This window comes from Athene noctua, chromosome 1, assembly GCF_965140245.1.
Source record: "Athene noctua chromosome 1, bAthNoc1.hap1.1, whole genome shotgun sequence".
NCBI lineage: Eukaryota > Metazoa > Chordata > Aves > Strigiformes > Strigidae > Athene > Athene noctua.
In genome coordinates, this window is record NC_134037.1 from 92,480,897 (window position 1) to 92,625,075 (window position 144,179).

Below are 144,179 nucleotides of genomic sequence, written 5' to 3' on the forward strand. Positions count from 1 at the left end.
TGCTCAGTTTTAGGCTCTGGCTTTTAGAATAACACAGAGCAATAGTAAGGTGCCTAGAAAAAAATCAACAAGAATTGCCATATATCTAGGAGTTATAATCTACAAGGAGGCTGAGGGGCTCCACCTAGAGAAGGTTTAGGGGAGATACCACGTCAGACTTCAAATATATAAAGGACTGCAGACAGAAGAGCCTCTTCTCCACATCCTTGACGGATAAAATGTGATCTATCTGAACTGCAGGAAGGAAACCTGAATTGTGACATTTGTGAAAGGGCAACAAAGCCTCAGACATACTGTCAAAGGCCAAAGTGGATCTCCGTTGGGCAGGGTTTTTGAGAGAGCTCAGACAACACATCTGCTGGAAGCATGACATGCGTATTTGATCCAGGCTTGGCAGAAGCACAGTGGGCTGTGTTGTCCCTCCTCCATGGCTCCAGCCATGTACTCCATCTCTGCAATTTCCAGCTGTAGTTTTTAGCCACTTGGCCCCCTAGGCTGCTCCACCTTGCACATGGAGGCACAAAACCAAGGAACAAGGGGTCACAGTGGGGAGCTCTGTGTCCTCTGGTTGCTCATGTGTGTGTTGCTGGTGAATGGCACATCTGCAGCCGAGGCTGTGGCTCTGCACCCGAGCTGTGCATGGCTTGCTTCTCCCATGAGTCAGGGCATGACCACATCCACAGTGGAGCTGGAGTCATTTGTCCCAGGTGATACCTAATAGATGTAATAAAAGAGGCACTCCCTGATGGCATGTGGAGTTAACTACTTTTTGCCACAAGTATTTTTCTACTACTTTTGGGGTTTTAAACCTGTGTTTTGTAGCTGGATTTCCCAAAGGAGTTTGTAAGAGGTGCCAGGAAAATATTTCAAGTAAGGTGAGCCAGTGTCATCAGTCAGCTTCATCACTTGGCATTAAGATGAAAGTAATTGTGGTGCCTAGCTGATTTTAATAGAGGTCTGACTTGTCAGAAGAATACTTGGTAAACAGCAGAAGTGGATGCATGTACTTTTTTCTCCTGGTATAGAAGATGCTTGGTTTTTTCTCACATTTTCTGAGTAAGATGGAAAATATCTGTCAGAAGTTATCTATCACTGGGAACACTTAGCAAGTGTCTGCTTGAATGTAAAAAGGTATTAGGTATAACAGGTAATGCCAGGCAAAAGTATAAAAAAGAAAAAAGAGTGTGTAGATAAAGTATAGGAACAGAAGTAATTAAATTTTATTTTACTGCCAAGTAAGTAAAAAATGTCAGGGATGGCCTCTGGAAAGTCCCTAATCATGTTGTTTCAGTGTTTTCCTCTAAAATGGAATTTTAATAATTACCCACCTCACAAGCATGCTGTGCTGCTATGCTTAGGAGTGATTGCAAAAGGGTATGCAATTACCTCACAAAAAAATGTTATTCACATTATTATCACCATGATCTGTGTATATTTATGCAAATACATTTGCGTCCCCAGGTGATCTATTTCAGATGCTGGCTGGAATTTATAGGTAACTACTTACACTTAGATTTTTCCTCCATATCTTAGTACAATTGATTGACAGAGATACTTATTCCAGATTACAAACTGTTTTACTGTATAATCTGGACAGTTGCCTAGATCTTAAATCAAGAGCAAATAGTGAATAGCCCACTTAAAATGCATCCTGTAATATGTAACAAGGATGCTACAGAGCAAATTATGTCGAGGAAGGGTACATTAAAACCACAGTAAACAATCAATTTTAAAATGCCCAGTGTGGATTTAGTAAACAAAATCCATATACTTACCTGCTGAAATAATTATTTTATTATTATTATAATGTTCATAATAATAATAATTTCAGCTGACCTTGATGGAAAGGTAAGAATTACACACCATACAGAACAAGTCACTCTACAACTCAGTAATACAACTCCACAAGGCAAGTATACTTGGAATATCTAAAATACCTGGGCTACGTAAAACTGATACAACCTTGCTCTGTCATTTCAGATTAGTCCAGAATAATCTGAAGAGATATGATCACCTATGCAGAGTTATACCAGACTAGATAGGATTTTTTTCATACTGCTCTTATGGGTATCCTATCTCCTTACACATCTGGCATAAAGCATAAAAACTGTCAGAACAATTTTGTCCTGCCAGATGATGTAGTAACGCACTGAGGTGGCATTAGCGTGCGCTCACATATCCTACAGCTTAGCGTGCTGGAAGACGACTGGCCAGAGAGGTGTGTCCATGCTGCACTACTTTGGCTTCCAGGAAGTAAGAGTTTAAATGAGTGTTAAATGAAGGGGCTGTAGTTGCTATTATTACCAGAAAGGAGGAATTCTTATCAATGTGAACATTAAAGTTCACAGTAGAATCATCTAACAAGACTGTCAACAAACAGGACTGAAAAGTACTCAGATATATGAGTGATATTACCAGGACTAAGAAGAGTCAACTTTAGACCCATATGCAAGAGAAGAGGTGTGTGGGCTTGCACAGAGCAGGCTGTGGCTGCCTTCCACCTTCAGTGCTTGGTAAAACTGCACTGAAGTGCATAAAAGTGCACCAGTGACACCACCACCCCTGATCCGCAAAGCCATCTCAGACCACAACAATCCTGAAACAGGCCACAGTCAAACCCATTCACCCCCATCAAAACAAGGTAAAACCATGTACATGCCAATGACAGCAGAGAAACATTTTTCTGACTTGACGAGACCTCCAATGCGAAGCCTTCTCCATTGCTCTGTTGTCTTGCCACAGAGTTTTTCCTAGCATTTAAATCTTGGGTAATGATCAGCTAAGTTTTGACCACACATCCATTAGAGCTAGAAAAAGCCTCAGTCCTTATTACTTTTTAAGCCATTCACCCAAATACTGAAATCCTTATCAGCCTAAGCAAGCCAAAGAATTTCCATCTTGAACATTGCTATAGTTCTTGGTGCTCTGCTCTAATCCCCCTCCAGCCTGTCCACATGTCTCTTGAATACAGTGCTTAAATTCAACAGAGTTCCCCTGCTGTGACTTCACCAAGGCAGGAAGAGACTGACAGCCACCATGCATGTCTTACGTATTATTCTGCTTCTTATCCATTGCAGACTGACATCTGCCTTTTGCAACATCCCCACACTTTCTGTTTAATTTGTGATCTACCATGACACCAGCCTCCCTGATACTGGTGCAGAGGCTGCCTTCTCAGGCAAGGTTGCGGCTTAGAGGCATAAGCATTGAAAATACTATTAGGTAGATACCATGAACCAATCTTATTTGTGTCTAGTCCTCTGCATTTGTATTACTTCATCTTGTTGGTGTCCAGCCCTCCCTGCAGCATACCCGAATCACTCAGGAAGATAAGCCTGTCTCCTGTACTCGCAGCCTGCTGAAGCTTCCCTCTCTAATTTGAATCATGTGGAAATACTAACTCGCATCAAATGGCCTATCATTTCTCTAGGTTGGAATAACGTAAGGAAAAGTATGCTGCTTAAGTCAAGAGAATAATTTAGTAAATGTTGAGTTTATCAACATTTCTCAAAGCTTGTATTTTCTCAGCATTTTAAGAAATCCACCATGCAAAAATATTTAGTATGATTGGCACCGTCACTTTTCATTGGATGCCATAAACAGGGAAGATGTTTGTGTGCTGAAACCATGCTTAATCATGCATACCAAGACTATCTGTATCTCCCTTGTCTCTCCACACCTGGACTTCACACGCTTTCAGGAAGCAACTTTCCACACCACTCTACCTCAACAGCAGATGAGCGCTGCCCACTACGGAAACAGCAACAGTAAATAACACCGCAGCAGATTGTTACTGCTACTGTATTTTACATGTGCACTGCTTCAGACTCGGCGTTCATTTCTGTGATCCTTATCCAGCTGAAGGTCACAGTAGCTGGTTTGTCCTCCTGATCTAATGTCAGGTTTCCGTCTGGGAATTCAAAATCTGCAGTAGACTGAAGACATACCTCATGCTCCAGCAGCCACTGCTTTGCAACACAAGAATTGCAAATGCTGAGCATTAATTAGACAGAACCAATCTCAATCACTCTACTTTCATAAAAAAAACCCTTATCTTCAGTAGGACTTTTTCTTGCATGTACAAGTGAAATGTGGGTCTGCTGCTTCTTTACAGCTTCTTCATATCTGACTCCTCACACTTCTCTTTTGATAACGTAACCCAGGATTACTTTAATAAAGGAAAAGGAAAATATTTTACTATGCTTGTCGCATGCTTTTTCACAGCCTGCACACTGGTGGGCTTTCTTGCCCAGGGGAAAGGGAAAGGTCAAGGCACAGAAATACCCAAGTCTTCTTCAGCTTTCGCTCCAGGATACAGTTTATTATCTAAACATCAAATTCATAAAGTAACACAAAGCAAAGCTATTCCCTCATCCAAAGCCAGCTGCAGGGGCTCCCAGGATTTCCATGCCAGAAAAAGGGCACACATCTTCATCTAAACCCCTGCTGAATCAAGTGACAAGCAGGCAGCCTGTAACCCTTTCCTGACTGTTTAACCCTGTCACAACAGGATTTGCTGTTGTGAATGTTTTATTCCAGGGCTCAAGCACACAGTTTTACACTCCTTCAAGTTTTTGAGAGCACAACACTTTGTTTGATTTGTGCATCAGTACTCACAGCAACATTCGATAATTTTCCTAAACTTATTTAAAAATCAGGCTGTGGAGTGCTGGGGGGGGGGGGGGGGTGTTTTAAACAAAATGGAAACCTTTCTTCAGCAGAACAAGCCTGTACATATATTTTATCTTTCAGAAAGATACTGACCACAGAAAGACCAACCATGTGTTAAAGAGTTCATGATCTCTGAGAAACTGCTATTAGATGTGAGTTTTCTACACTCAAAGTATCAGGACAAATGGGGAAGAACAACAATGAAGATATGCAAAAGTGTTATGTATTTTGGATGCTTAGAAGTGAAAAACATGATAGTAAACAGTAAATTAATAAGAAAGAGTTTTTTAAAGGGTAGATAAGCTGGAGGGTTGAAAATGGGAAGCAAGAAATAGCAGAGCAGAGAGGAGAAAAGCAAACGGATTTATTTTCAAGGTTGGTTCAGACAAATGTCTTTCAAAAGCAGACTGTGGTTGCCTGCTGTACTGTGGGCTTGTGAAGATGAAAAGTAGTAAAAATCAGGAGTAAAAACTCAATCCCTCAATCACTATTCTGCAAATTCAAACACCATTTTCCTGGATGCTGGCTGTACAGGGTCTATTTTAACAAGATAGAGAACAATGGAATGGATACTGGGCAGATCTACAAACTATTATCACTCCCAATTTTATGGGGAAGCTGAGGCACAGAAAAGATTAAATGTGCTTATGTCCAGAAAAACAAACTTACATGGTGCTCTTGTAACAATAGGTCCATCTTGTCTTCTGCTATTTTATCATTTTATGATGATCTCATTTGTAAGAGTAGCACTTGCTCTCTGTACCTTATCCCACTGCCTCTGAGGGAAGTGTAAGTAGCACAGTCTGTCCCCTAAATCCCATAAAACTGCATTTAACTCATGTTATTTTCACTTAACTGGAGATGAGAGGTGGTGCTGAGAATGAACAGGATCCTTTCCCTTTTCTGAACCTCCAAGCGAAATGTCTAATTAATTCCTTTGGTGCAGCCTTTAATACTGGGTTAAGACACGTAGCAGAAATAAAACCACTCAAGTTTCAGACCTCAAGGTTAGTTTACTTGCCTGACAGATAAAAACACTTCCTTTCTGCTTGAAGACCAGCTAATTTGATGTGGAATCACTGAAATAAAATTTTTTTAAAATGTCACTATGTTTCTCTGGGGTTACTTTCAAAGGTGAGTAAGTCAGTGTGTGGTCTTAGCACTAGACCCCACATCCCCTTGCAGTTTTCTGCTGTAGCTACTAGACTAACTGCTTGCTCTTCCTCTCCTGCAGGACCAGGCAACCCATGAGTGGTGGATATTCTTTAAATCTTGCTAAGTGAGGCTAGCTCAAATGAAATCTCTCCAAGTAGTGTGAGGGAATGAGGCCCATGCAACAAAATGTGGATCGCATCTCCATCACAGGCCCCCACTCCTCAGTAGTCCTGCATCCCTGCACACTCAGCACTGATTCCATTGCCACAAATCATCTCATTTGTAGCTTCCTCCTCCATCTCCAATCTTCTCCATGCCATGGCAGAGTATGTATGAACAGGGAATCCTACTCGCCTTTTTTGCTTAATTTTCATAAAGCTTTCATGTGGTCAGTTGCAGAAGCAGCCATGAACAAACCACAGCCTGGATAACGTGATCATACATTCCTTGCCTGAAGAGAGGGCAAGACTTGGGCTCTACACAAAACTGCAGTATAGGCCTTTACATAACTGGTGGATTAAGTAGGAACCGAATCAGGTTCTGTTACTTTAAAACTTTCCTCCGCCCTCCATCACCTCCATCCATCAGTTGCCTGCAGCATGTATATTGAGGAATCGCGTGCAAACCTTACCATAACCCAAGGCTTAACATAAACTATACTCTTTCAGGTCATTGGCAAATAACAGGTATATCCGGTTGTGCCTTTGTACTTGCCTGCACGCAAATTAAAAGCGCATGTAAAGTTACAATAATCAAAGTCAGTCAGGGGGAAGGGGAGGAGAGCAGGGGGATAATAACCGGGGGATCAGGTTATTTATCTTCACAGGGAAGCCACTGAGAGGAGCCTGCTTGCATGCCATTTACACCTCAAAAGAAAGACAGGGCCAAACCTGGCTTCTGGCCAAAGCCATCCCCTAGAGAGCCTCAAGCTGTGCCTAATCCTGCCTTCTCCCTGCAGATGGTAAAGCACCCTGTTACCTCCACCACTGCTACCTCTTCCCCACAGTGCCTCGCAGCGTTTTAAACTTCCTCCTTCTCTGTAGGGTGAGAGAGCTCCTATGGGAGAGGACAGTGGGCAAGGTGGATTTTGGGCTTTCTTCTTTGGGAGACCTTTGCTCTCATGTTCTCAGCTACGGCTGCTTTTGCCTTTGCCATGAGGGTGCACCTCCAAGTGCAATGCTGCTTCTGCAGCTGCTTCACTCCCTATTTCCCCACAGAGCCAGCACCCTGCAGGGTTACCCCAGATACGCCCTGCCGCCCCAGGGCGGGCATGGGCTCCAGAACTGCTCTCGCTTCTGGAGGCAGCCAGCAAGCCTTCATGTGGCCACCCTGAGCCTGGGTGTGGGCTGCTTGGGAAAGGGAAGAATTTATGGCAATTTTTTGCTGTCTTTCTCCCTTGGCGTGCCATGAGATTAACAGACATTAGCAAATGCCTCTTCCCGGAGTGCTATGACAAGACAAAACCTGCCCTGACTGGCACCTGCAGTCTGTTTCCCTTGTGGTCTTTGATCTGCCATTGCTGAAGGTTAGAAGACCTGAATGGCTCAGAAACAGACACTTCCTTGGGTTTGCTTCCAAACGCTAGCAGCAACCTGTATGTGTTAAGAGTGTTTCCTCCTCCTGATGAATTTACTGAGGGCTAGAGGAAATGTTTATTGTTATTATTTGTCTTACGGAAGTCAACTGTCTTGATCAAGATTGCAGCCCTTACATGGAATACTGTAAAAATCTCCTAAGCTCAAGTTTCCATCATTGACCACAGATGCCGCAAAGGGAGTTTCCCTTATCCCCTTAGTTTGAATATACTTTCTCCAAGTCTTTATTCAAATTAAAAAATGTGCAGATAAACAACTCCCATTTCCCATACCCCAGGGAAGAACGTGAATAATTTTATAGGCTAGAATATTATCCGCATACATCCCAGTCCCTAGTATTTGAGTCATTTCATTTACCACTGAAATGCAGTTACTGCTGGAGGCAAATCCTCCAAACCCTTGCACAACAGACCAGAAGAAGCCAAGAATGCCCTGCTCCAGAGGGATGTGCAAATGTTTCCTGAGTTGAGCTTCAGCAGTGAAGGTCCTGGTTTGGACTGACACATTTCCATCTTGACTTCAGCAAAGCCAGTGCAGCCAGACCACTGTTTCTGGTGGAAAATCTATCACTCTGCAGCTTCTTCACAAACACTATTCAACATTTTATTGACCTGCAGTAATGGAAGGGAGAAGGAGGGTAGGCATGTTCATTTGAAAAGGGCTATCTAAGTGGTGACATTTACAAGCAACTCCTTGACTGACAGGAAATTTCTTAGGTCCTTGACATGAATCTTCTCTGGGAAATCCCAGCTAAAGGCCTGTCTCTTCATGATTAAAAGCTAGGGAAAGCCCTCATGATGCACAAGTTATTGTGTTTCTGTTTGGTTCAGATGCTGTCTTGACAATCAGTTTGTACCCAACACCACCTCCTCTCTCAGAGCACCTGAACACCTGCAAGGAGCAGTACTAAGGATAGTATTTTTTTTAAATGCTGAAAACTTCCCATTATAAATTTTCAACCTTTTGGACAAGAAATTAGCCCAGACCCTATGGAGTCCACACCTAATAGTGCAAGCAAGTTTGGTGTATCCACCTGAACATGCAGGTAAGCAAACAGGCTTTTCAGAAGTTAGACTGAAGCTCAAAGAGAGGCACACACTGCCAGACCCGTGAAAACACCAGATGAGCACAGGTAGCCAAGAACTGCCTTTTGCACTGGACACTATGCTTCAGCAACAGTCCTTGTCTGACTCCAAAAGAGAAAGCATATAAATATATGTCTTAAAGTCTCAAAGGTACAGGAGCAGGCTGTTCCCGTGTGCCGAAAAACAAGCAGGCAGGGAAGGAGACTGGCCTGGCTAAACAGGGACCTTTGGCTGGATCTCAAGAACAAAAGGAGAATCTGTTGCCTTTGGAAGAGGGGGCAGATCTCTCATGAAGACTATAAAGGTGTAGTGAAGTTATGCAGGGAGAACATTAGGAGAGCCAAAGCACAGCTAGAGCTCAACTTGGCTACGGCTGTTAAGGATAATAAAAAATGTTTCTATAAATTCGTTAACAGCAAAAGGAGGATTAGGGAAAAAATCTCCCTCTGTTGGATGCAGAAGGAAGCATGGTAACTAAGGATGAGGGAAAGGCTGAGGTGCTCAATGCCTACTTTGCCTCAGTCTTTAGCAGTGGAACTGGCTGTTCCCTGGACACCCAGCCTCATGAGCTGGGACATGGGGAGGGGAAGCAGACTGAGGTCAGCACAGCTGAAGAGGACGTGGTCAGAGACCTGCTGCACCACTTGGATGCACACAAGTCTGTGGGACCAGATGGGTTACACCCCAGGGTGCTGAGGGAGTTGGCAGATGTGCTCGCCAAGCCACTGTCCATGGATTTACCTGGAGTCATGGCTAACTGGGGAGGCCCCATTGGACTGGAGGGTGGCAAATGTGACACCCATCTTCAAGAAAGGTGGAAAGGATGATGCAGGAAACTATAGACCTGTCAGTCTGACCTCGGCCTGGGAAGGTCATGGAGCAGGTCATCTTGGCTGCCATTAAAAGTCATGTAATGGACAACCAGGGGATCAGGCTAAGTCAGCATGGGTTTATGAAAGGCAGGTCCTGCCTGACAAACCTGATCTCCTTCTATGACAAGATGACCCAACTATTGGATGAGGGAAAAGCTGTGGACATTATCTACCTGGATTTTCAAAAATAATTTGACACAGTTCCCCATAGAATTCTCAGAGAAAAACTGGCTGCTCATGGCCTGGATGAGCGAACAGTCTGCTGGGTCAAGCACTGGCTGGATGGACAGTCCCAGAGAGTGGGGGTCAATGGAGCTAAATGCGGCTGACGGCCGGTCACAAGTGGTGTTGTTCCTCAGGGCTCGGTGTTGGGACCATTTCTGTTCGACATCTTTATTGATGATCTTGACAAGGACATAGAGTGTATCATCAGTAAATTCACAGATGACACCAAGTTAAGCGGGAGTGTCGATCTGCATGAGGATAGGGAGGCTCTGCACAGAGACTTGGATAGATTGGCAGTGGGCCAACGTTAACGGGATGAGCTTCAACAAGGCCAAGTCCCAGGTCCTGCCCTTGGGCCACAACAACCCCCTGCATGGCTACAGGCTTGGGGAGGTGTGGCTGGAGCTGTCTGGGAGAGAAGGATCTGGGGGTTCCAATTGACAAGCAGCTGAACATGAGCCGGCAGTGTGCCCGGGTGGCCAAGAAAGCCAACGGCATCCTGGCTTGTATCAGAAGTAGTGTGACCAGCAGAAGTAGGGAGGTGACAGTCCCCCTGTGCTCTGCACTGGTGAGGCCACACCTGGAGTATTGTGTCCAGTTTTGGGCACCTCAATACGAGAGAGATATCGAGGTGCTGGAGCGAGTGCAGAGGAGGGCAACGGAGCTGGTGAAGGGCCTGGAGAACAAATCCTATGAGGAGAGATTGAGGGAGCTGGGACAGTTTAGTTTGAGGAAGAGAAGGCTGAGGGGAGACCTCATCACTCTCTGCAACTACCTGAAAGGACATTGTAGAGAGGTTGGTGCTGGTCTCTTCTCACAGGTGATCAGTGACAGAACAAGGGGAAATGGCTTTAAACTCCAACAGGGGAAGTTTAGGCTGCACATTAGGAAAAATTTTTTCACAGAAAGAGTGGTTAGACAGTGGAACAGGCTGCCCAGGGAGGTGGTGGAGTCACCATCCCTGGATGTGTTTAAGGGTCATTTAGATGAGATATTGGGGGATATGGTGTAGGGGAGAACTTTGTACAGTAGGGCTGATGGTTGGACTCTGTGATCCCAAGGGTCTTTTCCAACTTGAATGATTCTATAATTCTATGATATACATGTACACACACTATATTAGATCCCTGGCATCACTTTCTGATGTACTCTTAGACGTCTGCAGCCCAGTCTAAGAACCCCCTTAAGCATCAAGACTGGAGGTGTTGTAACAAGGGATAAAGTAATCTTCACAGGTCTGTGCAACTCCTTTACCTAGATCAGACCTGCACCCCCACTACATAACCAGGTTCATTCTCTGAAGGAAGGAGAAAGCTGAAATTCAACTTGGATTGCTCTAGAGGCTGCTAGATTCAAAGTGTGTTCCCTATTTTAACATTTTGATGAGTGTTCTGCTGTCAGGGTACCAAGGAATGGTACAGATGCAATACAAACTGAAGAACCCAAATGACCAATATTTGTGTCATGGAAAATTATTGCTTGAGAAATGGTTCGGTGGGAACTGAACATTCATAGGCTGGGCTAATTAAGGCCTAGGACACAAGATAGGAAAACCCATGTTCTCATCAAAGAACTGTAAGTTTTCTTTATTCCATCTGTGCTTCATTACCTTTTCATCCTGTGCAGAAGAGACATGGTATCTACACGCACAGTTCCCTTAGCTGGAAACTCTAGGTCCTCCACTACTTATAACTTTGTCCAAGTTTAATCATCTGTTCTGAAATCTGGTCTCCCCAAAAAAATCCATGTTTTACATGGCAATTTTTAGAAATGTTCAGTCCCAAACCAGTTGAATCCATTTACAAGAACAATGAAAATAAGTGTTCATATTAAAACATTTATGGTGGTGGCCTTTTCTTTGAAAAGCTTTGTAGCCTCAAGCTCTAAAGCAGGGACTTGACCTTCATCTGGGTAATGTCTTTTCTCCCACATTTGTGCCTTTTGCTCTTCCCTCGATAATTCACTCAAATTTGGACAAATTTACAAATTTTGAAAAATCATATATTGTACATCTGTAGTAAAGACTTTGTAGAACTTCACAGGTAAATCTTCAAAACCTTCACCCCTACAGAAAATGTTTCTGCCTGTGAGTGAAGTAGCCCGTGGTTTCAGCTGTAGCCCAGGACTGTTTTGAATTATCATCTGTCACTATGCTGAGCATACAAGTACGCTGGCATTTTCTAAAATGGCAAATACTAAAATCTTAGCATTAGTAAAGTAATTGCACTACAAACTTTGCATCACCACTACTACTACACCACCGGACAAAGACTTAATAACAAATGAGAGATATAATATTACTGCTTGTTAACACGTTAACAACATTGGCCCTAAGCAACACCATCATATTTAGCCTTTGGAGTGACCTAGCACATCCTACAGGCTATGGGGTTTCCATACTTCAAAACAAAGATGGATCTTGGCAACACAGCTCTTGGTTCTGCAAACCTCAGAAGCAGTGCAAGGATGCAAAGCTGCCAGGTGCCCCAGGAAGCCCCTTTGCTAAAGAGGGAGGGTGAGCAGGCACAACAGTTTAGCCACACAACACATGTTGAGGACAGATACAATAATACACATTTTGAGCAGTGTCTAAACTTTCCTAAATGCTGTCATTATGCATTTTCTACAGAGTATTTCTTTCAGAGTAATTTAATAAAGAGCATTTGTATAGTATAAATACAGACACAAAGCACCATGGATGAGTACCCAACAATGTGTAAATTAGATTTTGCTCTTTTACCTCATAGGAAAAGGCAGTTTAAAAAGGCTCCTCAAAATGTAGTCACAAAGGGATCGGCTCTGGGTTTTCCTCTCAGTAAAGACTTAGCTATATGGTTTCATCTAATACTGTTGAGAAAAGACAGGAAACTTTGGAAAGAAATACCGTAGGAATTTGGCAATGCATAATGAAAACAGTTTCATAATCGAGTTTGATGCCTAAGTATAACACTATGTCCTCACTGGTGTACCTATGTGCTACCTGTGTGGAAGCAGACCACACTGTATGCCTTTAACTGGCAAGTAACATGGAAAATGCAAGCAGATGGAGAGGCTACAATTCAGACTAGCGCTGGGCTCAGCCCCAGCAAGTACTGGGAGGTTTCTTGCCTTCCCACAGCAGCTGGGGGAATTTGGCTTAGAATTAGGAGCCCAGTTTAGGCTTTTCAATAACAAAGGAGAATTGAAAATGTGAGCTGGGAAGTCAGTGGGAATGCAAGGAAGAGTGAAAGTCCAAGGAAATATGCAAGTTAATGAAGATTAAAAATGCGATATGTAACCACAAATACATATGCTTTAAAAAGCATACCACAAACGCTTTATTTCAGGCCACAGTGAGTGGTCTAAATAAATAACCCTGAATCATGGAGCAGCAGCCAGCTCCTCTGTATGCCTGGCACTCTGGGTAGCACTGAGGTTGTGGCTCCTTAGATTTTGCTTACATCTCATGCTTGGAATGACAGGAAAGCTGCCAAACTGAGCAAAACCAGGAACCTGCGTCAGACATGATCTCACTATCTTCCACACTTGTGGTACCCCCGGCTCAGGTGAGTTTTAACACTGAGCCATTCAGTACCGTGTAGATAAATCCAGGCAAGCAGGCACATCCATAGGGTGCGGAGCAGCAGGCGCAGATGGTGGCTGCGGAGCTGGCTGCCCTGGGGTGGAACTGCGTCTGGACCAAGTGGCTGGCCCAGATCTTCTGCTCTGGATCTGAAACTACTTGAAGTACAATGGTAACTCTGCATCCGGCTGGATTGCAGCGTGAACACAATGTGAGCGAGCTGTTGTAAACACAGAGGCTTACAGGTTCTAATTCTGATTGCAATCTGATCGTTTTAAACAGTGATTTTCCTGACTTACAGCAGTATTACTGAGACTAGAGTCAAACTCCAGAGGTATGTAAGAATGCCTGTACAATTTTAAGCAGCCTGAAACAATAGGATATTGCATTTGTTTAAGTTTCCAAGTGATTTGTGTTTTACAGTTACACTACGTTTCTTCATCTTATATAGTATTGTGCAACACTCAGAAACAGACAATCAGAAACAATATTTTAAGGGATTATTTAATGAAGAATGGCTTGGATCACTCTATAAACTGAACAACTTGTACAAGCTCTGTACCAAAACAATCCCAGGATAAAACATTGCTCAACTGTCATATAATCCAATTTGAGATTTGTAAAATTAAGAGAGAGAAGGAAAAGATACATAGTCCCAGGTATGGAAAAGAACCAGAGAAACCCAGTGTGGGAGGGCTCCCTGTGGAAATCTGCAAAAGGAGGTAAGGAAAGAAAATGGGACAAGGTCAAGTCCTTGAGAAATTCTAGTTGCTGCTCATAAGGATTCATGAGCACCTTGCCAGTGTCCAAAGGAGAAGCCAACAGCTGCCATAGAAGAAAACCTGAGAACCGAGACTGCAAACCTTACTTAGGTAAGTAATTCTTAATACTTGTAAAAAATATCTTGAGGTGTTAAGTGGTCTTTTTGGAAAAGATAGGACTGTGGCAGAGTCTCTCCAGGTTGTGTAATTCTTCCTCCTGTATCAAACTTTTACCTCCACAACAGGATTCCTGTCCACATACATAAAGCACCTTCGTTCAGAGTAGCAGAGGTACTGATGTCCCCACAGACTCTGCCAGCCCCCTCCGTCTGGCATTCCTGTCAAATCAATCAGGATTTTTAACAGATTAGGTCTGAATTCCTTTCCCTTAATCCCAAACTCACACACTTCTGCCCCTTCAACTCTGTTTCTCTTCCATATCTTACATTAAGTAGGGTTTTCTAGGCCTCAGAAATAAGTCATTTTAGGTAGCATACGTTTTCAGCGATCCAGCCTTCAATGCTTAACAAAACTAACTCTGACTCAGGAATTATGGACTGGCTTCAGTAAGACCTGCTTCTGAATTAAGTCCCCTGAACTAGGATAAAAGAAACATGCGTGATCTAAGAGCAGTTCTGAACTAGTATGCTTCTAGAAACAAAAGAAGTAAGAATAGCAAACAAAGAGGTAGGCAGGAGGGCAATTCGTGGAATATATTCGAGACCAAGGGTCTGGTCATCCACTGCCTGAGTTTTGTACCACACTCATTCATTGGTGTGACAAAATGCTTCACCCAAGCTATGCTTGATTGTAAGGGAGTATTCAAGGTCACACAGAGCCTAGAAAATTGGGTGAACATTCACTGCACACAGTCAAAATAATACTCAGGCTGTAACAGATGCAACAGTAAACCAAGACTGTAAATATACTGGCTGTAGAGCATGTAGTACAAGGGGACCAGCTGGTACTACCACAACAGAACAAAACATCTCAAACAGATTTTTCTTTCTCTCCTAAGAGCCACAGAACTCCTGAAGATCAAAGAGAAGTGGAAAGAAAAAAAAAAGAAAAAAGAAATTAACGTTTTCTTACAGCATAAAAAAACCCAAAACCAAACCATACCAGGATTTGTAATTCCTGGACTCATGCCTTAAATTCTGGATTTCCAGCTCGTGAGAGCACAAATGTGTTCCTTTCTCTGTACTGCCTACCAGCGGCCAGGCAGCAATCATGTTTGCAGGATAATGTTGAGAAAAAATGTCAGTGGGACGCAGAACTTATAAGGAATTAGGCCCACACTCACACACTGAATGGGTGAGAAAGAGTGAGGTGAATTCAGGGCCACTTTGCAGCCCAGGTAAGAAACGGCAGAGCAGGTCACCTCTGGCAGCCTCATGCTGAGGTGCTTTTCCTCTCACCAATCGCAGCTGGAGTTTAGCCACCCTGAGGACACCGTTCCTTTATAAATTCAGATTTACATGGAACTGGAATGAAATCTGTCCCACTTTCTCCAAAGTAAACGTCAATCTCCGGCTTTGACTGCAAAACAACTAGCTTAAGTGCTGCATCGAAGGCAGAATTTAGGGACTTACTAACAAGAGCTGTAATGCCTGTGTTTTAGGCAACTGGTTACCATGGTCACCAGGAGAAAGGCAAATTTACCTGCTGGTAATGGCAAATGCCCAGCACTATAATCCAGAGCCCAGGTAACTAATCCAGGCCAGTCCTTACTTCCCAGATCCAGTGCCCAGAACACTCTTCCAGTGTCTTTTCTTTGACTTGTGACCAGTGAAGGAGGGAAGGGTGGCTGTTGGGGTGAGACAGGCCACTTCACCACAGCTGAGTGGCTACAGCATGTTAAATTTGCTTTCAACCTTCCTCTCTGAAGCTGGACCATCTGCTGGGCTGGACTGAAGGATCCTTCCAGTTCACCCCAGAGGTGGGGCTGGGAAGAGGGAAGCTCGCTTTTTCTGGCACCACTCGGAAAAAGTGGTTTTGACACCTCTGTCACTTGACAATGGCAGGAAGAAGTGCAGCGTGCTCTGAGGCACACAGAGAAAAGGCTGATGCTAGTCTGAGCATGAGGTAGTACTGCTGACTGGATGAGCCCGGCACAGTGACAGCAGCCAGGATGACACGTCTTTGCAAAGAGAGAAGCCGTAGAAGCTTGGCCAGGCCTAGCTTGACACCCTGCGCTGGGCTGACTCCCAGCATCTTATTTTGCCTAATCCCTAAATGCTACCGAAACACCTTCTTTTCTTCTCGTGATGTGACAGTAGAGAATCTGACATGAATGCTGCATTTTAAAATTTTGCTTGGTGCAGCAAAACCGACGACAACAAAACAAGAGCGCTTCGATTTCGTGGGGAACGCTTTCCTTCGTGATGCCTGGGGGCTCTGCAGCCCCGGTGCCCCCCCGGGCGCCGGAAAGCCCGGGAGGGGAGTGGGGGGGCGCTTGGAGCGCCGCACGCCCCTCGCCAGCCCTGTCGGGGCGGGCGGAGGGGCCAGATTTCGGCGTAAAAACGCGCCGTGAGCGGGCGCGGGCAGCGGGGCCGGCCGGGGTGCGAGCTGCCGGGCTCTCCCCTGCCTCTTCCCCCCCCCGAGTCGGTGTCAGGTATTGCTAGGAGGGGTAGGGGCCCGGGGAGGAGATGGCTGGAGGCTTTCCAGCCCCGGCTCACGCAATGCAAACTCCGCACGCAACGGGGAGGCGACAGGCGGAGGAGGGGAAGCTCTCCGGCTTCCTCACCCCCAAGATGCAGGCGAGACTTTGCCTCCCGCCAGAGAGGGCTGCGAGCCCGCCCGCCACCCCGCTCCCCTCCCGGCACCTCCTCCCCGAAAACTTTTGGCCCCGACCATAAAAGCATCCGCGACTCAGCCGCTCCGCTTGGTGAGGGCCCAAGGGCAGCTGGCAAATAGCTGCGACCCCTCCAGCCCGGGGAAGGGCCAGGCAGCGGCGATTTGTCAGCGGGGCTAAGGGCGGCAACACCCGCACCGCATCGCACCGCATCGCACCGCGGGTGCCGGCGCATTTAAAGCCGCCAGTGCCGATGCCAGGTGCCCAGAAGCGGCTGCTGCGGCTCCGGCTGAGCCTGGGGGCGGCGGACCGTGCCCCCCGCGCCCTCTGAGCCGCTCGCCTTCACTCCCTGCGGCGGGCTGCGGTGGCCCCGTCCCGTCCCCGCAGCCCAGAAGGCGAGGGGAGGGGGGGGAGGCTGGGAGGAGGGGGCGGCAGCCGCGGGGCTGCACCGGGCAGGTGGCTGCCGGCGGGGCGAGCCCCGAAGGGTTAAAGCGCTGGGAAAGTGAAAACCACTCTGCGCTGGGATCGGGTGCAACTGGCATTTTTTGCCTGCACATGACCTGCCAAGCTCCGGGTGACAGGAACCGGGGCTCCTCATGAGTTTCCCAGAGGCGGGGATCTGAACGTCGCCGTCGCCGCTCTCCTGCCCGTTAGAGCCGCCGCCGGCTGCCCGGCTCCTCTCCATCCTCCCCGAGGTCTCGGATGGAAGCAGCGTGCAACAGGTCAGTTCTGCTACCGGCGCCCGAGGTGACCGTTTACTTCACCCCGTCTTCCTCTCGCCGCTCCAGAAAGACTGGAGCGAAGCGGCAGGAGCGGGTGGTCCCCGGGCACGGGGATGGGCAGCGGGACGGGTGAGCCTCGCCGCGCCGGGACCTCGGGCACCCTCCGCAGCCCATCCCCGCGACAGGCACGAAGGTGCGGGGCGGAGGGAAGGACTCGGAACAGAGGGGGGCTCCGTGGCCATGTGCGGAGCAGCGGGAAGCTCTGACGGCGGCGCGGGGGAGGCCGTTTCCCTCCGGGGCTCTTCCGCCGGCCGAGCAGCGATGTGCGGCGCCGGGGTGAACCTGCCTCGGCGCACGGCGGCTGCCCACACCGCATCGGCGGCGGCTCGTCGGGCGAGAGCATCCTCCTGCCTCCCTTCCCGCCTCTCCTCGCCGGGACCCTCTGGATCCCGCGCTGCAGACTTTCCCCACCGGGGCCGGTGGAGGGGGGAGGGGGGCGGGGGGGAGAAGGGGGAACGGCGGCTCCGCCGCCAAACCCACCATGTCGACCCCTTATTGCGCGCTTGCCACTTGACTGTCGGCGACCGCTCGCTTCTCGCGCAGGATCCGGGGGGGCGTGTGGGGGGGACTGTAGGCACCCGAGGGGCGCCTGCCCGGGGCGCCCCCCTCTCCCCCGCGCCCGGGCGGCCCCGGCCCCTGGCCCGCGGGCGGGGAGAGGCGCGGGCGGGCGAGGGGCCGCTGCCCGCTGAGCCGTGCCCTTGCCTTGCAGCATGGCCCTCGAGAGGCTGGGGGCGGCCCTGCGCGGCCTCCCCCCGCTGCAGAGCTGGCTGCTGCTCCTCCTCGGCCTGCTCGCCGCCCTCCACCTGGGCAAGCTCCTCCTGCAGCAGCGGCGACGGCGGCGGCGGGGCCAGCGCCGGGCGCCGCCGGGCCCGTTCCCCTGGCCGCTGATCGGCAACGCGGCGCAGCTGGGCAGCGCCCCGCACCTCTCCTTCGCCCGCCTGGCCGGCACCTACGGCGCCGTCTTCCAGCTGCGCCTGGGCCGCTGGCCGGTGGTGGTGCTGAACGGGGAGCGGGCCATCCGGCAGGCGCTGGTGCGGCAGGGCGCCGCCTTCGCCGGGCGGCCGCCCTTCCCCTCCTTCCGGCTGGTGTCGGGCGGGCGCAGCCTGGCCTTCGGCGCCTACTCGGAGCTGTGGCAGCTCCGCCGCCGGGCGGCGCACGCCACGCTGCGCGCCTTCTCCACCGGCAGCCCCGCCACGCGCCGCCTGCTCGAGCGGCACCTGCTGGGCGAGGCGCGCGCGCTGGTGGCGCTGCTGGTGCGCGGCAGCGCCGGCGGCGCCTTCCTCGACCCCTCGCGCGTGCTGGTGGTGGCCGTGGCCAACGTGATGAGCGCCCTCTGCTTCGGCCGCCGCTACAGCCACGGCGACGGCGAGTTCCTGCGCCTCGTCGGCCGCAACGAGCAGTTCGGGCGGGCCGTGGGCGCCGGCAGCCTCGTGGACGCGCTGCCCTGGCTCCGCCGCTTCCCCAGCCCGGTCCGCGCCGCCTACCGCGCCTTCCGCGACCTCAACCGCGACTTCTACGCCTTCGTCCGCGGCAAGTTCCTGCAGCACCAGCGCAGCTTGCGCCCGGGGGCCGCGCCCCGCGACATGATGGACGCCTTCATCCGCCTGCAGCGCGAGCAGCCGCGCCTGCAGCTCGAGCACGTGCCCGCCACCGTCACCGACATCTTCGGCGCCAGCCAGGACACCCTCTCCACCGCCCTGCAGTGGCTCCTCATCTTCCTCATCAGGTAGGTGCCGGCGGGGCGGGACCCGGGGGAAGACATTCCCCCCCCCTCCCCTTCCCCCTTTTGGGGAGAGCCGCCGCCCGGGAAGCTCCCGCGGCGGTGAAAGGCGGCCCGGGGCAGCGCCGGCACCCTGGGGGGACGGGACGAGACGAGGGGGAGCGGCGGCCGCCGCCGGGGCGAGGGGCTGAGGGGGCGGCTGCCCACGTACCTAACGCGGGAGCTCTGGGAAATCGGCCAGGAAAAGGTAAGAAAGGACAAAAAAAAAAAAAACCACCCCCGCCTCAGCCTACTCGGGCCGTCGGGCAGCGGAGCCTAGCGAGGGGCTGGCAGAAAGGCAGCGGAATCAAACCCGAAAGTAACGGAGCCTGCCAGGTCAGGGTGGGGGAGATCATAGGAATAACGGCGGCTTAAGGAGGATAAAGGGTTCGTGCACCGCTTTACAAACCCGCTCCTAACGCTGGTTTGCCGGCAGCGCGTGCCTCGACCGCCGCGGGCAGCCGGCGGGTGCGAGCTGACCCCTTCTGCGCCCTGCCCCGGCACCGGCCCTGCGGGGGGCGCATCTCGGCTGCGCAGCGTGGTGTAACGAGGCGGCGTAAGGCTGATGGTCTTGCCCAGCCCGGCTTTTTCTTTCATCCTCTACGTAATTTGTAGTCTCATGCAAACATTATCTAAGCAACCACTTCTTGAAAGTCAGGCAGAGATTTCACACTTCGAGCTAAGGGTGCGATGCCCCGTGTTCGCACAACCTGTGGGGTTTCTCCCCGTTTTTTATATTTGCCCGGCATTCGACATACAGAGCTGCTGCAGGAGGAAAAAGCAAGGACGTGGAAGCCAAGCTTGAATACTGAAAACAAATAAAGGCTCCCTGGGGGAACGTGTGCTTTTAGACAAGCAAAAGAAAATAAGCAAAACTTACTGATACTTTGATCACGTTACTGTGTAGTCTTCCAAACTATCCAGACTTCGAGACAGTCATCTTAGAAGCCATTTTCATAACAGTTAGAAAAATTATAAACAGACTAAGAGTGGGATGTTCATAAAGCTGTTCTGACCATTATTAGCAGGGCTTTTTTTCGGTTTAAAAACCTGCAGACTTTCATCTGTATGCAATATGTGTCGTGATAACAAACTCCGTGCTAACTTTTAGAAGTCACATACAGAGCTGGGAAAACCAAATTCTTGTTCCCACGGAAAGCCCAATATTTAGAAGAGACAAGTAGTTTTAGAATGAATTTTCAAAATTTGGTCAGATTCGTTTTTTATGTTGACAGTCAGTTACATGTGATACTAAAGTGAAAACTGACACCATTGCATGGGAAGTTTGAATTTTTCGCTCAGAGTTTTCCATCAAGATCTGCATGTTCGTGCAATATATTTAAACTTTGCTCAAACTGCATTATTTAGTGCAGGGGTGAGGTTCTATGAGAAATGTTTACAGCAAGGATTATTTTGAAGAAAGTCTTTTAAAAGTATTATGTACATGCACACATCTAACTTTAAATGACAGGTATCCGAATGTACAAGCTAAAATGCAAGAAGAAGTGGATAGGATTGTTGGAAGAGACCGTCTGCCGTGTGCTGAAGATCAGCCTCACTTGCCCTACATCATGGCTTTCTTGTACGAATCCATGCGCTTCAGCAGCTTTGTGCCTGTTACTATCCCACACGCCACCACGACCAACACCTTCATAATGGGCTACCTCATTCCCAAGGACACAGTGATTTTTGTGAATCAGTGGTCAGTGAATCACGATCCAGCAAAATGGTCCAACCCAGAGGATTTTGATCCAACAAGATTCCTGGATGAGAATGGATTCATCAATAAAGATCTTACTAGTAGCGTGATGATTTTTTCATTGGGAAAACGTCGGTGTATTGGAGAGGAGTTATCCAAGGTGCAGCTGTTTCTTTTTACCTCCATACTGGTACATCAGTGCAATTTTACTGCCAATCCAAACGAGGACCCTAAAATGGACTTCACCTATGGGTTGACCATTAAACCTAAGCCGTTCACCTTGAATGTTACGCTTCGAGATACTATGGATTTGCTTGATCAGGCTGTCCAAAGACTGCAAGCAGAGAAAGCAGCCAATGACAATCAGCTGCCAGGAAACACCTAAGCAACAAACCTCACATCTAAAGATAATCCCCTTCTCTCTTTTTAGACTTAAATAAGTTATAGTTTGTTCTGGTGAGCTTTCTGTAAAACAGCCAATGTTACAGGTTACAAGAGCAGGAAGGAAAACTGCACAAGGTGTAATTCACTCCTCTAATTCTAGGAGAGCCAGGGGAACAACTTAATATATTAAAATTATAAAACATATGCAATTTGAAAGTAATCTTTTCTAGCTTATTCACAGAAGTCGCCATTGTAAAGCGCTTTTTATCTACTGACTGGTTGGAGCATCTCCAGGAACTGTTTGTATAATCCTCTCCATGTCTCCACGCGCTGTGCCTTAACTCTTAAGTTCACCTTCAGTGACTCCACATCCCAAAGCAAAATCTCTTATTTTTAAAAACATAAAGGAAAAAAAAAAGGGTTGCTCAGAAAACTGTAGCCTGACTCTGAATTAACTCTACTGGAAACTGCCGTAGGCACATGGCAGCTTCTGCATCGTGACTGCTGGGATGTACATTAATGCCTCAATAATAAATGTTCAAATGATTTTTGATAAAATAGCAATGTAAAGTCTTGTCTGTAGCATTCCAAAGTGTTTAGATAAATGACTAAAAGACTTGCTTATAAGCACATTTGAAAATAAAATTCATATTTGAGAATGAACAGAATGTCCTGATATAGTAACTTGTCATTAAGTTTTGAAAGATCAGATTTGATATGTCACCAAATGGCAAGGTGATGCTAACCATATACTGAGCTGTTCATTAGCATATTCATGAAAAAAGTAGGTCTTTTAATTAGAAAGTTTTATGAACTTTGTATTTATCTAGTAAAGAGTTAATATTCCTGTCCCTAGGCACATAAGTCCAGTAACATCCACATGGGCCGAGGTATTTAGAAGTGAGGATTTGAGGGGTTTATATTAAGACTTGCATGCTGCAAGCCTCAAGTAAAGCGTGCAGCAAATATGTTCGCTAGTCATTTTGTTAGATTGAGTTAGATGATACATCCAAAAATCAACTAGGTACTTTTAGTACAATTTTCTTGGAACAAAGTCTCAGAAGGAAAACTAACATCATATGTCCTAATTAATGTACTTGTTAACTGAAGAAAAAGTACTTTTAAAATTTTCGTGAGGCCAAGGACTTAAAATTAAAAAAAAAAAAAAACACAAACAAACCTATTATTCTAAAGTAAAACACATACATGAAACTTTACGGCCTTGAACCTCTCCTAATGTTTGTGTACACAAAGCTGCATGTATTTCTTTAAAAAAATCAAACAACCCTATATAAGTGCCTGATTTTGAAAAGTATTGGGCACTTTTTTGGAGTTGCAGATTGCCTTCAGTTGCATCAGAAGTGAGAGTACTTCACGTGACTTGCTGTGTTCAGCCTAGTACTAAATAAGATATTAGTAGAGCTAGAAGAATAAAGGTGCAATTAGACAGTAAAGTAGCTCTGGTGAGACCTAAGCAAGTAAAGATTTGCACTGGGTCTTCTGATAGATGGTCAGTCTTGTGACAGAACTCATATTGATAGTGGGAAGAGCTGGGTTAACAACACAATCCTGACCTTAAGTAGAAGCTTTGCTGCTGATTTTAAAAAACTTGAAACGAGCCTAAAAGTACTGCTCCGTAACCCCACAGAGTAGCAGTGTACCTGTTTAAAGTCTCTGACTTCATATTGCATCTATCTTCTTTTTTTTTTTTAAGCTGAAAAAACTTTGTTACATACACAAGAAGTAACCTCAGGTGTTTTTCTGAATTATGTACAAGTTTGTGATATCCCAGAACTTAGCTTGTACCTGTGAAGAGCTTTATAAAGATACCCAGCATTTTCATATGGAGATCTACGTTAGATCAAATGCTAGCCAAGACAGTTTTCCTTGTACCATTGTAAGTATTGTTACTATAAAAAATATAAAGGATTTAACCTTCAACTGTATAGTTACTCTTAATGCAAGGGTCACCGATTCATATTTTGATAAAAATGGCTTTTGCAATTTTGTACTCTTCCAAAAGCTTTTACTGTGCATTGGCTACTAATGCAATGTCCATTCACACTGCTCACATCTGTCAGGGGGTCACACGCTATATAGCTGTTGGTCAAATAATGCCTCATATAATCTGTGAAGTTATGCAAATTTAGTAGCACCCATTTAGAATGTATGCAGTTGTTCAGCGAGCTAACTTTTACAATCACTTTGAGATGTATCATTGTGCTACCAAAATACTGAATAAAATTATTCTTACGCTGCCTTTGCTTAGTTTTTCTGTATGGCTTTCTAACATCAGGATTAAAAAAATAATATTTTTGATTTGGAAAGTATTATTATTTTAGATATTCATATACTTTTTACCTTCTCATTTTTGGACTTAAAGGTTTTTCTCCATCCTACCCTTGCAGCTTCTCAGGTCTGGCTGCTTATTCATACCTTACCATCTGTGTTCAACTTCCTCATGCTCCTTGCTAAGAACATTCCCTGCTGCTCATCTCCGCATCCATCTGAATTCTCTCATGCCTTTTGCTTTCTTCTAACACCTGTTAACCTCTCCTCAGACTGCACAATCTCCTATGCTGTATTCTTCCTCCCTGTCATTTCAGTTTACTTCCATCTCCCCTCATTTCAAGTGCACAGACTGGTTTTCCTTTCTCTTTTTTCCTCCTATATCTAGTCCTGGCATCTATATACTACCGGTACTGGATCCCCACCACTGCTCTTGGGACCAACTTGTGCTGTTTTGGCCTTGCTGTACGGTTAGGAATGTCAGGAAAGAAGTCTTGGGGCCAAACAGGCCTTAACATGCCCTTGCAGCACCTGTCATAAAAATCAAGGTAATCCTATGGTGAAGGGTGGCTGTTATTGCATATATAAAAAGTTTTCTCATGATGCAGCAGCAACCCTACCCACTTTGTCTTCTTTCCCCCAGTCTGTTACACAAGCTTGCTTGCTTCAGAGACATCTTGGAAAAGACCTTCACATTTTCCCTAACCCTGTGGAAGTGGAACAAAAGTTGGATGGGACAGAAGGCCGAGCAGACTGACTAGCAGGAGTTCCCTTCTGATTTGGGATATTTTTAGCTAGAGTTTCTCCCTAAGAGGACAGAATTCTAAGTACAGGCTGAGTCAGTGAATTCAGAAGCAGCACAAGTTGAAGATGACTTACAAAGACCCCCTAGAAGTGGCTAAGGACCTGCAGAATAGGTGCAGTGTCCAGAGATATCCCATGCAGTGCATACGTGGCTGGGGCTGACCAGCGGGACACAGCGTGGACAAGGAGCAGGTGTTCTCCCTGGGTAAAAGCCAAGAGCAACTTCATACGTTAAGAGCCGCTGCTGCACTGTCCCCGCTTCCTGTTAATTTCTAGGTATTTTTCTGCTTTCCCAGCTGTCTGCAGCTGAAGACTAGACTCCCTCTTCAGTGTTGACAGGCACATTTTTATAGCAAGACCTGCTACCTTAGCGCCAAAAGATGTGGTGCTGATGCAGCCAGAAGTTGGCATGAAGAAAGCATTCTTGGAGAGATTTTTGGAGATCGCTGCAAATACTATTTACAGCGGTTGAGCAGGGAACCAGAAGTTTCTGATTGCCCACTGTAAGCCAGTACCAGGTGTTAAAGAAATAGAATAAGACTAACTCAGCAAACTGGCTTTTTTTTTTAAAAATAATCTGTATTTCCATTTTGTATCTGTTTCTTTGGAGCAGTTTCTAGAAAAACTATAATTTTCCAAACTAGGCAAGGTCACATCTGACATTAACTCATGCACATCTCATGAGATTTTGTGTTTGCACTATCACTGCCTCCCTCACCAACCTGTGACTGACTGTCACCATAGCAATACTAGCCAAATACATGTTGCTCTTTCTTCATGAAATAAAGCACAAAGTAGTTAAGCAGCTGTATTCAGGGTAACATTTTTCCTTTAAAAATCCTCACACTCAGGTTGTAGTGATTTCAATAGGTCACAAAGCCAAATGTCATCTTGCACTTGCTTTTTCTGTATGTGTGTATGCACACGGTCCATCTCCCAGAACTTTAACAGCTTTCATTCAAGTTGAGTTAGGGGATTAAAAAACCCCAACCAAAACCACCAAAACAACAACAACAAAAAAACCCCAAACCACAAAACAGGAAGCACAGGGAGAACTTAGGACAAACACACATTTCTTGGAAAACCAGTAGCTGTCAGACCACCCCACTACATAACAAGGGGAAGCACATAGGCTGAGCTAGCAGAGTTGATATGGAATACATTTATACTATTCACATGTACCATTGCATTCCTTGTGAAGCTAACAGTTAAACTTGCTGGCTTCAGCAGGAGTCAGTTCAGAGCTGTTGGAATAAATAGCAATAATATAAAACAGTAAGGAACAAGACTCATCAGAACTTGAGAAACAACTGCTGCTAGAAAGAGGAGATGGGGGGCGGGGGGGGGGGTTGGGGGCAGTTCAAGATCTGTGTGACAGCTATCAGTACCAGCACGGTCATGGCACAGTGTAACTAAATGCAAATTCACAACAAATTCCGACTAGTTTTACAGACCCAGTATGTTTTTGTGAGTGGCAGGAACTGATGTGTAGGTCTGTCTGTAGGAAGTTGGCTCAGATTACCCAGGCAGAGCAACCAGAGACTAGGCAATTGGGAGCTTTCCTTTACCTGAGAAAAGTTAAGGAATTAGCCACGGAAAGTGAAGAGTTAACATTTGCCTTTGCTGTATCTTTAACTTGGTTAAATTTTACCCAGACCTCTCATTTGCCCACACAACAAATTGAACTTGGGGTAACACTGAAGGTGGATCTGGCTTTATCATGGGTAAAGAAAAGGGCTGGATTCTGAATGGTGTCGTTATTTTGGTATGCAGTGCAACACAGTGATTCAAGTTCCAACAAATTCTTTGCCATTTACCACCCTGCATTTTTGCGGTTGATTTTTTTTCATGTTCTAGTCACTTGTACTCAGACCAGGCCAACTCACTTAACTGTCAGGTGAAAACAAGCTCAGTGTTGAGCACAAACAACCTGAAGCATTTAAAATGGCGATAGTCGATGCTTTGATAGCCCTCCTTTGGAGCTTTTTGCCAACTCTTCAGAAGCTCCACTAACCAAAAAGTTCTTTGTTTTGTTAGTGTTGCCTTGTCCTTCAATGCTTAGAACAGATCTTGCTCCAGCCTGAAAGGACAAAGCTAGAGCTAACCACGTCAAGCAAGAGTCTCTAAATTTCCTACACTCTTTACCTGTGCTGGATATCTGTGGACACTGATCCATCAATACAGTTAACTCTGAAGGTACAGGATGCCGGAGGAATTTCGACTGCAAATGTGCAGAGGGGTAAAGGGAGTGAACGCACACAGGACTTGTTAAAGGTGCATAAATCAACTGCGGAGCTACATCAGGGTCATTTGCTGGAGTGGCTGAGAGCTAGTGGAGGAAAATGTTTGTCTGAAGTGTAGGAAGATTCCATCCAGGGTGCAACTGTGCACAGGGTCTCATGATTTCCAAGGAGAGAGAGGTGGAGATAATCATAGAATCATAGATTCATTCAGGTTGGAAAAGACCCTTGGGATCACCGAGTCCAACCATCAGCCCTACTGTACAAAGTTCTCCCCTACACCATATCCCCCAACATCTCATCTAAATCACCCTTAAACACATCCAGGGATGGTGACTCCACCACCTCCCTGGGCAGCTTATTCCACTGTCTAACCACTCTTTCTGTGAAAATTTTTTTCCTAATGTGCAGCCTAAACTTCCCCTGTTGGAGTTTAAAGCCGTTTCCCCTTGTTCTGTCACCTGTGAGAAGAGACCAGCACCAACCTCTCTACAATGTCCTTTCAGGTAGCTGTAGAGAGTGATGAGGTCTCCCCTCAGCCTTCTCTTCCTCAAACTGAACAGTCCCAGCTCCCTCAATCTCTCCTCATAGGATTTGTTCTCCAGGCCCTTCACCAGCTCCGTTGCCCTCCTCTGCACTCGCTCCAGCACCTCGATATCTCTCTCGTATTGAGGTGCCCAAAACTGGACACAATACTCCAGGTGTGGCCTCACCAGTGCAGAGCACAGGGGGACTATCACCTCCCTACTTCTGCTGGTCACACTATTTCTCATACAAGCCAGGATGCCGTTGGCTTTCTTGGCCACCCGGGCACATTGCTGGCTCATGTTCAGCTGCTTGTCAGTTAGAACCCCCAGATCGTTCTCCTCCAGACAGCTCTCCAGCCACACCTCCCCAAGCCTGTAGCCATGCAGGGGGTTGTTGTGGCCCAAGGGCAGGACCTGACACTTGGCCTTGTTGAAGCTCATCCCGTTAACGTTGGCCCGCTGATCCAGTCTATCCAAGTCTCTGTGCAGAGCCTCCCTATCTTCATGCAGATCGACACTCCCGCTTAACTTGGTGTCATCTGTGAATTTACTGATGATACACTCTATGTCCTTGTCAAGATCATCAATAAAGATGTTGAACAGAAATGGTCCCAACACCGAGCCCTGAGGAACAACACCACTTGTGACCGGCCGTCAGCTGCATTTAGCTCCATTGACCCCCACTCTCTGGGACCGTCCATCCAGCCAGTGCTTGACCCAGCAGACTGTTCGCTCATCCAGGCCATGAGCAGCCAGTTTTTCTCTGAGAATTCTATGGGGAACTGTGTCAAATTATTTTTGAAAATCCAGATAGATAATGTCCACAGCTTTTCCCTCATCCAATAGTTGGGTCATCTTGTCATAGAAGGAGATCAGGTTTGTCAGGCAGGACCTGCCTTTCATAAACCCATGCTGACTCAGCCTGATCCCCTGGTTGTCCATTATATGACTTTTAATGGCAGCCAAGATGATCTGCTCCATGACTTCCCTGGCACTGAGGTCAGACTGACAGGTCTATAGTTTCCTGCATCATCCTTTCCACATTTCTTGTAGATGGGTGTCACATTTGCCACCCTCCAGTCCAATGGGGCCTCCCCAGTTAGCCATGACTCCAGGTAAATCCATGGACAGTGGCTTGGCGAGCACATCTGCCAACTCCCTCAGCACCCTGGGGTGTAACCCATCTGGTCCCACAGACTTGTGTGCATCCAAGTGGTGCAGCAGGTCTCTGACCACGTCCTCTTCAGCTGTGCTGACCTCCATCTTCTTCCCCTCCCCATGTCCCAGCTCATGAGGCTGGGTGTCCAGGGAACAGCCAGTTCCACTGCTAGAGACTGAGGCAAAGTAGGCGTTGAGCACCTCAGCCTTTCCCTCATCCTTACTTACATTGCTTGTGCACACAGCATGTCAGGATTAGGGTAATAAGAATCCAGAATTAAATCACAGAATTAAAGAGGTTCACTCACATCAGCAGCAGGGAGCATCAAACCGAGAGCAGCTGGACCAAACCTCACCTTCACACCAGACTGAAGATAGAAGGAGTGGTTACCTTCTTGAAAACTTTGGACAAACAAAGGATGTCCAAATATTAACTCCTCACTATCTGTTAACTCAAGTAATAGATTTGGGAGGTAGCAAACATGGAAATGAGAGCTGAGGAGCTAAACATGAGGGATTGGGCTGTGCCATACAAGCTGCAGGATTTGAAAGCAAAACCGGTCTGCAACAGAAAGCCATGGAGAGCCTGTCGTTCTCTCACCTCAGCATCCCCAGAACCTGGGGACAACAGGGAAGAAAAGGCAGCCCAACTGCACTGGTTTAAACACCTTTTGGGGAAATTCTCCTCTCAGTACTGAGACAGAGCTGTGGAAGGAGCAGGCACTATACCAGACAAAACCACTACTGGTCTGGAGGATTCAGAGCAGGTCAGTGTCATTTATTTGAACAAGCTGAGCAGGAAGAGGTTTCTATCAGATTTGGATATTCCCATTCTATACAGTTCTGTCTTCATCTGTAACTAGGTTTGCTCACTATTCCCTAGGGAAAGAATGACATGTATACTGCAGGATGCTCCACAACTGCTTTTATCCTCTGATATTATGGTATGTTTTCAGTGATGGATCTCCTTTGGTTGGCAAGGACAGTTCTACAAGAGCAGACTTTATTTCCACAATCTCCCTTTTCCCAACCTGAGCTCTGGTAACAGCAGAAGATTTAACATGCCAAAACAGGCTTCTAATGATAACAAATGATTTCACATAATCATGTGCTAGGAATAACAGAACACCCTCCACTTACTTGGAATACTCTACTCATCATAACTGAAATGGAGATGGGGACTGAGACACCCTTGCTCCCAGTACAAAAGCAAGATTTAAGACAAATTTTGACTTCACAAAGCAAGTATGATTTGCAATCATCTGTAGAACAGCATGAAACAATACTCCATGCTTCTTTTATGCTTTTATGCTTTGTATTCTGTGAAAAACTTTTAAGCAGTTCAAAATTTTAATTCTACTCTATATCTTATTTTTAATTACACTTTTTCACTCTACAGGGGAAAATCATAAATGGTGAAGCTATTAATCTTTTCTGGTTCAGGAAATTTAAATTATACAAGTGAAAAAAAAAAAAAAGTGCCACCAGAAATTAAACTCAGACTTCACAATAATTACCCTAATGAAAAATAAGATTCCTGAATGAACCTCTGTTTCATTGTAACAAAACTCCTTTTCCTTCCCTTCATTCACGTGTATAGCTGCTGCTGGGACACAGTGTCATGCTACAACTCGTTTCAAGACATAACTGTGTTCATCTTTCTGTTTCTGGCAGAGGCAAGGAAGAGCTGTACCTACTTCCAGAACAATATGTCCTACAGGGAAGCTTCTGGGCAATCCTTCCAGGTGGCACAGGAACAAAAAGGAAGTGTTTTCCACCAGCTTTCTCTGGATAAGCATGCTTTCTCTCAGGTGCAAAACATCCTGCCAAGCCTGCATCTTCCAAATGTCTGACAGACACTTGTGCCACAGTGATCTGAGGGCAGATCAGTCAATGGTAAGAAACACCACAGAAATTGTTCAATAAAATTAAACAAGGATGAATTCCAATAAAGGAGGGGACGAAAAAAAGAATCCGGTTTAATGTCCCAGTGACATTATACTTGAACTGAAACCTTGTACAAAAAAAATCCTACTCCTGCTGGCGTTAAGACTAAGATACTTAGCATCTGTGCACACAGATCTACAGCACACTGACAGTATCATCCTCTGCATTTCAAGGATAAGTCAATAATTTCCTCAAAGTCATCAGCAGAGCCAGAATTCAAAGCATTTGGCTGATAATGTATTAATTATACAGCATTGTTTCAAATATCTTCATGTCTTACTGAAAGCCAGAAAGATTCCTTTCTTATCTTCACAAGCTATCTCTTAGCCTAATACAATACTTTTCTGCTTGAGTAAATAGCTCTAGCCTGTTCCCAGAGCTAAGTGCATAAGTAGTTTTCATTGAGTATAAAACCATAAAACTGTAGAGCAGAACAGAAACCTTTAGGGAAGTTTTTGGAATAAATAGATGGTCCATCAATTGTCTGCATGGCTGAAATTGTGAAAGCAGAACAGATACGTAAAGATTGGATACTAAAAATAACTCTTACTCTCAAGAGAACAGATGCTTTCTTCCAGGGTTTATGAAAAGTCAATGAAGTGACTGAACCTCTTTTGCTCTCTTTATAGCTCCCCAAACAGTATCCCGATTAGACCGTAACGTTTTCCCTAGCAAAGATCCAGTTAACAGGGCTTCTTGCATCCTTATATTCATATACAGTCAAGGTTTCATATAATTATGAACAAGTTCCTCCCTGAGGGTTTGTCATCCCTCTCTTTTCTTCAGATATTTCCCTGAAATACACACAACTTTAGCTGGCAAAAGAATTCTAGTCAGTTATTTCACTGAACTCAAGTCATATGTATTTATTTTTATTTGTCTAAATAAGTACCTTCCTGCCTTTTGGGGAAATCCAGAAAAGTTTGGTCATATGCTAATAGAAGCAGTAGTTCTTCAGGCTCAATAGCAAAGAAGATTCTGTATGTACAGAGGAATAAGTATAGGGAAAATTGGAGCAGTTGCGAAGTGAGAAGGAGAACACATCAGAGAAGGAGAAATGTTAAAATAACAGACCAGAGAAAACAGGAAGAAATGTTTCATCACATGGGGGAGAATGAAAACGAGGAAAAAGAATGAGAGCAGCTGCTAATGCTAATTTGCCCCATCCCAGGTACAATAGCTGCCCAGGGTACCCTAGGGACCACAGGTTGTAACTGATGGAGACACACACACACATGCCCCTGCAGAGCGCAAGTCGTCCCATCTGCCCTTTTATCTCTGCTGACTAGAGAGCATAGACAGCCTGCTTATACTGAACACCTGTGGTTTGGGTTACTGATGCACCATGTCACCCCCTCACTACACACCATGAGACAGATATTTAGGTCTGCCCTGCTTAGAAACAGACATGTTAAGCTACAGAACATCTTCAGCAGTGCAGTTAGATTAGAAAAAAACCAATAACTCTTAAACTGGTGGGACACATTTCCTTAGGGACTGAGGAAATAAGTCACACTGATTTAATCAGACCGTGCTGCAGAGTCTAACCCAGTTTAAGTACCTGATGTCACAGAATCACAGACTGGTTGAGATGGGAAGGGACCTCTGGAAGTGTTTCTGGTCCAACCCACTGACCAAGCAGGGCCTCCTGGAGCCAGTCCAGTCATCCTACCTTCACAGTAATAATAACTATCCACCACACTATAGGCTTTTTCTTTTGGATTTTTTACAGTAAACACATAGCAAATAATATGTTCACCACTGGTTCACTTTCCTTTCCTCTTGAAGTTAAACCTCTATGGGCATCACCCTGGGAAACCCACTGCTGTACCTAGGAAGGGATTTTCCTCAGCACTGCCCCACTCCCACTGCATGAGAAAAGCCTTCCCTTCCCTTTCCTTGAGGAAGCATCCCCGGAGGTGGGTACAGGGAAAGGCCATATAAGACAGACATTACTGCCCATCTCCTGCTGTTTTGAGATGGATTTTACGTGATTTCGTGTGTGCTTGCTCCATGCTTCAGCACGTAATGGAGAGGATCTATCTGCCCAGAACGATCTGTCACAGCCTTTCCTGCCACTGAACCAAGCCAGTAAGTCACATCTTCCCCGGTTGTTTCTGTTTTCTGAACTAACAGGAACCACATGTACTGCCAGTTCTCCCTAGAGACCTGGGCCAGCACGAACGGAAAGCGGGGCAATTCTTCACTTGACTTCAGGAACGAGACACTTGTTCGCCTGCAGGAGGTGGGTAGGTTCAGGATGCTTCATGAGCACAGGCTCTAACAAAGAGCCATTCCTGAACCACTGGGACCAGAGTACACAGGTATGACCCATTGGTGAAAATCCCCCACACCTTTCAGAGGTTTTAATCCTTTTAAAGTTCTAAATAGCACCACAGTGTTACTTGAAGTAACAATAAAGCATGACATGCAGCAGCCTTACCTATAGCAGTAAGTGAAGTAGCCATGCAATTTAAGATCTGGGTAATCAGTGGTGCCCTGTATTCTCAAGACAAATATCAAGACAACAATGGTAAATACACAGCGTGTCTTCAGTCAAGCTCTGCAGCCAGGATTTAAGAGAGGAAAAGCTATAGACCACCATGTTTGCAAACACCTAAATTCTTGATCTGTCCATTACATTTTACTCCATATTTTTTCATTTACCACATACCGAAAATTAAATTTTAAAGATAGGAGACAAATTACAATTTATGTGAATCCAAATCTCGACAGGGGAATTCAGGCCACCGAACAGCACTTAAAAAATAACTAGAAATTAGAGCTCTACCTTTTCCTTTCCATTGTTTGGTTTGGGTTTGTTTGGGTTTTTTTGTGGGGGAGGGTTGTTGGGTTTTTTTTCTTTGCTGTCTCATCCTGACCAATCAGGTATTGGTCAAAAGCATTTGCAGAAGGCTTGCTTTCCCAGTCTCCAGAAGCTTTCTATTGAGTTAGCAAAGAAAGGTATCAGCACTGTACTTCAAATTTTTTAAATACTATTTTCTATCCAAGGCACAAAAAAGTTTGTTTACAGATGTTCGTCAAAACAAGTTTTATTGAATTGTGCTGCAGAAATTGTCTCCAAATTTATTAGGAGGTACAACATGTTTTCGGCTTAAATGCATGTGGTTTATTGCCTTTTTAGTTTTGACTGCTAAATAGCAGCGCTTTTCAGAAAAACAGACTTCAGTGAAATATGACTCTTGGGGAAATACATTTCAGTAGTGGCATAGGCTTACATAGTAAAAGTTTAAAAAAAAAGGCACAGTGTTCTCCTAGAATATTTCTTTTCATTTGTCTAGCTCTGGCCAGGCTAGATTTTTTTATAATGCTTCTTTCAAGGGACTGGCCCTCAACCTGTGCTCAGTAACCAGCTTGCACTCCTGCAGCAGTCCTATGAATTTCTCTATTGAAACTTGTAACTCCCAAGTCAGTTTGAGTCCATTCTCCACAAAGGCATTCAGACATGACTAAACAACAAATTAGAGAGAATCACCACATCCCTATGCTGGTCTAAAAAATTAGACCACCCTGATTGTAATTTTGCACTTGCAGTTGTCAGCTTTCGACATACAACCCCCCGGATCCTTTTATAGGCTTTACCAGAGAACTTCTCTGTCAGTAGCCTGCAAGGCATGACAAACCTACTTATTTTGCCCAGGAACAAACTAAAACATGGTGTTAGAGGTCATAATTAACGAAAGCTCCATTCAAAGTCCAGTGATCTTGATGAATATCAGGAAATTTAAGACTGTCAGGTCATATTCCTCTCCAGACAAGCAAAAAAGGGCTTCCAGGAGACAAAAAGACCTTGATCTCTGGCTCTATGCCCTCAAGAATTACTATTATTTTTAATGAAACACATTGAGAGTTCACATTGCTGTCAGCTGTCTGCAACTTGGTGTATTTTTAGCTTGCAATATAGTTAATAAAAACCAGGTACACCCTCATCCTGCTTTAGAAGCACATCTTGGAAATTGGACAGCTCTGCTAAAGCCATCATAGAACAAGATTTTAAGATGCATCTATAGAGCCATAAACCAAACTATTCTTAATGTGCTATAAAAGCATTGTTTACCCATGTGCATGCATTGAAACATCTGATGTTGCACATCTCCATTTACAGGGAAAGCCAACCCTGTTCAGGGGGACCACACACTATGTCACATTTAGCACCTGTTAAAAAAGTTTCAGCATGATTTTAATTATTTCCAAGCTCAGTAAATCCCCTACTGCCTCCTTACTGGAAGGGTTTACATCATTTAAAATAGTGTATCATGTAAACTGTTTAAACCCCTAGAAAGCTTCAGTTTGCATCCTAATTAGCAAATTCCTCTCCTTTTCACTTTCCAGCTACAGCCTTGGTCATGACAATATAAAATGTAATTTCATAGGTAGTACAGTACCTAGAATTTCATCCAAAAGTCCCTATATGGCTGTCAATCCCTATGATTAATTGCTTGTGCTACCTACAGAGCTATCCTACACTGACAGAGAAACTAAATGAGAGCAGACTTGACTGCAGTGACACCAGACCAGGCTCTTCCAACATTTGTATCTAAAGAGTAAATGCCTAGAAAAGCTGGGAACATGAACTTAGTATCTACATCTATGGCTGTGAATCTGCTGAGAAACTTGCACATCAAAAACCAAACAACTTCATTCTCCTCAGGATACCATCTTCAGGAGCCAACATTACCTGGGATCCTTCCACCTGAACCCCCAGGGAAGAGCGAAAACAAGGAGACACAGGCACAGAGACTACATGAGAGGGAGCACCAACACCTTTGGAAGTGATACAGGTTTATCAGCAGCAAGAGAGGCCTCGCACTCCATCTTTGGCTCCAAGTCTGGTCCACCTTGAGACACTGGTAGACCATACCCTGATTAATCAAGGACCAAGGCACAGTTGAAATATTTCCCTCACATCAGACTACCCATGACATTAGAGGTAGAGGCTCTTTTTTTCAGAGTAGAAACATGCAGCCAGATAAAAAGCAATAACCCTGTAGTCACACTTGGGCTTTCAGATTTAGGAAGCCCAGCATTAGATGTTTCCCCATGCAGTCACCCAGGCAGAGGGAAAATTCAAGTCACAAGCAGCAGAAGTAATTCTGCTGTTAAAAGCAAAGTTGGGGTTGGAGTCCGCTAATCTACCCCTCACATTTTGCTCAGCTAGGCACAGGGGGCAGCAAAAGGCAGTTACAGGAATATACAAGAAACAGCCTTGTGGTCTCCTTCAGGAGACCTTGGCATTTCCTAGCAAAGGGCATTCTTCATCTACAGCCAGACATGTCTCCGCTGTTCAGTCTAGTCAGCAAGATGAAAGCTGAGAGATTAATCCATGGTCAATTAAGGCACCAATATGCATTTCAGTTATTAAGAGCATTTCAAGGAGTACCAGAGTTTGTCCATATAAGCTGGTGAGGAAAAAAACCTTAAAGAACATTCTTGCATGTCACACTTCACAGCTGGGATGCCCACCTTTTCTGACAGAGCTTGTTTTGGTGGCACAAGCCTTTTTCTTATTCATCTAATGAAAAACCAACAGGAATAATAAGATCACCCCTATTCTTTTCAATGCATGCATTTTTCATGAGCAGAAAAAAAGAGACCAGATTTATCTTTTATTTTATACTTCCATTTGGAAAAAGTCACACAGATCTTATTAAGCAGCCTGCCACTGCACTGGAACAGTGCTCACCCAGAATAAGCCACATAGAGACTTGGATTCCACAGAAGCAGTTTATCTGAAGTTTCCTTAGTTCTGAATGTTTGCAAATAAGCCTAAACTTTCTGGGAGTAGAGGAAGGGTATTTGTTAGCAAGGAGATTCAACTGGTACTTGTATTAGGTGAAGATGGATTACATTAGCAGGGCAAAACTTCAGGATTATGCCCAATCATGATAAATATCAGATGCTTCCAATATATTTCTGTTCCAGCTCAGGGTGGAGTTCTCAAGTTTTCAAGACCATATCCCCTAGAACTCATTTAGGCACCAAACTCTCACATACTCAACAATCTGGACATAAGTAACCTTGCACTTCTCCAGCACTTCCTAAGTGAAAAAAAAAAAAAAAAACAACAAAAAACCAACAACCCAAAACAACCCGCCCATTATCTTTCTGTGAAAGTTTTCATGTAAAGAGATACAAGTACTGTACTGTAGTTGAGTTCCATATTTTTGCAGAAGGAAGAGGAAAGAATTTGGACATAGCCCTGGCAATCGTCACTCAACAATAAGGAGTTATTCCACAAAACCATTATATTGCCAAACATCTTTCACACAGATGCATGTTTGGATTGTTCCTCCCTTATGTTTCAGGAAACAGTAAATAATGCTGTGGCCAATACTCAGACACAAGGTGACTTTAGTAGACCACCTTGTTTGGGACCAACCCACAGTCACCAACAGTTAAATACAATTATACACCACTGGTAACATCCGATAAAATGCAAACCTTTAAAACAACTCAGGGTAGCACCTGTACACCTAGGCAAAGGGCAATGGTCCAATTTAGGGGCAGGCAAGTCTCTTCATTCCCCAGTATTAGCTTCTTCAGTAAATGGGCTCATTGCCAGGGTTGGAGCAGGGACTGAGAGAACATAACATCACAGGATGCAGACATGCACTCTGTGTTAGCTGTTTTAACAGGGAAGGCTGCAGCTCCCTAGGAAAACCACACCTCGCTGCTACGCTGTGAGACACCTTAATTCTCCTTGTTCATTGCAGGGGCTGGGATCCCAAGCAGGCTCACAAATTTCATCCCCAACCTAGAAACAGAAGAGCTAATCATAACAGCAGCACATCAATGCAGTCAAGCCCCTCACCAAAGCTCTTGCTGGGGATTCCTGTAACCACGAAACATATGTGCACATTTCAAGCCATAGGCCTCGCAGCAAGCCAACCCCTTCCTTAGGGAAAGAGAGGGGTATTAAGGAGGAGATCCTAGAAAAGTGCTTTGATAATCCAACTATCAGCTCCAGGAAAGTGTTCATGTCCAAGGGCAATCTTTTCATCAAAACTGGGTCCGAATGCCAAAAATGAAGGAAATGAAAAATGAGTAAAGAGAAAATTAAAATCCCATAGCCTTTAGTTATGGAATCAGCAAAATGTGGTGTTCTTGGAACAAATGCCATGTGTGCCCTAGGCACCTCAATAACTGCTGCCTGGCACCACTGAGACTCCTCAGCATCCCTCTGTCCCTCAGCTGAACAGCAGCCGGGAACTGCCGAGAGTCAAAGCAGAAATCCTGGCACACATCAGAGTTTCTAGTTTCTCTCTTTTTTAATGTTTGCATTGCTGTCTCCAATATGACTTATGAGAACTCCGATGACTAAAACAACAGATGGGGCTTCCACAAAGCAGCATGTTGTCAGAGAGGGAACCGCACAGCTGGCAACTCAGTGGCAGCCCAGCATCACTGTTTCCCCCTACATGTCCTCACAGAATTATCTGCTTATTAGGATAGATCTACAGGTTGCTGTGTAGTCTCTGTTTACAGGAAGAATAGTGATGATGCATTTATATATTCTTTTAAAATTTAATTGATGGACATGTCTCCTTGCAAATCAGTACCAGGGAAACATTAAACCCACTTTGATGAGGAAAAAAATAATTGGATTAATTAATAAGAGAAAAATATAGCTCTAAATTAACATATTCAATATGTTTTTAATATGATTTTTGTAAGTTCTTTACTGAATTGTCACTCTGATAACATCGTGGTGGAAACACACTGTTTTCTTTCCTACACCACAAAACTTGTTGGGTCCTCCCATCCCTTAAGTTTACAGTCAGTTTAGAAATTGTGACTTGTGTCATGTGCCAACAGTGTTCTCTGAACACTTTCACTGGGTGGTTTTATTTCAGGGCATTAATCTGTTGTCACTTTGTATCCTTCCAGGCAGCGATAGAAACCCAGAAGATAATTACAATTGATTTCATGGCACCCTACTCACTATCAGACCTGAGAACACTTCAAATCAGCAGGAAAATCCCTACTGAACTCCAGGCCACCTGGGTCTCTCTCCAGATCAGAGTTAGAGATGGGGTTGAGGGCTTAGTTTTTTGTCTTTTGGTTTTAAACCTAGAAGAACACAAAGGATGAGGGATGCAGAGCAATTTGCAAGTGGTGCATGTCAATTGTAGGAGAAATGTCTTAAAAGACTTACACAATATTTATCGAAAAAATAGAGACCAGGCAAATACCATGTATAAAAAGATTGCTTCAATGGCTCACAGCACATAAACATTGGAGTAAAGTGATTTACATGAAGCAATCCTCAGAAGGGTATCCTTTCACACCAGAAGTTTTCTAAACCGTTCTGCAAAATTTAACAGAGAATTCCATCTGTGCTGAAAGACCATGCATCTCTCTAAGGCTGCTCCAATGCCTGCAATATCAAGAATTACTCAACCTGTCTCTGAATATGAGATATATCCTTTTGAAATCTGTCAACAACAACTGAAAAATCAATTACGTCTGTGGAAAAAAGAAAATGTAGACTCAGGCAAATGGGCTGCTTCATACCCAAGTTTCCATATCAGCTGTATTGTAGCATAATTATACTGAGTGAAATACTGCCTGACTGCAAAATTTCACAGGTCTCCAGTGCAAGAAATACATTTTTGTAGCCTTTAGGAGACTCAGAAAAAAAAAAGAGAGGCTCCAGAAAAAAAGAGATGCAAAAGCTTATGCTAGAGATGAAAAGGGACATCATCTGATAAAATAGGTAAGTAATTAAAAGTAGTCTGGCAAGATGATGATGAACTCAGTAAGTACAGCATTACCTCCCCTCAGTTGTGCATACTGTATGCATTAAGCATTAAATATATTGGAGGCTGTACATAGTGATGAAGATACTGAAATGCTGAACTAATGTTCCAAATTTGTCCATTTCTGACTGCCACGTATCAGAAAAATCAGAATAAAAATCAAAGCCAGCTCCAGAGAGGAAAAGATCGACACTGAAAAGCTGAGTTTGCCAAAACCCTTGGAAACGGAAGTCCTGGAGATGTATAGAACTCTGCTGAGGACTTAATTTTTATGGTCACCTTCCCTTCTGGCTGTGGGGCCCCAATTGTCCCAGGTCAAACTTACTGAGAGGCCTGCAGTTCCTGCTGAATGCCCCGTCTGTCTGCTTGGAAGAAAAAGCACTTCACAGCCCCTGCTACACTGGGTCTAAAGCTCACTGGTTTAAGGTTACATTTTGATTTCTCCTTATGTGGAGTACAACTGAAAACACCACTTGTTCTGGCAAGAAAATGAAGACATTCAGTGTAATACGGGTGAGCAGATCAGCTATTAGCATCTCAGCAGGAGCCGTTCAGGGATATGCTTCAGTCTCCTCATACGTAATACCCAAGATTGCCTCAATTTTGCCTGAAATTTCTCTCCCCTTCCCACTCCCACAGGAGTTGCTCTGCTTTTTGATGAATGAGTACTGAGTTCAGGAACCCAAAGAAAGTCAAACATACCATAGATGGGTATTAAGCAAGCCTCTTTGAGCATTTATCTGCAAACCATAATCCTTATTTACAAAAAAGCACCCTCAAAAGACAAAACCCCACCTCCAGACACATAAGGCTCTCCCCTCTCATCCCTCCTTTTCAGCCACAGACTCCCTAGTAGATATGATGGTTTGGGGATACTGATTACAACTGGGGTTGATGGTCTGTGAGTTGATTTCAACTGTCTCAGTAAACCCTTTAGAGTTCAGAAGCTCACAGTCTGAGAAGCCAAGGCAAGGAAAATTAATACATTTACAGGATCTTCTACCTTTTTCTTTCCTACCTGCCTATCCCAAGTAGAACATGTAAGGGGCTTCCAATATGAACAGACAGCTCTATATCAAGACGAGCTGGCAGTCTCAAGTAGGGTTATCACCAAGTATTTCCTCTCCAGCATATAAGGGATCTAGCAATACTATGTATGCAACAGATATTTTTCCTGTATTTCCTCTCAGAGGAAGGCCCAGTCAAGTGCTGAACTATGGCAATTCCTTTTATGAAGCATTTTTAACTCTGCTCTTAGATTCTGCCTGCACATCAACTTCTTTCTCCTTCATTTCTTAAGTCTTCACTTCACACATTACAGACAGACATTTCAAAGGGTTCACAAAATAATTAAGTTGCTACAAAATGCAGCAAGTCAGATATATTTTAATTCCTCTATTAAACTCACATATATTCACACAAGTATTTTTATATGTATACACACACACACACAGAAACTCTGGTCCCTATTGAATTTCTACATGTGTAATTACAGTTTGACATTCAAAATGAGACAGGATGAAATCCCAAATCCACAGCATTCATATAAAAGTAAATCCAGTGCGACACACAAAAGTCAGGATGCTGCAGTGCAGATTAACCCAATCATCCTGCTTGCGTTTACCTGATACCACAATAGATACACTGAACTTTTGCTTCTGTTCTGCTGCTGTTTGATATGAGAAAAGCTCATTCATTCAAGTTCCTTCTCTAGCCTAAATTAAAGGATTACTTTTCAACAACCCCCTGACAATTTAAATAAAACACAACACCGCTTAGCTGTCATTTAAGGCTGACAATTGATGAAACAGATCACAGCTGCTGGGAATCAGCATTAACTCCCCTTGCAGAGCACTGCCGATGGAGCCGAGTGAGTTTGCAGCAGCTGCCAGCAGCCTCACACCCACCACACAACTTCCACGAAGGTCTGACAGTGAGGATTATAACTAAGTGCTGTAAACAGTTATGGAGGAATTGGCAGTTAAAATATATCCCACAAAACCAAGCTACAGCAGTGTTTTCACGCTAGTGTTCTAGCTTGATCTTAGCACTTGTATGCTCTTCCCACAGGAAAACAGCTGTTCATAGGTAAGAAGATGGCAGCTCATAGGTAAAGCATTTGAAATTACTTTTCTACCTTGTATTTTTCCATATAAATTTAAGTTAGAAAACATGAACAAAAACATTTTTTTGAAGTAAGGAAGGAAAAAGAAAAACATTTTCATTTTACTGTCATCTGCCATATGTACCAGTGCCCCAGAAGAGGAGGACATGGTGGCAACAGAGGAAGGTTCTGGAGTGTCCCCCCAGGTCTCACTGCAGGGGAGTCAAAGCCCTGCATGGAGGAGTCTTGCATGTAGGTAGTTACAGGCTCAAGACTTAACGTGCCTTCTTGTCAGGGGTTACCAAATCCTGCCTACCTTTGGTTAGCTTTCCTAGGGACAGCTTCCAGATTTTTCTCTTTTAACTGAACGCTGGCAGGCACCACGAGCAGATACACAGGCTTCTGGACACCTGCTATTACAGCACCCATTGTGTGTGTCACACACTCTCTTTCTGACACAGATGCAGCAGTGTGAAGCTGGATACCCCGCAGGGCAAGTACTCACCCTGTCTTCATCTCCAGGCCAGCAGCAGCCGGAGGCTCAGCCCATTTTCCAGCAAACTCCCACAGTAACACAGCTTCCGAGTGACCAGCATGCATTTCCCAAAGATGGGAAGCAGCCAGATATGTGAGCCCAACACTGTTCAGGAGCTCTCTGGAAGCTTTAGTCTGACCATGTGCAGCAAATTGCTGATTCTCCACTGCCAGAGCCCACCTGAACCCCAGCCCCAGGCACCCTGGGCTGCTCGGCCATGTGTGCCCACCCCTGCCCCGGCCTCACTAGGCTGCTGGCCCACAGCTGTGGGGAGCCCTGTTGGAGCCCCCACGCTGCTCACCAGCTGGGCGGCCGCTCACAGCCACGCTCGTAAATATGCTTCTGCGGCTGGAGGTCCAGCTGTGTATCTATCGACACATCTGCACAGGTTTTCTGTGCATTCCAGAAAACCAGCCTGGAAGCACAGCATAAATGCTTCCCAAGGCTTCACCTTTCCTGACAGCTCTTCAGGTACTGATAGAAAAAGAGGCCCAAAAAGTGAAACCTGCTTTTTTACTGCTATGTGTGTTCTCCAACCAGTTAACGCTTGGCCGAACCTTGGTTTAGCTCTACCAGTTGCTGAAAAACCACGGGATGGCCTTCCCAGTTTGCAATGCCGGCCTGGCAATGGGGGCCGTCAATGTTGCTGTCAGCTTCAGTGGCAAGCAGATGGTCTGTTCAAACACTGCGATGACCCCCATTGTGGAGAACTGGGCCTCACTGCCTCTGACATGTTTATCTTCAAACCTTCCGCATGGGTGAAGGAAGCACTATCGGCCCCATTTTTTTCAGGTGGGGAAATAAATTGGGCGTGGGAGGGAAATAAATGTCGTAATGTAAAGGCTGGAGAAAAATTCTGTGGTGTGCAATAGGCTCGACTGATCATAAAATTCCCCCTCTAGGGAATAAATTAATGACCTTTACAGAAATCATGTCTGGTGGACAACTAATTAAAAGCATTGCTCAAATGACCACACAGGTCCAGGTCCAGTTGTTTGTTTGTTTGTTTTCCCCTAATCTATTGTTCCGAGTTTCTCCCATGACAGCTGTAAAGACCTGCCTTCTCACCTCCTGAACCAACATGTTTGGTTAAGTAGGAATGGCTGTAAAAGGGGCTGAAAGCCGTGTGCCGCTGGAACAAGCTGAACCAAGTATCAGGACATACAGAAGCAAATGTCACACAAGGTCAAACAGGTATCCAAACACTGATATCCTGAGGCTGCTTTGTTATGTTCTCAATGGCACAAAAATGTTACAGGTAAGTTTTCTAGGGACAAATCAAAGGAAACTACTCTTTAGTAAGACGAATACTTCTAAAACAAAGAAGACATCAAATGACTGTGGGGTCACAATCTCAATTATGGTCTCTTGTGTCAGTGTGCACTGGTAATTCTTGCTTAGGAATTTGTGATGAATGCACCAAGAACACTGTATTGCTTGAAACTGCCAATACTCAGACACTGGTAGTATCAAAACCAACACACAGCCTAGCAGTGCTTTTCTATGAACTTCCTGTTGTACTGAAAAGTGTTGCTGTAGAAGAATTCTGCTCTCTTGTTTTGAAAAATGTAAATGTTATTACTGTTTTAAGACTTCATCTATGACTTAAAGGGTACTATATCAGCTGGCCTAGCATTCTGAAAACTCCTTAACCCAGAGCTACGGTAAGGAGTTTTACAAATTACTTTTCATTTCCTCATAAATTTTCCTCTTCCAAGAGGAAAACACAAGTAAATCACTGAATCCACTTTGCTGATTTGCCACATTTTTCTGAACAACAAACAAGAACATTTTTCTCACCTGGGGGCCGAAATTTCATCAGCCATGTTGATTACCTTTATCCATGAATTAGAAGCCTGAACTTAGTTTGGTAGGTTAAAAAGAACATCCACATTCATGCCCATATCCTTAAGACATGTTTAAGTTACAGTATTTCCAGTCAGTATTGTGGGCTTTTTTTGGGTGCACATACGTAGGCAATTCAAACCAGCTCATAATTAATCTTAATAAACAAGAGATATGAAGAGTGGATAGATGGTGTTTGCATGCGTATAACTTGGATATGCAACTATCCAGCTTACCGTGCAGTCACATCATGGGTCAGCAAAACCACAAAGCAGAGAGCTCAGATTGTTCTTATTCAAGTTCACACTGGACATTGCTCCCACAGATACTTCTAGAATGACTGGTTGTTTATTTTAGTGAAATGAGTAAAATATTTCCTCCAAAAAAAATTATTAATGTTTCACATTCTTAATTCTAGTGCTTCATTTACCAGCGTCAAACGTGCATGGGTTACACAAACATAGATGGGGTCAGAAAAGCTTACTTCTTTTTGTATTGTCAAGACAGTTTAATTTTTTTCTTCTCCAAGGAGAAGAGTCTGTAAGAAGGAAAAGTGCTGGAAAATAAGCATATAACCTTATACACAGAACAAAAAGACCCCAAACAATAATGTTGTCCCTTCCGTCAGAATTACTCCTTGAGTTTGCATTGGATGAATGCTGCAATATAATTTTAGTTGTCACATTACTGCAGGATTTTCTGATTTGGAGTAGGTGTAATGCATCCATCATGACTACTGTGTGCCCACTGAAAGAAAACACCACAGAACTACCCTCCAGGGTGTCCAGAAAAAATCCAGAAAACCCATGGACCTTTCCTGAATCCACAGAACCTCCCTACAGTTCTAGGTACTTCAGGTGGAAGTTGTTTGGGTAATGATGGCTGAAGATAAGTAGATCCAGGTAAGATGATGTGTTTGGCTTGAATATGGCTAGACCTCTGGTAGCCACTTCTTCATTGTTTTGTTGTTGTTGTTTTCTTGGGTGTTTTTTTTAGTTCAGGCTTTTACTACTATAACGGCGTTGCAGGCATGGATTTAGTTGTTGGTTGGGGTTTTTTTATTTAATTGGACACAGGGGTTGTCACTTTCCTTTCTAAATTGTCAGCTACTCACCAGTGTTGGACAGCTTTCTAATTCATTCCAGAAGTCAGTGTATTGTATTACTACATAAAAATGAGTAAATCACCCTAAGACTCTGCAAAAGGAAAGACAGTAATTTAAACAAAGTAGTATGAGAGTGTATCACTGTAACTGTTTCCACAATGTGTCAGTGGCCAATTGCTACAAAAAATATGTAACTTATTTTGTGGTTACCTGTGTTGCAAGGGGGTAATCCCAAAGGGATCAGGATCTAATTAAGAGAGCCCTTAGCTTCACCACAAGAAATAAAGTTATCTCAATTATCCAGGAAGGCAGAACTAGTAATTTCAACTGTAATGAAGCACAAGAATCCTAGTACCAGATCGAGGCCCTCTGAACTCACCTTTTACAAACATTGAAGAGACAATTTACAGTGCATATACTGGAACAGAGACCAAACAAGAGATGCCACAGTGGATGAGCAGAGGGAGGTAGTGGGCAACACGGCCAAAGCACTGTGGCTTCAGGCAGCCTGCAGCCCCAGCTGCTCCATATGGCTTAAGAGACCCGCAGGGGTTAATACAGTTAACTTCTAACTCCTCCACAGAGACAAAACTACGGAAGTGAATGTCTACTTGTGGATATTTTAACCAAAAAAGAAAACATATGGCCCTGTGGAACTGCGCTTGCTGTTTCACCAGCTGATATGACACAGAGAACAGATAGCCTAGGCCTAGAACTAAATGCAAAAGCCTTATTGCAAGGAGACATTAAAGACCAATTTAGGGAACATGCTTCAATTTTATAAATTCTCAGATTTAGGAAAGCGGAAACACAAAAAAGTTGAGAATGCTCACGTACGCTAACTAGTAAAACATTTAAAACCACAAAATACCTTAGCTGTATGAAACAGCAGTTTCTCATCCATGTGAGGAATATTTCTGTGAACTATGAAAGATAACTTAGAATGAATCATTAAAACCAGCTTTTTCTCTGCAAGAGGTTATTTTCACAGAATCATCTAGGTTGGAAAAGACCTTGAATATCATCCAGTCCAACCGTTAACCAAGCACTGACAGTTCCCAACTACACCATATCCCTCAGCGCTATGTCGACCCGACTCTTAAACACCTCCAGGGATGGGGACTCCACCACCTCCCTGGGCAGCCCATTCCAACGCCCAACAACCCCTTCTGGAAAGAAATGCTTCCTAATATCCAGTCTAAACCTTCCCTGGTGCAACTTGAGGCCATTCCCTCTTGTCCTATTGCTTATTACTTGGTTAAGGAGGCTCATCCCCAGCTCTCTGCAACCTCCTTTCAGGGAGCTGTAGAGGGAAATGAGGTCTCCCCTCAGCCTCCTCTTCTCCAGACTAAACACCCCCAGTTCCCTCAGCCGCTCCCCGTACGACCTGTGCTCCAGACCCTGCACCAGCTTCGTTGCCCTTCTTTGTGATTCTCCACATACGTTAGTAAGGAGCAAAAATTAAAACAGAAGAATGGGCTTTATTCAGAAGTCTGAAAAGAAATATCAGTAATTTCATTCATAAAATCAGAAATGACATTAAAAAGTGTAATCATGTGGATTAAAATCACAGGTGTGATAAATAAACAGTTGAGGGCAGTCATGATACGCTTCTTTAAATTCAAGTCCTGAAACATGCTGACAAACATTTCACAGTACAAATTCATTAGGTAGTCAGGGCCGAAAGGCAGAGGCAGTGTGTACAGACACAAGCCCATGGACTGCAGAAACCCAGCAGGAGCGCCCGCAGCTCGTTTGGGGCTGGAGTTGTGCACTCCCCAGGGACAGCAAGGCCAGGAGGGATCTTAAGAACTTGTCATCTAGTCCAACCTCTGCGAGAGGATGAACTGTGCCTTAAACATTGCCAATATTTAAAGTATTCTTTGTTGAACTTTAAAACTTGTGTATATGATTTTATAATGTTCTCAGGAAATGTACTGCCGGGCTTTGCAAAGTTACCATCAGGAATATTTTCTCCTAACGTCTAATTTAAAGGTAGGCAATTACTTGTCCTAGGAACAGGGGATTTGGAGAACAAGGTTTGGCTTTTTACTGTCTTCTCTGCAATAGCTTTTTACAAGTATGAATACTCCTTTAGTCGTTGCTCCTGCAGACTAAACAAACTAAATTCTTTCAGTTTTTACACACAAAATGTGTGCGTAGCACTCTCATCTTTCTTGTCTCTCTCCACTGGACTCTTTCCAATTAGCCCCCAACCTCCCTGAAGTGTGGTGCCTGAAACCAGATATATTATTCCAGCTCAGACCTCATTAGACATTATTAGGCCTAATTAGAATAAAAGGTTACTTCATGTGAATTTAATGGGGAATGACTATTTATTCAGTCTAATATGAAATTTTCTTTTTCACTATAACACGACACTATTGACCCATGATTAGCTTGCCACTCACTGGAATGCACATCCTTTCCCACAGAATTACCACAACTAGACATGTCTCCTCCATCCTCTACTTGCTGCTTAATTCAATACTTTCTATTTGCTCTTAATGAAGCAAATCCTACTTATGTCACCCAATTTCAGCAATTAATTTAAATAACTTCTTGTTCTAATCTATTTACTCCAATACACTTTCAGCCTTTATCAGCAATAATTACTTGTAAATGAAATATCTATTGCATAATCCAATCTATTTTATAAAATATATCAAGTATCATAAAATTGATCGAAGTAAAGGCCTTCTTATTGCATCCCCCTAGCTAACAGTAGAATGCAAACAACCCCAAGTACAAATCACTCTTGTAGATCCATTTAAACTATGCTTCCTGCACTGGCTATGAAAATGTCAAAAGCAGTTTTTACCAAAAGCACCTTTCCAAAAATCAAGATGCGTCAGTTTTGCAGCTTCTCTGTTCACAAGTCAATTATTCTGTCACAGAAGTCATTATCTGATAGGATTTATCTGATATGGTATTTCCCCTTTTCTCTGAAACTGTGTATGAAAATAAGAGGACTCTGGAATTGAAAAAGAGGTACAGGAACTGTTTTCCATCAGAATGAACATTAAAAGCAACTAAAATGTGTATTTCAATTTGCGAAGATCTTCAGGACAATGAAAACCATGAAGATAACAGCAAGAATTCAGAACCAGTTCTGAACTTTCAGATTTCATTCAGAGATATCTCACAGTAATTCCATGTCTGAAAACATATTTTTAAAGAAAATGTTTGAAAAAAATGGACCACTCTACTTTATGAAATCTCTGTACTGTATGAGGAGTCATGGAGTCAGGCTAAATTCAAATGTAACTCTACACATTTGTCTCTTCCAGTCCACCTGCATCTCCTGCCTTCCGTGGTTAGTCGTCAAAGCTCACTCTCACTAAGAGATGCCTCAGTCATAAGTATACTTACCCTTTCTCATCTGCCCAATTTTTAGATCTTTGTTGCAGAGACTGTAGTTCCTACTTGCTAATTTCACAGTTCCCCATCTGTCCAAAATTAAAGCCTCAGTCGTTAGTTCAATATATTGGTGCCATAAGAGTCCTCCTTGTCTTAGCCATAAACTGGTCCACCTTACCTTATGCATTAAATAGGTCAAAGGAACGTGTAGCTGTCCTTACCCAATTGTATTTCCTTTAACAGAAATGCTTACTTCTTCCAGATGTCCCTGTGTCTAGATTAAGATCCAGAATTAAAAGCCAACAAAATCTGGCCATTATTCTTCTACAGACTTTGGTGAATTCTGGATCAGTCTGTTGGTGAACAAAATTCTTTCCCTACCTGTCCTATTTTATTGAAAACATTGCTGTCCTACACACTCAGACAGAAGTAGTAGATCTAGTCTACTTTTATGTACAGGTTGTGTTCTATAGATGACATAAAATGTTAGTGATGGTCACATGCTGGACTAGGACACACTGATGCCACCATGCTACACAACTGTTCAAAGAGAAAGAACCAGGATTCACAAACTTAATGGAGGCTCTGTAACAAAACCATTAAACATCACACCTGTAATAGATTAATCAAAACCACTTAATTCATTAATCTGATTTTTATTGTTGTACTTGATGTTACAAATAAAATATAATTTTAATATTTAACTTACAAAGTTTTCACATGTCCATGTAAAACCAACAGTAGGTTTAAATTAAAATTGCTTTCTGGAGGCAACAGCTTTTTCTTTAACTTCAACAAGATTCTAACTTTATAAGAATAGAGAAATGTGTAAACATAAACGTTCATGATTTTATCCTGTATACATCTGTGTAAATTAGTCGATACAAATATAATTTACTATAGAAACATTTTTTTGTTTGTTTTTGCTACACACAGTTCTATGCTGGCATGACATACTAGTTGATTAGTCTTTCAAAGAGTGAGATTTATGCATTTTGCATTCTAACCCCCAGTATGTCCATTGCCAGCAGTGGACTTCAGAGTTCAGAGAATCAGACTCACAGTGTCAGCAATCTAAAATTAAACTTCATTACAAGATTATAAATAATCAAAAATGAATGCATCATTTTCATATCATAATCGCCAGATGCTTAAAGGCCATGATCCAAGCCAACCAAAATCAATGACAGTTTTCCCACTGACTTAGCTGGAATTCACCCGCAGTTCCCAGTCACTGGAGATTCTCACTTTAGTTTTGAGATTTTATCACAGTATGAAGAGTTAAAAAGTGCGTAGTATCACAGCTTCAGCGTGAGAAGTAAAGCCTCTAGATCTTTCTGGGCCTCTTTATCCTGAAAGAAACAGACGATCATGCATCAAGTTAGATAGGATTAAATCCCTTCATTTGACTAATACGTGCCTATCCACATTTCTTTACTAACAACAGACATAACACACAACTGCAACAGCCACAGAATGTAGACTGCATAGTAAGCTAATTTATCAGTGAACATAAAAATAAAGTTTGAAGTGAAAACAAGAGCCAGATGGCAGCCCTCCCTTTACAGCTCTGTTAAAGCACTTAAAATGTTAGCCACAAATAGCCTTCTCAGCAGACCAGTAAGCCTTGCAGCTTAGGCCATAACTTTTATTGGTGTACGTCGCACAAAGTACTGCCTTGCCTTATACTTTACATAATCTTGCAACCTGACTGTGTGCAGTTTTCCTAAAGAGATTTCCATGATGTTTGCTAATGATTTTTTATGCAATTAACATGAAAGCATTGGGAAATTTAATTAATGACACAGGCTAGATTGTGGTTTCAGTGCATACAGCCATACCTACCTGCAATAACCACCATGGACTGATTACACCCTCAGTATCTTCCATACTGGTGTTGGTGGGCTCTGCCTACGCTACTGGGCTCAGAGCAGAGTGGAGCCAATGGGGGAGCAAGAGGAAAGTAATCCTGCTATGCTCAGAGCCAACACTATATTACACCTCCTAGGACAGAAGGGAAAGGCTCCTTTAAGGCCAACGTGTAAGCACACAGTTTGCACGGGGCTTTAAACCAAACCCAGCCCACAGACTCTTTCACAGGTAACCAGTGACATATGTTTTGGCTATTCCATGTATCATCTGTTTGGAAAGGGGTACACGCATATGAACATGTAACCACAGTACAAAAACTCCATTATTCTACTTATTTTGAAATGTCTCCTGGATATAATTCACTTGCTTTACTTGTCACTGCAAAACTTCTAGCTTGCAAAATGCACCTTGGTTTAACACCACACTTTCTAAGAAGTCAGCACCTCGTACCTGCAGGCTAGTTAAACACCCAATACAATGCACCCATGTGTACTGAGCACTGCAAGTGAAAAGCACCAGCACATCACAAATTTTGTGCAAGAATTCCTAATGACAGAGAGCAGTATTTCTTTCCCAGATAACACCACAGGCAATTCTGAAAGAAAATAATGTAGACAGTCAGTGAAGTAATCACTGAATTTCTGGATCACTTCATTATCCAATCAACCAAAGAGCTGGAACAAAATACAGGACATTTTAAAATACATTTTACGGGTGAAGAAATTCCTGCTTCTCTTTATTTTGGTTAGTTGTCTATAATGTCATGGAGGAATAGAGAAGAATATTGAGATGATAGAAACCATATGCCAGATATGTCAAACCACATTATATTATTGGTCTGGATTAAGGCATTAATACATTAGCTGGACACTTCTCTTGGAGTCGCTGCTTTGCTCCCATTGGCAACAATAGGCTAAACTATCTGCCTAATCATTTATCAGAGGCCTTAAAAGGCACACGCTGCACAGCCAGTAAGCTCTTGCCAAAATACTCTAACAGAAGGAAATGTCACACTGAATTCAGCACTCCTTAAACTCCACATGACTGCAGGCTGCCTGGAGCACCAGCCTGTGGCTTTCAATAAAAACTGGAAAACTCAGAATTTGTATCAATATATTGATTAATTCAGGGGAAATACACTTTTTTCTGTACTGCCTGTTGTGAAAATGATTCTAAACTCCATTAAACAAAAAAGTAAAAAGCCAGGTATTGTCCCATGCTATTAATAAAATGGAATAGGTTTTGCTATATCTGGTCCTATTCTTTTCAAAGTTTTCTAAGCCAAAAATTATGAAGATACAGGTTTTTTCACATCTGAATGGTGTTCAGCATTCTATGGGTTGATGGGACTCTTTATTCACTTTGCAGGATACAGCATTTTAAAAATATATCTCCAAACAACTTTGTATAACTGTCTTTCTCCTTAGAATCAAAGGATTATATTGGGCAATGAGTTTTAATGAGTTGCAAAGGTCCACAAAATATTGGGCAATCTTCTCTGAATCTTTCTTTGGGCTTAGAAAAAAGAATGAAACAAACCCATGATTGTTCTAGGAACTAGCTGGAGAAGAAACTGCAAATGCGCAGTGTCCTACCTCCGGGTTGCCGGTTCTGTACAAGATTACATCAGTAAAAGCAGGAATTATTATTGCTGCAAACTACTTGATGGGCTGCGTTAATTGATCCAGCAGCTTCCAGTCAATAATAAGAACTCAGATGGCAAAAGCACTGAAAAAAAATCAGTAATGGCATTAAAAACAAAGCTGAAAATGGTCAGCGAAGGGAACTATTACATCACTTTGGATAGAGTCCTTCCAGACCAAGAGGTGTGTCACGCTAAAAGGAGAGAGAAGCCACAACACTCTTCAGTGTACCACTCTCCAGTTTTAAGGATGAAAACTTCATTAATGATCAAGGTTTGACTGTTAATGGAAGACAAAGCCATAAATCCTGTATTTGGCCAGCTCTCTTCCTCATTGATTTCTGTGGCTTTCTAAAAATGAACAATAAGGTCGGCTTTTTCGGTATGTTTTGTTTTTTAAGACAGGCTGACTTTGATCTCCCTTTATAAGGCAGCAGGGAGAGGAAGAGGTGCAAGTCATAGGAGGAATGCAATATATTTGTGTCAGTCCCATTTGTTCACCCTGAGGCTTAGTTCAGTGCTGACTGACTACACAGCCATTTTCAACCTTGACTTTCTACTGTCAAGGCTTACATTTATTAAACACTTCTCATATCATTTTCAGAGTTGAATATGAGTTCAAAATGTTCCGCAAACTGCTACACAAAAGGGATTCAAATTACGGGGTCAGTGACCGTGTTTTCCCTCTTCCTATTCAGTTGCTTTTCTTTTATGTTTCATCCTCCATAGGGGATATGCACAGGAAAAAAAGACCTGGGAGGCCAGGGACTGAACAAGGGAAGAGAGGGACTTGAAAACAAGAGCAAGATGGAAGAGAAAATCAGTGGGAAAAACAGTATGTTGGCTTAAGTAGAGGTAGCCTACATTTTGACAGTTAATTTCTGCTGAAAAAATTTACTGATAAATATATATACACACAGACATACACATATAAATGTGCATGTAAAAATTAAATGTCAATTAAAGCAGAGATGGAAAGATAATGATTTTTCCTTCCTTCTCTGCTAATTATTTCCTTATGCACTAAACACACTCAACTCAGGCACTGCACACGTGTGCACTTGTTGACAAAGTCCCAACTGTCAACAGAGAATGATACACCCCCATGACCACAACCAAAATGGTTACACCAGCCAACTATAACATAATTGTGTGCAACCACTGCCAAATCCCAAGCTGACATGCATCCCGTGGAGTTTCATTGAAGTCAACGGGGCTGCATGGTATGTTAAATGAGCTGGGCTGCAAGGGTGGTCCAAAGCTGTGCTCTGATACACAGCAACAGCAATGAGGTGCTTAGAGCCACTCCTGCTTTTGGGTCCAGCTGTATCATTCCTTCACAGCTCCAGGAGAAATCCTGGATTGTAACAGAAGAGACTCCCAAACATGCACAAAGGAGTGTTAATTAAAAAGTAATAGCTCTTGTGGACAATACAAGTCATATAAAGCTATATACTATCTCTTCCCAGTTTCATGATAGACTCTCACAGATGGTGTGACTGTAGTGGGTGTTAATTTGCACACAATTGCATAATGCTGTTTTCTCCCTTAGATATTTCAATAAACCAATGCAATCTCCACTTGCAACCTTCTATATGACTGCTGTATGTCACAAGATATGGCATTTTATGTTCTTTCATATTTTTAATACCTTCCTCTGGGGATGAACCATGATTCTCAAGGCTTTTGGGATCAAGGCAAGTACAGCTTTAAAATATGCAGCTGACAATAATTTCACCTTTTCTGATTATTCTTCAAGTAGAGGGAAAAACACCCTTTCACACACAGAAGACTCTGAATCAACAGTTCAGCTAGTTCAAGGACTGCTGTTGAAAAATTACAGAATGGCAGAATGCAATTTAGAATCATTAATAGTCAAGTAAAATTTTCATCCACAAGTTCTTCTTTTCCAACTTAAAAGTTTCACCTTTTACTATTGTACACAACGTAGAGCTTTTGGTGTTCAAGGCATTCCCCTCTTTCTGTGCAGCTGCTGCCCCCACTACGATGGCACCTACAGCCCTTCTTTCTATGCAGTCATTACTGAAATGGCTTAAACATGATCACACCCAGTCACAGTCTCTTCAGAAAGATCCCTGTTGAGGCTTTCTTTCACCCTGTATATCGACTCTGAGACAATATATTTCAAACTCCTGGAAGCTTGACTTCCCCTGGCCACTCTATAAAAATATGAAACCAGTTGCGAACCTCTTCATCCTGCAGGCTGTGAATATGCCACCCCTGTGAATACTTCTCCCACTCTGCCCCTGCACCATCAGCATGCCAGCAGGGACACACTCCATGCTTTGAGGAATCGTCTGTTGATCCGTCTTGCTACACTAAGAACTATGCTAAAACTGTGTTACCTTTGACAGGATGTTGAAATGAATACTTTGTGATAAACTAGTCAATTAAATCATAAATAGAAGCTTGGTATTTATCATGCTAGACTTTACCTTATGTATGAAACTACTACATTATAAAAAATAGCTTCATCATTTTTTGGAATCACTTTTGGAGGGGGAGAAAGAATAAGCAGACAATGCAAACAAACTGTTTGGCACAAACTTCAAAAACATGCAGACGGCAAATCAGTCTGATCACTAAGATAGAAAAAAAAATAGACTGTATTCACTAAAGTGCAAACTAATGTAAAATATAGGAGGTCTCAAATTCTTTTAGAAGCCCTTTTACAAATGTCTCATTTTTCCCAGCATTTTACAGTTTGAAATCTGATCTTTTTATAATGAGTTTTTAAAAGGCCCATTCCCTGAGCTTGAAGCACTCATACTCAGGGTAAACAGAATCACTAATTAAGGGGTTTTTAAAGTATATTCAAAAAATACTTTAATTTTGGGTTGGTGGTAGCTATTAGGAAATTCTTGTTCAATGCCACAAACAGTATTAGCAGGAAAACAATAGCCTAGAATTCAAACTGAACACAAATCTGAATACTTCCATTATTTTGTAATTGAAACACCATGGACTTTTGCTTGGCATTTGGAGAACAAATGTGCATAAAATCTATAGGAATGAATATCTTCTGAAAACAATGACATTTTGTATTGAGCTGATGGTGTTGAGAAAAGAAAATGTTCTGTTTGCTGAGAAAACAGAAACATTTTTTATAAGGTTAACCCAAACTATTCACATAGATTCAATAGGTAGCTTTTTCATAAACAAGTCATAATTTGTACCTTTTGCTTAAAAAGAAAATTTTTTTTTTCTCCTCAAAATATTACTTAAAAGGACAGATTACCACAGCAGCTTCAAATGACATCTGTTGGAAATATGACAGCAAATTCTGCTCCATATGACCAATCTGTGGTGGCTGGAGTAGGTATTTCTTGGAAAATCTATTGTGGAAAATTCAAGATACACAAATGGTCTGTTCTAACAGGAACAACTGATGGGTGCTGAAGTTTATACTCTGCCTTCTCTTCCATCCCTCTGTAACTCCCACTGTCTTCCTTACAGTAAATATTAAAAATGTAAATTAATGTCCAGAAAGATCAATTATGGTGATGTGAAAAAATGTAAGAAAATCTTACGGGCATGATTTCTCCTCAGCAGCTGCATTCTTGTGTAAACATTCAGCCATTGTTCCTGTCCATTATTACATTTACCTCCTTCTCCACATGGGCTTTTCTAGTTTCAAATGTCATTGAGGCCAAAGGCAGAGTCTTTAATAAGTCTCTGCTTCCTGCTATTCTACACCTGTAAGAAGTGAATGCCATAATGATAAATGTCTGTAATATCTAAATCTCTCTCACTTGTTAATTTCAACTCCAAATTGCTTGCATTTGTAATTGCTGGGAAGGAGGGAGTGTTCTGAAATCAAGATTTTTTTTTTTTTAAATTACCAATAATTTTTATAAAATACATTCTCAGCTTCAGGGAAGTTTTTATCTGCATTTTAAGTAAGACTTCTGGCAACTCTCAGTGCAAATAGATTTGCTTTGCACTCTTCCTGCTTTGCTGTCTTCGGCTCTTCCAAGACTATATTTTTTGCAATGTAACTTGCTGCTTTTTAGATTAATTTTCAAAAAACGTCACAGAAATGAGAACTGTGAAATTTTAGTCTCTTTCTCTGCTAGGCTGTTAATCCCTTTGTGGTGAGCTTACTGGTCCTACAAACACAGAGTTCACTCTCACACCCATGCTTATCTCCAGATACAGGAAAAAATAATTTCTTTACTATTACACTTTATAATCCTGCACTAAGACTTTAATTTTCTACAGGTTCCAGCCTTGAAAACACTCAACAATCTTTGTTTATAAACAAGAAATTAGTGTCTTATTCCCCTTACATGCAAAGCGCTATGTATTTAATCAAGCACACTCCCCCCATTTTGTCTTTCTAAACACAAGACAAATGCTCATATTTTCAAATTTAAATTTAATTTTTCTCCTGAAATTTAAAAAAGTAATTTTTTTCCATCACAGTAGTCCACATCTGGTTCCAACAGCCCTTCATGTAGTCACACTCACCAAGGCTTTGAGCACACTACAAAGTAATGAGTCTCAGTAAGGGTAATGCAACATCTACTAGATAAACAGAGCAGCTGTTACGCACTTTACAATAACTCACAGCAGCCCTGAACATTAGGATCTCTTTTACTGAAGGGGTGAATGTTTCCCAGGACCCTGAGGTTATCCACCTGGACAACAACCAGAGAAAAGCAGGACAATTTAATGTCCCATGCACCTCCAGCAGTGAAGTACCGCTCTACACTGTGACAGTATTTATGGCCAAGGAAGGACCATTTGATTCATTGGAGGTTTTTGTTTAGAGTAGAGAGGCAAAAGGTCTCTTTTTCCAGACATAATTTGCACCAAATCTCCTGTGTTTCCTTTTAAAATAAAAAGATGCATAGACTGATTAGTTAAAAAAGTGTCAAACTATTTTTAAAAACTGGTATTAGGACTTACAGGATTCATTCAATCAGAATTTGTCTCTTATGATTTCTTTGGTATCCTTTTTTAGGTTCATAATAGGGTTGAAACTAGCCGTCTGATTATTTTTTTTTCTTTAACAAGAATTCCCTTTGTTTGGAAGCCCCTCTACATGTTGAATTAAAAACATACTCTGTAAGTGGTAGAACAGATGCACAGAAGGGATATTTGGATGTGATACAACATTCAAGACAAAAATCATCTCACTTAACTTGAAATGTTACATGAACTAAATCCTAGACAAAGTGTCAAAAAAAGTGCCCTGAGTTAGACCAGCTGAGAATTTGATCTGAGGGTTAAAATGAGATATGGGCTATTTTACTGATGCTGAGCACCTCTGGTTCCCACTGAAGTCACTGGAAACGGTGGATGCTCAGAAGCAATAAAAAGCAAACCATTGTCTGCTATTATTTTTCATACTTATGCTGCAGAATGATTTGTATCATGAAATACTATACATTTCCTCAATGTGGCACATTTCCAGTAACTTTGTCTCTCAGCCTGCTCTGATTTTTTGCCTTTGTACATATACATGTTTCTCAGTAGAAGCCAACATTTCAAAACAATAAAGAAATTCCCCTGCCTGAAGGAAGAGAGAAAACTCACATGAGAAACTATGATTACACTTGGGAACGATAGGTTGCGCATGACTGTGACAACATACACTACTGACAACCCTGAGATCCTGTGCTGTGGCAAACTGAAAGAAATCCTCAGACTACTGCTGACCTGCATTTTCTTTTTCAGACCATGAACCCCATCTTTTACATGGCTGTTGTCAATTCAGGCACTTTATCAGCATCTGTTTATTACTGTCTCCCCAACATCTCTTTAGACTAATTACAGCTTCTTCCCTCCCTTAAACTAACCTATCTAAATGTTATTCCTATGTACAGCTCCAAGCCCTGAACCACTTTAGTTCCAACATGTCTCCCCCAAAAATCAGTAACAGTCTTTCTCTAACACAATAACCAAAACAACACGTAACATTCTAATTCAGATGGGACTTGAGGTAACAGCATTAGCAGAATTTGTGTTCCAGACCTTCATTTTACAGTAATTCCTTTCAGCATGCACTTGGTTTTACCTTGTGCTGACTGCTCTTTTTTTTTTTTTTTTTTTTTTTAATTTAATTATACACTATTTCCCCAATGCCATATTTTCCTGGACTTCTTTTTCTCAACTTAACTCAAAACATATCACAGGTAAACAAGACAAAGCAGACAGATATGTGATATCTGCAGAAATAGTCAAAACAGAAGATGACAAATTATCTTGTCTTCTTCAGATGGACAAAAGATTTTTGGGGCCCATTTGCCACTCGCTCTTCTCTACACAAAACAGTAACATTCTTATTCTCATCACCATCCTGCTTGCCAGAATACACACACCCCCAACTGGGATTGTTCCCAAATTCCTCCTTTCACTTCAGGGTTCCCCCTCCTTCTCAGGTCTGCTGGTACTTCAGAAATGTGATGGGTGTTCCTTTTACCAGGGACTAAGCCCCTCTTGGAGGCCCAGGATGCACTGAATTCCAGCTCACATTTAGGCTGATGACACTGGACTTTAAAGGCAGGATTCACCTCTCATTAGATGGGCAGTCTAGGAGTTGGGTGTCTCAGGTAGACATCTTACACATATCTTCGCATCTAGTCTCTCTCTGCCATCAGGGGACAGAGAGAAGCAGCATGGGGCACCTGGATGCATATCTCTCTCTCCACTGAGTGTAGGGGGAGCCTCAGCAATTATCTTTGGTCACCAAAATTTTGTCCAGCTATTGTTATCAAAGATGAATCCCAATCTATGCTATCTCTATACTTTTTCAAGGAGTCTTTATGAATATGTTGAATGACTTCCAGTTTACTAAACACAGGCAGTCTTCTGCCCACCAGAAGTTTCTGTGATACATGTTTGTTTGTAATTTTACTAGATAGCTTCAAAGTTCATTAGATGGTCTTTAGTAAGTTGAATACAGGAAAAACAAAAAATTCACCAGCACAGTCAGAGTAGATATATACAAAATGGGCTGAGTTCAAGCAATTTCAGTTGTATGCTCTCTCCTTTATAGCACTGGTCCTACTTTTTATGCAAAGACGTAAGGTACCAAAACCCAGATAATTTACAGCAGTCTTTCTTATGTTCTGGTAACAGGCAGACTGAAAGTACATTTCAACAGTAAGTAAAGAATAAAGCGGAGTGAAGAGATTATTAATGTCATATCTGTATCAATACATATTTAAAGAAACACTGAACTTAAGCAATGACTACTTAATTTATGATTGGTACATATTATAACTTGGGCCAAAAATAAAGGCCACCCAGGAGCAGCTGCTGGTGAGGCATGCAGTGGTCTTTCTTCCCAGCAGGAACACTTGACATAAACATGTTAGTGCTCCACACACAGCATTTATTGTCAATCAAGTTACAGAGCTATTTAGTGGTCTTTTTCCTTAACTTCAAAGAATTAAATGGGATAGGGCCAATTCGTCTCTGGAATCACCTCTCTCTCTCCCTACCACATCTGCTGTGCTCAAAGGGGGTCCCTTAGGCTGACAAAGCCCAGGTTTGAACTTGTCATGCTCTAGGATGGTAAGATGTTTCCAGTCATAGGTCGGTAATTATGGAACTTGCTTCTACATGAGATCAGAGTGAACCTTCTTGCCATGACTTGGTTTATATTTGAGAAATTAAATTACTTAAAATCTCTCAAATATCTGTAGAAATTTAGCATCCACATACTAAAAATACTCTAAAGGGCCTAAAAGGAATCTATTAATCTCTTAAAATAAACTATGTTCCAGCAGATGTAACTGGAAGAACTGTGCCTCCTTAACTGCACTGTGGTTGAAGACAAAGGCAATCTTGAATAACTCATCTACCTCTGCTGTAGATAACACTGCCCTGGAGGCCTTGACAAGAATCACACACCAGAGGCTTTCAGGAGCAGAGATAGAGACTGTGGGACAAAAATCTAGAATGCTTTCAACTGAGAAAAAGTAAATCAGGGGCAAAATTTCAGCACAATTTGAATGACACACTCAAATGCTTATGCTTAAGATAGTCTAATGAAGTGGGTTGAATTACAAAGACTTCAATTTCTGACAGCATCTGACACAGACAAGTCCCTGACAGTTCTCAAAGATTTTTTTAAAGCTGTTGATACAGACAACTGTAATGAGCCAACCTAGAGTGGAGGAAAAAGGAAGGTTCTGTATTCAAAGGAAAAAGTGAAACATTATGTTATTACTGACAATGTAATAATGGGTGCCAAAGACAGTGGCCACAAGAGAATAAGTTATCACTCTCAATACCCACCTCATTAGTAACTGAGAGAATTGACAGTGCAGAATCACAGTACTTCAGTGCATTGTTTTTCTGGCCAAGATCTTTATAGCACTGAGAAGAAAAAACATTTTGTTTCCAATCAGACCACTGTAAGAATACCAGAGTCTACAAATCATTATTTTTAAAAGAACCTGGTTACCTTTGCCAAATACACATAATTGCATTTGGAATATCCTGGACTCATTTCTTCTGCCTAAATAATAAAAAACAGGAAAGAAAATAGACATAAAGCTTGTGTGATGAGATTTATGTGGTCTGCATAACATTTTTAGTAACACACTGAAGTTCCTCAAACATCAGACTGAATCATCCCTACTGTGCACACCACAGTCTGTTTAGCACTTCAAAAAACCCTCAAGAAAACAAGAAAAACCAAAATTCAAACCCTAAACCAGGCACATGAGGTGCTGATATTGACCACATAAAAGTGTTCTGTACTGCTTGCTCTCCTCTGTCCCTAAGTGCTTTGTAAAGATATCAGATCATTCTATAGAATGTCTATTGGATTCATTCACTTACACACTGGGTTGGAAGACACTGCTCTCTCTAGTTTATTAATATTTCTCCATCAAAGAAATAAACAAGAAACCAACCATTCACACTTTGTGTAATAGGTAACAAACTGTCTTCATCAACTTCATCATTATTTTTCTTTCACAGACCCATATCTTCTACCTCTGGGTTCACCTTTCTTTTTCCATTACTATGTTCTGAAAAGTTTGGGTCATTAAAAAAGTTCAAGATTGTCTTCCTTTTAAAATATATCAAGGATGTAGAAGCTTGAAAGATGACTAAAAACCCTACTGATTACCTACTAACGAAGAAGCAGGTTTAATCAACAAACAGCTTTTGAGAGAGAAAAATTACATCAGTGAAATTTATAGTAGCTGTAATCCTTGGACAAAAACACTGCTGCTTTCACCAGAACTGTGTATTATCAAACAACTGAAAAAGAAACCCAAACAGTTGTCTTTTAGACAGTAATTTAATTTTTGTTGCAGAAGATGACTTAAAACCACAGTTACTTTGCAGCCCACCACAAAATGTCCTGAAGCTAAAGCGAACATTTCAAACTATTTGTACCACCTTTGGAGTTTGACCTTAAAGATAAAAATCTCTTAAACTGGGAAGATGGTAACATATTGTCCAAAATTCAGGAGATCATTCCATCTTTAAATAGACTGAGCACAGAAAATAAGCACTTTGGATAGTGAAGAAAATGTGCTTATCCAATTGCTTTGAGAAACTGTCTGAAAGTAATTGTAATGATGTAAATTTATACTTTGAATTCAGTCAAGTGAAAAGCTTGTATTTTTCAACTCCAGAAGCAGAAATGATTCATATAAAAGACAGCTTTATTTTATTAATGTGATATTTTCTCATAACTGTGCATTCAAGTAGAATGCCCAGGAACATGGGCCTATTTCTATAAGACAGAGCTTTCTCTTCTACTTCACTGCAAAGGTAGTATCATCTCTACAAACAAGAAAGGCTTCTACTGAAATTCAATGAAAAGAACTTCAGTACAGAAAAAGAGAATTGTCACAATGTCAAAGTTTTCCTTGCCTATGCTAACCCTCTTGCAGAAACAGGCAAACCACCGGTTATTGCTATGGTTAATTTGTTTCAATAGCATATATAATTTATCTCAATCCATCTCAGATTAAATCCAATAACTATTAACCATGGTAAATCATTGAAGAATTCCCTAAAACCAAAGAACAAGAAGAAAGGTGCTACCCACTCATATCCAAACTAATTTTAAAATAGAAAAGAAAAACTATTTTAGTATAGAATGCTGTGGTATTTAGGACAGCCCTAGATTTAGAGCAACTGAACATAATCTGTTGTGCAGACATCTTGACAACAGTCACATATAGCAGCTAGTAAACAGACACACAGGAAAACCCTTGGCTAGGACTTACCTTAAGGAAATTCTGCAATGCTTCTTCTACTGTTGAAGTTGGTGGAGTCCCAAAGAGAGCAGCAGCTACTTTCTTTTCAATCCATGATAACTGAGCTACCTATAATAAGGAGGGGGGGGGAAGTCTTTAGGGTTGCTTCTCAGTTTTGGAGTAAATCCTGTGCCACTTATAGAACCTATTTTGCAAAAGAACCCGTAAAGGAATGTTTTATACTGTTGATGTGCCAGCTCAAAGCATAGCCTATAGAATTTGAGATTCTGTTAACAGGAAAATTTACAGATTAAGAAATACATGACAAAACACCAACATGATTGATATTAGATTATTCCATGTATAAAGCTTAAAGTACAGTTTAGGTTTCATAAGAACTTGCCCTTTTTTAAAAACCTAAGGCTAGAAATAGTGCTTTAAACCTGTTAACGTTTTTATGAGACAGTTTAGCATCATAGTCCATGTACTTGACTACTTTTCAACATTACAAAAAGCTGTTGCTACAGTCAAAATGGGAGTGCTTTTGGTGCTTGTAAAACAAGTTCATTTATTACAGAGAAGCAGGTGACAATCTGTTAAGAAATAGGATTCATTTCTTCCTCTTAAAATCTGACAAATAAGACTTGCCAAAGACCTCTTCTCATTTCAGGAAGATGGGCTGCTATAAAAGGACTTCAGGGAACTGTCATGTTGTCACACAATGTACATGATTTCTTGCCTTACATATATTGACACCTGACAGAAACTGCTCTGGTTACTGCCATAAAGTATTTGGCTCCATCACCTAACCTGGCGAAACACACCTCACATCTCTAATAAAGGATGGAGCCACTAAGAAATGCAATATGAAACTGGAGCTTGTTTAAGTCCTGAAGTGAAGTTACCCCCCTTTGGAGAATTGTACTGTATCTGTGAAGTTGGGACTTCATTCCTTCACATCAATATTTGAACCACAGCACTGATGACTCCTGTTATAGCGGAGTCTACAAAAACAAAGTTCTGTGTTTTCCTAGCAGTTTCTGGCCTGATTTATGCAGAGACAACACAGAGAAGGGATACACACAGGCAAAGAAAGAGATCCTCTCATCAGAGAGCTGGAGGTGAAATATGAGTCACTTAGTGACATCTCTTTTTTCAGAGGGAGTTGCAATTCAAATAACAGAGTTGAGTCTTGAATTCAAGTCTGTCCTTCTGCTGTAAAAACCAAAATGGTTTTGGATAGCTTTAGATTATTCCCACCTTAGTCCCTGGCTTCCCAAGCTCTTCAGGGCTGTTGCTGTTCCCCCCGCCTTCTCCAGCTAAATTCAGCAACTATTCAGTAGATGCCAGTTAATTATGGTAAAATGTAAGAACCCATCCACATGTAACTATCCACAGCCATCCACGTTCTCTTTTGAACAGACATCAAGTTCTATGTACTTCTTGTTGCAAACTGCCCTAAAAATACCACTGCAAAGACTACAAATACAGGCCAGCACGCAACAGGAACATGCCTAGAGGGCCATGTTTTCTCATTTGGGCCCCAATGACTCTAGCTACATCAGAGCAACATTGCTTGGAGACAAAAGGCATTGTGATCAAGTCTTGCTGGTTGTTCGTCAAGGTCCAATGTCTTATTTGTTAAATGCCGTCAGTAAGTCTTTCACATAAAAACCACTAAAAATTATATTCCAGAGAGAAACAATATTAAGAAAATAAAGCTTTTTTTCCATTCTCTCTCACAGACCACTCTTGAAGCCTCTTCTAAGGGAATAAAGTATTTTTTACAAAAAGCTCTCCAGCAATCCCAGAGTTCTAACTGAAGTAACAAGACGTTTCCCCTCTCTGCACTGCAGTGCTTTCACACTCTGTTACAAACTGCAGTATGGTGGTTAAAGCTTTAAACTGTAGGTATGTATCTAATTCCCTTACACACTTCATTTCCCTACCTGCTCTATCGTTTATGAGACATATTCTGCATAAGGATTTTTGCAGAAGTATTGTTTTCTTCATGCCAATCTACTGCTGCAGTGTTCTCTATTCTTTTGGAAGAGGAATGGGGTTTCTGTATTTCTAGGTCCATCACATCAAGGAGGAAAAGGGGGAAAAATAAAGGGAATGTATATGCTTACACTGAATTCTGCAAGACCACACAGCACCCTGGAGATACACATACAGGGCTCAAATACAATTACCACACACGTGTCTGCTGTTATGCAACAGCGAGGAAACAAAATTGCAGTTTTTCCATGTGGAGCTATAATTAAGTATTGAAAACACAAGTTCTTCCTGGCAGTTGTTTTATTTTCTCACAAGATTTAATCAGCACTGATTTACTGAGGTTTTAGTCCTTATTTTGTCTGGCTTGGGTGCTGCTTTGCACTATTCAAACTTCAAAAAGCCCAAACATATATGCACTTGGCCATTTTTATATTACAAATACCACCAACCTAAAACAATGTTTAAAAGTGAAATGTAGGTATGCACAATAGCGAGTTTTCTTTAATGTGCACTGGCTTTAGCATTATTCTTTGTGACTATTACACAGATAGTCTGAGAGTTCTGTTGTGTTTTGAGCAGACTTATGTGCCACTGGCTTGATGCATTCATTGCAGCTAACTATCTATCCATAAATGAAGTGAGATTTTTATGTGAGTTGTCCAGGTTCCTTGCACGGTCAATATAGGCATTCTATTAGACAATTCCTCTTCACCTACGTTAGCCTGGGATAAACACTCCTCTCTTTTTCTTCTTTCTTTCCTTCAACTACAAAAGGAGCATACACAATGATACCTTGTAGATGGCTAAAGATAGGTGAGGTAAATCCCATCACAACAGCTTAACCACGCCCCACCTGAGTCAGTCTGCACCCTCTATGACTCAGGTAGGACAAATGGAAAAGACCTGTTTTGTGTAAGACACAAAATTGTGTCCTGGAGCAATAATGATGAAGAGGAAATTATACCCTTTCCCTAAACACACAAGTACAGTCTTTAATTTGAAACAACTTTATTAGAGTGAATCTTATGCATGTTCAGTGAAATGGAAACATCATTCCTACTACACCAACTAACTTTATTAAGCGTTCTCTGCATGTGAGCAAGCACAGACAACAGAAACCCTGGTATAACATGTTCTAGTGTAGTGCAAATCTGACTTCTACAGTCAAGGTTACTCCAAACAGCGCAAAGCATATCTGGAGGTCCAAACAAAATCAAGTACAAAGAGACTGTAACTCATCAGCTTCAGCAGAACCATAATTTCACTTAATGCATATTTCAAGAACAAGACAGGACAGCAGAAAAATAAGAAAAACAGCTACTGCAGCAAGTAATAGCTACAACGACAACAAAATTAAAGAATGAAGATTGCCCTTGCCCTACAGATGATTTCCAAACCTTAAGTGACTTTTGGTTTTGTTAGGTCTCCCAAGCCCTGACGTCAGTCCCTGAAGCAGCCTGAAAATTCCTAAGAGCACTGCAAGGAACACTGTGTTTCCACAGACTATCAGGTTTTAATGTATTGGGTCACTTGAGGAGCATCACTCCCCAGCTGCCACACATGAGGAGAGCTAGTCCCACTCATTCAAATGTGGAAGAACAAGGGCCTGAGGAACCATCAGCCAATTGCTGAACTTCCCTAGGGCTGGAGGGGAGCGGGTCACCATGACAGGTTGGTCTCTGTCAAGGAGAGGAGGCCACTCTTCAATATCCCAAAGCTAAGAGATGCTTTTCTCAAACAGTCTCTCCTATAGATCAGCAAGCTCTCATCCATTTATTTTACTCAAATCTGTACTAATACTAGAGATGGAAAAAGTCACCCACAGAGTTAAACTGTAGCTGACTGGAAATTTTGTACCCAGCACGCTCCTACCAGGCCTCTTGTTCCTCTAAAGTCCAACGCAAAAAATGTGGCTCTTCCCTAAATACTGGGAAAAGGGATTTGCTAACATCCCTGTCTCTTCCTTAGCCTAGGTTCAGAAAACAATCACATATGAACTAAACCAACGGCTGGAGTTTGGGTTTTTTGGTTTTGCCTTCTGTTCATTTTTGATGAGATGCAAACCCTGCCCATTGACATTTTTTCAAATTCCAGGATGTTGGACGTACCAAGGAAACTAACCCACTTGGACTGAAAATTCAGCCAGGATTGACTTGCAGCCCTAAAGGATTTCCTCCTCCAATGTTTTCTTGCTAATAGCTCACTGAAGACAGATCACACAATTGTATTCCATAAAGGAAAATCATCCCATTGATCCAGCTTCATTAAAATATTAATCGCACCTACTTAAACATCCCCAGAGATTTTCTTCTTTTTTATTACAATATATTAATGTAAAATTGTATTAAATAATTTTGCAATGTTTTGACTTCTGGAAGAGATTAAGTAACTGGATAGCACTTTTAAATGCTGGCTTCCAACACAAATATTCTCTTCTTGCCAGCTGAGGAACCAGGACAGTCTGCACAGGCATTTAGGCATTTATCCAACTTGAATTCCCTGGACTTTTCACTCTCCAGTAAGGGGAGTAGACTTACAGAGCACACAGACAAAAGAACTGGGTCAATTTGTTCCCTGATGTAACCCAAACCAATACTGGGATACACTAGAGATGAAACCAACACATGGCATGTAACCTGTGAGAAGAAAATCCTAAGAGATCTAATTTTTAACACCCCATTAGCATTTATCAGAGACTCTGATCCAGTTTCACAAATACGTGCTGTTTTGTGTCAGTCCTGTAATGGCAAGTAGCTGTAAGTCTTAACTATGTGCATACTCCATTTTAAAAGCTATTCTAAATATTTCAACACTAAAAAAAAACCCTACAAACACACATTATAAAGGATTATCAGATAATTGCACCCAATACTCTCAGGAAAGAAAACTAATTCCTATACACCATGCACCACAGGTCAATTCACTTCCAATAAATACTTCTTGCTGATCTGAAAAGCAAAGTAGTTTTCACTTTCCCTTCACGAAAACAAAACTGAAATTTGAAAGGCTCTAAACACTGTACTTATTTTAAATCAAATTAACTAACCCAAGTATATATTTAAAACATTAAACCTTCCCTAAAAGACATATACTTAACAAAGCCTGTTTCTGTCACAGAAGACTAAGGACTAAAAGTTTCATCCACCACCAAAGACATTTTAAATTAAAATTACTTTGCTGCAGTTGTTTTTCTTTGGAATAGTAACAACTGTTTTACATACTAAACACTGGCTTGCTTTGCTTACTAGATATTTTAAAGTATATTCATTCCAATTATACGGTATCCATCTTTTCCTAACATCATCACCAAAGCTACCCTGGAAAAAATTACCACTCTGTAGAAGTTCATATCAGCTCTGGAAAAGGAATATTAAAATAACATTTGGTAGAGTTCTGCAGTTATCCATTATTAGTGGTGTTCCATTATGTTTGCTCAATGCATAAATAAATAGGGGTTTTTTTCCCATTGTCACCTCTGCAAAACAAAACAAAAACCATTAGAGCTATACGTGGCTTCTTGTACACACAGCAAGTCTCTCAGGCAAAATTTTGCCCATTATGATACCTACAAAACGGTTGGTGAAAATCTTGCCTACCTGATTGGGATACCAAAAGTAATTTTCTAACAAAGCTGAGATGATACACACATCAGAACAGAATCTTCTTCTTTTGTATAGCTCTACTGGCTTTATAATGATAAGAGAAATAAGAAACAGCAAAAACTGATTTTTAGACCAGGTGTCACACAATTGTTACTGGCTCTGCATGAGACTCAAACCCCCACTACTGCAAGGCAGTGAAAATCCAGCTAGTCCCTCCTGCTGGAAGGTGCTATGACACTTTGCATAAGCTTCAGATATGGCCCAGTGAGAATAACTGCTAAGAAATTTGGCATTTCCATACCATTGCTCTTTGTAAAGGACTGTGTCACACTGAGGAAGGTGAGAAATGACAGAGCCAAATTCTAGCAAAACACAAACAAAATAGCTTTTTCTGGTACAGCATGCAGTCTCTAGATATAGATTTCAGCCTTCAATAAATCTTCTCCATTTGCCTACCCTATATGTTTAACCTAAAAGTCTGTTCAACTGATTGTCATCTGGAACTCTGAGTTACAACACTTGAAGCATCCCTTTTTACAGACTCTATCGCTATACCTATTTTTTTCAGTTTGTCAGCCTAAAAACAGCACTAGAAGATAGTAATATGACCCCCCAACATTAAATGGGGAGTGAATGAGAAATGTCTGACTATACTAGGAAGACTTACGTACATCCGGTTTCCCAAAAGTGTTACCAAAGACTAGAGAGTATCAAACACTAGTTATCTTTTTTAACTGCACTGCTTCAGTAGAAGAATATGTGACTAAAACTAGACAATAATACCCCTGGAAGCAAAACTGACAAAAGAACAAATATAGTGACCAACCCTAACTTGATCCCAAAGTCAGCTAGGCTAAATGTAAAAGCTAACCATCTTTCCTCAGTCATCCCTTTTGTTTCTTTAGTTTCCTCACACTGGCCAACACAGTCTTTCCAGCTTCAACCTCTGCTAGACTAAACAGAGGGTCTAAGAGGAGCATTATCACTGCATCTCCGGGTACCAGTATAGAGAAGGAGCAATAAATGAAATTTTCAAGCACCCTATCATAATCCCTACCCTGAAGAAGTATTTGGAACCAATGTCCCAGACAACAGTCTAATATGAAACACCACAGTTATAGAATAGGACCAAGAAATTTGCCACAGCTTCCACAAGCTCCTATGACTATCTACATCACATGCATGCCCAAAATCTGTGTTAGTGGATCAGCACAGAAACCTACTCATACAGTCTGCTATAACAACTGAGGATATCACCAACTTCACTGGGCTAGGATTAAGATCTAGCTTCCATAGTAGAACCTCAAAACTAATGTTCCCAAATGATGGCCTCTTCCTGCTACTACATGTGTATAAACGACAGTACGTTTTTAAGAGCTGACAGCCCCAGAAGTTAAAATAAAATAGTCAAAACCAAAGTACTCAGTCCTACACTTGCATTTATTTCTGCTATGAAAATCTGTTCTAAGTGTTTCAGGTCACTAATTTATCATGGCAGAAGGCAAGAATTATTTAAAAAAAAGGAAGAAAGAGAAATCAATTCCAGTGGCTATATCTATTTAGGTGGATTGTTTCACTTAATAAAATGTAGGTCAGGTCATACCCTAAAGCAAATTCTAATCTGTGGCTTTAACGTTCAGTAAGGAAGCCCTGCATAGGTGCTGCAAATGTGGAACATGAGTTTGTAATGATATAGTGCAACAAACCACGTGTATTAGTCAGGAAGTGGTGATTGTCACTAAACTGAAACAAGAGTAAAAAACCAGTGCAATAAAGAACAAAGTGAGGTGTACTGAGATTACATGTAAAGTTTCCAAAAGCGGTAGCTCAAGTGAGAAATAAGCCATAAAAAACATCTGGGAGTGTTTGACAAACACTCAAACACAGACAAAGTGTGCAGTCAGCTGTTGCACACAGCACAGTATAAAAGTGCTTAAAGAATGACGGGAGAAAGCGGTGCTCTTCGAAGGCAGGACAGCAAGCATACCATAGGACAATCTTCAGCAACCCACTTTTGCATAGCTAATGCTGGTATTCAAGAATACAGTGTGATGAAAAGTAAAATGAAAAGCTCTTTGAAGAAGCTGGTGTCATTACTTATTCAAGTCAACTGAGAAAAAAAATGTAGTTGTTGAAAGCTCTTTCAAAGTTAAACCTACGATCTAAAAAAACTGCTGAAAGGTTATTTTGAATTAAATCTTGTTGCAGATAAAGACAAAGTTAAAGGCTACAACGTATCATCGCAGCTTGCTCTTTCCAGTTTGCAGGCACTTCCTAGTGACTGGCACTTGAAGTAGCTGGAGAAAAAATGCAGGGCTGGAATTCACTGCATATTAGCAGTTATTATTCTGAGAAGCCTCCCAGTGATTTTTTAGAGTGTAGACTATGCAAGAATATTTTCTTCTGATGAAAGATTCCTCACATCACTAAAGATGAAGCAATAAGGATAGTCATCTGAGCCATCAAAGATGTGGTCTTAAGAATAAGACAAGTCTCATATTACAAGCACAAGCACCATTTATTCTAAAAAAAATTTAAAATTAATCAACAGCTAAGTTTGTAAGACAATTATTTTAATTTTTCATACATGAGTAGTTATCACTATGTCATTAACACAATATTAAAAAGCATCTGTTGTGTTGTCATAACACAAATTTTATCTCTTGCAAAAATTTTCTGTGAATGATAGATTTTTTTGCCTGCATCTTTGCTGTGACTTTCTCCTGGAATTTACCAAGTCAGTATGGTAGCCTTGCTGCCACAGTCATAATCCCACAGCATATAAACGCATTTAACTTCAGTTATGGATGAGATATAAAGTTACCAAAAGGCTATGTTACCAGCCCAAGGTCACCCAGAAAGTTTGTGGCCCAATAAAGAAATTAAATAAAGGCTCACAATACCAAAGGTCACCCTTCCTCCCTTCCAAATATCAATGACTTTTCATTCATACATTCAGATAAGAAACCTGAACACAGCGATGAGGGACATACAAGCACAGCTTACTTAATGTACATGACAGGAATGGGCAGCAGTTAACATCACATGTGGGGAAATTAATTCAGGAAATGTAAACGTACTGTTTCATTTAGCTCAAAACATCTACTTTAAGAAACAACCTTTGTATTAATTCCCACTATTTAATTTCAAAGGCAGCATCATTATTCAGTATACTCAATTCATACATTAGATTAAAAAAATCAACTTACTGAATAGCACCATCTTCCATGTAGGTAATATAAAAAAGGATCTTGAGGCTTAAGTTCAATAGCTTTGTCTAGGTGCTCCTATTAGAAAGAAAATCAGTGTCACTTCAGATGACAGCTTAGCAAGTGTGTTTACATTCTAAGAAGTTTGCTGCAAATCATAAGCAAATTCAGAAATCCTCTTCTGCTGCATTCCTTTTCTAATTTCCTAAAAATATTAACTAACAACCCCTTTCCTCATGGAGGGACACGATAACAAAATTTTTTTAGCAACTTTTCACAAAATGCAAGAAGGCATGCTCTATTTAGAACATGACTAAGCAGCTCTAAAGTTCAGTCAAAACACTCAAGAACTTTTGTCTTAAAAAGGCAACAACTTCCATTAAATTAATTTTATTTACAGTTAATATTAGGAAACTGTCACACACTAAATCACTGAGAATGCAAGCACTCTCTTTGATAGATCTTACATGCCAGCACCCATCTCTTCCACCCTGCAGTATGACTACCCCAATGAAATGGTACATGACAAAACAAATTGTTACTATAATGTGAAATTCAGAAAATAAAATGGTTCTGTTTATAGTGAAACCATAAAACCTATAAAGTATCTAATGAGGTGCTTCTTCCAAAAACGTTTTCATTACAGGTCATGACTATCTTTCTTTCTCTCTTTAATTTACTAAAGAAAGCTCTTACTGCTCAGCCTGAGTTTGAAGAAAAAAGAACTATGTTATTTCACACCTAACTACTATTTGCTTCTCAAAATAATTTTCACTTTTAAGGTTTCCCCCCCCCCCCCCAGATATCTCTGTTTTTCTAATTAAGACAGTCACTGAAGTATCTGTTATCCAGATTCAAGAGCCTGTTATTGTATCATTTTGTCCACAAACTATTCAGACAGGAGCTATGTTTCGATGCTATTATTTTCCCAAATCCTTTATATTTCCAAATGATTCACACGGTTTTCAGTAATTACTTGTGAAGTGGAAAACCTCCCTGAAAAGGCTACTGCTAATGCTGCAGGCTCTTTTTAAACTCCATCCTTAAACAACTACAGCACTTTTGTTATTTGTCATTTTCCCTTCATTTCCAAATTGTCCCAGTGCCTGGGGCTTAGCTCACTTGGCACAGCTCAGATGTAATTAATGCTCTCTCATAGGAAAGCTCCGCCACACTCCAAGCCCTAACATGGACATGATGTGATAGAGACCCATCCCAGGCATTCCCTGGGAAGGGGAACATGTCTGCTGCCTCTCACTGACACGCAGAAAGGGGCGACACCGGCTCGTAGGGCAAGGGATCAAAACCACCTAAGCAACGCCAAGGACAAGGAAGGGGAGAGTAGCACATGTAACACAAAATGCTAACTCTAACAAACACAATTACCTTTGAAAAGACAGTGTTAAAACTATTATTACCTCTTAAGGGTGACATGAAGTATTGATTGCAGAACTGTGTTAATTTATCATTTAATATTTCATGGGTTTATTTTCTAAACAGAACTGCCACTCTGTTTTCTTCCCCCCTTTGACTGAAAAATAAAACTGAAATCTTAATGCTGTTCCAAGAATCCTACCTCAGTTTTTATATTCTGTAAGCATATCATCTATTTGCATACATAAAAATAAACTTTTTCACTTTAGCATCGGCACCAAAATAGACCTGTGAGGCTGAATTACTGTGTTGGAAAAAAATCTGTCTTAGACACTATGTAAAGAAATAATTTAAAGGAATATCTTAAAAAAAACCCCAAACCCTACAAAAACATACCTTAAAGAGATAACCATTCCTGATTTTGTTTTGTACACTTTCAAACTGAGACATATAGCCACACATAATTGCAAACCTGAGAGGGGAAAAGAAAAACACACACACATACTTTTCATGATTTAAATAAACCTTTGAATCAAATTACAAAATATTTCAATACCTAATCCACAGATTAACACCTGGTTTTTTTCCATCTTGATTGCTGGACAGAAGTTTGGCATGAGCTGTACATATTCAGGAACAGACAAAAACCCGAACCAAAATAAAACAAAACAATAATGGAAACAAGAAGTTTAAATGACACTGTTTGGGATGTCAGTGAAGTGGAGTGAAAAAACAGGGATTTCTCCTCCAAAATTTCTACCATTTAGGTCAGAGTGTAACACTTCCAAACTCACTCCAACATTGACAGCAGCTTAACTGGACACATTGTGCTCTGCATTGCAATGCACTAGGAACATAAACACCATCAGACACGGTACCTCACCCGGCAAGGCAAATCCTTAGGGCACCCTCTGAAGGAAGCTGTGTGGATCTCAGAAATCGGTCAAAGCTGTCTTCTACCCTTCTCAAGCATCTTGGTGCATTCCTGCACCTCCAGTATTTTTAAAATATCTTTAAAATGATTTAAAAATATACACACATATTCTGCTCTAACAGGATTGCTACTGCTATTACTAGCTGCCTCTTACTAAGGTTACTATTATTACAAACTGGGGACACTGATGGTGATTTTAAAAAAGTGAGATAATTTCTATTAAAATTTTGTATTGTTAAGCAGGTATAAATGAAAATATTTTCAAAGGTCCCTACCTGTAAAGATTCAGATTTCTGAAGCAACACTGTTGTCTTATCGACACTCCATCTAAACTTCTGTTGCTTTTTCCTTAATATTTCAACAGCTATAGTACCTACTATGCATAAGGAGTCTCCTACACAGATGTCAGCTGTACTTTCCTTGGACCTATCTGCATTTCCATTAAGACAACTTTGCATTTCTGTATAAAACTAACAGAAGCAACAAAGATATATTTAAACAGCATAAGCTAATACAGATTATTTCTCTAAATTTTTCAGAATTTTGCTTTTGTATTAAAAATTTTACAACAATGCAATATCAAATTAAAACAAAAATTAATCCTAAGGGGAGAAACTAAGTCGAAGTTCAGAGGAAAATGTAGAAGTTATGCAAGAAACTGCCCGAGCTAATTACAGTAACAAACCCACCATGTGTATGGCACAGACAGTTTTTAAGCATTACTAAACCTCAGCTTTCTTTAATTTCTTTATATAATGTAATTATTCAGGCTCCAGTGAATCCTCATTAAAATGTCACTGCATAACATAACTAAATAAATTATTTTATTGCTTACAGTTATAGCTAATGATTTTAAGTTAGAAATACTCATGCTCCAGGTTGTTACATTTTTATTCAGTAAGCGTTCCCAGGTACAGGGTGCGAGTCAGCATAATAACTAGTTGAAGTTGTAAGATCTCCAGACAGACTGTCAAACAGCGTTGAACAGATGTATGTTGTGACCAATGTGCACTGAACAAAATCCAGCTAATGGCACCACTACTTCTGACATTTAAAGCTGCAGGGGGAGTGCAGTTCATATGGGAACGAGCTGCAATTGAGGGGAAAAAACAAGGGGTGGGGGTCAGGAAAGTTCAGGTATTTAGAAAGAGGGGGAAGGTACTGAAAACTTTATTAGGCTTAAGTAACTCAGGCAACGTTTCCCCTATCCCCTTCACTCATTAAGTGCTAATCAGATAAACTCAGCATACCATAGCTAAACGGATTGCTGCTACAAAAGAAAACAATGAAAAGCGAACAAGCTAATCCAGCATCTTGCAGTATTTCCCTGTCTGTGCGTGACAAGAAAGAGGGCCTTAGTTTAAACCAGTTCAAAGAAAAATTTCTACTTACAGCTAAAATCTTTGGGAGGGAAATCCCAATAAAATTTTTAACAAATGAAAAGTAAGCTAACCTACTAACTTTAAATACTTTTTTTTTTTTTTTTTTTCCCAAGGAAAAAATAAGAATGTCTTTCATGCATTAGTGGTTTGGGGGTTTTTTTCTGTTATACTTTTGAACTAGGCTATGCAGGCAATTGACATAAATCAATTATTTAATTTTTGGAGTTCTATGACATTTCACATATTCATTTCATTTCTAAAAAAAAAAGATTTTTTTTCTTCCAGAAAATAATTTTTAGGCATTGTAAATAATTTTCATAGTTTTAAAAAACAAAGCAAACTTTATTTGCACTAAAGCATAGGATAATATTAAGAAAACGATCAGTGAAAACGAGGAAAGAACTAACTAGAAATGACTCCATCTGGTTTTTGTCATTCAATCCCGAAACCACCTTTCCAGAGTTCGGGCCCAGCCCTGGGCAAAGCGGAGCCCGAGGCGGGAGCGCGGAAGGGCGGAGGCAGAGCGGAGCTGCCCGGCGGCCCGCAGCCCTCCCTCTCCGCTGACACCCGCCCCACCTCGTGGTGACACTCGGACACAGCAGCCAGCCCCAGGGCCTGGGACTTTCACAGGTTCTTCTACAGCGCCACTTTGTGAGCTATCATAAAAATTGGGGGGGAAATGAATAAAAAAAAATATCACACAGTAATGTTCAAATATCCTGTGAAATAGGTAAAACTTACGTATCTTTTGCGAGAACAAGTGATACTGGCTTTTCTCACAGCCATTGCCTGCCTTATGCCCTTTGAACATCAAGATTAAAATACCACTTACAGTACCTTCACAGAGAAAAACAAAGAGAAAATTGTACCTAGTGCTGCAAAGAAGTGACCTAACTGCTGAGCCGATGCTACTCCTGAATAATGTAAAAAACAGCCACAGACATGTTCATCTAAATGAACATAATGATCATAACCTCACTGAGACAGACACAGTACTTCTGTAAACATAAAAGCATGTTACATGCAGATGGAAGAAAAGTTACTGAAAACTTTGTGTAGAAGCATAGAGATTAATTACTCACAATACCTTTTCTAAGCACAAACACAATCAAACTAACTCAGTAAAATCAGGGCCATGCCCCTTTGATACAAACGATGCCACTAGAACTCGGACTCACAAGAAGCCACAGTTGACAGAGATGGATGCCAAGTGCCTCCGTGGCCCTCATGTAGAGGGGTCCAGATTAAGGCGGATGAGAGTTTTCCTTTCTGGTATTACAGAATTTCTGTATGTACTCTGACAAGATAAAACTGCAAAGGGGCATACCTTACCTGCCGCAAAAGGAGGAACAGAAGGTTGATTCAGTGAATTTTATCAAGTATGTTCACAAGCAATCTGAATTTTAATACCAAAAATGCGGAGAGATGCCACCAACACTTAGACCCTGGCAACCACAACTTAATCCATATGAGATGGATTTACAGAAAAGATTTAAATCTCAAATTAAGATTAAGCCACATTAGGACACTCAAATACAGGAAGTTTTACCTGTTCCCTGATAAATTTCACAGGTCCAAAATCAGAAATAATATTCACCTTCCCAGGCTTGTTCCTCCCTCTTCTAGATCCCCTTCCATGTATCCCAAATCCAAAAACCCCTCTTATTTCATGTAGACTTTAAAAATATGTGGGTACAGGGCTTACATTTAGAAGTCTTGGTCTCCCTTCTAGCAGCCTAGTATCAACAGCAAAGATTTTCTTAATTACAATTGTATGAATTTTGTGAACAGGAGCAGAGTTTGTGATATTTACTAATAACAAAGAACTTAGTTCATCTGTTTCACACTGATTTTTCACTCCATCCTCTTCATGTGAAACACATTTAAGGTGTAAGATAGTACATGAGAGACCCTGTGAAAAGAAAGTTCATTTCCATTCCAGTTATAAATGTGTTCCTGTGTCTCCCCTTCTCTGCACAGCTCAGTGCATCTCATCTTATTTCTTAACCATCAACTGCCTCACCACTTTCACACACTCAGTATTCTGACAATCTCTGCAATGCAGCCCAACCCTCAGACTTTCTTTTTAATCTGACTTCAATGAGCTGTCAATTCCCGTGTAGGGAGATTTTTTCAAATTACGTTACTGTTTATGACCTGTTGCATTATCAGTCCATGCATACTTAAAATTGTATCACTTTCCTACCATGGTATTTTATTAAAGTTTCCATGGAAAAGTAGAGTATCAGTTTGATATCACCTTCCTCATGGTGGTGAGGGCACAGAAAGCAGTGGCTAAGAATGTAAGAGACTGCCAATATACAAAGTAAAATGTGCCAAGGTGCAAACTGAAGTATTTAGGTGGGGTTTTGTTCTTTTTTTTCCCTTTGGTTTGGGTTTTGTTTTCTTTTCTTTATTTTTTTCTTTTTCTTGGAATACAACTGAGTCTACATTGTAGAAATTGGCAGAGATACAGTTTTTATATTAAAAATTCACCAGAGCACCAAAGCTGAGGTCCAGGGAAACATCAGATGTAGGGCACACACTTGCATAGGTGATGTTTGCAAAAACACAGAAAAGCTCAAATTTTAGTTAAAAAACCCACCCCAAATTAAGGGTATTTAAGAATTCTGGCTTAATAATTTATTGCAACACCTACAATATACCAAAACAAGTAAAAAAGCTGCTGTTAATGGATATTAACAGAAGCACCAGTAGAACATGTGGATGCCATGTTCTGTATTTCTGAGGCTGTGGAACATTCAATTGTGTTAAATTTCTGCCTTCCGGAAATTTAACTTTTATTTTTATAACAGATATTTTTAGTTGTTACAGGTGCAAATACAGTCTTGAAGAAATTAGCAGGATATAGTCTTCACAAATGTGGAAACAGAGTGAAACAATAGCTTTCAGAGATAATAACACAACGATTCTCCTTGACAGAAACATAGTAGGGATCACTAGGTTGCCACTGTTATTTCCTCTGTGACCATTCTGGCAAAAACCTTGTCGTAAATAGATCATTTCACATTTCAAACCTAACTCCTTTGCAGTTTGCATGAGGATGCTGTAGTGTTTCACCAAGGAACTGCTATTTCAAGAACCTCTTCCCAGAGGATGAATCATACTTCTCCTCACAGGCCTGAGCTCAGTCCCTTGTGAAGGGCTACTGTCATGCAAGTGCCAACATCTGCTACCTCCCTTCAGCAAGGAGGGAAAACTTGAAGAAGAGACCATGAATGCCCCGAGGCATAGCAACATTTCTGAATTGAAATATTCCACTGGCCTGCCCTATAGTAAAGAAAAAAGTAACAAAATGAACGAACCCCCCAGTAGATTGTGATTTCTTTTTTTTGCACATGAAGTGATTTTTGTCAGATCTAATCACTAATCCCAGCAACCACACAGACCTAATGCATGACCTTCCACCATATGCTCATTTAAACACCCTAACCAGAAATACACAAGAAGCTATGCATGCCTCTGATCCACTTACTACAGAACAAGTTACAGCATTTCAGAAATGGCTTCTGAATTTGCCTTGCTGTATTTTAAATTATTTTTACCAAAATAATTAAGTAATTTAAAGATTATTGACAAAGATTAAGCATAATTAACAACAAAGATTGCTGTAAAACTTTTTTATTCTTCCCACGAATCAAATACAGGGCAAATAACTACTAACCTGCAACTTTGTTATACCAAGGTTTGACTGAAAGTATTTCTGCACAGGGTATACCTCATGTAAAGTAAGACTGTATGACAGACACAGATGCTTGTAGCTTGTGAGTTATCTGTCTCTTCTAAGTTTACATAACAGATAATTAAGGGCAGAAGGTTACAAGTATTTAGTTAGAAACATGGTATGGATTTAATTTTAAAAGTTGTCAGTAGTTTGATAATATCCTTCCATAAGAACTACATTTTTCCTGCTCCTGCATAGCTGCCCACATTTCTGCAAAATAACCTAATTATATGAGTTTAAGAACTTGACTTTATCATGCTGGGTAGTAATAGCTCTTAAATTTTACATGTTAATCCATTCACTGAATTCCAGGAGAAAATTCTGATTGGATCAAAATAATAGTAGACTTTCTTAGGAACCATCTTCTGAGCAGTTTTCTGCCCTGTTATGGGTGAGTTTACCACCAATGGTATCCCGGCTTGTGTCAGCAATAGCGTGGCCAGCAGGGACAGGGAAGGGATCTGACCCCTGTGCTCGGCACTGGTGAGGCCGCACCTCGATTCCTGTGTTCAGTTTTGGGCCCCTCACTACAAAAAGGACATTGAATGACTCGAGCGTGTCCAGAGAAGGGCAACGGAGCTGGTGCAGGGTCTGGAGCACAGGTTGTACGGGGAGCGGCTGAGGGAACTGGGGGTGTTTAGTCTGGAGAAGAGGAGGCTGAGGGGAGACATCACCACCCTCTGCAGCTACCTGAAAGGAGGTTGCAGAGAGCTGGGGATGAGCCTCTTTAACCAAGTAACAAGTGACAGGACAAGAGGGAATGGCCTCAAGTTGCACCAGGGAAGGTTTAGACTGGATATTAGGAAGCATTTCTTTCCAGAAGGGGTTGTTAGGGGTTGGAATGGGCTGCCCAGGGAGGTGGTGGAGTCCCCATCCCTGGAGGGGTTTAAGAGTCGGGTTGACATAGCGCTGAGGGATATGGTGTAGTTGGGAACTGTCAGTGCTTGGTTAATGGTTGGACTGGATCAACTTCAAGGTCTTTTCCAACCTAGATGATTCTGTGTTTCTGTGATTCACTGTTACATACAAGCCTCTCAGTATCTTTGCAATCTCTAGACTTCCTCACTGAAATATGTTCTATCTGGGACCACCACTTCTTTCATTTTTGTATACCAAGTACAGCAAGTCCACTCAAAAGTATAAGTTGTACTAGCAAATCAAGGTTCCCTAAGTGTTATTTCTAGCCCAGGCACAAGCTTAGCACAAAATTATATGTGAACATAAGGGTCAACATTTTGAATTAGTCCTGGAAATTAATCATGTCTACAGCTAACAAAAGCTAATATGATTTCTATGATTATACTCTTCTCCACTTTTTGTCTTATTAATACAGGTCAGCCAAAATATACAAGCAAGCAGTTCCAAAATTGGCTCAGTGAAGGTAATCCACTCCCTTTCATTGTGTTTCCTCTCAGTGAGAGACTGTCAACTCTGGAACCCACTTCCATGGACAACCCTGGGCTTGGGAAACTTGTTCCTGCACTTCTGAGTAACCCACATATCCACAATAGAGAAAAGTCTTGGGAGACGCTGTGGTCCAGGGGGAGTCTTCACTTAAAATTACTAGGTTTTCACTCAATAACTTCACTCCAATCTGAGACGTGCTATATAACTCCTATCAGCAGAGAAGTTCTATAGAGTAACCCAAACTTAATAGCAGCCCTGTTTGTTTGTGACAAACAAACCAAAACTCAATGCAAATAATGATCTTCCTAAGTAAATGTCATGAACACTGGCCACAACTAGCAACCTTTCTGTTCTTTGCAAAGCCTGCAATAAGTCCTCCTCAGCAAAAATTAAGGTGCAGGGTTCTAGGCAACAGCAGAGAAGCCTTTTGGACCTCTTCCAAACTCTTGAAAACAGCAACAAAAATAAAAACTCACTTGTTTTGTGAAAGAACTTAAAAGGGATTGTTTAGTTTTTAAATAAAAGCTCTATTAACATACCTCTACATTTTGTGTTTTCTGTAATTGTGAAGTTGTAAAGTAGTGCCATCTGAAGCAACTAGAGAACTGAACTGTTCACACAGCACTTCCAATTAAAATCTGGATGACAAAGATGCTCCACAGTCCAAGATGAGCTGTGAGGATTCACAACTATCATTTGGGAAATACTGACCCACAAAAAGATTTTGTTTGAGGCTTGGGAAAAACAAGAGGACCTGTGACTGGCTGATGCCAACTTTTGCATGCAAGTTCCTTCCTTCACAACTTGAATAACCGACACTGGCTGAACAAAGCAACAAATCACTTAGAACATTTACTCTGCCTCTCTTTAGGGTGGTCATACAAATAATAAAAGGTTACAGTTAAGTTTTTCCTTTCCAGTGTTTCCATTCACTTCAGTTTTTTTAGAGGTCACCCCCGAAAAAATCTGAAGGTTTTTTGATCTCATTGGCAACTACAACATTAAGTATGATCACCTGTTTTCAAAAATCTGGATTCAGATATGAAAATTATTTGCAGCTGCAAAAATTCATTACCAAAACCAACTGACTACTTAAAGATATTTTTCTCTGTTCTTTCCACATATATTTTATCAAATTTAATTTGAGGATGAATATTGGTTACTTGTCAGTATTCTGATCAGTAAGTTGGCCAATTTCACCGTTGATATATTTTATAAAAAAATATAGATCATCTACTAAGAAGATATATGGCATTTTTTTGTTCTTAACTGAAGTAAATATGAAAAGTAAGGCAAGACAGCTGAACTCTAGGCCTGCATTAGAACATTTGCTCAAGAGACCATTCCACTAAATCCTCCTGGTAGAGACAAAAGATATATTCTATTTCCCAGACAGTTTATAGCGGGAAAACAGGAAAAACCCTGCTCTGGAAAAGGGATGTTTTTGCCAGTATACCTCCATCTACACTAGGCCTTTACTGGAACAGTTATGTCAGTTATTGTCAGTCAGGGTGTGACAAAAACATATTTATGTGGTGAACAGAGCTTTCAAGAAGCAGGTATAAGCTTCCAAAAGAAATTTTCAAAGAGGTCTATAGTCCTAATCCTTGCTTGACAGGCACGGTGTGCATTTCTAATGAAGAAAACTAAAGCATAAAAAAAGTGATATTATAAAAAATTCTACAGAATAATTATTAAGAGACAATATTCAAAAGCGCAGCAGCAGATGACTCTTTCATGGAGAGGAAAAGCAGAAAATAGTTTAAGACTCATTCAGCTCCAGGGAGGTCTTATCTATCAACTTAAAAATCCCAAATTAATTGACCCTAAAAGTGAAAATACGAGCACATGGCTAAGCTAGCAATATTGGATGAGTGTTAAAGATATGAGAACTGGATGGCATATTTAAGATATATATATCAGAAATGGTAAATACAAACTGAATTGACACCCACAAGAGACACAGGAGGCAATACGAAGAGGTTCTATAAATACAGCAGAAAGAAAAGACACATAAATGAAAGCAGACAACAATTAGCAATAAGGAAATAATGACAAAAGATGAAACCAACAAGGCTGAATTCAATTGCTTCCTCACTTACATTTCCCCTACCCCAAAGGGTTAACTGTAAGTATAGAGCAAGGAACAGGACCAGGAAAAGAATAGGCCTATCATTTAATCCTCATTCATTTAGTAAGCCATAATATATTAAACAGTTTAAGAAAACATTAGAAATAATGCATGAGTGGACAATATAGATAGCAGCTAAACCAAACAGGAATTGTTTGGTATAGCGGCAAACCTCAGTTGTGCTGACAGGAAATATCAAAACCGCTCAGAAATAAGAAAGGACAGATTAGTACAAAAATCAACTAAAACTTTCCTTAATCAAGGTCAGAAAACCAGCTTCCTCATCAGTAGCTAATGCAGAATGAGATAACATTACATGAAAAATGAGAAAACCGTGTAACAAAGAGGTCGTCTTATTTTACACAGGCTAAGATTCTTTATCTTATACAGCTTTAGAAAATTTTCTGCTGGCAGTGAGATGAAAAGGAATGATTTTGGTCTGAGACGGGATTGCTTTCACACTGAGCTTGCATCCATGCTGAGCTTCATCTGTGTATCTAATCTCCCATAAGAGTCAATGGAGACCCTGTTCAATTCACAGGATCCTTGCCTGGACACAGGTGCCTGCTGCCAATGGAGATGTCCTAGAGTTTCCCACCACTTCCAGTTGCTGGACTGGAAGGGCATAGACCCCTAAAGGTCCTGTGTGATATCTGCCACACCATACAAATATCCTGGCATGTCAAACAGCACGTGTTGCCTATCAACTCTCCATCCCCTATCAGTGGAAGACAAGTCCCTTGCTCATGTGTAGACACATATAACAAAGACAGCATATTTAGGTGTCAGTCCAGAGTTGGGTACTGCCCTTCATCTCTGAACTTAGGTAAAACTGGTATGCCATTCTTCTTTAAGTGACTACCTGCTAGTGATCCTAGCGTTTTTGTGTAAATTGGTTCTATTTTTTCTTTTAGTTTTGTTTTCTCTCTTATTATCCTCTTTAACTATGGATTTCATGTCACTTTCATGTATTATTTCTTCATGCCTTAACTGTATTTCACTGTTTTCTGCTCACACACAGTCTTATCTATTTATGATTTTAGGCAAAATTCTGTTTGCATACAAGTTTGAGAGCACCGTTTCTACAGGGAAGATTCCTCAAAGTCTTATTTCCTGTTCATGGAGATTAACATGTAAAATAATGTTTAGATAAACTAGGTAAACTTGCATTAGCCAGACTCAGATAATCCAGATCTGACATATAGCTGACTACCAAAATCTCCTGAGTAATACAGAAAATTCCAGCAGAAAGGAAAAAGGCAAACATAGTTGTTATCTACAAAAAGGAAAGGAAAAGACAGGGCTTACAGACAAACAAACCTAACCTGAAAACATTACAGGATAAATTATTCTTAAGTGCAGAAGCATACAAAAGAGTTAACACAAGTTTGTCATGAACAGACAGTATCAAACAAAAATATTTTTATTTTCTGACAAGATAAACAAGCCTGGAATATTAAAGGAATGCAACAAATGGATATACCTTGACCTTTATGTGGCCTTTGACATTGTTCTGCCTGATATTCTTCAAAATCTAACCATGGAAATATCATTTTGATTACATCACTTGTAGAGATGGTTGCAGAACCAGGTTCATGTGAACCAGTTTTGTGCTGGGTCCACGGTCTTCCAGTAATTTTATTAATGAAGTCAATGATTTCAAAAAACCCACAAAACAACAAAACACTTTTAAAATAAAATTATAATCGGGGGGGGGATGCAAGCATTTACAAAGCTAAACGGCCTCAATAAACCTAAGAAATGGTATGAAATCAATGAAGTGTGTGCAAAGTACTCTACCAAGGAAGAAAAAAGAAATTTACAGTTAGAAAACAAGTCCATCTGGTTAAGAAGCGGCACAGCAGAAAAGGATCTGCTAGGACCACAGACTGAACAACAGTTGGTAGCCTAGACAAAAACATACAAATGTCTGTCTGGAGTATAGAATTCCAATCTGCCCAGTATTCAGAGCCTCAGTTAGAGCAGCCACACCGGTATGGGACACCAAACTTTAAAAATCATGCATCAAGTTAGAAAGACTTCACAAAAGAAAGACAAGCGGATAAAATACTCAGAAAAAATATTATATCAAACTATTCAAATCTGTGGTGTCCATCTATACCACTAGAAAGCCACCAGTTCAACAGCAACTGATAAAACCCTTACATTCACTTGCAACCCAGATACAAAAAGGATGAAAACTGTAAACCATACGGAAATTCATTGACTGCTACAAAAAGCCGTAGCTTACAAAACAGAGTGTTGCTCTTAAACCTCTCAAAGAGGCTTTCTGAGCTAACCTCTGGAACATATCTCCTTCCACTTGTAATTCTTCCCTTGCTAGATGTGCCTGCCAGTACAAGATCAACATCTGAAGTCCAGCAGACCACCTACATCTCCCTGAACAACATGTAAGCTTTCATCAGCGTAGTTTCTGCCAGAGGAGTTGTATTTCTACTAGGAGATTTTGTCAGTCTTCTGGGCTGGGGAGGTAGGAGCAGGACTTCCGCTTGCATGTGAATTTGTTTATACACATAGCTCTAGCTGAAGGGGTTACACCAGCATTACCCTGAAGAAGAGACCAGGGCTGTGATCAGGCAAACGGCAGAAATGGCTGTAAATTGCTTTCAGCAGGTGTTCAAGCTTCACACCCCCTTGCACTGAGGAGTGATGCTCAAGATGATCCTCTTCTGTTAGTTTTGCTGCCACAGTGGCAACCTCCAGCTGAGAGGAATTAACAAACAGCTGGGTAAGGCCAAAAGCAAAGGCTCCTATGTTAAACTGCCATATTATAGCCACCCCGGGGCCTAGGCTTCATCTCCAGGCAGGCATCATCATTACTTCTAAGACATGGGAAAGAACAAGTGCAAATCTGTCTGTGACAGTGAAACTTAGTCAAGATTCCCACAGGACACCACTTCTAGCACCCCACTGTTACAAAGCAGCTGTTTGGATCACTAGTTGTTATAAACAGAAGGAAAAAAAGCATCATAGAAATATGGTAACACTCACAGGAACACAGTGTGGAACAATAACATATCCATTTTTGAAGTTTAGGAGAAAGAGACCAAGCCAGAGAGTCACCTAATTAAATTAAAACATCTGTGTCTAATCAAGTATCTAAACCTGAGCTAGCTGACATGTGCTCCCTTTACTAGCAATGGAGATGTTGTCAGCTGAACCTCAGGAAAAATTCGTCTCACCCTAATGCAGATGGGCAAAATGGACTCAGATGAACTGTGCTCCAGAAGTGGCTAATTCATTTTCAATTGTGAGGGGAGTGTAGGATAAAAGGGTTTGGTTTAGATATGTAAAAGTTAAGTGAAATCCCACCCTACATGTATAATGACAAAATTTATGAAGGACATAGAAACCAAAATAGAAAGGAAAAGTTAACTATATTAGAAAAGAAATCAGGAGCTCAGTAAAATTGATTAATAAAATAGTAAAGTGAGGAACTATCTGCTGGAACTCAGCAGAATTATCCTTTTCCTTATAATGTTGATTTGATTAAAAATATTTACATTTGCAAAGAGCTTGTCAGTCCTGGCAAGGTCTACAAAATTAATCCAAGTGCCAAGCTTGGAGGAAAATGATATGATAAAACAAAAATTGAGAAGTTAATCAAAACTTCCATAGTCCTCTCATTGTCTAATTATTAGATTTCAGATTATTACAAGAAAGGATAAAATATGAGGTCAAATGACATTATTTTTCAAAGTGTTGAAAGAGAAGGTAAATGGAAAACTATGGCTTCTCTATGCTGGTTTAAGCAAATACTCCCTTCTACATTTCTTGGTATGTACTGAAGTATAGGTATTGAGTTGTTTCACATGCTATAGTAAAAGCTTCACAGAATATGTCAATGTAATTTTTAGCTGCAACTGATGATAACTGAGTTCCATAAAACTATGAAAAGATATTAATGAATCATTTATGAAATTGATGTCAAACTGTAGCATGATAAATGTAACTTGCTGTGGGCAGTATTTAGAGCCAAAGACAGCTGGGGTTTTTTTGTTGGATTTGATAAATATATACAAGTTTGTAAAAATGTACATTTTGTCCAACTTACCACTGGTGACTCTCAGCACTCCTGGCATCCAGCTGAACAGCCTTTTCAGCTTTAATCTTTCCTGTAAACAAAATACAATATATTAAAGGATTTAATGTACTCTTCCACATTTTAGGCAACTCCCAAGAACAAAGCAACCTGATACACTCTAGCTGCAAAGAAGAAATTGCCTCCTGTTCTTGTAAACATTTAGATGGACAATGTAACATCCAGGCTTTACATTATTTACATACCTATACATACATATATAAATATGTGCGCATATATATATATGAGTGCAATTTTAGTATTTTCTCTTAAAATCCAGCAGCTAAACCAGGGAAAGACTGAACTGGACTGCCAAATGAGGATGTGTTGTCTCTAAGACAGAAGACCCTTAAAAGCAGGTTAGAGATGCACCTGTCAGAAGAACCAGCAAAGCTGTTTCCTGCCTTGGGCACAGGAATGAACTAGCTGAAGTTCCTTTCCAGCACAAAGACTTCCATTAAGTTCCACTTTTAACTGAATAAAGATGAGAATAGGTGATTTGATCAAACCCATGCTCCCAGTAAGAAGTTCAGATGAGATGTTTGCTGTTTGCAAAGTCTCAGCTGCAACCAATTAAGCCATACTGACATTTCTGTATTGCAAGTTAACTTCATAAAAACAAAGAACAGCATACACAGTCCTCCAACCCAGCAGAATGAAAAAAACCCCATGAAACCACTGCCAGCTCCCCCGCAGTCACAATCCCTCTGCACCACTTCCAAAAACCGAGATGAAAAAGGCTGCCGCCACCCACCACTTCATGAGAATCAGCCAAACTAGGCTGGTTACTCAACACCTAAGACCCAATTTCATTCCATCATTCTTTATCTCTCCCTGTCTTTTGCTGTGCCATTATTTTTCACCAGCTGACACTACATGTAGTCACTGGTAAAAGCAAAGGATCCAACAGCGGAGTTTGCTGTCATATACTTAGTTTCTGTCATAATGCTCGTTTCACTGCATGATTTCCATACAAAGAAGCCAAGCTGCTACTAAAGCAAAGACAGTGTCAATTAAGTAACTAAGTGCAAGTCTTCATAAGTGCTTAGATGACAAAAGGATGGGACAAGGACCTTGGACAAGCTAAGGCTGGCTTTGAAATATGTAACAGCAGCACAAAGACATGGCACTGCCTTTAAGAATGACAAAAGGCAGCCAAAACTACTTAGTCAGTGATGTTGCCGTGGCTACCAGAAAAATAGAAGAAGTTGCTGACAGAAAAGTAGTCACAAAAGACAAAATAACCTGAAATTGAAATACACTTAGAAAACCTGAATCTGGTGCAGCGAAACAAGGAGAAGAAATGGAGAAACAAAGGAGAGAGAGAAGTATTCCCAGATACACGCAAAAAGGATTATTGTAAGAACAGTGTGTTGACTGGAGGAGAGTGACACAGGTAGAAAAGGTGTAGGGTTTATTGTAATAAAGAGAAGGCGGCTCAAACCAAAAAGGGACATGTAAACTGTGCCTCTAGCCAATATGCCTCCAGACAGTGAAAGAAAGGGCAATGCTTCTAAAAGCAACAAAAAGAAAAAGTGCTGTGAAGAAGAAAATCAGAGTCTTGCTGAGGTTAAGCTGTCAAACAGGGCACATGGGGAGAGATGCCTGGAGGCAACACCAATCATCACACACAACTTCTGTTTCTGGTCAACAGTTTTTACAGATTCACTAAGTTTCATCCCCACCATCACCACAAAAAGGGTTGATGATATGCAGGAGTGCTCCTTTGCCACAGGAAAGCAGAAAAACAAACCTTGACTTTGCCTTGGTGTTCATTTATTTCTCTCGCTCTCCCAAAGATGTAATTAAGAAACGGTGCTGACAGCATCTGTCTTTTTTCACATTCTGTATCCATCTGATTCTCAACAAAATACAGGATTTTAAGTTACCATCCAGAACAACAGCCTTCAATTATGATCCACAGTACTTCTCCTTCACTGATTTTGGATCTCTCCAATGAAGGAAGAATGGACTGAAGTTGTATACTGTGGCAGTTTATTGCACAAACCGTTATTATTACAGTACAAATGCTCCCATTTATTGCATTGGAAATTTCTTGGATTGGTAAACTTGAACAAAGTTCAAAGCATGTTTCACTACATTCACATGGCATTCTACACAAACATTTTTCCTCTGCTTACCATCAGTAACATAGTTCCTCTTCTCTTCAGCATCAGTAGTCATCTCAAACAGATCTCCGTAAGCACGTGCAAGTCTCCAAAGAAAGTCCACACAGTTTTCATACTGAAAGTAGAGGACAGCTGGGTAATTAAACTGATCAGAATGTGATTTAAACAGTTTCCTTTCATAATGCTTAAAGCAGGTTATCGGAACATGGCATAAAATCTTTGGTTATTTTGCATCCTTCTATACTACTTTTAGTTTACGTGAGAACCAGATGACCATTTTTTCACAACCAAAGGAGAACACTGCTTTTGGAAATACCCTGGGCTGTCTAAAGAGGCTTTATTTCCAAAATCAATTTTAAAGTTCTTTTAATATAAAAAATAAAAAGGTAATCCAGTAGAGCACAACAGATCCCTGAATGATGTGGTGTGTATTTTCTTTAGGGATAATATGTAAATGTGTAAATATATAATCAGAACTAATGTTTGCCAAATCAGAAGAAACTGGTACACTGAATTAAGCACTGCACATCAAACCACTTTGAAATTTTATCTGGAGTTACATATGTGCACAATAAAGCCAAAGGAAAAATTCACATGAAGTATATCAGAAAGGTATAAGCAGACTACAGGCTCATCATTTGATGTCTTGAGAATACTTGCTCTAATTACTACTTAATGCCACAGGACATTTGTCCATAGACCATTCTAAAACCAGCAAAAGTAAGTATCATTTACACAGAAAAAAGTTCAAGATCTTCCTTTGTTGCATGCAAGAATAAACACATCCTCAGAGTTATTGAGTCTGGATGAGATATAAAATAATAAAACTTCTATGCCCGTCCAACATGAATATTGACACTACCTTGAAATATTTATTTTTCACTGTATTATAAAAACATGAATGAAACTTCATCTTCCATTCCTGTGTGCATTTTAATGACTTTATTAAGGAAGTTCTCAAAAGCAGTGCAAAGCAGAATTTAATAGCAACGTAATATTAAGTTTACCCATTAATACCTTGTCATTTTTCTCAAGCAGCAGTCTGAAGCCTTCCTTTTTATCATCCTCTGAACCCTTGTGCAAATTGTCCACATGCTGTAAAAGATTAAATAGCTCCTCTTCTTCTTCTGATTTCACAATGTTATTGGGTGATTTCATACATCTCTTTTCTTCCTCTCCTTCAGAATCAGTATGAGCTGTAAGATAACTAAAATCACAGAAAATAATAACCACCTTTTCTAAAAATATTGGTAAAGTGTTGTTAAATTCAGATGCAAAAATTTCAGAACAGAATTTCGTCCAGTTATTCAACCTTAAAGGAGTTTTCATTCATGGTATCAAGCTTATTATTGGTATTATTATAAAACCTTTATCTTCAAAGGGACAGTACAATCACATTCCAAACATAACAGCAAAGTAACTACACTGTCCGTCCGGCTGCCTAATACTGCATTAAAAATGCAGATACATATTAGAAACACCTGTATCCTTGTGTTTCAAATGCAGAACACTTTAAACCATTAATGTGTATTAAGACATGCTCTGTAACCCTGAACAGGCCTCTTCAACTCTTTACCTCAAATTCCCTATTTTTTTAAATAAGAATGAGTTTACTAACCAGAACATAAGTGCTGTAAGAATCACTTATACAGTGTTTCTTAAACACTTGTAAGATCTATATATAAGCAGTAACACCACTGTTATAAATTCCTTTACTTATTTCTTTTTAACGTTCTGAAGGTCAGTATACCTGAAGCTGGGAAAAGAGCTCACATTAATTCATTATGATTAATGCACAAGTACTCAGCACAATGCAGTCAAGGACAAAGAAATATTTACAAAAGCCATAAATACCATGCAGAGATAAGCAGGTGGCCTTACTGTCCAAAGTGGTGAGCATACATTAGGGTGTTCCAACTTCATATAGGAGGAGCTGAATGATATTGTGACCAGAACTAAACATGAGCAGATACTCTTACAGCCTGTAAATGAACAAGTACAGCTGCTTATCAAGCTACTCAAGTGCTAGATGCGGCAAGAGAGTTTTGCTGCAAAATTAACCTGGTAATATGGGAAAGAGGAGTCAAAAATACATTTGGATAAAACAGTACATACAGAAATCATGTGTATGTGTTCAAACTAAAAAATAACAACGTGGAGCAGAGGTAGGAAACTTCATAGATTCCTACAGATTTGTTTTACATAATCTTGATGTTGCTGAAGTTGATAACACATCATATTGTATCCTTCAGAGACTTTATTTATAAGCCACTGAACATTCATTTTGGTTTTCTGAAGCATCTTTCAAACACAGTATCTTGTTCTTCCATAGTTATTTTGAAGTGGGTGAGAGCTACATCATACATAGGCTGCATTTTTAAGAGCACTAACTTGACCAAAAGTGCAAAGGATTTGGTGGGAGGGGGGCAGTCCTTTAGCTCCCATACATAACCCTATGATGTGAACTATGTCTGGAAAGTACCTTTCCTCACATGGTTTGGATGCCACCATCTCCCCCCCCCCCCCCCCCCATGTAGTTTGTGCAATTGCCAATCTAAAATAAGGGCACTAGATAATATAAAATAGCAACAAGTAAGCAGTAAAGGAAATTTCAATTTCCTATACAGTACTGCAACCGTAACACTTTGTTAGTTACAGGAATTTGGGCACTGCATTTGGTAGTTACAGGAATTTGGGCTACTGAAGCAGGTAGGTATGAAAGTAAGAAATCAGTGTTTGGAAGTCAATGTTGATATTGCCATCTTTGCTGCATAAACATCTGCTAAAACTTCTGTGAACACTGCTGTTCCAGTGTTAGACAACAGCAAAAAGTGATTATTAGAATATGTTACTCTCACAGCAAAAATACAAAGGCCAAGGCTGAGCTGACAGCCAGGCCCTGTCATTCCAAACAAGCCCAGCAGAGACCTCCAGCAGCACTGTATCAAACTGTCATTGCCAAACATTAAATTCGTATGAAACCAGGTAAGTCATATGAGAATATTCATTGAAACTCAAATGGAAAAAGCATGAAGTAGGTCACTACCTAACAGATGATGTGAACTCATGAGGATCTAATTATAAAATATCATGGAAGAATGATCTTTTAAGATTAGACCATACTGCTTCAAGCCTTTCCCTCATCCCACCTCTCCTACAGAAACATGATCTCCAGGCCACATCTGTGCTGAGAAACAGCAGAAAGGACAGGTCATTTCTTCCCCATTCCCTCTCACCTCCACTGTCCTGAGAAATTCTCTCCTACCTCCTCCATTTATCTGCTCTATGAATGCTCAAATAACTTAAATGTGAAGCAGGCAATCTTAAAACTTGATGACAATGCCATAAATTTCAATTTACTTGTTGACTGGGTGCTTTAAAGAAGGCAAAACAGCACCTATAAAACAACCTGTGGAAAGTGAAAACCATCACAGTGAATAATGCTTTTTGGGTAAGGCAATGCCAGTTATTCCTAGGGACTGCAACAAACCATACAACCCTATGCCTGCTGACATAGATGAGAAGACACTATGGGGCAGGAGTTCCTACACAACCAACAGACATGAATGCCATTCTCAAATGAAAGAAACAAAATGTTTAAAATCTCCAAGTTTGGTTTGAAGTGAACAGTGTTCCTCAAGAGAAGGCCAGAAAGTAAATATCCTGATACCAAAATGTCCAAGGAAGTCCAAACAGTTGATTGTGCTTAAGATTCAACACGTTAGTTACCCTTGAGATGCACCAGCATTCCTCTAACTTTTTCCTTTCTTTCCCAGAAAAATAACTTCATAGTGCCTTCAGAGGGTGTTCTCTTCCTCATCTCTTCTTTGCTGCCTCTAAGCATGTCCCACAGGAAAAGCACCAAGATGACAGCCAAGGGCTTCATGACTTATTTCTGATGAGTTCCCACCTCACTAGTCACACACCTCAGGCAAACTCCTACATTGCTTGGGAGTCTTCGGGGTAAAATGACAGCAAGGTAATTTAATCAAGTATAAAACATTAAAGTATCACTTCGACCATTATGAATGTTCAACCGTAAGGAGTGTTTTCCTGTTTTGCTTCTGATTACATTCTTCTATTCTTACTAGCTCTCTGTTTGATCCTTATCATAGCTGAAATGTTTTAAGCATGAAAACATAACATGTTAAGAAGGGAATACAGACTTAAAAAATTAACATCTAGGATTTTTCCTATCAACCTGGGTAAGCTGTACTTTACCAATTTGAGTGGAAGCCAGTTTTATTACAAGATAGGAAGTCCTTCCAGCTACTTAAGGACAAAATAAGAGTGTAAAAGATATTATTGATACAAAACTACGATAAGAAGAGCTTGATAACTGACTTCAACAAAGCAGCTAGCAGGCTTATACATCTACTCATTCTAAGAAACATATTATGAGAAGCAATACTATAAAATAATAAAAAAAAATAATAAAATCAGTACTAACACAAACAGAAGTGGAGAGTCTTTTTAATGCAGTTTAAAAACTCCAAGAGTCTAAGGGCTGATGACAGTAGTACAAAAGGGAAATTAACAAAAAATGAGGAAGAGTCAGTATGGTTTGTTTTACAAATATTTCATATAACAACACCAACATCTGCAATTTTACCTGGTATCTTCCTGCAAGAGGTCTTATTAGATGATAAATAGAAAAGTGAGTATTTACATGTGATAAACACATTGACCAATATTTGAGAAAATGGAAGAACTTAAAAAATGTCTATAGTCAGTGCCAATTTGTTTTCACCTTTATTACCAATAGATTTTATTTGAAAGAGAAAAGCAATAGTAAGAATGTGAGGAGCAATGATCAACCAACAGGACTAAGTTGGATCACAAAGGACTGTTCAAAGTTCAAAGAACAAATGGAAACTGTGCTGGACATCACGCTGTAGTTAAGCTGTTCAGTAAATCCAGGCATCTAGCACTGGATTAAAGAAAAAAACCCTGAACAACATGTGTTTTACACCACTGTGGTATAAACCCACTTTGCTGATTCAAAACCTGTGTTGGATTGCCTGTAAACTGGCAGACACTGGGCCTAACCAGGTATCATCTGTTCACAACACTTCAGCTTTTAGATGGATCAAATATCATCTGTTGTCTCCCTGTCAACTTAAAAAAAAAATCACAAGGTAACACAAACACCGTCTCATCCGGTCCAGCTAATTTAATAGAAAGGTGATTATATATCACAGACTGATCTGGATCACATTTGCACTGTATGACCCAGCAGAATGCATATCCATTAGTAATGATAAGCAGCCTTCAAGGAAACGATTGGTAAACCCAATTCTTAGGACAATTGAGGGTTGCATTGAAAACAAATTGGCAGCAAAAATAAATTAAGAAATGAAGAAATGTAAGTGAAGTGATCCTCAGAAGCAGGCAAGGGAAATGTTTCTTCCTGTTGAATATTTAAACTATTTCAAGGAAAAATTATAAATAAAACATCTGTAGGAAAAGGATTTACTGCAGTGAGTCTTTTTGGTGACTGATGCCAAACATTATTTGAAAAGCTTATAGATGTCAGGGCAGCTGAAGACGTGACACTTGGATGTCAGGCCAAACGTGACACTGATGTCAATGGCTCATCACTGCTCTGTCAGAGAGGAGCCAGCTTTAAAATCACAAAGAGGAGAATTAGGTGACATTCTCCATCCCAGGGGATCATCTAGGCACAATTTATTGTATTCATAAATGAATGAGTGCTTGTTACACATTCTCAAATGTTAAAGATTGAGGTTTTCACTCGTAAATGATGGAAACTGAAACAAACTATTTAGAATACAGAGAAGCACAGGCTAGAAACTGTAGGCTCTTTAGCATTCAGTGTCCCATCCATTCAGTGTACCTTCCACTCATATAATTATTATAATAACAATTATTAAATAAATATATCTCTTATTAAAAAGCATGTTATATTTTTTCACTTACAGAAATGTATCAGTTTTTTAAAGGCAAAATAGAAAGCTTCTCTTCCCAAGTGTTGAATACCAACAGTGACATTGAGGATATGACCAGAGCAGACCAAAGCAGTGAGGACCATATCAGAGACTGTCAGCTTCAAATATTTTATGGAAAAAACAGGTAGTATTAAAAGGTTTTCTGAAAGAAGTTTACAAATCTGAAACCAATGTAGTCATCCAGCACAAGGCCATAAAACTCTTAAGATTACTTCATCTGTCAGTTCCCAGCATCTACCCATTTAAAACCAGAAGTACTTAACACAAGCAAAACCCTATCTTTTAGATCATGAAAATACTGCTGAGGCAGCGAAACACACATGAACTTTAGATAGAATATAGAAAGTGAAAAGACTTTTAATCTGTAACAAAGAGAATAATTATTTGTCTAGTGCACAAGCTAGCAACTGAATGCATTACTGTGTGTGGAAATCACCACTGAACAGTATAAACCAATGCACATGTTGTTACATCTACAGCACATGAATCGGTGATTAACTGGAAAATAAAATGTGTGTTGTTATTGTCTCTCATGACAACTCTCACAGAACAGGCACCACTGTCATTCAAGTTACAGAACACTTCAGAAAAAGCTACATCCATCGCAACTGTACACACATTAGGATTAACAACTTCCATCTGCAAGAGGAAGAAAATATACAAAAATAGTTTTATTTTGTTTAAATAATTTTATGTTAAATTTTGACAAGATATGCAAAACAAGCACATCAAGTACAAGGTGTCAGCAGGAAAAAAAAAACTCTTTTCAAAAGGGATTAAAAAATATCTTTGAAAAAGCACATACCCAAATGATTAACACTATCTATAACCTTGAATTGTCTTCCTTCCTCCTGACTGTACACAAATATTTGTCAGAGAAGACCTCTCTTAAGGACACATTCAAAGCTCTTGCATGCTATAATCACTTGCATTGGATCATCTCATCAGCTGCTTCGTCACACAGAAGAACCTGAACAAGCAAGTTTCCTTGGCTAGTTCTCAAACAGCAACGCACCTCTCCTGACCAGAAAACAGGATTTTCCCAAATGCTAGGTATGAAAATATACTGGTCTGCGAGCCTGATTATTCATAAACAGGTCCTTTAGCCTGATCTACATCTCCAAATATTGTATGCATAACATAAAGGCCTCTACAAATCAACTAATGGATGAAACAATCTAAGAAACTAATAGAACTTAAATGCTTCTACATTTCTACAAATTATTTTACGTGTCTTTGAATACTCCTGCCAGTACTGAATACTTAAAATAAAGAACTAGTTCATAATAGAACTGACAGGTCTCAAAATATGCTGTCAAAATTTGTAACTTGTGAAGCATGTGGGCTGGGATGTAACACAACAAGAAATTCTGCCCACAGGAACTGACTATAATTTTGGAGAAACTCTTAAAAAATAGAATTGCATTAACTATTATATGCAGCATATTGCTGTCTTCAGAATATTACAGTTAATGAATATATCTTTAGAGAAAAAAGAGACTTAAGATAGGCAATTTACAAACATAATGCTGCCTACACAGTCATGTGTAACAGAGGAGATGGTTCAAAAACTCAGCTGCTATAAACACACCCTTACTAAATCGCATATAAGTATCTAATTGGATTATATCAAAATAAAGTTGCAATTACAGTAATGTCATCACCATTTTTACTTTACTACTGAAGGGTATATTCTGCAACATAAGACAAAAACACAGTGCCTCTCCTGGACTCCAAGTATGTCTGATCCTTCAGCATGTTCCTCAACCCACATTTATGAAAGATCCCATTAACCACAACGGGACTACAGATGTGATCAAAACTAGGAACTTTCCGTCTTACTGGATCAGTACCCTAAATCCCTCATGATTACTTTTTAAGCCACCACAAAGTGTATACAACACCAAATGCACATAAACATACTGTCACTTGCACACATGCTGTATTTGGACAGAGCTTTCATAGCATCTAATACCTTCAGGCAGAACACTGTGATAACTTGTCTTTAACGCCCATAGTTGACAACTGTCACAAAAGCACAAAAGTATTTGTACAATTTGAACAAACTCTGTCAGACAGAAGACTACTTTCTTACGAGAAGCACTTTTAAAATTACACCATTATTCTGAACTCTGCCTCTGAGTTGCATAGCTATGTAGCAACACCACACCAGATTGTTACCAAATGCATCCTCAAAAATCTGTATTATGGTTGGCATCAAGCCAACTTCAGCCTAGTGCAGATTCAGAGATGGTCACCCAGAGCTTTTTCTGATCTAAAAATTACTAATCTGAACTGTTTGGGGCTTTTTTCCCTGAATATAGAGAAATATAAAATAGACATAAAACTTTAAAAGGGTTCCTGTTTTCAATACAAAGTTTCACATAGGTATATACAAAATGTTATTGACTCACCCTCCTTCACTTTCTGCTTCCTCAGAGCTGGTAGTTTCTGTTGCACCAGAAGCTGTCTCGGCTTTTCTCCGCTTTGTTGCTCTGTGTGAAGGGCTAACTCTCTGAACATCTCCCTTCCCTTTAAGTTCATTTCGGACACGCTCTTCAAGCTTTGGAATGGCTTCTTTCAGAAATGTCACCTCTCTCTTCAGCTCGTCCACGCTTACTAGCAAGCCATTCAATTTTTCTAGTATTTGCAGTTGCCTTCCGTGTAAAACCATTACTGCTCCTTGCTCATTAGGAGCTTCATTTCGCCAGCCCACGGAATTAAGCCTGTTACCTACATCTAGGAACGCGGGTATATGCACAGCTGCACCGGGTTTTCGGATCTTACGGTACCAAATCAGCATCAGGCTTATTCCAGCAGTCCCTGCCATTATGCCTAGTATTAGTCCTTTATTTTCGAAGGGAGACATTTCTGCACTCTCCTAAAATCGTGAGACAACAATAACAGTCGGAGTTAAAAGTTTTTCCTCCTCTACCCAAAGGACTTACTTTGCTTTTAAGTCACAAAAGCGTACGGCTTGAATAACTGTCGCATGCTGCAGATACAAAGTTCCACTACAACTCTAGCAGATTCTGCAGTAGCAGGCTCTGTGCTGTGACAGCAAAACCCAGCCGGTTCTGGGTTTGGGGGGCAGGATGAGGGGCACACACTGCTGCATCCGCACGTGCGCAGGACCGCAGCCTTCACTTTTAACCTTCTCCGCACCTTGGGATTTGTTTTGATGCGAGAAACTCCTATAATCGGATTTTCCGCAAGTACCGGCCGGCGGAAACCCCGCGGTCAGGCCGCAGCGCAGCAGCCGCCGCCGCCGCCCGGAGGGGTGTCCCATCGCCCCCCCCCAGCCCCACCGCGCCGAAGGGCTGCCGGAGCCCCGCGGCCACCTCTCCGCGGGGGACAGCCCCGCAGCCTGCCCCGGGCCCGGCGCCGCCCCCGTTACGTACCGGCGGGCCGGTCTGGCAGCGAGTCCGGCCCAGGCGCGGCGCCGCGCGGCCCCGCAGCTCTCCCGCCGCGGCACAGGGGGCGGCGGCGGCGGCGGCGGCGCCGGGGCCGCCCCGGGGCGGCGATACCCGGATCGAGGGGGACGGGCCTCGCCTCAGCTGTGCGGCCGCCGGCCGGGCCGCTCGGTGACGGGCGCTGCCCAGGAGGAGGAGGAGGGCGCTGGGCCGGGCCGGGCCGGGCCGGGCCGAGCCGGGCCCGCCCGATGGCTCCAGCAGCCCTAGAGCGGTCGGACCTCCGGCCTGGCCGGGACCGGGGCTGGGGCCGGGGCCTCCAGCTGTGAGCCCGGGTGGGCCGCGGCTGTGGGAATCCCGCCGGGCCGTGCTGCAGGGGGACGCCCGCTGCACCTGCCTCAGACACGGCTCGAATATGCTGCTCAAGTGCAAATTTACCTGTGTGTGACTCCCTTCAGTCTGTGGCTACTTGGTTCCACTCACTTCACCTTTGCTCCCTCTAGGCCCTAGAGAAACTCTATTTCACTGCATTAGTGGAGACCTAAACTGCAAAATCACAGCGAGCCCCCTCCCAATTACCAGGAAGAGGAGCAGTCCTGGCAGTAAAACCTTCATTGCAATTTTAGCCATCTAAGGGCCCAAAGCTGATTTCACCAAAGTCCAGTATAGATGGCCCAAAGTCATGGAAGAGCTTGGGTTTAACAGGGAGCAGAAGGTATTGCTCCTGCATCCCACCTGAGACATCCCTTTTATCGGTGATGCTCACAAGACCCTTCTTTCTCCTTCATGACAGTATTGCTTTCTGGATCTGCCTCCTGTGCCTCCTGTTTCTGGCCCTGAATGGAAGAAGGATCATCACAGACAACCTGATGTGCCCACTCGTCTTCCTGAAGGCTTCTGGAGGGTGCCTATGCACAACATCCTGACAGAAATTAAAAGCATAAAACTCATGTTCTTCTGTGTGAGGGCTCAAGGAAACCATTAAGGAAACCACTGCACCTGTGCAATGAAAGAAACTGCTCTTCAAGAGCTGGAATTTTCCTCTGCTATATTACTCAGAAACAAAGGAACACAATGTAGTTCTTAAAAAATACACTAATTACCTTTTAAAAGTGAACAAAGTGCTGTTAAAAAAAAAAAAAAAAAAAGTACCTTAAATGAGTACCAAGAACTCAAGAATTTTCAGTCTTACTACAAATTAGTAAACGTACATCAGTCTAATGTCTATTTATCTTCAAAGACTTCCTTTAAAATAACTCCAGCTGCTAACTATTCTCCATTTAGAACCTGAAGATGAAACTAGGCTCAAACTAGAGCCAAACTACAACCTGAGAGAATAGTAGAATTTTTTAAGACGGAAAAATGAATACTGTTTCAGTATTCTACAGTTTTCCTAGTTACAAAAATATATAATCTGTTCAAATATTTGTAGTTTGAGCTTTTTAAACTGAGGGTTAAAATCTCTTCAATTTTACGGAAACTTTACTGAAATAAAATTACTTTAAAGAACACATTTCACAATAAATAATTATTTGAAGTTACAAAATCCATCAGTGTTTTAAAATGGAACAGGCAGGACTATATGAATCACCATATTGACGGTATTTCAAATGATCAGGGAAGGTAATAATTTGTTGAAGAACCTTTATTTTTATTTTCTCTTTTCAATACCATCTGCTGAAAATCTTTTTGTAAGCCAATTAAAACGTGAAAGGATTTTTAAAAGATAATTAATCGGAGAGCAAACAAAGCACAAAGCTGAAACAAAATTACTATGGATGCAAAAACCTAAGTGAGTTTTTTCAAATATTTTCCAAGGTGGCTGTCTCAGGCTGCAGGCCTTAGACAAGTGGGCTTGTTTTCAAAAATAATAGCCCAGGAGAACCACCACCTACAGCTTCCTGGATGCGTAGCAACTGTGAAAATCAGGTCACCTGCCTGGTCCCAAACTCCTTATTTGCTCTCCACCAGTGGCCATTTTACCCAGGAAGAGCAGTGTGAAAGCACAGAAGTTATTGCATATGCATGTAGAAACCTGCCAGAACACAATGGCTTTCCAAGCTGGGGAACTGAACACGGATTTACCCACACAATTAAATTGGTCTAAATCTGACATATGTGCTAAAAAACTGAAAGGAACTGTTTTTAGAAAAGTGCTGTTCTTTGGCATGTGGATTTTTTCCTAGTTCAAAAGAAATTTTGTACCTGAAGTCCTAAAAACCATGCAACTCCAGACCACCATCTGTTATAAAATGGTTAGTCCGGTGTATTTTTAGTGTATTTTTAGCCTTACTTCCTAAGAAGACAAAGCTTGTTTCCCCAGGTTGTCCATGTGCTGTCCTTCTGTCAGGCAATACCATGACACTTTTTCCACCCAGTAGGTCTTGAACCTGTAGCTTAATTTCAGCCAATTTTGAAACAAGAAAGATATCAAGATACTGAAGTTCCAGCAAGTTACATGAAGGTCAGCAGCTCTGGAGTGGCAAGACCCTGTCAACATCCTGCCTCCCTCTACCCCTGGCCCCAGGCAGATGTTCAGGGATGAGCTCAGCACACCCAAACTGCAACACTGACACACCTGCATAGGGAACCAGCCTTATAGCATTATTTGCGTAAAACCAGGCCATGTAGTTCAACTTGTCTTTTGCGAAAGTTTGGACTTGGACAGTATTTTTGTGTTGTATTAGAAAAGTTAGCTTATTATTGAGCAATTGTGTTCAATGGATGAGAGTACCATAACATTGCAAGTAACATGCATGCTGTTTCCAGCCAAGATGTAGCTTAATTTACCAGTGCTTGCGTTTCTCCATGGAATGCATTTGTGTTTTACAATTTACATAAAACTCTTTAGCTGCAATTCTTCTATAAATTTTCTTTTGTGGTATGCTGTTCTTTCTGAAATGCCGTACCAACTAGAGATTAAACTACTGCTTGTAACAAATACAGAAACTTTTAATGTGTTAGTTACTTACTACTTCAGCAGTTGTCTTGTAAGCATAAAATCAAACCTTGTTAATGAATCACCAAATATTATGAAAGCTTAAGTACCTTTGACCAGACTTGCAACCAGCCTGCCAGAAATCCTACTGTTCTGTCAAATTGTATTGAATTCTCCTGAGTCTTTTGATATAAAGATTAAAAATGATATCTTACTTCAAAGGGAAGGGAAGCATTCACGGACAGACTTGTCAGTATTCTCTGCTGCTCTTGCCCTGAACAATTGTCCAGAGCCCTTCATGAAAAATTAATAAATCCGAGATAAAAGGAGATGGGTAGTAGCACACTGATCTTTTCTGTTTTCTTCAAATAAAGATATACTGCTTAACATAGTTCCCAGAGGAGATCAGTTATTGTAACTGCCGCTATCTTTACGTCTGTGTGTGTGAGAGTGTAACTGTACTTCTGCACCCTCTCCAGTATTTGTGAACCTTTGGCCAATCTCAGTCCAATTCAACAGAGAAATTAACTTCTGACAAGTTTCTTTGAATTAGTTGATCTCCTAAAGGAGAAATCTCTGAACTAGTGCCACCGCTATGGGGAAGATTGCTCACCCCTTGTTGCACAGCTGAGAATCCACACAGGAGAAAAGCATTTTGCAAGGATGGGAAAAGCTAAAGCAGAGCTTACATTTTAATAGATGTGAAGGAACTGAACTATAAGATATAACCTGATAGGAAACCTGGCTTCATTAGTTCAACTGCACACACAACCATCTGTTTATTTATTTATTGTCTTGATAGGATCCAGTGATGCAATTTCAGCTAAGTACACATGGTCACTGAAGCCATGGCATTTAAAAAAAAAAAAAATGTACACGCTGTCCTTGCTTCTTTGTGCTTGTCTTCAGCTCACCAGGAAGCTCAAGGACATTATCAAATATATTTATGCAAGCTATATTAATTTTTTACGCTAAGGTACAGGATTCAATTTCTTTGATGTAATAAATGTGAGTAGGCATCCCAAAAAAGCTTGTATACGTTGTATTTACAACAATAGGAAAAAATACTCAAGGCTACATCAGCCGTAATTACACAGTGCTGCCTGATTCCTTCCCAAAGAGAAATGGTTCTGGGAGTGGCTGGTTATACTCCAAAAAGGAAAATATATGAATAGTCATAAAAAATATATGAGTATGTGTATATAAATCTATATTTTACATACGTATGTATATATTCCTTGGAAGTCAAAACTCAAGAAGTGTCAAACTTTATAAATATGTGTATGTGCATGTATACACATGTATTCCACATCATGCAATGTATTTTCTCCTATTTAATGGGAAGTGTCTTTTTTTTTCAGCTTCCCTATCAACATGCTATTTCAGAGTATATAATAAAGTTATTTCAACAAGTTTTACTGTTTCTACCTGCAAATGGCAGAGTGCCCCTTCCTGAACTCCACAGTAAATATCACCTAATACATGGCCCTAGGATGTCTGCAATTTCACATTAAAAAAATCCCTTCAATCCGGGTGACATGGTGTGTTACACCATTTCTACCCCTGTTCTGTACTAGCACTTGTCAGCTTATCAAAAATTACCCTCCTGACTAACTTTCCATCTAGGCCACTAAGGCTACATGTACAGTAGCTAGCAGCGGGGACTGACAGGCATGTGTCTGCAGGCAAAACCATTAGTGCTCAGGCCATGACATCCATGTGTGCCCCAGGTTAACTTTTGACTAGCTCCAGCCTGATCACAGGGGCTGTGTGCCCATTTGTGACTGCAGTGCCTTGAGTGTGCTTCTGCAATGAATCCTCCCAAACTGCAACTCGTGCGCCCCAAGCCTGGTCCACAGCGTGAAGCAGAGCTTGCTAAGCTGGGATGACCGGGAGATCTGCCTCAGAAGTGGACACCTGACCCAACCCAAATCATTGCTCCATACAGGCATATTTACACTAAGAGATTTTGACATGGGTTACACAATCTATCAGGTAGGTGAATGCAGGGCAGGAGGTCACCTCCCCTCAGCGGTTACTGTGTGTTGGCAAGAGGGTTCCTCCTTCCTCGTAGGATCATTTTTGGACAATGACAATTGATAAATGCAGCAAAAATCATGAAGAAAAGTGGTGAAACCAGGAGAATTAAGGGGAAGCAGAAAGAAATTCCAATCAATTACAAGTTTTTTGCCATATACAATAACAAGACAGGATTTTTACTGTATTCAATGCACACACACATATACACTCACACAAATATATTTATATACACAGCATTTTAGTTTTGCAGATTGTTTCAAATCCCCTGATGTGCTTTTTCAGCAGGAGACAGGTCTGTTAAAGTAAAATGAAAATGTGGATTTTATTATTTTAATTGCTGTTTGCACCCAGTCCTGATGTTTAAGAAGTTTTTCCTCTGATTCTGAGCTGCAGATTTCTGCAGAAGTAAATAAACCAGGCAGCCTTTCTGAATTTTGGTGAGATGGGCTCACAAGCCTCTTGCTTATTCACAGTTCTAGTACTGCTACCTTGTGGGGAAAAAAAGGCTGCAACAACTTTAACACAGCCCTCTTGTAAAAGAGGGTATTAAGATCAATTATCAAGAATGGTAATGATGGCCTTTCAAATGTTTGCAATTTTGTTGTTAGTTTGTTGGGGTTTTTTTTCTAATTTAGAAATATTTCACCCATCCTGTGTTAGTGTGATTAAACCAGTAGGTTATATGGGGAATCATTATTCATTGTGGTCCAGATGGACATTTGGGCTCATTGACTGTCTGGAATTTTGTGCTGTATTTTAGCAGAAGCAACAAAATCCCTCCCAGTACATTCTGGAGTGTAAGAAGTACTGCTGTCTGTGAAAGCAGTGAAAATGTTTCTTCTATTGCCACTTCTTAGAGATGCTACTTAAAGCTACCGCACGGTTACTCAACATGTAAACTTGAAAATCCAAATATAATTAACAGCTACAAAAGCATCTCAGGCAACATTACACTATTTCTCTTAAACAGGCAGATCTTTGGTCAGAGTAGTCGTTTTAGAAGCATTTTTACTGGCATGTGCCTTTATATTCAAACTGAAATACCAGTCATTTCTGAGAACAGAGTAAGATTCCAGCCTTAAGAAGAAATTGTACCAACAACTGAAATATGTTTTTTTGATTTGTTTTCCAGTTTTCAAATGCACATGCAAATACAGGTTTGTATGACAACGGGCACAAACAAAACTTGATACACTTCTATAATCCACTTTAGCAAGTTACTAAAGCAGTTTTAGAAGATCATCCATGTTCATAAAGGCGGTACTTTGCATTTACTCAATAACTTTGGATTGGGAAAGTGGGACTTAAGCAAGTGAAACACTTAGAAAAGTCAGACAGAAATGGAAGAGCTTGCCCCAGAGCTGGCAAAATTTTTAAAAAATGCCAAAGCAATTTGATTTGACACATCTAATTAAAAAATATATTTTCAAAATTTAATGCTTTTAAAGGAGTCTATAGATCTTAATTCCTCACACAACTGAAAGTCCTATTGAGCAAGAAGTCTGAAGTAAGCACAACACTGAACAAGTCTGATACACATTAAGAGTTAGTCTAAACAGCCAACAGTGTGTGAGGCAGCAAATGATGTAGATAAGGTACTGATTTCACTGTTTTGCATCTGATTCTGACTGAAAAACGCAGAAAGAATGCTAAAAAATGTGCTTATCTTTTAACTTACTGCAGCATTCTTCCAAATGGGGGTGCAAATGGAATTTATAAATGTGCAGAATAGGAACTCTGTTTGATATCAAGGTACTCTCTTCTCATTTGTGTTAGGCTGCAAACTAGTGTTGAGTAATGACATTTAAATTTTCCTTGATATTTTTATCAAAACCAGCATCACACCTGTATTAAGAGTCATGATCCAGTTATGCTTTTGGGCCATGACGTTTGGAACTACTGATGGCTTGCAAGTGGGAGTTTGGAGGACAACATGAGGCTGTGCAACAAGGAGCAGCAGTAGGGTAGGAAGGTCAAAACACAAGTCGGGTACCAGTTGGCTCCAAGGCAACACATGAATCAAATGCCTCCCCATAACCAGCCTTGGTTCGCCCCATCCCCAACAGCAAACCTGCAGCTGGGGTAGTTTGAAGTGCATGCGGCCTACACGATTTCCCTGAGGCCACACACTGTCCTGGGGATGATACCTGTCTCACCACCACACCGCACCCTGCCATTTGCCACTCTGTCTTCACCCCAAACTCTGCCACACCAAAATGCACGGTCCTGCCAAGGGCTGCTGCTACCAGAGACCAGGGCCTTGCTGGTGAGCCGAGCACAGGCGGCGAGTCTGCTACCCACATGCTGTGGGGGGAGGCAGGAAGAAGGGGTACCCCTGCTAAAGCACATGCTTGGCACAAAAGCAAATCGGTGCATGCTACCCACGAGCAGGCACAGCCTGGAAACTACCAGAGGAGCTGGGTTACAGAACAGCCTTGCAACGATGTCTGAAATGCTGCAACACTGCCTGGTCTTCGTAGGCGCTGTGACCCATGAGAGAACAGAGGCCCTGCCTCCCTGAGACAGCCAGGGGACCGGAGCCAGTGGCCCTCGGGTCCTTTTCTAGTTCTGCACCGTGTGCTGTGCCACGCGTGCTGCCAGGCAGGAGGAGCACGGGGCCCTCCGTGGCTCCCCAGGTGCCCGAGTCTCTCCCCACACACAACAGGCCCTCGGAAGCGCTCTGGCCCTCAGCAGGGACCCACCCTCCTCGCACGGACGTGGCCGCAAGGCCGCCCGGCTGCCACACGGCCTGTTCCCACCCGGAGGAACCCCCTGCCCGTCGCCCCCCGGCGGCCCCGGGACGCGCCCGCCGCGCCACAGCGGCCCCACTGGGTGGCGCGCGAGCGCCGCCGCGCATCGGCCGCCGGGACGGGCGGGGGGAGCGCGGCGGGAGCGGCCGGGCCGCCGCCGCCCTCCTTCGCCGCCCTCCCTCGCGGCGCCCGGCGGGGCCCCGGGGCCACCCGCGGTGTCCCGCGGCCTAGGGGCAGCACCGCGGCCTGGGCGCTCTCCTGGAGGTTCCCCGCGGCTCCCGCCGAGCCGGCCCGAGCAGCGCGGCTGTGCGGCGCCATCTTCGTAAAACCGCGTCGGGGAGCGAAGGTGGCCAGGGGGGTTCCGTTCATCCGAGGGCGAGAAGGGCCGGTGATATCTCTGGAAACGACCCCGTTTATACCGACGGAAAAGTCTACACACAGCCCCGCTGCCCGGTGTTCCTCCCTTGTCCGGGTGCTTTGCGGTGCCTTTCGGTGGGCAAACGGCCGTGGCGGTCTGCCGCCAGCTGCTGCTGCTGCCCCGGCGGTCGGCAGGGAGCCTCCCGCCGCAGTCCTCGTGGGAGATGCCCGGTCAGACCCAGCGGGACGGGGCCGCGATGCTCGTTCAGTCGGTGCGTTTGGTGGCCGGCTGCGGGTCCAGCCGTGAAACCTTCCTGGCAGGGCCCCGCGGTCAGCAGCAGTGGCGGTGGTGCCCAGCGATGGGGAAGGCTGGGGGTCAGGTGGCAGCCGCCCATGGCTTTGGGAGTACTTTGGGTGAGTCTAGGAGCATGGCTTCTAAAATTCTGGCCTCAGAAGACTGAGATATGAACAAACAGGCATGTTCATCTTTGGTTTTTGTTAGTTTTATCTAAGAAGGGATGAGGAAAGAGAAGATAGTCTGAAGCCTGGATAAAGGAAAACAATGAGGGAAGAAAGAACGGTCAGTGAAAACAAAGCTGCTTGGACAACAGCTTGCTGACATCCAAAGCATGTGCTTTTACACTCTCGCTTGCACCACATCACTGGTCAATACATCATTCAACTCACTGACTTGGCTGAAAATCACATTCTTGTTGAGTTAGTTTTCTGCTGGATTGGTGGGTTGAATCAGCTCAAGGCAAAGCCCAGTGTGAGAAAAAAGGCAGGAGCACATGGGCAAGAGCTGAAGGAAAAAGGTGACTGATTTGACTCGTGGAAGTGTACCTTGAGGGTGCACCACAAATGAGGACTGTTGTAGTGGAAGGGGTACAAGATGCAAGTGGAGAAAGACAACACTTAACTGCTTGTATCCTGTACATGTGCCAGGGGAAGAGTATCATGTCTCAGGACTAGTTAAGGGAGCAGCAGAGATCTTTGTCTTGATTTGAAAAATTCTTATTTCTAATGTAGCTCTGAATGAGAGTAATTTTAATGGTGTGTGTCTCTGTGTAAGTTGAGTCTTAATGAGAAAGATTTAGTTCAGAGCATTCTGTCCTTCAAGTCTTAGGAAAAAAAAAATGGAAGCAGAAGAAAAGTGGAATAATCATCACAAGTAAAAAATGGAGGTTAAAGGAAAGAATCAAGAAATAAAGGAAAGAATCAAGAAATAAAGGAAGGTGGAGAAAGTCTGTAAAATTTTAAATGCCAAGAGAGCTTGTCTCTGCAACAAAGGTGACCATGACCTGGATTTCTTCCTTCTGAATTTGTGTGTAACCAGGGTACATAGGTGTAGTCTTTCTGTAACTTCTGTAGAGAGAAAGGACCCTTCGAAGGGGAACAGATCTTCAAGCTCAGAACACCCTGTGTCACGTAGATGTTGGAACAGCTCAAATCCTGAAGTCTTCTTTCAGCAGTTGTCCATCTGCTTCAGGCTGTAGGCTGCTGAGTCTTGCTCTTACGTGCCTAGGGTACACCGACCTCTGCCTGTTGCAAGACATCTTTGTCATGGAAATTACTGGAGACAGATACTGCATTGTGTTATATGGGAGGCCAGCCCATGGGATCATCTTTGTCTCTTTGGTCTTACAAAGGGTGACTTTAGTTTCAACCTTTGGCAAGATGTCCTGCGATCTATTTTTAACTGGAACAGGAGGATGAGCAGAAAATCACGAAGCTGTGATAGCTTCCCTGCTTATCTTGGCTGCCTTCTCCCGAAGACTTGTACTGGACAGCAGTTTGGTGCAGCAAAGAAGCTTGACCAGTATTTCTAAACAAACATGGGTTTCTCAGTGCATTTTTTTCTTATCTGCATCTTTTTTTTTTTAATACTTTAATCTCTTAGAGGCAACAGCAGCCTTTATCTGTGACGGCTCTAACACCATAATCACTGTTTAACAGTAAAGTGTAATAAAAATTAGTTCGAACTGAGCTGGAAAACAGTGTCATTATAGGCACTTCAGTTTAAACTGCAGTCAAGTTACTGATTAGATTCTAGTTCATTTTCTTTGTAGTATCTACTTCTAAATACCATAAGAGGTGAAAAACATGCACTAAGCACAAGCTTCACGTTCTCATCATGTTTCACTTTCTAATATACGGAAAAGAGTAGTACATGGAGAGTTGCAATGTAAAGGAATAACATGATAATTGATTTGTTGCTTAAGGTGAGCCAGCAAATTCACAGTAACACTTCAACAATATTACTTATCAGGAACAATGTCTCAGTTCATGTTAAGAGCCCAGCTTCAGTGGTTGTAGTTTTGGACCCAGTAATGTAGGTAGTGCTGCATGCTTCAGATAGATGCCATTGTCCATCTTGGCTATAAATGCATTTCAGTCAGCTAAGGTAACAAGTGCAAGTGGAAAAAAATAGCAGGATAATTCACTTTCCTCTTAAATTCAAAGAATATTGACCAGGACTAGGACTCTAATAAGAAGCAGAACTTTTCATCAGAGGACTACAGTGTTGCATAAACCCCTTTATTTAAAGTCCCTGGCAAGGCATGTGCAGTGTTTTGGCGGTCACACTAGAGTGAATACTTAATTCTGGAGGGAGTATCTGATATTTCGGAAGTGTAGTTGGGTTGTGGCAGCCAGGACTGCAGACCCATCGTAATGCCAGGTCTCCCAGGGCCCTGCGCCTTCCCTGTGCAAGGCTCTCTGAACCATTTTGGCTTTCTCATTTGGAGCAGCAGTAACAACACAGAGCAGAGCTGGATGGAAATTTCTGAAAGAAAATTTCTCCATTGGGAGAAAAACCCAACAAACTGTAATTGACGAGTTTCTGAGCAACACATTGGCTGTGACAGAAGCCAGGCGGGATGCGAAGCTGCCTGCTTCCCCTGCCGACTTACTTGGCTTTCTCTATCAGCAGTTTGCATGGTTTCTGGGCTTCTTGACAGCTCAGTGGGGAAGCTACCATGGGTCAGGGAGCCTGTGAACCTGAGAGGTGGGGACAGGATCAAGCCCACACTGTAGTCCCATTTTGGACAGATAGTCTTTTCCAGAAATGTGAGACACAGATAGTCTTTTCCAGAAATTCTGATTCTCCAGGGCTCCAGTGAAGAAAAGAACAGTCGCTCTCCTATTCCAGAGCACCTCAGGCAATGCCAACAGCAGAAAGAGCATCCATCTTCTCCAACCCAGAAGCAGCAGCAGGGATAAGGTGCTCTAAGGAAAAAGAGGCATCCTCTCATCCCTTTTCGAGATGCAGCAGCGGAAGCCATTCCTAGCACATAACATTTTCCATGGGGATACAGTCAACGAACATTTAACCTAGAGCAGTGAGTGAGGGGAGAAAGCACAGAGGGCTATTAATAATTCTTAACTACTCTTCTCAGGCTGAGGAAGGCACTAGAGCACCCAGGCTGCTAGCTCAGTCATGCTTAGGTCCTGTCTGAAAATCTCCTTTACATGTTTTTAAGCAAGCAGTGAAATGCTCAACAACCATTTGGCATGAATATTTTTAGGCTCTCTACCTGTTAGTAGCCGTTTTCAGTATAGCTCTGAGCATGTATATTTCCTTTACAATAAATGCAACATGATAGATTAGCCAGACAACACATAGTGATTCTGCTTAGGTTAGAAACTGGTCTACAGTGAATTTAACTTAAGTTCAGAACACTGTGTCACGTAGATGTCAGAACAGCTCAGATCCTGAAGTCTTTATTCAGGCCCTGATTAAACAAACTGCACAAGCATAAATCTAACTAACATCGTGGCTTGCTGAATTTAAGTCCCAAGTCTTGATCAAGCAAACTATTCAGCAAAGTTAAAACTGAGATGCAGCTTTTAATCTGGTGTTTCAAGTCAGAATCCTTAGACCTGTGAATAAAGCTTCTTATCTCTTTCTCTTTTCGTAGCTTTTAGTTCTCTTCAATTTTCTGGTCATCTCTAATTTATTTTCCCAGTTAGAGGTATTTCTAGAAGAAAAGAGATCAGGACAGCCTTGTAAGACATTTGGTCAAGAAGCAGAATTAAACTTGTCACAACTAAGTGATTTGCCATAAACCAGTGAAAAACTCATTAATCTTTCACTGGTTCCATTTTAGATTGTGAGAAGAGAGGTGAAAATTTTTTAAAAATACGTCCTCTGTACACAATATCAGAAGGTTAAACATGTATTTTCTTCTCTGTAAGCAAGTCCAAGCATCTGGCTACAGTCCAGCAGACGTTTTTCTTTGTCCATGAAGTCAATCTCCTACACAGTTTACCAGGGGAGGATGAAATTCCTCAAGCTGTGTTATAAACATTCATCACTGAAATCACGCTCCTAATAACAAGAACAGCAGACAAAATTTAAGACAGCTCTACACTGGGTGTGCTTTACAGACGGAGACTATAGAATCAAGAGTGAACCAGTAAAGCCAAAGACCAAATAAGCCACTGTGAAAAGATTAAACAAGACAGTTTTGCATCACTCAGAGTTTTGAGGCTCAGTAGGAAAAACCTGATTCTGTCACTCCAAATATAAGACAAAGTAATGCTTAGATGTCAAAGGAAAGAGTCTGAGAAAGGATCGTTTTTTCTCTTTTGAAGAGTCTTGGTTCCTCCCTGTAGCAGTACTTGACAGAGACAACCTACAAGTACTTCAAAGGCACATAGTGTATATTTTCTTCCCCAGACAACCTTTTTAAGAGCTCTGAGGAATCTCCCTGTTGTTCCTGTCTTTCTCTTGCTCAAGTTCATTCCTCTTGAACCAAGTCTCTAGAGATGACAGCTGAAATCAGGGTCCTGTTGAGACCATGGCACCGAATGGGCAGCACTGATTTTAACTTGGCCTGCAGTTCACCGTGGGACCGAAAATGGGCAGCGCTGACACCAGCTCCCACAGGCTTCTCGTCAGGGAGACTCTTTATCAGCAAACTTTCCAGTCTTCCTGTTCAGCAGCAATTTACTCCCTTCTCTGCCAGTCTCCCTAATTAGTGCAGGGGATTTGTTTGTGTATAGCCCTAATAAATTGTAATCACCTTAGATATAGCGATTCCTCAGGCTCTGACCTTTTGCTCTCCAACCATGTCCCATGCCAAGTACTGGGTGGGAGGACTGGGCAAGGATTTCCTATGTACTTCCATCACCAGCAACAGGGAACTCAGACTTCCCTTCCTCATTTAGGCCCGTGCTAAGGGCTACCAGCATTAATGAATTATTTCCTTTATGAAAGCATTTCACAAAAATCAATAGGGATAAAGCCAGAAAGCAATCAAAAACCTGAACGAATTACTGCAGAACTTCTAAAGCATTTTAAAAGAAAATGAAAACTTCTCAGGGTCTGTGTTTTTGTGACAAAACCTATGTGACTCCATGAAAGGCATATTTTTCTAGGTAAAAGAAATAATTATAGGAGACTCCAGAAAGGTTTCTTAAAATGCTGATGGCAAGAAACTGACAGGGTGGGATTTTCTGGACATACTGTGAGTGTATGAATACTAGTCTTTCTACCACTGCATGCTGCAACTGGTATTCAAAGAGTTACATTTTCTGCAGAATTGCTGGCAGGTTTCTGGTGTGTGAATCCAGTGAATCTGGGAGCCCCATCGGGCTGTAACTTATGCAGAAGGCTGCACTGAGTCCTGGCAAGCCCAGGCCTCTGGAATTTAATGGTGCAATAGAAGGAAACATGCCAAACCATCTACCTGAACTACTATTCCCTCTACACATTCTTCTGTGGTGTTTCTTGGCTGGCTGCTTGATCCCTCAGCTCTAGAACTGAAAAAAACCTGGTGATTGAAGTTATATTTCTCACAATCCTTTACATAGCATATGTGGCAAAAACCCCAGCATACTATAAAAATTCCATTTTCCAAAACCTGAGAAAGAATTGTCTTTTCCTAATATCATTATGTTGGTATATTTTTAGTTAATAGTCAGGAGTATCAGATGGGTTCTCATGAATTTAGATACAAATACTTGAAAATCAAGCGCATCTTTAGACATTCAGGTTTTCAATTTTTGTTTTGAGTAAGATATCGCAAAATTAAGGCTTTGGATAAGTTGCCTTTTAAAGCAGTCTGAATTAGAAAAGGTTTCTTAGGCTAATACTACAAATATAAACCCACAAATGTATCCTGTTTCATCATAACCACTCACAATTCTTTCTTCACTGTATATGATTTGGTCAAAATCCCATCAGCTGCAAGAGTGTCATCTTCTTCTCCCCAGTGGATCTCTATTTATGTGGCTATTTAAAGCAGATAACAACTAGCATGAAATTGTGGTCCTACGGAAACAGAGGATCTTAACACAGGAAAAGTTCTGACATACAACTAGGAAAGTATTATGGAGGTTATTTAATTTGTATTTTCATAGTTTGCATATGTAGATGATTACCATCTCTGCTACAGAAAGGAGAGAGGTTTCTGTGTTTGTCTGCTTGCTGTGTCACAAGAAAACAATCTGGGTTAGTTGGGACATGCAAGTCAGTCCTGTCAGTCAATGGGAAAAGGCAGGGCACATTTCCTAGAAATGATGGAACCAATATTTTTGTAAATTGTGGAGTATGGTATTGTTGTGTATTTGTAATTCTTTCAGTGCCTATCATAAACATCAAAGGTTGTTTCCTACAGAAATAATGTTTACCATGACTATTTCTTAGCTGTATGCTTGCTATATACTGAGCAGCAAGTTTTAACAGGGTGGCAGTCACAGCACAGTGACTGGTATGCACAGCATGCTGCTGTACCTTTTGCACATACAGTATAAGCATCAGCTCAGCAAGGAAAAACAGGAGTTTGGAAGTAATTTTGCCCTGTATATTTGTGGGGTCTTTCCATTTGTCTTGACCATATAACTAAAGCAAGGAATCCTATTACTATCCATCTAATGATTGCCACTGGTAACTTCTGATATCCCACAGATTTCTCAAGATAGTCTCACATATATAAAAATCCAGATCTCTATTGTTCTTGCCCATAAAGTAGATACTCCTTCCAAATGTCCTGTGTCCAAATGACTGTAATATGTCATAAAATTTGAGTCACAATTCCCTGTATTTCACAGTTCTATTGGATGTAGCAGAGTCCTTAGACTCCTGTTGGAGTGAAAGGAGTCCTTTCACTGTCTTGAACAAGCCTTGGACCTGACTGGCTGCTTAGCACATTATTTTGGGAAGTCAGTGAGTCTCCTAGACTTCACCTTCTCTTCCTTTTAGAAAGCTAATTAATTTATAGGCCTTTAGAATCTCAACTATTGTCTAAGGAGACATTTGGGGTTTTTTGTTTGTTTGTTTAAAATCCTGGCATTGAAATATGGATTGTTCATAGGCTAAGAAGACCCTCATTTTTATATGCCTCTTGAGACAACAGAATCAAAAGTCTTCAATAAAATCTAATCAGCATTTTAAATTACTCACAGATATAAGAGTTTAACTAAACACAGAAAATACCCTGGTGTTCCACCCCACAGGGTCTTATCGCTGTCAGCTTGGCTTCTATACTACAAAAACATCCTCAGCTCTTCAGATATGCCAATAAACTTCCCCTGAGAGGCAGACTTCAGCAAATAAAGCCCTCCACTCATGCTACATCACAATGTTTGCTTGTTAGACTTTGTATGAAAGAGTCAAAAAATTCTCCACTGAACCAACAAGCTGCTGGAGGAACTTAAACTGCTGTACGCATGGGAAAGCAGAGCATTTGAAACTGTAAAGATAGGATTTGGGACAAGATGGTGTCACAGCCTAGCATCCAATGTTTTTTAGTATGCAAGCAGGAAAACATTCAAACCCCAGAATCCTAGCAGCCAAACAGTTCTTCTGTAACATGGATGTCACTGGGGAGTTTTTTAATAGACTTGCTATACTGAGCCAAAGCAAGGTCTTTAGACACTTACGGGAGGAATGGATGTATGCACATCTGGGAACTAAACCAAACCAATACTGATACTTTAATCGTACAAGGCTTTCATTTGCTATCACATATAAAGGAGGTTGTATGTTGTTTTAATTCTTTTTTAAAAGTTCACATTGATTCTCCAGACAGTTGTCTTATACATGGATGTACAGAATAAAAAGCTTCATTGATGGATATCAGATGTTAGCATCAATAACCAGAATAAAAGGAAGTTGGTCCCTAAAGTACTATATTTTTTTCTGTGAGTAAGAGTAAGCTAGAGAAAGTAGTGTGTTACTAGCCTCTCCTTCAGAGGTGATAAAAAGGGGATTGAACACATCCACAGTGTAATGATGCTCAGATGGGATACTGGGAGACAGAACTGGTCAGGAATGAGCAATTAGTTCAAAGAAAGAAAACATAAAAATGAGGTTAAAACATTTTTTAAAACTATTTATTTTCTATAAAAAGTTTATCTCGAGAAAAATATATTTTTTTTTAAAGCAATATATTTGGAATTGACTAATAAGGCAATAGTTCAGTCTAAGGACAGCAGCTATTAAATTTCCAACAAAGGTGTAATAGTAAATGCATATCTGCTATTAGATGCTAAGAAAAATAAATGTGTGACAACAACAACAAAGTAATTAATGTTTTCATGGAAGGAGAGGTCTGGGGGCCCCATCAAATCTCAGAGAACTTCTCATGTAGAGAGAGATTCGTTATGCCCAGCGTTCTCTCCTTTCCACTTGCACCCTGTGCTGGCCATGACACAAGTGACATTCTGCCATTATTCTTGGTTTATAAATCATCAGAAAATTATTTGAAAATTACATCAATTTCACCTTTGGTTTAGAAGTGCAGATATGTTTACTACTTATCTCCAGAGAAGATTATCTGAGGGGTTAGTAAGCATAGGGCTCATGGCATTTGGCTTTCAAATGTGAATCCTTTACTTGTAGTCTTTGAAGGTCCTAACCAAGCTAAGTCTTCCTATAATTCTATGAAAATTTCTAATGATAAATAAAATTTGAGGAATGTCTGTACAACTTATCGATGGTTATTACATTTACAAAGCTATTGAATTATGGGAGACCTCAGGATTTGTGCTATTCTGTATTTGTTAGTAGGCCAGGTACTGTGAGTCCCTGGACTTGCTGAATCTGTACCCCAAACCAAGCATTGCACCTTCATGTGTTCTCCTGACAACTTCAGCCTTGGGCTGACTTAATACTCTGGAGTGAAAGATGGCCCAGCCATCCTGGAAACCCGGACTGTCTGGGTCAGTTCCAGCCACCGGGCAAATCTGTGTCCCTTGTACATCACACAAAAATGCTCAGTCAGCAAAATTTAGTGGTAACTTACTTAGGTGGAAGCAGGTCTAGACAAGCATTTAACAGAAGTCTTTATAACTTGCCACTTTGCAGGGGGGCTGGTGTTGGCAGAAGGAAAAAAATCCAACAAATTCAGAACAAAAAAACCCCTAATGCATGGTTTCTTCTTGTGCTAGCCTTTACAAACCACAGCCAAAGACTGCTACAGTGATGAGAGAACTGGATCAGGAAAATACATCTAGTGTTGGGTATTTTGGGGTCTAGCTGAACTCTGAATGTGCTCCACGCTACTTCCTGAGCAGTCAGAAAACTCATGCACACCCAAGTGCAGTGGCAGAACTGAATAAATTTGCCTCTAAAGGATGTTCTAGAATACTGCTGCCTGGACTTGTGACAATGTCTGCCTTGAAGAAATCACGAACTCTTGTAATGGTGGTTTTTTTCACTATCAAACAGCACAATTTCTCTTTCACTCATGCAGAAGAATTTCAGTTCCCTACTCCATATTTAGCAAACCATGAGAGGATCAGTCCCCAAAGGGGCTGAGGCCCCCACCTGCCACTTCAGCTACCTGAATCCAGCCCTCAGATCCCCACTCAGCTTTTCCAATGCACCTGCCCAGGGAGGCACTGAAGTTGTCTGCCTGCCTAAATTACTGCCTCTTAGCATGTCATAACTACTGAGGTGCGGTTATGTCCATGCTGTTACATGTTTAAGCCCTTCTTAAACAAGCTATTAGCAGATCTACATTGCCTGCAGGTCTGTTTCTGCAGGCATTTTCTGTTTGCACTGTCACAGGGTCTGACAATACACCGTTCATGGCAAAGGTGATTCCGGCAAAGGTGTTTCCTCCTGATTCATCTAACTAGGGCAGCCTCTGGAAGGTAGGAGAGTCTAACCCCCCCCCACAACACACACAAAAAAAGAAAAGGGACATTCAGGATCTGTAGAATAGCCAGCACCCTTCTCATAAAGGGAAAAAGAAAGACAACACTCTGCTCATGAAAAGGGTCTGACTTGCTTTCAGTACCTGTGCTGAGAAAAAGGCACGTGGTGACAAATACCGAGATGTAAATGCATCCAGCCAGCACGGAGTTAGGTCCCCACCTGCTCCAGAGCCCTGCCCTGCCCCTCAGCACCTTCCATTGCAACTTCCAGGAGACTCTCAGGACTCCATACACGGTATCTGACAATGTGTCCAGTTACTAACTGGGAGCAGTGGATCCCCTTTGTGCTGCTATCCGTTAGTGCAGGATGTGAGAGAAAATGTGGGCAGGGAGAGCTGGGGGAGCAGAGAGAACCCCTCCCACCATCTGACAGCCCACCTGACAGCATGAGTTAAAAATCTGAAATGCATTCTTTGCAAGAGACAGGTTTCCTTCCTGCAGTGTTAGAATAAAGACCTCCTTAGCAAGGGGTTGCATTTAATCTAATTACTTTGCTGAGGCTGTGGTGCATACACCATAATGATTAAATGCAGCCTTTTGTGTGTACATGTGTGTGACAGTTGTCTAAGTGCATAGTGGCTGAGCCTCAGTAAAGGTCCATTACAGCTCTCTTAATCCAAGTGAAGTTATCACAGCCAGGGTTAATAGAGAATTTCCCTACAGCTGTTTTTCTAGGCAGCAACGGACAGAGGCAGCATATCACAACTGTTTTGTCATGAAAGAAAATACTCCTTATTTTCAAGTCAAAATCAGGACTTTCTTTCCTACTCCTTTATCTTCTTTAGGAACAGGCTCATGTGAAGAAGTTCTTGAGATGTTTGGATCCTAGAAGCTGATTCAGGCCCATTGTGGGACCTCTTGAGAGGAGCTTCTCTTCAGCTTCTCATAAAAATCCTGTCAAGCTGAGAGGGTGTGCGGGTGAGTTTCCTGTCTCAGCTGAGTTCCCCACTTTCCTCTTCTCCATTCTGGGGCTATAGCATATTTCCTAAAAAGATGCAGTTTGCTTTGCTTTTTAAATGGTCTGCATCATGTGTGACATGAGTGTGCACAGCGCTCAGGACCAACCTGCAAATCAGGTACTCCCAGGTATTTCTTTGTGCAAATACTAATCCCATTCACACCTGGAGAGTGTTTTTCATGCTCAAGACAGCCACATGTGTGTTTCTGGAAAGCCTGGTCTTTCATCTTTTCTAAACTATTGATAATAAGCATCAAAAGATTTTAACCTTCATTTACCGAGCCACTGGCTCACAAATGATTTGTAGGTCAGTTTATGTACTGTCCATACAGTCTTAGGGCTTTCAAGATGGAAGCAACCCTGGCCTTGCCAACGAGTGTTATATGACATGATGGGTTTGTGATGTTGGGTTAACCTTCAAAGGAACTGGACTGAAATCGTGTACCTATTTTCATTACAGCCTCCACCTGGACTGACATCACAGTCTCACATAATAAACAAGAACCCTGTCCACTAAACGCTTTCAAGCTTCATGTTTTAATGAAGTTTTCAGTTCATGTACAGATTTTGGTGAAAATCCACTTTGAAAGAATTACACTGTGAGTACCTTTCTGTTTGTGGGTTTCCCCTTGATCATATTTTATTTTATTCTGTTTTCCTTACAAATTTTGCCAAAACTAACTTACGCAGACTTTGGTTTGCTTTACTCCCAGGTTTCTACTTCTAACATTTGATTTTTAGAGGTTTTAAATTTTGGATTCAAGACTAAATGTCTCAGGTTTTCAAAGCCAGAGTAATTTGCTTTAGCAAGCTGGTGTGTTGCACCTGTATCAGCTTAGTGGCACAAAACTTCTTTAGGGAGTTTTTCATTAGAGATTTTTTATTTTATTTTCATTCAGATATCAGAATGAGAGCCTAGTCAAGAACTGAAAAGACTGATTAAACTTTAAATAGTTCTACTAATAGTACCGAGGAGAAATGGGCTGCATAAAGGAGATGCTTGCTGTGTGCTTGGCCATTGTGAATGCTTCATCATTATTGTGTTCAGCACTTGGTGTATGCAAAAAAATAAAGTTTCAGATGTTTTAGCAGATAAGGCATGGGTTCAAACTATGGCCTGAGAGAAAATGTGCCACTTTATTAAAGCTGAAGAACTGGCTCATATGTCTGAGAATCATATTTACCAGGATTTTAAACCACAGCCATATTTGGAAATGCATGCTGATATCCTTATGTGCTAAGATGATGAACCATGTGTGATATTTTGTGTGCCCAGAGTCAGACATCTGATCTGCTCACTGCACTTTGTATTGCTGGTGGTTTCAGATAGGCAAAACTTGAGATTTGTCCTGTTGCTGCCATTTTAGCAGGGATAGTTCATTATACAATTATGGGTCCTTTAATACACAAATTAATCTATATCAGTTTAATTACACTGTATTTGCCTAGTCTGTCTGGGCCCTTTGCCTAGTGAAATGATCTGTGATGTAGGAAGGGCTGTCCACTCTGAACCTGTTATTTCTCCACACATGCTCCTCTGCCAACAGCTTTTTCTTGTATTGGGAATGCAGAACAGAATGGCAAACAAGAGTGTGTAGTCGTGAGAGAAACTAATGAACAAGGTCCATATTTGACAGCTTAAATGTGCTGAAGCCAGTCAACACCTGAAGTCACCTTCTAATGCCAGTTACAGGCATGTCTGTTGACTGAAACTGGGGCATTTGCAGGGAAGATGCAGATCTAGAAAATATGCTCACAGCCTGTTAGAGTCAGGGTCCTGGCAGAGCAGTGAAGCAATTCGTCCATCCTGACCATGAGCAAAGCAAGCACACATGTGCCTCCCTAACGGAAGAATATAACTCTTAGCTACAGGCACAGTACACTGCTAATTAGGCTGGCAGCTGCAGATAACCCTGTTCTCTGGTGGAGCAGGATCTCATTCCTTTCTTTAAGCTATTATGTGGGAAGGTCATGCAGGTGGTGTATGTTAATCCTGTCTAGTCTCTTCTCCAGACCTCTGTGGTGCTATTTTCTGTCACAAGCACCCAGAACAGACAAGGAAGATGGATTTTCTTCAGTCCATCATTCTGACATCCTTATGTTGGATAGTACTTTCCAAAGCTATCCTTGCTGTACTGCTTGAGGAGTATCTAAGTAGTTTTGTTTGGTAGGAATTGGATGATCAGCTAAAGCCAGTTGGGAGGAAGAGTGAGAGAAGCAGGCGATGATTAGAGCCGAATGAGAAAGCACTCATGCAAGACCCATGCCTATTCTCAAGCTGAAGCTCAGCATCCATCTGGGCTGGACACAACCCTGTACTCATGCAGGAGCACTAAGAGGACTGAGGCACACAGTAGAAGCCAGCCACATCCCTACCAGCTACTGTGCCAGCATGTAACCCCTCTCCAAACAGCCTGCTGAGACTCCACCTGTACTTCTTTTCTCTCATTCCAGAACCCATGATTTTCCTCACCAACTACCTTCTGGTTCAGCCATCTGTAGTGTCTGGCAGAGGAAACCTCAGAGTGCTCCTTCACCTGCTTGATCCCCGCTAATATCAGCTCTCCAGTCACCTCCAGGGCACTGTTCAGCAGCATCTCCTTGCTTTTTGGGTACCTTCAGAAATGAGGTAGTCGGAAGCACTCTGCAGAATATTTATTTTCTTGTTCTTCACTGTGAATTGCCAATCATTTAATCTTCAGCCTGGCATTATTGTTGGTTTTAATTTTGCAGTCACAGAATACCTCACATTAGAAGGGACCTTTCATGATCATCAAGTCCAACCCCTCCCACCTTGCTCAAAGCAGGGTCAGTTAAAGTAGATTGCTCAGGACATTGTTCAGTTGGCTTTTGATTATCACCAGAGGTGGAGACTCTATAACCTCTCTGGGAAAGCTGTGCCAGTATCTGATCACCCTTACAATAAAAATTGTTTTCTTTTGTTTAAATGGAATTTCTTGTATTTCGGTGTGTCCATTGCCTCTTGTCCTTTCAGTGGGTACCACCACATTGCTGGCTTACTTCTAGTCCACCAGGATCCCCAGGGCCTGCTTTCCAGTGTTTAGCATGTACAGGTGCATAAGGTTATCCCTTCTCAGGGACAGGACCTTGCATTTTCCTTTTTTGAACTTCATAAGTTTCCTGTTGGCTTGTTTCTCCAGCCTGTCAAGGTCCCCCAGAATGACACCAAAACCATCTGGTGTATCAACTACTCCTCCTGGTACTGCACCATTTGCAAATTTGCTGATGGTGCAGTCTGCCGCATTATCTAGGTCATTAATGAACAACAATCAGATATTTCAAATGCTGATAGCTTTTATCCACGGGAAGCTCATTTTCTCATTTAAACATTTTACTTATGAATATCCTACTGCAGAAAGTAAATCCAAATGATTCTCCATTTTTCACCTATGTGCTTTAGGTGCAACATCAAGCCATGGGATTATTAAATGAATCATAATCCAATAAAATTTGTAACAGAATATTTCCAAGGAAGTGGTTTTGTTTTCAGGATGAACCTCATGGAACAACATTTAGAATACCACTAGTATTTATTTTTGACAAAAGTTTCTCTACAGAAACAGTCTGTTTTCTAAAGAGGGTTTTGTGGCTAAAACACAGAACATACAAAAAAAAAGAACAAAGGATACATTAAAGGATACTCCCTAGCCCTGAAGTAAAACCTATAAATGCTGGAAATAGGATGTTCTCACACAAAGAAATACAAACATATAAAATGTATGTATATAAAAATTAAAGAAGTTATATTTTCACTTTCCATCCAGTATGATCATGGTCTAGCTTTGACAACTGCTGAATATTGTACATGTTTTCATGCTAATATAACTTCATTCTGTTGATCCAAACGTGCATGCAAAAGACAAGAGATAGATCTAAGGTGGGGTGGTTACATTTTCATACACAGACAAGCTTGTAAAACTCCTTTGTAGGACGTAGAAGAGCAGCTAGAGTTTGCACAAGGCCAAGATCTCTCATCCTCTTTCCTAGCAATAAACAAGGCCCAAAAATATCTCTGATAATGTTGATCTTCATTTCTGTCCTACCACAACTGTCTCTCTCTTTTTTGTCCTGTGCTTTGTCATACTTGTTATTGTTCTCAATCCTGAGAGAGAATGAGACAAAATGTAACTCGTGTTTGTTCCTTTTTGTATCCCCAAGCTGTGTTCCTGTTTGATTAGTTTCCTTTTTCCTGTTCTTTTTTTATTACTGTAACTCACTTCCTGTTTATAAGTTTATAGTAACCAGTCAAAAATAATGTTGTTTAGAACTTAGAGACACCTCTGTCTTGGAAGTGCTGGAATTTCAGTGACACAAAGCATTTGAGTCTTATGCTCTTTCCTGATGTCTCAGCTTCCTCTTCCTATTTCCCCACACACTTCCCAACTCTGCTCCCTTTGTCATCACACACCCCATCTTTGCTTTTCAGTCACTCCAAAACACTTCTCTCACCCCATCTTCTCAAACTTAAGTATTTGGCAAGAAGGAGGGAAGGAACCACAAAAGGGTCCATGCGAGTGTAAACATAAGCTTCATAGTGTCAAACCCTCCCACTGGTAAGAGCAACGAAGTTGGACATTGCTCCTCAGTGACGGGACACGTGCAGAGAAAGCCAAACAACTGAAACAGCCTGTTGCTGGGCATCCACCGAAACTGGATTAGATCTAAAAAACCAGAACTTTTGTTTCCTCATGGTTTGAAGACATTTAGGGCTTATATCTTCAAGCTCCTCATTATCATATTGAAGGCTATTGTTTATAATTTACTATTTTCCTTTTTAACAAAAGCTCACATTCACAGGTATCAGCCTCACAAGAGCACCTGGAGCTTTAAAAAAGCAGGACAATACAGATACCACCCCAGATACTAGAGGACCCTACCAGCAGAGAGCCCTGTCTGCCTTTAGCACAGTGGGATGTCACTGTTGACTGCACCTGCAATTGCCATGAATTTGCTAGAAGTTTGGAAGGAAGTTTCTTCATACATCAGATTCTTCGTTTGCCAGTCACACCAGTGTCCCACAGATGTACACAGGCAAAGAAAATGGAGATCTTCTTTAGGCCTGCCAGAGACATTGCATACAAATATTCAGGGCACAGTTGCCTTAAGAATTAATGTCAATGTATGGATTACGCCTTCATACCTAGCCCCAACAGGACAGCGCATTATAGGTAAATAAATGCATCTCTTCATGTCCGACACGAAGGTTATTCCTTTCATCCACATACAGTTACACCATGAGGTGCAGAACCACAGACCAGCAAGCTGTGGCCTCCGGTCATCAGGAGCTCTTTGGTGACTACTGGCAAGTAGCTGCTTGCTACTGCTCTTCTGGCCCTGTCCACCACAGTCTGCTTTCCACTACTGCAGAGTCCTGGAGGGCTGCCTCCAGTTATACCACTCCTGCTCCTCCTTCACTCCTGGCTTCATCCTGACAGCAAAGTCCTGTTTGGTCTGGAGGGATTACTGGAGCCCCGAGGTTGGAACTTTAGAGTAATGTAACATTTAGCAATGAACCAGACAGTTCATTGCAACAAATGAGACCTCATAACCAGAAGGCTTAGGTTTTAAAGGGGTGTCAAGAACCATCATTTAAATTTGGTGGCTGTAAAAATAACTCTTCTTCTTGATAACCACTTATAGTCTATATAAACAATCTTATTAGCAGCTTAGACCATTATTGAGAAAGAATTATGTCTGTTCAAAAGACGAGGAAGATGCCTTAAAAACAGAATTTAGATCAGATGAGACAAGGATAGACCATACGAAGGAAAACAGACTTACTCTTCCATGATGACTTTTGTTATACAAACATTCAAGAAAGTACTTAAAAGAGAGCTTGGAGAAGCTAATTGCTGAACCTGATGTTTGCTACACATCTATTACGGATGTAAGTCATAGCAGAGTGCCAAAATACTATTTCTTAATTAATAACCTGACTCCAGCATGTGGAGCTTTACAGTGACAAAACCCAGCTGTAGCACGTGATGTCATGTAACAAGTGAAGTTTTACAATCCCTTCAACTAAAGTAACTGAAGGTGTGGGAAGGTTGTGGACTGCACTGTCAAGCAACTTCAGTTAACTGTTCTAAAGACCAGTTTCCGTTCATGTGCCTATTAGCTAGGATAATAATGCTAACTATTTAGTTGCCTAATTATAAACTTAGGTGTCTAACTTGAGGTGTAAAATGCTGTCCTAAGTTCTTTGTCAAGCACTGAAAGAAGGGTGACTGTGATCCAGAGCACTGCATTCCTATTACTTGACTGGATGTTCAAGAATACAATAAAAAAATATAATTGTAGGGTAATAAATTCTTGCCTTGAATATTTTCCTTTTCATAGGCATTCTTGTCTTGAGTATTTTCACAGGCATTGATTTCCCTCAGGTAAAAATATATGCACCAGAGTCACATTTACATTTTTGTCTAAGTGTTGCCACCCTCTGTTTTCCAATAAGTTTTTATGCCTTTTTTAACAATATGTAATTTGTAGCAAGTTTTATGCTTCAAAAGAAACACATAAAATTCTGTTTATTATGCCATTCTTTATTTGTCACTGAGTTCAGCTTGTCCCACCGTGGCATTGAATAGTCATTTGCTAACAACTTAGTAGATAATCACCAGTTTCATCTCCAAGACTTTAAATAGTTCAGGGTGGTGCTTGTACGTTTTTGCATATACATGCATACCCTTCCCCTGCCCCCAACAAGCCACAGTTAACCACAGACAAATCTCCACATATCTAAATACCATTTTTCCTTGCACAACAGTGGGAATATGTCCTGAGTCACCCCAGCATGCTCTTTTTCTTTTTCTCTGGAACCGTACAATTAGCATCTGTTTTTAGTACTTAGCGTTCAGACAGAAGGGGATACAGAGAAGTCCCTGTTGTTAGTTGTTGCTATGGCCTAGTCCGTAGTAGTGTGCAAAATTGTAGCCAGCAGAAAGAACTACAGGGATCACTCTTCTAAATCATCCCCACATTTTTTACCTATTAGCCTCCTTTTTCCTAGGCAGAAATAAAGCCTTTTGGAGTCGGAGAGTTAAGAGCCCCATTAGTGGGCTAAGCAGTGCTCTGTCTATAACCCATGGATGCAGGAGGAGAACACAGAAGGTATAAGAAGACAATATTTGTATGCTGTATCCCTGCACAGTTAGTTATTACAAACTCGCGGCTTGGGTCCACAGAAAAAAGGAACCCATCACCTCCATGCCAGCACAGAGGGAACACACTTCACGGAAAAACTTGAGTTTATTTCTTAGAAGTTTCCTCTCCATTCTCACTTGTAGTGCACCTGAGTATTACTGCAGGTGGGGCACTACAAGCACTCTGAGCTGCTAATGTTTTTCTACTTAGTTTCTGAACTCTTAAAAGACTAGTTTATGGGACTGCACAAAAGACATGGAGAAAGATGAGGAGAAAAGTAACATCTTAGGAAAAGGACACATCTCAACCCTTTTTAAGGTCAGTAATTTGATGTTATCCACAAAGGACTCAAAAGTAAGGTCTGACATTGCATCTCATTATCACCTGAAGCTCAAGTCTGTTCATGCTAGTTATGCATTGCAAAAATCAGATTAAACACCTCCTATCACCATTCACTGGTTTCCAGCTAGGTTCTTTGAACAAGTACGGCTGAGGTTACAGAGGCATTTGTGTACCTCATTTCTTTACCAGATCAAGCACATTATGCAAGTGTTTCAGTATGGAGGCAGTTACAGACATTTTGCAGTCCAGTGTGCCCCAGCTCAATAGGAGGCTCTCCCTGAGAGAGGTGGACAGTGAGTCATGCCCAGAAGTCATGTGTGTGTAAGTGTGGCTGTGAAAGGGAAGAGGCAGTAGTGGAGCGGGCAGCGTGGAACCAGATGCTGTGCTTGCCGGGGTTCCCTGGTGCTGCAAGTGGCCACAGAAATGTTAGCATTTCAGCCTTGATGCTGACAGGTCCTGGGGAACAAACTGGATGTATGAACTGGTGAAAACCTGGCTGAAATCTGTAGGCCAGCCAGTTCACATACTTAAAATAGGACATAATCTTATGATTTTGCAATGTGTGCTAAAGAACAGGGAGGATGATTCTTAAAAGTACTCCATCTTTCTCTTCACAACATCCAATGTGATAGTTTTCAACTATGCAACCACTGTGACCTTAACAATGCACCAATGACGGCTGGATTTACATTTTTTCTATTACAGTCAGATATACCCACGGCTTTGTTGCAGCATTTTGCATAAGGATTGAATGAATGATGATTTTATTTTACATGTGCTCTTACATATGATAGTACAGTTGTACTAGTAATGACACCTGAACATAGTGATCTGGATGTCACCAGCTATTGTAAGGCAAGACTACAGATGCCCGTATTTTCAAAATGTTTGCAGCTCTTGTGCATATTGCTTTGACTCCTCTCTCACTGTTTAGTCAGATGTTTTGTTATTGGCTGTGAGCTTTGTATGTCAAGCAAAGTTTTCCCCACTCTATTTCTGTCAAAGCAGCCAGAGAGGCAATGATAAATAGCCCAACTTGTTCCACACATTTTCATGAACAGAAAGCCAGGTTGGCTTATATTATACCAAGCATCTGCTGGATCGAGCTAGGAGGAAGTGTTTGTGTATTTGACTACACATCCTTTTTGAGAGGATGAGCTATTTTGGTGTCAAACCACATTAGCAGTTAGACAAATAGCATGTCCATGACTTTCTCAATATTAAGCCCTGAAAACTGTGAAACAGCAATTCTAATCCTAATTACTTTGGGCCATCTGGACCTATCTCGAACACGTGCGAGTTCACAGACTAGTCTTCTGCATGTCTTGTGACAGGGAGAGACATAATCAGAGACCCTGAACTTCTAATGCCTATTGTTGTGTGAAAAGTTGGAGAAATCAAGATAATTTCCCATTCCTTCAGTAGACTCCCTCCACAGAGCTTTTTATGACTTTCATTGAAAAAACAGTGCATGATTATATCATGTCAACAAGAAAGATGTTGCCTCTAAACTTGATGACCCACAATTAAATTACAAGTGTAACTTGCTCCAGTTTGCTGCTGAATTCCAAAGAGGTGGAATCAGAAACTGTACACTGGAGACTAGTGAGACTCAGCTCTAGCATATACTGTGCATCCAGGGTTTTACTCTTGTTGCATGGTTTGGCACTAGGCTTTAGGATTTGCCTTTTCTGGATTTGAGACCAGCCTCAGGGTCTGATACTGTACTCCATCATGGGGTCCAGTCACATGGGCGTCAGTAGGACTCTACAGTTTACCCAGTGAGTTCAATGAAAATTTTTCAATCCAGCCAGTAGTGCACAACTGAAATGCAGTTTAACAGGAGTGTTTTAGCAATATTATTGCCTGTAATGTGGTGGCTTTTATGTTGCAGATGAAACGTGGCACAACAGATAGATAAGGACATCACAAGCCATGATTACAATCTTCCTCGTAGTACCAGCAATCTCAGTATGATTGGAACTAATTTCATTTAGGATTTCAAAGGATTCAGTCCTCATGGTTGTCAATAAAATGGGTCCTCTATCTACTACACACATGGCCTAACTTCAAAACTGTTTATATTAAGGTAATTTTGTTATCCCATTTATCTGAAGAATCCTCACAGAGAAGCTTAGCATAGCAAAACTACAAGCAACTATCTATTATTTGGGTGGTTCAGGAAAGCATTGTTACCAGGAAAAACTTAGTGTTGACCCTGCTAATTAATAGCCATCTTTCTGAAGATCAAAGAATGGAACCTGATCAGGAACAGATGCTATTATGTAGGGTTATTTACATTTTCCTGACAGATGTCCTCACATGCTTTTAATGATTTATCTCCCTTTTGCAAAGGGTAATTCCATGGTTTTATGAAAGAAAATCGATGTGTCTGTTCTTGGCAAATGACTGCATACCTAAGATTGTGCTGCCCTTGATCCGTACATGGAATTTTCCCCAGTGTGAATGGGGATTTCATGCAATGTGTATGACCACAGCCCAGGAAGGGAAAAATTCTGTTGTCCTCAGGAAGCTTTTTCTGAGGAGCGATAGGACACCAGTGGTACTCCACTGGGAAAAAGGGCTGCAGGATTCAGGCATAAAGACTGGAGAAGACTTGTAATACAGAGGCTTCCATCTTTCCCATCCTGCAAGGTTTAAATTGCAGACATTATTGTGGCATGTCCCTAACTCTCCACATTTGGATCTCTGCAGAAAAATCTGGTATTCCAGATGCTTCAGGACAGTAGTAGGTGCTGTGGGTAACTCAGGCTGGATAGATGACATGCCCAAGCAGTAAGAACCTCTTATCACTGTGTTTATGTCAATAATCCAAGTTCAGACATCCAGCTCCATTAAGGAAAAGTAAACTCTGCTTAAGCCAAAACTGGACAAAAACTCTGTGCTGGTGAAATCTAATTGTACTGAGCTCAATTTCCATTTATAGAAACTGAAAATAATGACAACAAACTTATTTTTTAAAAATATGGAAGTTGATATGCAAATAGCTCGGAGAGAAGGCAGAAAGATGACAGAAATTATGGCAGGGGAGTAGGGAGGACAGAACAGATGGTGAGAGGAAAAATCTTACTCTAAACTCGATTTTGTATGCATGCATATCCTGTATATAGGCCACCCACCCATGACACATGGATTTTGGAAGAGTGTTATTCTACCCCTTATACATAGCACTGGCTTTCCATGTAACTAGGAAAACATTTATTTTAAAAATTGAATCAACCCTCACTAAAACATGGGTTTCAGTTACAGGAAGAATAGGTTCATGAACTCCAGATAGATTTCTGAACCCTGCCATCTTAAAAAAAAAAAAAAGACAATATCACATGTCTGCAAAACTCTCAAGCTCCGGGAAGCTTACCTCTCTCTGGATCACCATGCAAACTACCCAGTAAGGGGTTTCAAACTGCATATGAGGCAAAATAGCTACTGATACTATTAAACAATAGAAAAAAGAAGGTAAAAAGGGAAAGTGTCCCAGGTAGTAGAACTACATCATTCTTCTGCACTAAGGCAGTAGTTGTTAGCATGGCATCCAAAAACTTATGGTATTCTAGACAGCTGTTAATGCTAAACTGGGACATGATCAAATCTTGCAAAGTGGGATTAAGAAAACTCTTTATTCCTTCTGTTCCTCTGCAGTTCCTAAGAGGCAAGATTTGTAGTCCAGGTGCAGTTACCCCTCCCTCATTCCTCACAAACAAAAGGTTTTGCCAACCAACACAGCCTCACTGGACACTGCTAAATATCTGCAGCACCTGGGGCATGGTGTGAACTTATGGAACCCATACTTGGGGAGGACTTCTGCCCCTTCAAGAACCGTTGGCGGTCCTATCCTGGCAGGACAAACAATGCTAACAAAATAGTCTCCAGATAATCAAGTGGACATTTGTCTTCCTTGTGGGTATCCATGACCTTGATAGTACTCTTTTCCATGCCTCTGTTTGCAGAGTGTAGTTTATGCTTTCCCTACTGAGTGTAACTATTTTAGCAACATGCTCTTGCTTCTGTATGTATGCATGGAAGTTCTCAGAATGGGGTAGCTGCTGATTCAGGAGGGAGGAAGGTTTATTTCATAGAAATATTTTACCTCTGCTGAATGTTTTGCAGCTTTCTGAAGACCCATATCTACATAGCCAACTGCGATTAAACATTGTATGGGTTAAGTTTCAATATAAACCAAAACCAAAAATCCTTTTGGTTTCAAACCACTTTTATATCACTACAGCTTCACAGATTCAAAGCCCCAAGTGACTTGAGCTGTAAATGGAATCAAACCTGTTCCTTCAAGTCTATATAAATTAAAAGATAGGATTAATAACTCTGATTTTCATGCAATTAATCTGAATTGCACCTGGGAATAAGAAAGAATAAGAAGTCTTGTCCACTACATCTGGAACTTTCATTTCTCATAAAGTTTTTTTTTTTTCTAACTTTCCCCCAAACACTGATTTACAACTTTTGGCAAGCTCACTTCTTCCACCTCCTACCTGCCTAGAGTCATCCAGTGCACACATAGTTTGACAATGTATTGGTTTGACTAGGACATGAACAAGCAAGAGTTCAACTGGTCACATCTGAGCATATCTGGCACTTGAGATACTTAAGATTTCAGTATTATTTATGCCTATAAATTCAAACATACAACTGTGAATTCAGCAGCTGCAGCTTCCCTGCATAGTGAGACCCATCTCCTGGGTATATAGAAGGACCTCGGGAGGTTTGCCATGTTCAAGAACAAGGCTGTTCTGTTTGTTATGGATGTTTACGTGACCAGATATACTCTGCTGAACAGTACTTGAAAAATATCTGTGGCATGTGCTTCATCCCAACCACTCATTCCCTTTCCTTGACCTGCCCTTTGTGGAGAGCATGGAATGTTAAACATTTCTTGTTGGTCTGCCCAGCCTCTGCTTTATTTACACTTCCTCTCCCATTCCCTTATGCTGGGGCACCTTTCAGGATATTTTCTTTCCTGTTCAGTGTAATGGAGTGCTGGTAGGGCCAGATTCTTCAGCAGTAAGGAAGTGGACTTTGGCTATTAAGGCTGGAGTCTGTACCCACTGAGTCTATGTGTAGAGTCAGAGGTAAAAAGTAGTAAAGCAAATTAAGAATTACATAATGCTTTGTGACTTGCTGACCAACACATCCCTTTTTCTGCTGCTCTGAGCAGAAGTGCTTTTAAAACAGTAGGTAAAAATCAGTTCTGCTAAAACATTTCTTCTCAATGTAAACGAGTTCTGGGCTCTTGAAACCCACTAGTTCAGTAATCGCAGAACCATCTCAGCTGCATTTAGCAGAGATTACATAGCAAAGAAAATTCCTTACAGCAGAACAACCAAGAGCCTTTACTTTCAGTCAAACTAGTTTACAGATTTTATTTTAAACTATTATAGTGAAAGTAAACTGTCTGGACACTTATTTAAAAATCAGTCAAGTTTATTCTGATATCAGTAAGACCACTCAGAAGCTGCTTCAAAATAAAATAAAACAAAATTAAACTCTGCCACTTTTTGATTCAAATTTGCCTGTAAATATGTGAGATAGGTAAAGAAGAGAAAGCTGACAAACAGGAAACAACACAGTGTCATCATCCAGAAATTCCCAGTTAAATAAGAATTCATCTCACAGACTTCAGCTATTGCTTCAGAATTCAGCTAATTTCAAAGCCAAATGTCACCTTATTCCACCTCTTTGTGAGGTGTTGTAATGAAAGAGCTGCCATATATCTGTTGTTTATTTCCAGTTTCAAATGCTATATATTTTAAAAGCAGCTATCATCTTTTCTTCTTCTGAGTTATCCCTTCTATTAAAAGCAAGGAAAGAGGAAAGCTGTTTTCAGCAATGAGGCTGCAATAGAACAGTAATTTTAAAGGGCTATCCATAGAAAGGTGTCAGAGGAAGTTCCATAGAAAGGTGTGAGAGAAGCTTTGAAAACTTGTAAAAAGCACTTTTCTTATTATAAGTCTTGTTAGATGTGAGCTCCAGTAAGCCTACCATGATGATCTCTCATAATGTACAAGATCAAAATAGTGATGCTGCATGGATCGTAATCACACCTGAATTAAGTTTTAAAATTCATACTCTCAAGTCTAAAACATTATTAATATTAGTGGATTAGGTTCTGTTATTCTTATTTATTTTGAATAGAGCTTGCAGAACAAAGCAATCCTATTGAAAGTGAATAGCCAACTGATGTAGGAGCAGGGGTAGAAATGGGGCCTCCCTGTGTCTCCACTGAGTACAAATTAAGTACTTGAAGTATTAAGAAGTCTTCAGCCCAGCCCCTTGTCTGTACTAAATGTTATGCATGCCACTAACTTCACAGCAGATCAAACATCGCTTTCTCAAAACAAGACCCTGGCCCAAATTTTGAAAAGTCTGTGGTAAGTATAGATGCCTCTGAATGACTTCATTTACAGAACCTGTTGAAAATACTAACCTTGCAGCCATGGTAAGGAGACTAGTTCAATACCCAAAGATGCAGCTTTTGCAAGTGTGGTGTTTAGCTGTGGAATTTAAAATCCAGCTCAAGACCTAAGACTCACAATTATATTTACTAGCTTGGTAACAGTGACCCCAAAAAGAGGCACACAGGCCAGTGTCACAGTAGCTTAGTATGTTCAGGGCTAAAATACTGCCTGTCTGCCTCAAGTGGTCATGAGGTTTAGATCCAGCTGCCAACTGCCTGCTGAGCTCTGATCTGAGCTTGAACACAGCAAGTCTGTGCCTTAAATCTTAACTAAGTCTTGGTGTGTTTCTTGGTGATAAAGGGAACATTTGCCTCTAGTGAGAGATGCAAAGCAGATCCATAGATTCCTCATCCTTTCATCTACAGAGCAGGATAAGAAGGATCTTTGCAGTGACAAAGGGCTGCACAGTTAATTCATTCATGTGTGCCAGAGGGAAGTCTGAAGGTTTCACGGTGAGGAAAAAAAATGTCTGAAAGATCTGGCCAACAAATAGTGCCATCATATTTTTCCTCACTGCTGAATAGATGATCACCAACATTTCTCATCAATAAAGCTATTGTTCATGATCTCAGCAATCTGATGAAAAGATTCTTTGGGGACATCTGAAAATAACTTTGTTTCCAAGGATTTACTGGGAGAGAGGGTAGGAATTCCACGCAAAGCCTATGTTCAAAGTGCTCAGATTCCTTGTGGTTTCTCATCTTCCTGGAGGTAAGCTCATAAGAGAAAAAATGTGTACCAACTTTTATCCACTCATTGCACAAGAATACTGTAAGATCAGAGAGATTTACTCACTAAACGCCAAGAAGTTTATTTAAGGCAAGGCTCTGCCCTTCATGGGGCTACATGAGGCAGTGGTGGGGCTGTAGAGAAAGAGTACTCATCACACAAGTAAGGCAGAAGAGCAGCCCCAGCACCGCTTCCTTCCCAGTAGTTATGTGAACACAGAAGAGGGAGAAATCACCAAGTAGGTTATGGAAGCAACCTAGGACATGGAAACTGGGGGCTAAGCCCCCACTGTACCGTCAGCTTCTTTGGTGACCTGGGATAAATCATTTAGCCATTTCGTATACCGATCCCAAACTCATCCCAAATGTACAGTGTCTACTGTGTGTCCAAACCTTGAGGGAATTGCTAGTGCCTGGATGAATGCTCTGCACCCATCAAAGCTAGTGGTGGAAATCAGGATAATGCCACCTCCAGACCCAAAAAAGTGTGCAAATGGCTTAGGACTACAAAGGCAGCCCCAATAAGTGGAGCAGGAGAGCAGAGTCAAATGGCAACACAGAAAGCAATGCTGAGTGGAGAAAACAGTCACTTGCTCTGTACCCCAGGCATGAGGAGGTGTCCCTGCTGTGGGGTGGCTCCAGTCACTGTCCCCAGAACAGGGCTGTTGTCCCAGCCCTGAACTGGCCTTGGAGTTATTTCGTGCCAGCAGTTCCATGCAGCAAGATGATGTCTTCTGAACCCACAGCCAGGAGGGAAAGAGTAACTTAAAGACGGATGAGGTAATGACGCAGGATAGAGATTTAATTGGCATTATGATGTGTTAGGATTCTCATAGCTTCTGTTGTCCGTGCTGAGTGCCTGGGAGAACAGGGTTTTCAGTTGCATAGCTAATGAAAGAAACTAAAATAAGAACTGGAGGAGAAAAATCCAGACAGACCCAGTTCTCTCCACTCCAGTCTAAATCAGGAAACAGATGGAGGCTTGCATGGCAGGGGAAACCCTGCTGTTTATATCATGGACTCTCTGGTTTTGATATCTGCAGACTGAAGTTTTTGGAAGCCAGCGATTACAGATCCTCAGTGACAAGAATGGGGCAATCACCTTAGCTGGGAGCAAATGTAACTTTTGCAGTTGCTTTGATAATAAGCCTTGGAAAAGGACCCTGAATAATCCAGATATGAATGACAAAGTATCCATATACTTAACATGAAATTCACATTGTAAATACAGCATTAAACAAGCACAAAAAAAAAAAAAAGCAAGCAAAACAAACCTTATAGCTTAAAAAGCAAGCAAAACAAACCTTATAGCTTTTGCATTTTGTGTTTGGTTGATAAACAGTTCTTGAAGTGCAAGAACTTGTCTCTTCTGTGCTAACAGGGTTTATACTTTATTTGAAAGGCTGCATATCTGAAGCAGTCATTGTGAAATCTGAGATACACAACTTTGTTTACAGAATAATACAATTCCGATAAAGCAGTTCTGCCTGTCCTTTCGGCTAATACTGTTTCAGTATTGGCCTTAATAACCACCTTCAAAGAATGGATTTGATCAGTACTGTTTACTGTTATTATTCTTTTTCTCCCAATAGCACCAAACTGTATGAATACACCAATGCCCTGTTCAACCCTTACCCCAAGACACCATAAATTGTTTTCCAGACCTTTCGTGGCTAAGTTTATCTGCTGCAAGGCCTGGTGTAGGCTTCTGAGATATTTCCTTCCACTTTGCTTACTTGTACCGCTGCACTTTCACAAGTAGCCTGTCATTATCCATTATATAAGCTTAAGCTTCACAGCAAAAATAGCAATACCCGTTCTTTGTCTTTGCAGACCTGACACTCCCCTAGAACATTTGCAAAGACATTAATCCAAATACGAATGTATAGAGGAGGACGTCAGGAGAGAACACACAAATCTAGTCCTTTCTTTGGGACTGATAAGGGATTGGCCTCAAGACAAAAATTTATCTGAGCTATAACAATCCACACCAGGAAAGTATCAAACCAATTTACTTTTAGCCATGGTTTTGTTTACTAACTCCTATAAATTTGCAGTTAAAACAAAGCAAACCTTCTATTACACTAAAAAAGAAAATATTCACAAGCGGACCTTAGTCCTGTTCAAAACCAAGGACAATATCAAAACTGCTATAATTAAGTGGTCAAGCCACCGTGGAGTGTATAATAGAAGTATTCTTGTCATTATCATTTTGAGGTGAACTAGAACAAGGAATATAAAAGTCTGATCACTTTGAAACATTTGAAATTGAAAGATTAGTGACAGCTCCACAATGGTTTCATAGGAGTGTATTTCATTTTGTGATTAGCCATTTCACAATTTCTTGTATGTATTTTTGAATCATCAGATACCAGATGGATGTGAGCAGTCTAGTATGGTAGTTCCTTAGCAATCCTATACACAAAATGAACACATTCATACCTGGTTTTCTGTGCTGGCTGAAATTAAAATACAAAATGAAACAAAAATACCTTTCCAGATAAAGATGATTTAGGAAGTAAAGATGAAGTGATTAGATTTCTAGTTTTAGAGTTTCTCTAAACTTGTACATCAGTCAGATTGGTAGGTACACACTCCAGAGAAATGTGTTCTAAAAGTGTGGAAATATGCTGCAAGTGATTTGTAGAAAAAACAAGTGATTTAATCTGATTCAGGGTACACAGTTCAATGTGCTTTTTTTTTTTTTTGTCGGAGTTGCTGTGTTCTTAATTGTGTTCAACAATTTAAAATGACATCCAGCAAGACAGGAAAAATGTTCCCTTTTTGCCTCTCAGACCTTCACTTTTACCATTTGTGAAAAACTTGTAAATGTTTAAAATGCATAAAATCATTATAGCAGTCTACTGAAAGATAGACTTCATGCTTGGGGAATGGTGTCCCATCAAAAAGTGAAACAAGAGCTGCCTCTGAAGAAAGGATTTTGTCACTGTATGCGTTTGAACTTAATTTCCGACGTTAACAGCCTTTTCCTTGCATAAACAGAATCAGGAGTTAATCAAAGAATTTCTAAGTTAAATTCTCAGTTTTCCATATCAATAAGAGAAATTCTTCCAAACCCACAAGCTCCATATTTTCACTTTGTGTTGAAAGAGTGAAACTGGTAGCCAAACCACAGTATGGGACACATTCAACAGAATAGCATCCGTTACATGGGTAATAAATTGCCTCCAGAGGAAGAATTTTCCAGCTTTTTCAGATTGCAACAGCAAAGCTCAGGTGTTCCAGAACACTCCTTGGTTTAGATGTTGTGAGAAAACTTTACAGACGATAAATCATAACTATTACTTTAGAAAAACTACCTAGCTTTTATTTCTAAATTACCCATTTGCATTACACCTCCTCATCTCTGTGTACTCAGTCTGAAATACTCCTTTCATTTGCCAGTGTCACTGGTCACCCAGCATTTACAGAGAGCATGCTGAGACAGAGAGATACAGGGAAAGAGTGCAGGAGTGAGCAACTGCCGGCCATCAAAATGAGCACCCATGATTCATTTTCCAGAGTATGGCAGTCAGTTCAGATAACCGTCAAAATGAAATGCAAATCCATTTCTCTCTTTTAGATATCTAAATTTACATATCTAAATATTCTCACTGTGATTCTATCATCACAGCAAAATGAGGGAGTGTGATTACAGGCTGTGTGGGCAGATGTGGGCTAGCATCAGCAGACAAGGACAGAAGACACCCAAGAAAAAACATTGGCTTGGCCTTTGGGACATACTAGAGATCAAAATACATGGCCAGGATTCCTGGAGATTTTTTAGTGCAGTTTCTGGCATGTGCTAATATGTCAAACTTTTGAGTCTTGATTTTTATTGTCACCCGCGCTACTGGATTTTGCTGGCAAGGTAGACCATATAACAATGATACTTTTCTTTTCCTGTGTAGACTTACCAGAAACTGTCATCACTAGAGCTTGAAGCAGGACTCAGGATCTTACTTTGAACATCTCAATCACATTCTTTAACTTCTGTGAGTTTCCTGGCATTAACAGATGCCACAATGTTTGGAAAGAAATTTTTGTGGCACCTTGTTGCTGAGTTGGCATTTCAGGTCAGGTTATACTCTGAACTTTTTTTTCCTGCAAGAAAATGAGCCTCTATCTACATTTCTGCTACCTTAGATTCCACATGTCTTGTCAAATTACCTTCAAATTCACACACTGGAACTGTTCAGGTCTCTAAGGTGTAATAATAGCTCAGTAAGAGCAAAAATTTGTTCAGATGACTGCCCTTTGAGTTCCCAGATCAGAAACAAAAACAGTTAAAATCAGCACTTTTTAAATGTACACAAATATATGTTTAGTTTAAAAAGAAAATAAGTTCACACGGCATGAAGTTTTTCAACGTGCGAGTTTGAAATGAACTTTTCCTCCTCTCCAGCACATCTGCAGTTCACCACATGCAGACACACAACTTACATTTTTGTTAAAACGGAAGAATGCAGGAAAATAATATGAGAGAAATCATAGCCGCAAATGGCTTCTGTGGAGTCACAGAGCTGTTTGAGAATAGCACTTTATCATATTTTTTTCTGGGCAACTTTTGTTGTGTCCCACAAAGAAGGCCGCCAAAGACCCCACACTCAACAAGCAGTCGTCCTCAGAAAGCCGAGCTGCTGTTTGATATACCAGCCCTTCTCTGGATAATCATCATCTGGTTCAATGTTTTTGTTGATGACCATTTCACAGATATATTTGGTTTTATTGTCCCCCAGACTATACCTCTTCCAAGACCTTGTGTGACACCAAGCCACCATCTGCTGGAACTCAACTTTTAACTCTTCCAGGTGCTTGTGCATTGGCCCAGGGTCACCAAGCACTGCGCTCTTTGCCTGACTGCCATGCAAGTGAGAGGTGGAGGCACACAAGATTCGTTAATCCAGCTACAGATCTGCTCAGCAGGAGGAGCTGAATTCATTTTTAAGCAGATGGTATTACACTCCAATCTCCTATCTTACGTGCATACTTGAAACCATCAGCTGCTACATTGCAGAGGACAACCTTCTAGGCTACCCCTACACTTCTTCTCACACTACTTCTCTAGTGCTCCCTCAACAAGTGTAACCACTCCCAGCCTCTGAACAGGGGAGAGATCTTGCTGTAAACACTAATATCCCACAACATTTCATTCTCCTGGCCTTTTCTTTAATAGAAGTCCGATTTCTGTAGTTACTGCTGTATGCAGCACTGCATAATCCCTGTCTTTACAGAATTGTGCCATGCTACTCCTTCCACTTGCCTTCAGCCTGTCACTGCTCTTACCAGGTGCTCCACAGGATGCTGACTCCAGTCTGCTGCTCAGGAAGAAACAGAAAACAGCCTTTTGGAGACACTGTTGTGATTTTGCCATAAGAGCCTCCATCCACAAGAACCTTTTAAAAGCAAAATTTTTGGATGAAAATAGAGAAAATCAGAGCATCTGCTTATGATGCAGTGGATGACTGCTGTAGCCAGGAGAGTGCCTTTAGGTAAAATAGAGAGAGGACACCTTGATTTAAAAAATGCACTGGTCTCTCTCCCCAGTTAGTAGGATGAGACATACATCTGTCACCATTGGAAAACTTGCCTGTACCCTTCTGGTTTGCAGTGTGTGTCCAACCCTCCCAGTCTCTATCAGAATCCTTGCCAGTTATATTCCTAGCCAATCTGTAACTGCTCAGGGAAGGCAGCCTTTTAACTGGCTTTTAGCTCTCTAGTCTGCCTTGAGATACATGGACTGTATCAGAAGTTATTTTCTCAGATAAAACTATGATATGCACATAAGTAGCCAAGGGTTGACTACTAATCCTCTGCTCTTTCCAATGAAAAATATCTTCCTTCTCCCTGAATTTTTCAACCATTAGTACTTTTGTTACTGGTTTGTTTCAAGAAGGCTCTTATTGCTTTGCAGACTGGTTATCTACATGTTCCCTTGGCTAATAACCAGTTAAGAGCATATTCTAGCTATGTATTCTGTAAGTTTTTAATTAAATTACCTCAGTATGCTCACTCTTTGAAGTTGAATCTATCCAACATCATTAAAACTTACTCACATGCTCTTACTTTGGTATTAAAATCTACTGAATACCTCTGAAAGTCTTTCATTCTTCACCTTTAGCAAGAATTGTAATTACCTTACTATAATAATAAGAAGAAGAAACAACTTAGTCTGCCAAAATTTGTTTACTTGTCCATCCCAGCAGGGTAGCTCTCCCTATTAAACACATTTTTCCAATTCGCTAGCAATATAACAAAATGAAAAATTGTATTCTTAAAAAACACAGTAGAACCATATAACTAACAAGAAAATCTTTTGCTTCTGACAGTGTAGATAGTACTTTTCTGAATGAGTGCTTTTGGACTTTGCAGTAATGTTGACAATGTAATACTGGTTTGATTGGTTTTTTCTAGGATAATATTCTAATTTGATTTTAGTGCTTAGTAAATGCTGGATTGTCTTCCCTTTGAGACTTAAAGCTCCAATTCATAGTTAATGAAGCATAGGCAATAAAGCTCCTATTCATAGCTAATGAAGCATAGTCAAAAACAAGGCAAAAAGCCAATCTTTACAGGTAGCTAGGAAATAAAAACAAAGCAAAACATTCTCTAAATTCAGAATTCTTTGAAATTACCTTGACCAGTTCCTATGATACACTAAAGTCAGTGTGCCCTAGCTGTACATTGGATGGCGTGCCTGAATGCTTAAGCAAAAGTTTCATCTGAGTTGGTGGTTTTTAAGCGTAGTTTTAAATGCTTCAGCTAAGCCTCCAGGTTCATTTTATATGGGTCTCCTATAACTCTGAGGCATCATTAGCCTGAAACAGGCTCAAATAGAATCATAGAATCATCTAGGTTGGAAAAGACCTTGAAGATCATCCAGTCCAACCATTAACCTAACACTGACAGTTCCCAACTACACCACGTCCCTCAGCGCTATGTCGACCCGACTCTTAAACATCTCCAGGGATGGGGACTCCACCACCTCCCTGCGCAGCCCATTCCAACACCTAACAACCCCTTCTGGAAAGAAATGCTTCCTAATATCTAGTCTAAACCTTCCCTGGTGCAACCTGAGGCCAGTCCCTCTTGTCCTATCGCTTATTACTTGGTTAAAGAGGCTCATCCCCAGCTCTCTGCACCCTTCTTTCAGGCAGCTGCAGAGGGCGATGAGGTCTCCCCTCAGCCTCCTCTTCTCCAGACTAAACACCCCCAGTTCCCTCAGCCGCTCCTCACACGACCTGTGCTCCAGACCCTGCACCAGCTCCGTTGCCCTTCTCTGGACACGCTCGAGTCACTCAATGTCCTTTTTGTAGTGAGGGGCCCAAAACTGAACACAGGAATTGAGGTGCGGCCTCACCAGTGCCAAGTCCAGGGGTCAGATCCCTTCCCTGTCCCTGCTGGCCACGCTATTGCTGACACAAGCCAGGATGCCATTGGCCTTCTTGGCCACCTGGGCACACTGCTGGCTCCTGTTCAGCCGGCTGTCAATCACACCCCCAGGTCCCTCTCTGACTGGCAGCTCTCCAGCCACTCCTCCCCAAGCCTGTAGCGCTGCTGGGGGTTGTTGTGGCCCAAGGGCAGCCCCCAGCATTTGGCCTTATTGAAACCCCTACAGTTGGCCTCAGCCCATCGCTCCAGCCTGTCCAGATCTCTCTGTAGACCCTCCAAAATATCTGTTCTAGGAGTTAGAAGCAGTATTGTACTGAGCACTGGTGTCATATACCCCATTGCTATTACTGCAGGGAATTTTATGCAAGTATAATAATCTGTACTCTTCCACAAATTGATTATTCTTTTAGAATTACTTCTCCTCTGTTCCTGCAAATATTGTCCTAAATAGATGAAACAATTGCAGGTGAGACAAAACTTCTGTTAGGTATATTATTTTATAGTTCTATTATATATGCCATATGCAGGAGAGATATTTGCCATCATTGTACACTGTGACTAAATTATATATTACAGCACAATTGTAATGACTGTAAGAAACTCAATTTTCCCTGACCGTGAACAGTCCTCTGAGGTAAAATTATCTGCTCATTAAAACATAAATAGGCAATGCTATTGAATATTCTTCAGCTTCATAAAATCACACTTGATAGCACTGTTGATTGAAGTGGGCATTACGTATGCTTTTTCTTGACTTCCCTCTTCCTGCAGAGCCCCAGATGGCATTCCTGTGGGCTCCTTCGCCTTGGAACAGGAGGGCATGTAGGCCTGTTCAAAACTGAGAGGCAGATCTGCAGTCTAACAGAAGGATATAATGCTGTGTTGAGCAACAAAATTGCTAGTTAAAATCAATGAATATTAGTTTATTTAATTCTGGCTAGTAAAGATTATGGAATACTCTACAAGTAGTCCAGACTTGGTGCTTTACCCATCACTCAAAATACAAATTTCTGACTTCATTTTCTTCCCAAAGGCAGTGTTTTTCATAACCTCCCAATAGAATCTCCTCAACCACTCTCTTATTAATGCTGTACTAGAAAATTGTTCCAGTTGCTCCTATATCATGTCCATCTACAACAAAACGCATCTGTCCCTAGGACACAGCTGCAATTACCCTGAGTTATTAGCAGTGTTCAGGTACCTGTCAGCAAGATATCGTAGTGGAATTACTCAGAAATTTGGACTTTGCTGGGCTCCTGCAAACAGGGGACTGGATGCTTGGTTCTTCTTGTTTCCTCTGGAAAGTCATCCACTATTTCATGTTTAAAACAGAGATGAAGTGATATGGGATACAGCTACTAGCACAACTACTTCACTGATACAATAATGTGATTTGCTTACTGAGCTGTAGGAACCTACCCATCGGCAGAGTCGTCTCTCAGGGTTACCCGTCCATCTTTTCAGTGACAATTTCAGCAGTGGAAGTAGCTTTCAATAGAGCTGGGTTATGTTCACTGCTGATGATATGTGAGTTCCTCTGAAGGGATGCATGAAGTGGATTCTGGACCGGAGTCAGAGATCTGCACTCCAGTGGCTGTGGATTGCAGCTAATTCCTTGCAGGCACAGGCTGGGGCAGGAGGGTAAACTCCTCCTTTCAGGCCTTACCACAAGGCAGCTGAAGAGGTGGGGAGATGCTGGCTTGGCTGGGCCGCTCGCATGGGGCAAGGACCAGCTAGGAGTCCTTTTCCTTCTGCATATGCATCCTCTGGGTGCACAGATGTCCCCATGCAAACTGAAGGTAGGAGTCTCGGCACTGAATTATTTATAAAGGCCCCTTGCCAGGAGTTTTTGGCCTTATTAACAGGACATTACATTCCTTTCATTGTAGTTCTTGGACAAGTTTGTTGATATGCATGGAAAAATCCTGTCCCTCATGTGTGCGTGTGGGAGGCATGTTTTACTCTTCCTTAATTTTATTCTGGGCTTTGCTACTTTGCACTTGCATACAGAACACAGTATGGTAGTATCAGCAAAAGATACGTATGTACCATGGGTAAAGCACTGAAAGGGAAGGGAATAGGAGCTAAAATTTGTTACTACTGTAGGCCACGTGCTCAGGTATTAACTCTCAGAGTCCTCCAAAGCTATCTTTGATTGTCCTCAGACCAAGGAATAACACTTAACTTCCTTTAATGTCAAGTTTTTGTTGGTAGTTTTGAATTAGCCCTTTGAATTGCACTTGAAGACCAAATTGTAACACTGACTAACGCACTGAGTTGCAGCCCTTAGAAGGAGATATGATTATCATTACATCTGCAAGTCCCAGCCAAATTTCAGCTCCAGCACTCCAGCTGTGGTGTTTCATTGTTTTATGCTTCTATCCTTAAGTTGTAGGATTTGTTCTACCTCAGCTATAGATGCTACTAGGAAATTATTTGGTGCACATTCTACTCCCTGTCATCCAAGACAAACACTTGTCAAGGCTTTCATTTCTCATAAATGGGAACAAGTAGTTTGTGTTTTGCCAGAAGTCTGATGCTATTAACGTCTTGCAGAATCTACAAGCAACTTACTCGCCCATATGTTCACCAAACTCACTTCAGCTCTATCTGGGCATCCTGGATCTGTTTAAGAGCCATCTGGAATAATACATTGCCAACTTCTGATCTTTGGTTAAGTACGGTAGCAACTTTCTGAGTTCATAGTTGCTAAAATGACTAAATTTGGAAACACTATAAAATTGCACTGCAACAGAGGAGATTGTTGAATGTTTTATATCCCCAAAAGCATATTCCAGTGTTTTCTTTTAGTCTTTTTAAAGAAGTATATAAATAGTAAACAGCTTGATCTGCATCAGTTCCAGAATAACTTTTTGGGGCAATTTTTCTATCATTTTAACTTTTTCTGAATCTGTCTTTGCCCATTCTTTATCCAGTTGCTTTTTCGAAGAGCATTACCAGCATTTGTCTTTTCAAGCCTTTGTCTCCTTAACCTCATTTATCATCCAGTCTTGCTTTACCCATGGTCTGTTCGATCCCTGACTTCTATATTAAACTGTTGCCCACACATATGGCCATTTCTATCAGAGCTAGAGTCATTAACTTTGGAAGATGTATCAGGTCCTTGTATTTCCTTTGGAAATAACATCTTCCAAAAAGATTTACAAAACCCGCAAGCCTGAGATGTCATGGGGAACTACAGCTTGCTGGAATCCCTAGCTACAGCTAGTAACTGAGTTAACCTTTCTTTAGTAACTGGAAGCATTTGTGTTTGCAACAGCATAAGCAAGCACTGGGGCTAAATGAGATTTTGCCTAAATTTTGTTCTCATGAAGCCAAACTGACAACTTTGAGACATCTTTCAGAAGGTGTTGCTGTCAAAATAGATACTGCAAAATGTTAATTTTGTCAACATTTTGCTGATGTTGCAATTAAGTATAATGTTAATTCCAAAGTTTTTAAGAAGAAAAGGTTGTGAATAGGTTATATAGAAAACCCTTTTATCAATGGATTTCTATTGACCTAGATGACTTTGAGTTCAACTTCCATGTTGAGAATATACTTTTCTCTCTGTACTGCTTCACTGAGCTGTTATGAATCTGTGAAGATAGAGCTGTAGATTAAAAAACCAAATACCTTGGACAGGCTTAATGAGTATTTATCCCAATGTGTCATTCTTTTATGCCATTTTTCTCTGTTCTTATTTCATGTTCAGAAACACCAGGGACAGCTCATTGATGGGTATCTGGAATGCCTTTGGCACACCATCTTTTGTCAATTAAATTAATACTGAAAATTGGTCCTGAACACTATTCAACTTAATGAATATATTTTAGGGCTCACTCAGTAGCTGTGCTTGAATTTGGGTTTACTCCACTGGCAGAAAAGGCATCAGAGGGAAAAGTTCCTCTGCTGCAGCAAATCAGTAAGTGCTTTTGATGTGAGCTGCACTGATTTACAGTGTCTACAAGGTGTGATCCAAATTTTGTTTTCCTTTTTGTTTTCATGTCCCTGTTTCTGAAGACAACAGAGACTGTCAATAAATCCAGCACCAGATCTGTCCCACTGAAGGAGTACGTGGAGCTGCTCTACTCAGAGGGGTCAGAGCTTGTTTATCTAAAGTTTTCTTAAAAAATACAGTCATCCCTCCCTCTTAATCAGTTTTATATTTAAACAGGAGTATTGCAGAATTTGAGAATAACAGTCCAAGCCTGTTCAGGAATGCCATTCTTAAAGCACAGATCTCAGGAAATACATACTGTTCTCAGTAACCTGGGTTAATATCTCCTTACATTTCCCGTAGATTTTTTCCCTGTCCAGATAACCTCATCTTGTGTTTTCATCACCTCATGAGTTTTGTTTTGCTCTAAGCTGTGTTTTGGTCCCTGGCCTCCATTATGCTGTTGTTAGGGAACATGTACAACCATTAGCTCAGTTGCACAGTTTCTAAGTTGCCTGATTTGTACTATGTTTCTTATAAGAATCAAAATCTATTTAAGCACCAATTCAGCCAGGCTAGTCTTTAGGTTTGCTATGTATGGACAGTCACTTGGAGGATTTTACTTGTTTTCTTCATTGCTGACACTGTCTCAAGGGCTTGCAATGCCCAAGTGGTGGATAGGGAAAGTGCCAGTAGATGGTGCTGAAGAACATGCAGCATATTCCCACACCGGTTGTTGCTCCCAGCAACTGGCTGCTGGTATTAGAGCACACACAACTAAAGAAAAAAGCAATCTGAATTTTCATTTTGTTAGGGCAGATTAAAAACCATGCTATTTTCTTGCAGTGTTGAGTGTTGGGTGGAAAACTTTTAGCAAAAGGGGAGAAAAACTTTAACATCAAAGACATGTCATTCTCTTCACTGAAGACCTTATGTTAGAACCTTCTCCAAACTCTTCTTGCTTTAAAAAAAAAAAAAAAAATCCATATTTTCCTATTCTCTCATGTTTTTTACTCAACCACCGCTGCTTCCTTTTTCATTTCTTTATGTCTCATTCCTGGATATGGGACTGCTAAGCATGGAGCATCCACTGTGCAAAAAATCACTTTGAGAGATTCACTTCTGTGAACAGTCAGGAAATACAAGTCCATGTTGGTCAGATCCCCATCCCTTCCCACTAAATTAACAATAAAACTCCTAGAACATGGTCTCCCATCTTTTTATGACTTTCACTTTGTGGCTTGGTCAAGGCTAGGGACACTCTGTAAATTTTCATCCTGTACTGAGTTGAAGGAGACCTTCACTTGGATGAATGATAACACCACTTTATTTCAAAACTAGAAGCCTTGATGTAGGAGGGTAGGTTCTGGGTGTGGATGAATGGAAACGTGGGGAAGGAACACACTTGAAATAATTTAGATTGGTAGTGGCTAAATACATAAATCCGGTGAATGTGATTGAGGCCGTTTAAATGGGTGACTCTTGCCTTGTCTTTTACTGTATCAAACTTCATAACTAAGAGATTAAGGGGACCAATTTGTCTGTCTGTGTCTATTTTTATCCCAAACATTCTGAAATGAAGGAAGCCAGAAATACTACCAATAAAATATCCAGCTCCATGAGACCTTCCTGTTGTCATTTAGGGCATGGGCTCATTTGGCAAATTTATATCAGTTAATTTCAGAAAATTCATCTATGCCTGTCTGCCAGAGCTGGCCCCCCACTGGGGAGACAGCACAAGGGAAAGTGTGTCATTACCTCCCTAACAA

At 41.4% G+C, this 144,179-nt stretch overlaps 2 protein-coding genes across 3 annotated transcripts; one reads left to right on the plus strand and one right to left on the minus strand.

Moving 5' to 3' along the window:
- The first annotated feature begins 16,929 nt into the window (after positions 1 to 16,929).
- CYP1B1 (cytochrome P450 family 1 subfamily B member 1) lies at positions 16,930 to 23,592 on the plus strand. The gene is made up of 3 exons (XM_074896933.1): positions 16,930 to 17,442; positions 18,212 to 19,228; positions 20,733 to 23,592. Exons 1-3 carry the CDS (start codon positions 17,423 to 17,425, stop codon positions 21,343 to 21,345), a joined length of 1,650 nt encoding a protein of 549 aa, XP_074753034.1. The 5' UTR covers positions 16,930 to 17,422; the 3' UTR covers positions 21,346 to 23,592.
- Positions 23,593 to 48,697: 25,105 nt separating this feature from the next.
- On the minus strand, positions 48,698 to 97,219 carry RMDN2 (regulator of microtubule dynamics 2). 2 transcript variants are annotated; one of them, XM_074925713.1, is made up of 11 exons: positions 97,135 to 97,219; positions 96,148 to 96,614; positions 88,782 to 88,971; positions 87,777 to 87,879; positions 85,609 to 85,669; positions 72,331 to 72,406; positions 70,561 to 70,638; positions 61,779 to 61,877; positions 59,993 to 60,046; positions 59,824 to 59,904; positions 48,698 to 49,390 (listed from the first exon to the last, which is right to left on the minus strand). In XM_074925713.1, exons 2-11 carry the CDS (start codon positions 96,600 to 96,602, stop codon positions 49,337 to 49,339), a joined length of 1,251 nt encoding a protein of 416 aa, XP_074781814.1. In that variant the 5' UTR covers positions 96,603 to 96,614; positions 97,135 to 97,219; the 3' UTR covers positions 48,698 to 49,336. The 2 variants fall into 2 exon arrangements, with proteins under 2 accessions (XP_074781814.1, XP_074781823.1); XM_074925722.1 differs by lacking the exons at positions 59,824 to 59,904; positions 59,993 to 60,046; positions 61,779 to 61,877.
- Between the last annotated feature and the right edge of the window lie 46,960 nt (positions 97,220 to 144,179).

Excerpts from the sequence above, each read along its gene's own strand:
- CYP1B1 (XM_074896933.1), top strand. The coding sequence starts at position 17,423 with ATGGAAGCAGCGTGCAACAG. Across the intron at positions 17,443-18,211 it reads ATGGAAGCAGCGTGCAACAG|CATGGCCCTCGAGAGGCTGG; the intron begins GTCAGTTCTGCT and ends CTTGCCTTGCAG. Across the intron at positions 19,229-20,732 it reads CTCCTCATCTTCCTCATCAG|GTATCCGAATGTACAAGCTA; the intron begins GTAGGTGCCGGC and ends TTTAAATGACAG.
- RMDN2 (XM_074925713.1), bottom strand. The coding sequence starts at position 96,602 with ATGTCTCCCTTCGAAAATAAAGGACTAATACTAGGCATAATGGCAGGG. Across the intron at positions 88,972-96,147 it reads GAAGCAGAAAGTGAAGGAGG|TTATCTTACAGCTCATACTG; the intron begins GTGAGTCAATAA and ends CTGTGATTTTAG. Across the intron at positions 61,878-70,560 it reads ATGGAAGATGGTGCTATTCA|GTAGCTCAGTTATCATGGAT; the intron begins GTAAGTTGATTT and ends TCCTTATTATAG.